The 143,428-nt window shown below is 48.2% G+C and overlaps 5 protein-coding genes across 12 annotated transcripts; 4 read left to right on the forward strand and 1 right to left on the reverse strand.

The window, feature by feature from the left end:
• The first annotated feature begins 4,041 nt into the window (after nt 1-4,041).
• Nucleotides 4,042-14,452, forward strand: LOC116411509 (ly6/PLAUR domain-containing protein 2-like). Its single transcript, XM_031903866.1, has 3 exons — nt 4,042-4,474; nt 6,870-6,977; nt 14,187-14,452. The coding sequence occupies exons 1-3, from the start codon at nt 4,366-4,368 to the stop codon at nt 14,381-14,383; spliced, it is 414 nt and encodes a 137-aa protein (XP_031759726.1). The 5' UTR covers nt 4,042-4,365; the 3' UTR covers nt 14,384-14,452.
• Nucleotides 14,453-31,487: 17,035 nt separating this feature from the next.
• Nucleotides 31,488-40,135, forward strand: LOC116411508 (secreted Ly-6/uPAR-related protein 1-like). The gene is made up of 3 exons (XM_031903865.1): nt 31,488-31,661; nt 34,406-34,519; nt 39,341-40,135. The coding sequence occupies exons 1-3, from the start codon at nt 31,553-31,555 to the stop codon at nt 39,547-39,549; spliced, it is 432 nt and encodes a 143-aa protein (XP_031759725.1). The 5' UTR covers nt 31,488-31,552; the 3' UTR covers nt 39,550-40,135.
• A 6,159-nt stretch (nt 40,136-46,294) lies between these two features.
• Nucleotides 46,295-49,261, forward strand: LOC101732565 (lymphocyte antigen 6E). The gene is made up of 3 exons (XM_004919868.4): nt 46,295-46,577; nt 48,356-48,475; nt 48,960-49,261. The coding sequence occupies exons 1-3, from the start codon at nt 46,442-46,444 to the stop codon at nt 49,166-49,168; spliced, it is 465 nt and encodes a 154-aa protein (XP_004919925.1). The 5' UTR covers nt 46,295-46,441; the 3' UTR covers nt 49,169-49,261.
• Nucleotides 49,262-51,835: 2,574 nt separating this feature from the next.
• Nucleotides 51,836-79,202, reverse strand: top1mt (DNA topoisomerase I mitochondrial). Of its 6 annotated transcripts, none has more exons than XM_031903852.1 (22): nt 79,179-79,202; nt 72,816-72,887; nt 72,386-72,501; nt 71,374-71,485; nt 70,579-70,649; nt 70,117-70,173; nt 69,874-69,966; nt 69,346-69,412; nt 67,805-68,925; nt 65,236-65,351; nt 58,404-58,525; nt 57,962-58,084; nt 57,641-57,828; nt 57,052-57,196; nt 56,808-56,951; nt 56,454-56,639; nt 56,221-56,289; nt 55,410-55,524; nt 55,201-55,328; nt 54,407-54,501; nt 54,113-54,262; nt 51,836-52,817 (listed from the first exon to the last, which is right to left on the reverse strand). In XM_031903852.1, exons 2-22 carry the CDS (start codon nt 72,867-72,869, stop codon nt 52,715-52,717), a joined length of 3,375 nt encoding a protein of 1,124 aa, XP_031759712.1. In that variant the 5' UTR covers nt 72,870-72,887; nt 79,179-79,202; the 3' UTR covers nt 51,836-52,714. The 6 variants fall into 6 exon arrangements, with proteins under 6 accessions (XP_031759712.1, XP_031759710.1, XP_031759709.1 ...); XM_031903850.1 differs by lacking the exon at nt 79,179-79,202 and adding an exon at nt 79,060-79,166; XM_031903849.1 differs by lacking the exon at nt 79,179-79,202 and adding an exon at nt 79,060-79,165 and having other exon boundaries at nt 51,836-52,839; nt 72,741-72,887.
• Nucleotides 79,203-89,743: 10,541 nt separating this feature from the next.
• Nucleotides 89,744-115,982, forward strand: rhpn1 (rhophilin, Rho GTPase binding protein 1). Of its 3 annotated transcripts, none has more exons than XM_012954516.3 (16): nt 89,744-89,869; nt 93,693-93,793; nt 97,483-97,598; nt 102,910-103,038; nt 104,569-104,644; nt 106,043-106,120; nt 107,818-107,942; nt 108,186-108,352; nt 109,034-109,221; nt 109,348-109,504; nt 111,309-111,428; nt 111,944-112,138; nt 112,366-112,442; nt 113,576-113,722; nt 113,857-114,015; nt 114,649-115,982. In XM_012954516.3, the coding sequence occupies exons 2-16, from the start codon at nt 93,719-93,721 to the stop codon at nt 114,853-114,855; spliced, it is 2,016 nt and encodes a 671-aa protein (XP_012809970.1). In that variant the 5' UTR covers nt 89,744-89,869; nt 93,693-93,718; the 3' UTR covers nt 114,856-115,982. The 3 variants fall into 3 exon arrangements, with proteins under 3 accessions (XP_012809970.1, NP_001008116.1, XP_012809971.1); NM_001008115.1 differs by having other exon boundaries at nt 89,860-89,869; nt 114,538-115,949; XM_012954517.2 differs by lacking the exon at nt 89,744-89,869 and adding an exon at nt 90,437-90,448.
• The last annotated feature ends 27,446 nt before the right edge of the window (nt 115,983-143,428 follow it).

Raw genomic sequence — 143,428 nt, forward strand, 5'->3', positions numbered from 1 at the left:
GAGAGTCTTTAGAGTAAGAAGCCAGGTGGAAATGGTTTCGAGAGGCTCATAGGGTGATAGAGACAGAGCCCTTAAAACTAAAGGGAGACTCCACAGAGGAGGAGACTTGACCTCTGGAGGGCGGACCTTGAGAACTGCTGAGAAGAATCTCTTGACCATGGAGTCTTCAGCCCAGGATCTTCCAGACAAGGCTGACAGCGCTGAGATATGAACCTTGAGGGTTCTGTACTGCAATCCTTTGTCTAGACCTTCCTGTAGAAAACTTAAGACGGGAAAGAGACACTTCCTCTCTGCATCTTCCAGAGAAAGAACCTAACCCAAATCCTGTAGTAAGCCGCAGAGGTGGAAGGCTTCCTAGCCTTTAACATGGTATCAACAACATTTTTGGAGAGACCTAGCCCTGAGTCTTTTGCGCTCAGCCCCCAGGCCTGAAGGGAAAGAGCAGACTGGTTCGGATGTAAGAGAGGACCCTGATTCAGCAGATCTCTCCTCACGGGAAGGGGCCACGCAGGAGCTACTGTGAGCTTCAGAAGCACTTCCGCCTTTTGGAACGCAAAGCGTGCCTCACTTCCGCCCTTTGGAACGCAAACCGATAGAAGCTGCAGAAGGACGCCAACTGAAGCAAAACGACTGGGGCCGAAAGAGAAAAGGATTCCCCTGTGACACAAGCAACTTCCAAGTCACCCCCATGCCACTACCTCTGACATCTGACGCTCTGCACAGCCACAAGGTTCATCCAAGGACAACTTACAGGAACGTACCCCGCTGTCTCCCAAACTTTACCAGAAGGGGAGGAAAACATAAGCTCTCTGCCAATTCACAAAAGGAACATCAATGCACCTTAAGGAATATATCCAAACTGATAGAGACCCTGAAGGAACTGTAGACAAGGACAGAAAGAAAAAAGACCAGGTATGTGGTTACCTATGGGTGTACTTAAAGGTTTTGAGAGGGGGGGACAGTCTGGGCTGTAGGCAGGGGTGGGAGGAGCCTCCCGATTGTAATGCCGATATAGAGTGACCAGGAAAACAACATTCTGCATTATATAAATGATAATAAAATGTCAGCTATCTTTAACTTGTGAAAAATGTGTTTCAAGAGGAAGTTAATCCCATCATTGTTTTTCGCTTTCACCCTGTTTCAAGGGGAAGTTAATCCCATCATTGTTTTCTATTTTACCCTGTTTCAAGGGAAAGTTAATCCCATCATTGTTTTCTATTTCACCCTGTTTCAAGGGGAAGTTAATCCCATCACTATATCCCTTTATAACTCAGCCTGCAGCCTTGTGCCTTTATATGGGCACAGAACCCCTCAGTGACTGCTAATATCCTTATCATTTACAGTAGGGGTACATTATCCCTTATAATACATGAGTGATACTCAGAGTTCCCTGTATAACTCAGCCTGCAGCCTTGTGCCTTTATATGGGCACAGAACCCCTCAGTGACTGCTAATATCCTTATCATTTACAGTAGGGGGTACATTATCCCATATAATACATGAGTGATACTCAGAGTTCCCTGTATAACTCAGCCTGCAGCCTTGTGCCTTTATATGGGGGGCACAGAACCCCTCAGTGACTGCTAATATCCTTATCATTTACAGTAGGGGGTACATTATCCCTTATAATACATGAGTGATACTCAGAGTTCCCTGTATAACTCAGCCTGCAGCCTTGTGCCTTTATATGGGCACAGAACCCCTCAGTGACTGCTAATATCCTTATCATTTACAGTAGGGGGTACAGTATCCCTTATAATACATGAGTGATACTCAGAGTTCCCTGTATAACTCAGCCTGCAGCCTTGTGCCTTTATATGGGCACAGAACCCCTCAGTGACTGCTAATATCCTTATCATTTACAGTAGGGGGTACATTATCCCTTATAATACATGAGTGATACTCAGAGTTCCCTGTATAACTCAGCCTGCAGCCTTGTGCCTTTATATGGGCACAGAACCCCTCAGTGACTGCTAATATCCTTATCATTTACAGTAGGGGGTACATTATCCCTTATAATACATGAGTGATACTCAGAGTTCCCTGTATAACTCAGCCTGCAGCCTTGTGCCTTTATATGGGGGGCACAGAACCCCTCAGTGACTGCTAATATCCTTATTATTTACAGTAGGGGGTACATTATCCCTTATAATACATGAGTGATACTCAGAGTTCCCTGTATAACTCAGCCTGCAGCCTTGTGCCTTTATATGGGGGGCACAGAACCCCTCAGTGACTGCTAATATCCTTATTATTTACAGTAGGGGGTACATTATCCCTTATAATACATGAGTGATACTCAGAGTTCCCTGTATAACTCAGCCTGCAGCCTTGTGCCTTTATATGGGCACAGAACCCCTCAGTGACTGCTAATATCCTTATCATTTACAGTAGGGGGTACATTATCCCTTATAATACATGAGTGATACTCAGAGTTCCCTGTATAACTCAGCCTGCAGCCTTGTGCCTTTATATGGGGGGCACAGAACCCCTCAGTGACTGCTAATATCCTTATCATTTATTATTTACAGTAGGGGGTAATGATAAATTATGCTCATGGTAAGGCAGGATTGTAAGGGCTTATTACTTTGGGAAATGGTAAGCAGGGCCAGTTTTCTGAATAGGGCACCCCTTTTGCCCCATTTGAGCTTTGGGATTGGCTTCATTAACACTGGTGTCAGAACCAGAACCAGAGGGGCAGAACATTGGAGGGAGAATGAAGGAGATTGAAAGGGGAGAAAGGAAGAGAAAAGATATGATATTGGGGAGAAATGAAGAGAAAGGGGACATTTAGAAGGAAGGGGGGGTAGATGAAAGACAAATGATAATATAGAAGTTAAAGGGGAAGTAAATATAACATATACACAGTACAGTATATAATGTGCTTTTATTAGAACTTACTGCCTCTTTATCTGTATTCCATGCTTGGGGTGTCAGTGCTTAAATGAAAAGGAAAGATAAAAATCACTGGGGGCTGCCAAATGTTAATGGCCCCTCAGTGCAATTATTATGCTTGGGGTCCCAGTATCCACTGAGTTCCGCATGTGTTGGGGCCCCACAGCCTCTCAATTGGTGATGTGTCTGTGGCAGCAGTGCCCATTGTTTCTCACTGGATAATGGGGTGGGGGTGCTGGTTCCCCCTGTTGGTTACTGGATATTGCTCTTGGGGTGCCACTACCCGCTTTTCCCATTAAATAAAATGACAACATTTGGCACAGGGCACCGAGTGCCAGCTGCCTGCCTGTAATTACAGTAAAAGTGGGCGTGGCTTAATTTTACATGCATGGTGCTCTGGTTATGCACGTCACCTCCCCCTAGGCCCCCAGACACAAACACTTTCCCGTGCTTGTGCACCTTAAGCCTTTATTTACCCTTACTGCCCAACTGATGGGCTAATACTGGAGACAGGAGAAGGAGGAGTCTGGGTGTAGAGGCACCTGATGCAGCCAATGAGAAACCAGATTAAATGTATGACTGTATGGTCATTACAATTTCTGTATTTCAGAGCTTTCTGGATAACTGATTTCTGTATAATAGGAAAAGTACCCCCCCAGAATGAATACGTAACCAACAGACAGTTTATATTATGTTAAGTGACGTATTAAAGAATCTCCCCAAACTGGAATATATATATCAGTAAATATTGCCCTTTTACATCCTTTCCCTTGAGCCGCCATTTAGTGATGGGCTGTGTGCTCCCTCAGAGATCAGCTGACAGGAAGTGATGCAGCTCTAACTGTAACAGGAAGTAGTGTGGGAGCAAAAGGCAGAACTCTGCCCATTCATTGGCTGATGGGGCCTAGCATGTATGTGTGCCTTGGCTTGTTTGTGTGCACTGTGACTCCTATGATCCCAGGGGGCGGCCCTTAGTACCTAAAATGGCAGTTTCCTATTTAGGATTACCCAATGGCACATACTGCTAAATAAGTATATTTATATGAAAATGGTTTATTTAGATGAAGCAGGGTTTTACATATGAGCTGTTTATGCAATATATTTGTATAGAGCACCTTATCACCCTACATGGGGGGGTACTGCACCCCACTCAATATGTCAGGGACCCTTTCAATGCCACAGGCTCTTCTCTTTATTTCATATTCCTCGTGTTTGGGAGGGAGGTTCAACTCCAGCTGACGTTCAGTTGGGGGTATCTACACATGGAGCGGGGCAGCAAAGTCACTGTCAGTAAGTGGCTCGTCTCCCAGAGAGAGAACCCTCACCCAGATATTACTGGAAATAATTGGCCGAGAAATATCTTTCATTATATTTGCCAGAAAGAACAGAACCAGAATTTCAAGAAACAAAGAGTGAAACACACCGCCTTAAATTGCACAACATGCCTGGTGGAGGGATGTCCCCAAGCAGATGAGAAGATACAGTAAGGATATGGTAATCCATAGCACCACAACACCCTCACTGACCATGGCTGCACTGTACGTCTCTCTGCTACTGGCTGCTCTCTGCATTGGCACAGGTAGGTCTGACCCCCCGACCAGTCCCCTTTAGCCTCTTACACTGCCCCTTATTCATAACTCTGAACCCCTATTTGCTCAATCCTAAAGGCTCCAGAACCCCTCAGTGACTGCTAATATCCTTATCATTTACAGTAGGGGGTACATTATCCCTTATAATACATGAGTGATACTCAGAGTTCCCTGTATAACTCAGCCTGCAGCCTTGTGCCTTTATATGGGCACAGAACCCCTCAGTGACTGCTAATATCCTTATCATTTACAGTAGGGGGTACATTATCCCTTATAATACATGAGTGATACTCAGAGTTCCCTGTATAACTCAGCCTGCAGCCTTGTGCCTTTATATGGGGGGCACAGAACCCCTCAGTGACTGCTAATATCCTTATCATTTACAGTAGGGGGTACATTATCCCTTATAATACATAAGTGATACTCAGAGTTCCCTGTATAACTCAGCCTGCAGCCTTGTGCCTTTATATGGGGGGCACAGAACCCCTCAGTGACTGCTAATATCCTTATCATTTACAGTAGGGGGTACATTATCCCTTATAATACATGAGTGATACTCAGAGTTCCCTGTATAACTCAGCCTGCAGCCTTGTGCCTTTATATGGGCACAGAACCCCTCAGTGACTGCTAATATCCTTATCATTTACAGTAGGGGGTACATTATCCCTTATAATACATGAGTGATACTCAGAGTTCCCTGTATAACTCAGCCTGCAGCCTTGTGCCTTTATATGGGCACAGAACCCCTCAGTGACTGCTAATATCCTTATCATTTACAGTAGGGGGTACATTATATTATATTAATATATATATTATAATATATATAATATATATTATATTATAATACATGAGTGATATTCAGAGCTCCCTGTATATATTTGCTGAGCTGGGGGGGGGGGGGGGGCAGTGACATGCTTCACATAATACATGGTTTTTGTGTATTTCCACTTCTGGAACAAGATTTAGAGCTTGAAATACAAAAGAAAAAAGAAAAAATGCTATTTTTCATGATATAGGGATTTATACCAGAAACATATTTTATTTTGTGGACAAAAATCCAACTGATTTGGAAAGCCTCATGTCTCCCGAACGTGCCAATACCTGATATGTATAGTTTTATTGGGATTTCTGACTTCTATAGATCAAAAACTCCCAGCAGTAAATTACTAAATTTTCAAAGCATTACAGCAGAATACGGCATACTTTAGGTTCCAAAGCCAAAAATCCTGGAACATTAGGTTTACCCCAGGAAACCATATATTTTTTAAAAGTACACATTCTGCCGAATCCGAAATGGGTAACTATGTCTTCCAACTCCTAAGTACCAACAAACGGCAATGCTTTGTATTGATTGAATTTAGCATTTTCTATAAAAAATTAAGAAAATTCTAAAAAAAAAAAAAAAACCCTCAAATCTTCCACTTTCAAGCTTCATATCTCCCACATAATATTAGGTACCAAGAAAACACACCCTAAATATGAAAGCCTAGGGTCCGCTGAACAGTTTGATGCCCATTGTGCATAGGGTCACCGATGTATCTGGCATTTAGAGACCCCATAAGGAAGTTAGTGCATACGAAGTGTATACGCTGCAATATAAGCTACCGGCATGTGCATTATGTGGCATAAGACCCCCTAACAGTAAGGAGACCCTAGAAAACTATTCATTTTCCGAAAGTACACATTCTGACAAAACAAAAGTAGGTAAATACATCTTTCTACTGCAAACTACCAAACTACAAAGCTATGCTAAACAGAATGGTTTTTGTGATATTTCTGAAAATCAGCACAAAGCTTGCATGTTGCCCCATAATGTACCCCAACATTTAGTAACGTATCAATATAAAACACTCTAAGTATGAACGCCAGGGGTCTACTGAACAGTTTGATGCCCGATATGCATAGATTTACCAAACTAAGTGGGGTACAGAGGATGCCAAATTGAAATAGAGCAGACAAAATGTCCATGTGCAAAGACACGTAATAAAGAACAATGTGAAATGCAATAAAATTGATAAAAATAAAAAAAATCACTAAAATTATTTTTTTTTGCCTAATAATATCTGCGGTCAGCATAACAGTTTGAGTATTTTGGCTTGGGCAAATAAGTTTTACAGACAAAGTCAAGCGAACAACAACTATGCATAACTGAAAATGCAATAAAATAAATAAATAAAATACCTAAAAATGCACCAAAATCACAGAAAATGTAGTAGAAGCTGCTCCACTGCTCCCAAATCCGGAAGTGCAGCAGAATGTACAATCTATGTTCTGTGGCACTTAGGTACTTTGGTACCCAGGACGTAGATTCTATGTCCTGTGGCACTAAAAGGGTTAAGCTGTTCTGTGTATATTAATGTGGGAATGTTCTGCTTTATGTTACAGCTGCGCCCCTGCAGTGCTACACGTGTCTGGGTGCCACTGGCAACTGCCTGATCCCAACCGACTGCAGATCATACGGCTTATACTGTCAGACTATTCTTACTTCTGATTGTAAGTGCCCGGGGGGGGGGGGGGCAGCGCTGGTATCAGGAGTGTATGAAAGGGGCCAACAAACACTGAAACTGTGTTTTTTAGAAGTGTAAATGACTCAAATGGGCCCCACATGATACACAGAGGGAGGAGCACCCCCTATACAAGTCCAAATGCCCTCGGTGCAGGTCAAAAAACAAAACTATAATAGAAAGGGTGCCGCACACACAGGGACTTGATACAAAAGAAAAAGTGGTTTTATTGAAAAAATTATAACGTTTCAAGCACAATCTGTGCTCTTCCTCAGGGACAAACCAACAGACCATATCATATCATATTATTGCTCTTATGAATATCCCTAGAGTGCTATTGCGGGCCTTTCCAATTGGCCCTATAGGTCCTGGTCCTTTTTGAAGGCGGTTTGCATTAACTTGAACTGGACACGTGAGAGTTGTAGTTGCACCCGAACGTGCTCTCCACCACTCCGTGTAGCCCGTTGGCTTCACTCCATTTCCCGCAGATGCAGGACCCTTGCACTCCTAACTGTCTGCCAGCCGAATCTAGATACTTGTGTTGGTTGCCTATTGGGCACATCTAACTTGCACTCCTGGTGCCAGCTGGGGTGCGTTGTATACATGGTAACTAGACAAAAGTGCGCCCTATGCTCCCTACAATTCGGCACGCCAATTGAACACGCCAGACCAGCTTCCGCAACATTTGACTGGGCATTGCCTCCGTGGGCGATATGTTCTGTGCCATATGATGATCATATTTACACACTATAGTTCAGAGGTCGCTGGGTACAGGTAACAGGTGGTGGTTCCTCTGTGTGCGTTCCTTTATATTCCTAGCTTCTCTGGTGCGTCCGGACATGGGTCCTGGGTTTAATACCTGATGCCTGTCTCCAACAAATAACTATCCTAGCAACTAAGGCATTCATCACTTAGCCCAGTGAAATGCTTGCTATCTGACTGTGAACATTCTCTGTATAGTTTTTTGTAACATTTTTTGTTACAGTTCTTTGCAATATATGTCTTTTGCAACATGTATCAATTTGCCTACTAGCTACAGGATTTTAAACTTAACCTTGTTTTCTAGCACTGCACTCCCATTCTATTTGCCTGTATGTGTTGACATTTGAATTTACCTTGCTCTGGTGGGTGTGGGGCTTGTTTACACTGGTTGCCATGGTAACCAGGGCCGTTTTTGGCGCCATTTTGTGTGGTGGGGGTATTTACTGTGGGTGCTGGGATATGGTCTGTTGGTTTGTCCCTGAGGAAGAGCACAGATTGTGCTCGAAACGTTGGAATTTTTTCAATAAAACCACTTTTTCTTTTGTATCAAGTCCCTATGTGTGCGGCACTCTTTCTATTATATATATATATATATATTTCAGAATGGTGCATTTATACAGTGTAAACAGACAGTGATTCTGAGAGGGGGTGTAACAGTAGAGAGAAAGGGCCGCACCACTAATTTCCACCTTGTGTAAGTCAGGTTGCAAAATGATCCCTGTAGATATAGTTACCCTGCGTTAGACTGACAGTAAAGGTAATAAATTAATAAAACGTAACTTTTATTTATTGGGTAAAAAAAGCCCCATTATATACATGACCCATATTGATAAAAGCAAAAGAGCAAAACGGTGTAAAGCATTTCATCTATTGGGAATATAAGGAGAATTTCACTTACCTTCTTGACGTAAATTCTATTTCTTCTAGTCCCGACATGTCAGTACACATGGGTAGCATCGCCCCTCCCCCACAGGAGGTAGGACCTATACCAAGCCAATTAAAATGAATCCTGCCCTATAAGACCACCTAACTTCCTCCTCACCACTGTTATACATTTGCCATAGCAGTACAGGAAGCAAAATTGGGATGGGAAACCTGTACCGACATGTCGGGACTAGAAGAAATAGAATTTACGTCAAGAAGGTAAGTGAAATTCTCCTTTTCTTCTGCGTCCCTCCATGTCAGTACTCATGGGATCTACCAAGCCCCGCCCCACAAACAGTAATGGGTGGGAAACAAAAAGGTACAAAACCCAAAAGAGCAATAAAGGCCAAAAACAAGGCCAACATCCTGTAGAGAAACAGGGACAGTGGACAACTGTGTACACCTACCAAAAGACCCAACAAGCGCTAACGCAACATGCAGAAGTCCAACTGTATATCAACACTGCAGCACTCAAAGCCCACTGAGCCCAACCAAACTGGGGAACATAAGAAGCTAATGAACCAGTAACACTGGTATAAGCACTGTGCAAGCAACTGCTGATGCTAAAACAACTAACAGTCTGCACACCATTCTGAACCAAAAAGTCAAAATGCATATATCCAATAGCACAGAAGCCAGGCAATGCACACCAACACAATGCTGCACGAGCTAGCTGGCCTGAATGCACAACTGGTGTGCCAATGCAACAACCACACAGACAAAACCCTGAGAGGGAAGGCTGCTAGCACGCACGCCATAGCACCCAAACAACCAAACATTGCCAAACACCGAATGTGAATCCATGTATGAGCACTCCCGCTGCAAGCATGCCAACTTTTGGAGCACTGAACCAAGTCAGAAGTCCCGGGAGGCAATGGCCCTAGTCTTCCCTAGAACTGCCAGAGAGCAGACCCTCATGCATGCCCATGGCCCAAAAGACAACAACAGGGCTATAACTAAGGCAAAGCCCAGAATCCACATACACCAAGGGCCACACCAAACAAAATCGGTCACCAACACTAAAGGCTATCCTTAGACCAGCGAACGCATGAACCAATCCCCCAGGGAAAGCTCAGCAACCACAAGCATCCAGGGACAAGAAGCCACAACAACAAGCAAACATCCAACCAAACCCCCGGGTGCATGAGTCAAAGGCCACAACAAGGGCCCATGACCACTCAATTCCATAGGACAACACAAGGGCCAAAGGCAATAACAAGGACCAGCACCACACAAGCTCAAAGCAGGCAAGATCAAGGGCTAGTGGCCAAATGAACCAAGGTCACCAAAGACCACCCAGAGCCCGCGGGCATGCACAGCAGACCCACCAGTGGACACGCGGGCCAAGGGCCCAGCCACACACCAGCTGACATGCGGGCCAAGGGCCACGCCACACACCAGCTGACATGCGGGCCAAGCCACACACCAGCTGACATGCGGGCCAAGGGCCACACTACACACAAGTGGACCGGCGGGCCACGCCACACACCAGGGACCAAAACAGGGGCTAGCAGACACGCGGGCCAAGGGCTAAAACAGGGGCCAGTAGACAGGAGATAGAAAGGAGGCAGTAGTACCAGCCTATTCACCCAAACATGGGATTCCTAAGGAGGGTGGGAACCAGGCAGCCACCAACACTCAGTGGGAGAGGTTGAACTACAACTAGGCTCACACCTGAGCCACCAGATAGAAAAGAAATCTCCATAGAGAAACATATCAGTAATACTGTAAAAAAAGCACAGTACACCTGTCTGCCCCGAGGATTCAGGTTCAAAATAAAACTTAAAATGTCAAAGACCCAAAGGAAAACAAGCTCCTTACCAGATAGCACTGGCTTGGTGGAAAAAAGCAAATCCCTGTTAGAACCCCGAGAAGGTGCTTATAGGGAACATGCACATAATATAACAATACTGATAGAGCAGCGCAACCCCAACCAACCAGTGCTGGAAGTGCCTGGTAATGTCAGGAGCACAAATACCTGCTGTGTCTGTACAGAGGACTCAGGCTCAGAATAAAAAACTAGTAAAAGTTAGCAAAGTGCCCCAGCAATACACAAGCAGCTAACCAGAAAGCATTGCTTGTCAGCAGAATGCAAACTCCAGTAAAAGCCTGGGGAAGGCTGCTAATTGTGAGCCACAATATGAGAGAGGCAGGAGATACCATACTGCTGCAGCAGTGCAACACCTACAGCTATGGAAGCACCTGGTGTAATAAGAGCACAATATCCACTGTGTCTGCACAGAGGCCTCAGGCTCACAATAACACATAAGGAATTATAAGCAAAAGAAGCACATGCACCTTACCTGCAGGATGGGACCCCCAGCCAGAACCCTGACAGCTTTCAGCTGAGGGATGTAATTGCCAATTAGTATGCAGGGATGTAATTGCTAATTAGTATGCAGGGATGTAATTGCCAATTAGTATGCAGGGATGTAATTGCTAATTAGTATGCAGGGATGTAATTGCTAATTAGTATGCAGGCTTCCCAGTGTTACGACACATAGTGGAACCTGAGGAATCAGACTCACCGGATTCAAGCTAGGCTGGCACTAGCCCATATTCATACCCAGGCTGGCACTAGCCCATATCCATACCCAGGCTGACACTAGCCCATATCCATACCCAGGCTGACACTAGCCCATATCCATACCCAGGCTGACACTAGCCCATATCCATACCCAGGCTGGCACTAGCCCATATCCATACCCAGGCTGACACTAGCCCATATCCATACCCAGGCTGACACTAGCCCATATCCATACCCAGGCTGGCACTAGCCCATATCCATACCCAGGCTGACACTAGCCCATATCCATACCCAGGCTGGCACTAGCCCATATCCATACCCAGGCTGACACTAGCCCATATCCATACCCAGGCTGGCACTAGCCCATATCCATACCCAGGCTGGCACTAGCCCATATCCATACCCAGGCTGACACTAGCCCATATCCATACCCAGGCTGACACTAGCCCATATCCATACCCAGGCTGACACTAGCCCATATCCATACCCAGGCTGGCACTAGCCCATATCCATACCCAGGCTGCACTAGCCCATATCCATACCAGGCTGCAAGCCATATCCTACCCAGGCTGACACTAGCCATATCCATACCCAGGCTGACACTAGCCCATATCCATACCCAGGCTGGCACTAGCCCATATCCATACCCAGGCTGGCACTAGCCCATATCCATACCCAGGCTGACACTAGCCCATATCCATACCCAGGCTGACACTAGCCCATATCCATACCAGGCTGACACTAGCCCATATCCATACCCAGGCTGACACTAGCCCATATCCATACCCAGGCTGACACTAGCCCATATCCATACCCAGGCTGGCACTAGCCATATCCATACCAGGCTGCACTAGCCCATATCCATACCCAGGCTGACACTAGCCCATATCCATACCCAGGGCTGACACTAGCCCATATCCATACCCAGGCTGACACTAGCCCATATCCATACCCAGGCTGACACTAGCCCATATCCATACCCAGGCTGGACACTAGCCCATATCCATACCCAGGCTGACACTAGCCCATATCCATACCCAGGCTGACACTAGCCCATATCCATACCCAGGCTGACACTAGCCCATATCCATACCCAGGCTGACACTAGCCCATATCCATACCCAGGCTGACACTAGCCCATATCCATACCCAGGCTGACACTAGCCCATATCCATACCCAGGCTGACACTAGCCCATATCCATACCCAGGCTGACACTAGCCCATATCCATACCCAGGCTGACACTAGCCCATATCCATACCCAGGCTGACACTAGCCCATATCCATACCCGGCTGACCTAGCCCATATCCATACCAGGCTGGCACTAGCCCATATCCATACCCAGGCTGGCACTAGCCCATATCCATACCCAGGCTGGCACTAGCCCATATCCATACCCAGGCTGGCACTAGCCCATATCCATACCCAGGCTGGCACTAGCCCATATCCATACCTAGGCTGGCACTAGCCCATATCCATACCCAGGCTGGCACTAGCCCATATCCATACCCAGGCTGGCACTAGCCCATATCCATACCCATGGCCCTTAATCATTTCACAGGGCAGGAGTCCTTAAAGCCTTGTTAAAAAAAAAACATAGGAAAAAATGGAGGCTAAGTTGGCTTACAGGTAAAAAAAAATGTGGAAAAACCCCACACCTGTAGCCTACCCAATAGGCATCAGTTTGCATACTGTGCGTAGTTGGGGGTAGCGCAGGGGGGCTATTTTAGCACAAGGCTAGGCCCATGGGTATACCCACACCTGCATTTCTTCCCAATAGGCGTCAATTTTACATTTTGCGTATTTGGGGCATCAGGTAAATTATTCTCCATTATCCGGGAAACATCCCTCTGTGTCTGCACAGAAGTAAAGAATAAAAATAAAAAAAAAGTGAGGAGGGAGATCCTACCTACCTGTCCGATAGGACAAAAATTAACAGTGGTGAGAAGGAAGTCAGGTGGTCTTATAGGGCAGGATTAATTTTAATTGGCTTGGTATAGGTCCTACCTCCTGTGGGGGAGGGGCCATGCTACCCATGTGTACTGACATGGAGGGACGCAGAAGAAATAGAAATTAAATTGCTCAAGTTTGGGAATTACTTTTCACGTAAACTTATATTGATCAGGGAGGGGTACATCACTCCAACTTGCAGCGCAGCAGTAAAGTGTGCCTGAGTCTGAGCTTTCAGCCAGCGCTACACATTAGAACTGCTTTCAGCTAACCTATTGTTTCTCCTACTCGCATGTAACTGGAGGAGTCCTAAGCCGGACTTGGATTTCTTACTATTGAGTGCTATTCTGATACCTACTGGGAGCTGCTATCTTGCTCCCTTCCCATTGTTCTGCTGATCGGCTGCTGGGGGTAAGGAGGGGGGGATATCACTCCAACTTGCAGCGCAGCAGTAAAGTGTGCCTGAGTCTGAGCTTTCAGCCAGCGCTACACATTAGAACTGCTTTCAGCTAATCTATTGTTTCTCCTACTCCCATGTAACTGGAGGAGTCCCAAGCCGGACTTGGATTTCTTACTATTGAGTGCTATTCTGATACCTACTGGGAGCTGCTATCTTGCTCCCTTCCCATTGTTCTGCTGATTGGCTGCTGGGGGTGAGGGGGGGGGATATCACTCCAACTTGCAGCGCAGCAGTAAAGTGTGAGTGAAGTTTATCAGAGCACAGGTCACATGGCTGTGGCACCCTGGGAAATGAAGAATATGGCTAGCCCCATGGGAAAAACAGATTACAATGCAGGATTCTGCTGGAGAAGCTCTATTAACTGATTTTTCCCATGGCAGGATTCTTTTAAATTGCAAAACTGTTCAGAGAAGCACCCTGAGAAAGTTTGCATCAATTTATTTTTTAAATTCCCTTTAATTGGAAATCCTTGTACTGTTTAATAGTCATATTGAAGAATATTGAAGGCAAGAAGGAGTCGGGGGGATTTGCTGATGAGGCAGAAACTAACACTGATGTCTCTGTCATTGTACAGTGGGTTTTAGAGGCGTTGTTAAATTCTGCACCGCCAGCTGCACCCCAGGAAGCATCAGTACTGGCACGGGCACCATCTCCACTTTGTGCTGCAACACCGACCTGTGCAACGGCGCCACTGGGGTAAAATACAGTTACCCTGCGCTGGGGCTGTCCCTCGGGTTCCTATTGGTCCTGCTGAGAGGCTCCGCCCTGTGATGCCCCCAAGCTGCGGGCAGATATGAGCATTATTGCCCCGTGTATCCCGCTGATATTAATAAACATAATATGGGGTAAAACTGTGTCGGTTTTGTTTTGAGATCTACAGCTCTAGGGTAATTGTTAGATACGAACTTCATTTCCCAGCATGCACTGGTACCAGCATGTCACTAGGGAAAGAAGTACACAAGTACCCTGGGGGGAAAACCTTTGTCTAGTTTATAAACTACAAACCCACCAAGATCCCAAAAACTAGCCCAAATCTGTACCGTGGGGGTTTGTACTTTGGAACTCCGCCTGGGCTTTAAATTAGTAGCCCAGTTTGGTGGAAAAACTGCCAACCTGGCAACCCTGGTTACAATATTAAGCACCAAAGGAAATGGCCAATCACCCACCCAATCACAACCCCCCCACCCAGCCAATCACCCACCCAATCACCCATCCAATCACCCAATAAGGAGCACATCCAACCCAGATATTAAGCTTAAAGGTACCTGGACTTGATAAACTAAATAGGGAAAGGGAAAAGCTAATAGGGGATTTCCCAAACAATTAGGGGGATTAACCCTCTGGGTCCCTCTAGAATTAAGGAAGGAAGGAAGGAAGGAAGGATGGAAGGAAGGAAGGAAGGAAGGAAGGAAGGAAGGAAGGATGGAAGGAAGGAAGGAAGGAAGGAAGGAAGGATGGAAGGAAGGAAGGAAGGAAGGAAGGATGGAAGGAAGGAAGGAAGGAAGGAAGGATGGAAGGAAGGAAGGAAGGAAGGATGGAAGGAAGGAAGGAAAGGAAGGAAGGAAGGAAGGAAGGAAGGAAGGAAGGATGGAAGGAAGGAAGGATGGAAGGAAGGAAGGAAGGAAGGAAGGATGGAAGGAAGGAAGGAAGGAAGGAAGGAAGGAAGGAAGGAAGGAAGGAAGGAAGGAAGGAAGGAAGGAAGGAAGGATGGAAGGAAGGAAGGAAGGAAGGATGGAAGGAAGGAAGGAAGGAAGGATGGAAGGAAGGAAGGAAGGATGGAAGGAAGGAAGGATGGAAGGAAGGAAGGATGGAAGGAAGGAAGGAAGGAAGGAAGGATGGAAGGAAGGAAGGAAGGAAGGAAGGATGGAAGGAAGGAAGGAAGGAAGGATGGAAGGAAGGAAGGATGGAAGGAAGGAAGGATGGAAGGAAGGAAGGAAGGAAGGAAGGAAGGAAGGATGGAAGGAAGGAAGGAAGGAAGGAAGGAAGGATGGAAGGAAGGAAGGAAGGAAGGATGGAAGAAGGAAGGAAGGAAGGAAGGAAGGAAGGATGGAAGGAAGGAAGGAAGGAAGGAAGGAAGGATGGAAGGAAGGAAGGATGGAAGGAAGGAAGGATGGAAGGAAGGAAGGAAGGAAGGAAGGAAGGAAGGAAGGAAGGAAGGATGGAAGGAAGGAAGGAAGGAAGGATGGAAGGAAGGAAGGAAGGAAGGATGGAAGGAAGGAAGGAAGGATGGAAGGAAGGATGGAAGGAAGGAAGGATGGAAGGAAGGAAGGAAGGAAGGATGGAAGGAAGGAAGGAAGGAAGGAAGGAAGGAAGGAAGGAAGGAAGGAAGGAAGGATGGAAGGAAGGAAGGAAGGAAGGATGGAAGGAAGGAAGGATGGATGGAAGGAAGGAAGGAAGGAAGGAAGGAAGGAAGGATGGAAGGAAGGAAGGAAGGAAGGAAGGAAGGAAGGAAGGAAGGAAGGAAGGAAGGATGGAAGGAAGGAAGGAAGGAAGGAAGGAAGGAAGGATGGAAGGAAGGAAGGAAGGAAGGAAGGATGGAAGGAAGGAAGGAAGGAAGGATGGAAGGAAGGAAGGAAGGATGGAAGGAAGGAAGGATGGAAGGAAGGAAGGATGGAAGGAAGGAAGGAAGGAAGGAAGGATGGAAGGAAGGAAGGAAGGAAGGAAGGAAGGAAGGAAGGATGGAAGGAAGGAAGGAAGGAAGGATGGAAGGAAGGAAGGATGGAAGGAAGGGAAGGAAGGATGGAAGGAAGGAAGGAAGGAAGGAAGGATGGAAGGAAGGAAGGAAGGAAGGATGGAAGGAAGGAAGGATGGAAGGAAGGAAGGAAGGAAGGATGGAAGGAAGGAAGGAAGGAAGGAAGGAAGGAAGGATGGAAGAAGGAAGGAAGGAAGGATGGAAGGAAGGAAGGATGGAAGGAAGGAAGGATGGAAGGAAGGAAGGAAGGAAGGAAGGAAGGAAGGAAGGAAGGAAGGATGGAAGGAAGGAAGGAAGGAAGGATGGAAGGAAGGAAGGAAGGAATGGAAGGGAAGGAAGGATGGAAGGAGGAAGGAAGGAAGGAAGGAAGGAAGGAAGGAAGGAAGGAAGGAAGGAAGGAAGGAAGGAAGGGAAGGAAGGAATGGAAGGAAGGATGGAGGAAGGAAGGAAGGAAGGATGGAAGGAAGGAAGGAAGAAGGAAGGAAGGAAGGAAGGAAGGAAGGATGGAAGGAAGGATGGAAGGAAGGAAGGATGGAAGGAAGGAAGGAAGGAAGGATGGAAGGAAGGAAGGAAGGAAGGAAGGAAGGAAGGAAGGAAGAAGGATGGAAGGAAGGAAGGAAGGAAGGATGGAAGGAAGGAAGGATGGATGGAAGGAAGGAAGGAAGGAAGGAAGGAAGGAAAGAAGGATGGAAGGAAGGAAGGAAGGAAGGAAGGAAGGAAGGATGGAAGGAAGGAAGGAAGGATGGAAGGAAGGAAGGAAGGAAGGAAGGAAGGAAGGATGGAAGGAAGGAAGGAAGGAAGGATGGAAGGAAGGAAGGAAGGATGGAAGGAAGGAAGGAAGGAAGGAAGGAAGGATGGAAGGAAGGAAGGAAGGAAGGATGGAAGGAAGGAAGGAAGGAAGGATGGAAGGAAGGAAGGAAGGAAGGAAGGATGGATGGATGGAAGGAAGGAAGGAAGGAAGGAAGGATGGAAGGAAGGAAGGAAGGAAGGAAGGAAGGAAGGAAGGAAGGAAGGATGGAAGGAAGGAAGGAAGGAAGGATGGAAGGAAGGAAGGAAGGATGGAAGAAGGAAGGAAGGATGGAAGGAAGGAAGGAAGGAAGAAGGATGGAAGGAAGGAAGGAAGGAAGGATGGAAGGAAGGAAGGAAGGAAGGAAGGATGGAAGGAAGGAAGGAAGGATGGAAGGAAGGAAGGAAGGAAGGAAGGAAGGAAGGATGGAAGGAAGGAAGGAAGGAAGGAAGGATGGAAGGAAGGAAGGAAGGAAGGAAGGAAGGAAGGAAGGATGGAAGGAAGGAAGGAAGGAAGGAAGGATGGAAGGAAGGAAGGAAGGAAGGAAGGATGGAAGGAAGGAAGGAAGGAAGGAAGGAAGGAAGGAAGGATGGAAGGAAGGAAGGAATGAAGGAAGGATGGAAGGAAGGAAGGAAGGAAGGAAGGATGGAAGGAAGGAAGGAATGAAGGAAGGAAGGAAGGAAGGAAGGAAGGAAGGATGGAAGGAAGGAAGGATGGGGTGTAGAAGAACAGATAATGCAGAAGTGGAAAGGGAAAGTAAAGCAGAAATAAAGAGAAGAGGGAGGCAGCCCCGGTACTGCTTGTTCTACTCTCTGCTCTTGGGGTAGATACAGGGCCGCCATCAGGGGGGCACAGGGGGTACAGTTGTCCCGGGCCCGGACGATTTTAACTTTTAAAGGGGGCCCAGCGGCGCTACAGTTTTCTTAGTAGCTCGGGCCCCCTTTAATCAATTCCGGGCCCCCTGTCATTGGTGGTCAGCGGGTGATCCTATTGCACATCAGTACGCACGGGGCGCAACATTATAAAAGGGCCTGGCGTCTTTCGGCACTCAGAAGTGCAGTGCTGTCATGAACGAAGTAGCTCGCCAGAGGAGCCGAACGAGGAGCCGAACGAGACAAGTGGGGCTGTGCTGTGCTGGCTACCAATATACAAGGGGGGCCCTGCTGGCTACCAGTGTACAAGGGGGGAGGCACTGCTGGCTACCAATGTACAAGGGGGGCCCTGCTGGCTACCAGTGTACAAGGGGGGAGGCACTGCTGGCTACCAATGTACTAGGGGGAGGCACTGCTGGCTACCAATGTACTAGGGGGAGGCACTGCTGGCTACCAATGTACTAGGGTTGGGGCACTGCTGGCTACCAATGTACTAGGGTTGGGGCACTGCTGGCTACCAATGTACTAGGGTTGGGGCACTGCTGGCTGTCAATGTACTAGGGTTGGGGCACTGCTGGCTACCAATGTACAAGGGGGGCCCTGCTGGCTACCAGTGTACAAGGGGGGAGGCACTGCTGGCTACCAATGTACTAGGGTTGGGGCACTGCTGGCTACCAATGTACTAGGGTTGGGGCACTGCTGGCTACCAATGTACTAGGGGGGAGGCACTGCTGGCTACCAATGTACTAGGGGGAGGCACTGCTGGCTACCAATGTACTGGGGGGAGGCACTGCTGGCTACCAATGTACTAGGGGGGAGGCACTGCTGGCTACCAATGTATTTGGGTTGGGGCATTGCTGGCTACCAATGTACTAGGGGGGGCACTGCTGGCTACCAATGTACTAGGGGGGAGGCACTGCTGGCTACCAATGTACTAGGGGGGAGGCACTGCTGGCTACCAATGTATTTGGGTTGGGGCATTGCTGGCTACCAATGTACTAGGGGGGGCACTGCTGGCTACCAATGTCTGTGAGTCCTTTGTACTGGTGGGAGGGGGGCCCAGAAAATTTTCCTGTGAGGGGCCCCGTGATTTCTGAAGGCAGCAGAGCCTATAATGGAGACTACTCCCAGCTGTCTCTCCTGGTTGGAGCCACAAAGCTGCTCTTTCTAACTAACGCTGTGACTGCCTCACTTTCCTAGAAAGAGCTATACAAATACTATCCTGTACTTACTAATCCTCATTCATGGGGTCCCTGCTCCCCAACTTCTCCAGAGGCAAAGGTCTCTCTGGGGCAGAAAAGCTTTACTGGGACCTTGTTGATCACAGGCTCAGTGGAACATCCACCTGGTTCAACAAATGCAGCCAAAGAGGAAGCCCCTCCCCCTGCTAAACACTATATTATAGAGTGGCAGGAAGTCATCATAAACCTTATGGGCCAATAACAGAGGTAAATACCAAATATATACATGGGCATCTGCCCGGTAACAGTGAAACAATGAAGTGTAGGGTTTAAAGATATACCTGTAGGAAATGTTAACCCTATAGGTCCCTACATATGTTTAATGCATGTGAGTTTTAGTGCACCTTGAATATGCTCCATACCCACCTACACTTAGGGAGTGGGGCTCAGGCACAGGGTAGGCACAAACTGTATCCATATGTCATTTAATGGTTAAATGATTCGCTTTTCTCTGTAATAATAAAACAGTACCTGTACTTGATCCCAACTAAGATATAATTACCCCTTATTGGGGCAGAACAGCCCTATTGGGTTTATTTAATGGTTAAATGATTCCCTTTTCTCTGTAATAATAAAACAGTACCTGTACTTGATCCCAACTAAGATATAATTACCCCTTATTGGGGGCAGAACAGCCCTATTGGGTTTATTTCATGGTTAAATCATTCCCTTTTCTCTGTAATAATAAAACAGTACCTGTACTTGATCCCAACTAAGATATAATTACCCCTTATTGGGGCAGAACAGCCCTATTGGGTTTATTTAATGGTTAAATGATTCCCTTTTCTCTGTAATAATAAAACAGTACCTGTACTTGATCCCAACTAAGATATAATTACCCCTTATTTGGGGCAGAACAGCCCTATTGGGTTTATTTATATAGTTACATAGTTACATAGTTACATAGTTACATAGGGTTGAAAAAAGACCAGTGTCCATCAAGTTCAACCCATCCAAGCAAACCCAGCACACTTAACCCACACCCACCAATCCACACACTCACATACATACACCATATACACAACCACTAGTACTAACTGTAGGTATTAGTATCACAATAGCCTTGGATATTCTGATTGATCAAGAACTCATCCAGGCCCCTCTTAAAGGCATTAACAGAATCTGCCATTACCCCATCACTAGGAAGGGCATTCCCCAACCTCACTGCCCTCACCGTGAGGAACCCCCTACGCTGCTTCAAATGGAAGCTCTGTTCCTCTAATCTAAAGGGGGGACCTCTGGTGCGCTGATTGTTTTTATGGGAAAAAAGAACATCCCCCAACTGCCTATAATCCCCTCTAATGTACTTGTACAGAGTAATCATGTCCCCTCGCAAGCGCCTCTTTTCCAGAGAAAACAACCCCAACCCTGACAGTCTCACCTCATAGTTTAACCCTTCCATCCCCTTAACCAGTTTAGTTGCAGTCTCTGCACTCTCTCCAGCTCATTAATATCCTTCTTAAGGACTGGAGCCCAAAACTGCACTGCATACTCACACTCACTACCCCCCATACTCACTGTTACTGCCCCCCATACTCAGGGTGAGGCCTTACCAGGGACCTATAAAGGGGAAAAATTATGTTCTCATCCCTTGAGTCAATGCCCTTTTTTATACAAGACAGCACTTTATTTGCTTTAGTAGCCACAGAATGACACTGCCTGGAATTAGACAACTTGTTATCAACAAAAACCCCCAGATCCTTCTCCATTAAGGAAACCCCCAACACACTCCCATTCAGTAGATAGTTTGCGTTTATATTATTTCTACCAAAGGGCATAACTTTGCACTTATCAACATTGAACCTCATTTCCCAGTTTGCTGCCCAGTTTCCCAGTCAAATCGCTCTGCAAAGCGGCACATCCTGCATGGAACTTATAGTTTTGCACAATTTAGTGTCATCAGCAAAAATAGAAACAGTACTGTCTATGCCCCCCTCCAGGGCATTAATAAACAAGTTAAAAAGCAAAGGCCCAAGGACTGACCCCTGCGGTACCCACTAACCACACTGGTCCAATTAGAAAATGTTCCATTTACCCCCACTCTGTGTAATCTATCCTTCAGCCAGTTCTCTATCCAATTACAAATATTATGTTCTAGGCCAATATTCCTTAATTTGATCATTAACCTTCTGTGAGGTACTGTATCAAACGCTTTAGCAAAGTCCAAGTAGATCCCATCCACTGCCATTCCAGCATCGAGGTTCCTACTCACCTCCTCATAAAAGGCAACTAAATTAGTCTGGCAAGATCTGTTACCCATAAACCCATGTGGCACAAACTAATAGTATTGTGAGCTGCAATGTATTCAAGTACCCTATCCCTTATTACCCCTTCCAAAAGTTTTCCTACTACTGATGTCAGACTAACAGGCCTATAGTTTTCAGGCTGAGAACGGGATCCCTGTTTAAATACTGGCACCACATTAGCAATCCGCCAGTCTCTCGGCACCATGCCAGACCCCAATGAATCCTGAAAAATTAAGTGAAGAGGTTTGGCAATCACAGCGCTCAGCTCATTTAATACCCTGGGATGAATCCCATCCGGCCCTGGACCTTTGTTTACCTTTACATGTTCAAGTCTCTTTTGAATTCCCTCCCGAGTGACCCATGCGCCAGTAGCTAAATTACTAGAACTGGGCATATTACAAGGGAAGCCTTCATTATCTGGCTCCTCAGATGTATAGACAGATGAAAAATAAGAGTTCAAAATATCAGCTTTTTCCCCATTCTCATCAACCAACGTACCCCCCCGTGATAATAAAGTTCCCGCCCCTTCTTGCTTCATTTTTTTACTATTCACATAATTAAAAAATAATTTAGGATTCTTTTTACTCCTAGCAGCAATATCCCTTTCCATCTCTATTTTAGCTGCTTGATAGCTTTTTTGCTGCTTTATTTGCCCCCTTGTACCTGATGAAAGCCCCAGCTGCCCCAGCTAACTTGAATGCCCTAAAAGCAGGTTTTTTCTTACCAACCTCGACCCTAACACTTTAATTCAGCCATAAAGGTTTTGCTTTGCGATGCCTCTCCTTGCTTACAAGGGGAATATACTGTTGTGTATACCTACAAAGCAATGTTATAAAGATATTCCATTTTCCTTCTGTGCCTAACCCCATGAAAAGCCTTTCCCAGTTGACACATTGCAGAGATGCCCTTATACTGGCAAAGTCTGCACGTCTAAAATTGAGCGTTTTAGTTACTCCCTTATAGCGCTGTCTCTGTAGCATTATCTCAAAGGAGACCATGTTGGGATCACTGTTCCCCAAATGCCCCCCCCACACAAATGTTAGAGATAAGTTCATTATTATTAGAAATCACCAGGTCCAAAATAGCGTCATTCCTAGTGGGTTCTTGAACCGCCTGAAATAAAAAGTTGCCATTTAGCATATTTACAAACCTACTAGCTGTTTCTGACTTAGCCACCCCATTACTCCAGTCAATGTCCGGATAATTAAAGTCCCCCATAATAACAACTTGACCCAGTTGTGAAGCCTCCTCCATTTGCAACAATAGCTGGGCCTCATCCCCCTCATCTATACGGGGGGGTTTATAGCATACACCAATGATCATTTTCTTTGTGACCTTCAGCCCTACTGAAATTTCTACCCAAAGAGATTCAACGTTTTCATTGGTAATGTCTTTATTACATGGCTTTAAGTCTGACTTTACGTAAAGACAAACCCCTCCACCCTTTTTAATCTCTCTGTCCCTCCTAAAAAGTGTATACCCATTTAAATTCGCAGCCCAGTCGCATTTTTCATCCCACCAGGTCTCAGTGATACCTATTAAATCATAATTTTCAATACATGCAATAGCCTGCAGCTCCCCTAATTTACCCGACAAGCTACGCGCATTACCCAGCATGCAGCGGAGATTACTACTTCTCCCTCTGATGTTACATTAGCTAAGGGAGAATTAGAGCTAAGGCAATTATGAGACTGCTTTCCTTGTAACGGAAGCTCCTTATCTGATAAACTATATGGTTAAATTATTTTTAGCAGACTTAAGTTATGGAGATCCAAATTACAGAAAGATCCCTTATCCAGAAAACCCCAGGTCCCGAGCATTCTGGATAATAGGTCCCATTCACAGTGGCATGGAGGCACCAAATGACACTCCTTGTGAAAAATGCATTTCCTATCGGTTGCCTACCACAAATCAGCAGTTGCTGAACACGTCTGTACCCCGGGAGATCACTTACATCTCCTGTATAAAAATGAACTGGATTTTTTTTCATAGGAAGCGACATGATTTGATTTAATGCATTTTGTGAGACCACAAGGAAAGTGCATAAAGGGAACAAGTATAATTGCTGGATTTCTGTCATTGTCAATTACGGTTTATAGTTCTGCGGAGAAATGCAGAAAAGTTTAAGGAAGTTTAATTTCTATTGACAAATGAGGGTTACTGTGTGTGATGATAAGAGACGGCAGAGTCAGAGGCTGAAATGCAGACTGGGGCAGGAACTGCCTGGAGAGTAGAAATAGAAGTTTATATTAATGTTGAAGGTGCTATTCTGTAACATGGAGTCAAAATGGCGCTTGTGCCAACTCTTTTATTCAAGCTGCCTCCATCGTTTGTGTATCAAGGGCTATGCCCCACCTATTTACCTGTCCTACCCCTTGTGTGGCAGCTAAGGGCGTGTGTTGCAAATGTTGCTTTCTACTCCCACTGCTGTAACGAGTTGCTGAACTGACATCTCGCATTCACGCATCTCCCTGTAAACTGGGAAACCCATATAACCTAGGGACAAAATCTCATCCCCATCTCATCCCCATCTCACTCCCCATCCCCCTTCCCATCTCACTCCCCATCTCACTCCCCATCTCACTCCCCATCCCGCTTCCCATCTCACTCCCCATCTCACTCCCCATCTCACTCCCCATCCCGCTTCCCATCTCACTCCCCATCTCACTCCCCATCTCACTCCCCATCTCACTCCCCATCCCGCTTCCCATCTCACTCCCCATCTCACTCCCCATCCCGCTTCCCATCTCACTCCCCATCTCACTCCCCAATCTCCCTCCCCAATCTCATCCCCATCTCACTCCCCATCTCACTCCCCATCCCGCTTCCCATCTCACTCCCCATCTCACTCCCCATCCCGCTTCCCATCTCACTCCCCATCTCACTCCCATCTCACTCCCCAATCTCCCTCCCCAATCTCATCCCCATCTCACTCCCCATCTCGCTCCCCATCCCGCTTCCCATCTCACTCCCCAATCTCACTCCCCATCTCACTCCCCAATCTCACTCCCCATCTCACTCCCCAATCTCACTCCCCATCCCCCTTCCCATCTCACTCCCCATCTCACTCCCCAATCTCACTCCCCATCTCACTCCCCATCTCACTCCCCATCTCACCCCCCATCTCACTCCCCAATCTCACTCCCCATCTCACTCCCCATCTCACTCCCCATCTCACTCCCCATCTCACTCCCCAATCTCACTCCCCATCTCACTCCCCAATCTCACTCCCCAATCTCACTCCCCAATCTCACTCCCCATCTCACTCCCCATCTCACTCCCCAATCTCACTCCCCAATGTCATCCCCATCTCACTCCCCAATCTCATCCCCATCTCACTCCCCAATCTCATCCCCATCTCACTCCCCAATCTCATCCCCATCTCACTCCCCATCTCATCCCCTTCTCACTCCCCATCCTACTCCCCATCTTACTCCCCATCTCACTCCCCATCTTACTCCCCATCTCACTCCCCAATCTCATCCCCATCTCACTCCCCATCTCTCTCCCCATCCCGCTTCCCATCTCACTCCCCAATCTCACTCCCCAATCTCACTCCCCAATCTCACTCCCCATCTCGCTCCCCACTCTCACTCCCCATCTCACTCCCCAATCTCATCCCCATCTCACTCCCCAATCTCATCCCCATCTCACTCCCCATCTCATCCCCTTCTCACTCCCCATCCTACTCCCCATCTCATTCCCCAATCTCATCCCCATCTCACTCCCCAATCTCATCCCCATCTCACTCCCCATCTCATCCCCTTCTCACTCCCCATCCTACTCCCCATCTCATTCCCCAATCTCATCCCCATCTCACTCCCCAATCTCATCCCCATCTCACTCCCCAATCTCATCCCCATCTCACTCCCCAATCTCATCCCCATCTCACTCCCCTTCTCATCCCCTTCTCACTCCCCATCCTACTCCCCATCTCACTCCCCAATCTCATCCCCATCTCACTCCCCAATCTCATCCCCATCTCACTCCCCAATCTCATCCCCATCTCACTCCCCATCTCATCCCCTTCTCACTCCCCGTCCTACTCCCCATCTTACTCCCCATCTTACTCCCCATCTCACTCCCCAATCTCATCCCCATCTCACTCCCCAATCTCACTCCCCCATCTCACTCCCCCATCTCACTCCCCATCTCACTCCCCATCTCACTCCCCATCTCACTCCCCAATCTCACTCCCGAATCTCACTCCCCAGCTCACTCCCCAATCTCATCCACATCTCACTTACCAATCTCACTCCCCCATCTCACTCCCCCATCTCACTCCCCATCTCACTCCCCATCTCACTCCCCATCTCACTCCCCAATCTCACTCCCGAATCTCACTCCCCATCACACTCTCCAATCTCATCCACATCTCACTCCCCAATCTCACTCTCCATCTCACTCCCCAATCTCACTCCCCAATCTCACTCCCCAATCTCATCCACATCTCACTCCCCAATCTCACTCCCCAATCTCACTCCCCATCTCACTCCCCAATCTCATCCACATCTCACTCCCCAATCTCATCCACATCTCACTCCCCAATCTCACTCCCCATCTCACTCCCCAATCTCACTCTCCATCTCACTCCCCATCTCACTCCCCATCTCACTCCCCAATCTCATCCACATCTCACTCCCCTATCTCATCCACATCTCACTCCCCAATCTCACTCCCCATCTCACTCCCCAATCTCATCCACATCTCACTTACCAATCTCATCCCCATCACACTCTCCAATCTCATCCACATCTCAATCCCCAATCTCACTCCCCATCTCACTCCCCAATCTCATCCACATCTCACTCCCCAATCTCACTCCCCATCTCACTCCCCAATCTCACTCTCCATCTCACTCCCCATCTCACTCCCCATCTCACTCCCCAATCTCATCCCCATCTCACTCCCCAATCTCATCCACATCTCACTCCCCAATCTCACTCTCCATCTCACTCCCCATCTCACTCCCCATCTCACTCCCCATCTCACTCCCCAATCTCATCCACATCTCACTCCCCAATCTCATCCACATCTCACTCCCCAATCTCACTCTCCATCTCACTCCCCATCTCACTCCCCAATCTCATCCACATCTCACTCCCCAATCTCATCCACATCTCACTCCCCAATCTCACTCCCCATCTCACTCCCCAATCTCATCCACATCTCACTCCCCAATCTCACTCCCCATCTCACTCCCCAATCTCACTCCCCATCTCACTCCCCAATCTCACTCCCCATCTCACTCCCCAATCTCACTCTCCATCTCACTCCCCATCTCACTCCCCATCTCATTCCCCAATCTCATCCCCATCTCACTCCCCATCTGGTTCCTGAGTAACTAAATCTGACTGACTTCCCAATAGGGGAAGATTAATCTCAAACTCAGTGAAGAAAGTAAAAGGTACTCTGGGACTGTTAAGGTCCCCATCCTACTCCCCATCTCATTCCCCAATCTCATCCCCATCTCACTCCCCAATCTCATCCCCATCTCACTCCCCATCTCATCCCCTTCTCACTCCCCATCCTACTCCCCATCTCATTCCCCAATCTCATCCCCATCTCACTCCCCAATCTCATCCCCATCTCACTCCCCAATCTCATCCCCATCTCACTCCCCAATCTCATCCCCATCTCACTCCCCTTCTCATCCCCTTCTCACTCCCCATCCTACTCCCCATCTCACTCCCCAATCTCATCCCCATCTCACTCCCCAATCTCATCCCCATCTCACTCCCCAATCTCATCCCCATCTCACTCCCCATCTCATCCCCTTCTCACTCCCCGTCCTACTCCCCATCTTACTCCCCATCTTACTCCCCATCTCACTCCCCAATCTCATCCCCATCTCACTCCCCAATCTCACTCCCCCATCTCACTCCCCCATCTCACTCCCCATCTCACTCCCCATCTCACTCCCCATCTCACTCCCCAATCTCACTCCCGAATCTCACTCCCCAGCTCACTCCCCAATCTCATCCACATCTCACTTACCAATCTCACTCCCCCATCTCACTCCCCCATCTCACTCCCCATCTCACTCCCCATCTCACTCCCCATCTCACTCCCCAATCTCACTCCCGAATCTCACTCCCCATCACACTCTCCAATCTCATCCACATCTCACTCCCCAATCTCACTCTCCATCTCACTCCCCAATCTCACTCCCCAATCTCACTCCCCAATCTCATCCACATCTCACTCCCCAATCTCACTCCCCAATCTCACTCCCCATCTCACTCCCCAATCTCATCCACATCTCACTCCCCAATCTCATCCACATCTCACTCCCCAATCTCACTCCCCATCTCACTCCCCAATCTCACTCTCCATCTCACTCCCCATCTCACTCCCCATCTCACTCCCCAATCTCATCCACATCTCACTCCCCTATCTCATCCACATCTCACTCCCCAATCTCACTCCCCATCTCACTCCCCAATCTCATCCACATCTCACTTACCAATCTCATCCCCATCACACTCTCCAATCTCATCCACATCTCACTCCCCAATCTCACTCCCCATCTCACTCCCCAATCTCATCCACATCTCACTCCCCAATCTCACTCCCCATCTCACTCCCCAATCTCACTCTCCATCTCACTCCCCATCTCACTCCCCATCTCACTCCCCAATCTCATCCCCATCTCACTCCCCAATCTCATCCACATCTCACTCCCCAATCTCACTCTCCATCTCACTCCCCATCTCACTCCCCATCTCACTCCCCATCTCACTCCCCAATCTCATCCACATCTCACTCCCCAATCTCATCCACATCTCGCTCCCCAATCTCACTCTCCATCTCACTCCCCATCTCACTCCCCATCTCACTCCCCATCTCACTCCCCAATCTCATCCACATCTCACTCCCCAATCTCATCCACATCTCACTCCCCAATCTCACTCCCCATCTCACTCCCCAATCTCATCCACATCTCACTCCCCAATCTCACTCCCCATCTCACTCCCCAATCTCACTCCCCATCTCACTCCCCAATCTCACTCCCCATCTCACTCCCCAATCTCACTCTCCATCTCACTCCCCATCTCACTCCCCATCTCATTCCCCAATCTCATCCCCATCTCACTCCCCATCTGGTTCCTGAGTAACTAAATCTGACTGACTTCCCAATAGGGGAAGATTAATCTCAAACTCAGTGAAGAAAGTAAAAGGTACTCTGGGACTGTTAAGGTCCCCATACACAGGACGATTCTAGCTGCCGATATTGATCCCTTAGACCGATTCGGCAGCTAATCAGCCCGTGTATGGGCACTACCGACGGGCTTGCCCGACCGATATCTGGCCTGAAATCGCCCATATCTCCATCGGGCAGGTTAGAAAATCTAGTCGGATCGGGGACCGCATCGGCTCGTTGATGCGGTCCCTGGACCAACTTTGCCTATACCCATCATTATAATTCAATTGTTTGGCCCCAGGGGGTGTGGGCTACCCATGTTGGGGTGTGGGCTACCCATGTTGGGGTGTGGGCTACCCATGTTGGGGTGCGGGCTACCCATGCTAAACAGCCTGTCTGCCTGAAACACCTAGTGCTTCTCACTTTGACACCCTCTCTGTCTGTCCTGCTGATCTACCATCAAAAAGCCCCAAATGGGCATGGTACCCTGCTTATATACTTTCTGCCCTATGTTTCCCTCTAGTGGCTGGAGGCTCTATTACACCTAATTTTCCCAAACTTGCAAAACCCTGCCACCTAGTGGCTAAACTGCAAAAATACATTCTACAATAACTAAAACCTATGCTGGGGAATCAGCAATCACTCGGGCACCCCCCTACACACTTACACAAACTATGTCTGCAGCAATTTCATCCCACTCATATGATTATGTGGATATTAGTGTAGGACGAAAACCTATGCTAGTCCTAATGACTGATGTTTGTTTCTGTCACATAATGCATTCATAAGTATCAAAGGAGTGGGAATGTGAGGAAAATTAAGAGTTAATAATTAAGATGCAAAATGTGCTGAAATGTTGAAATGGGGTGTAACTTCCTGTTCCTCCCCCGCCGGCTGCTTTAGAAATAACATACATTGCCTTAGGCACCGGGACATTGGGAAATAACTGACTTTCTGGACAATAAATGGAAGGGAAGGGGGTTCCATAGATGCAGACGACTTACAGAAATGATATAAAGCCTAATATACCCTGTGCAACCATTTCTCTTGCTTCTACAGGCATCTCCCCGCTGCGAGAAATTACCCTTTATTTATACAGCACCTACATCTTTACATGGTCCCTGCACCCATGGAGCTTACAATCTAAGGTCCCATGCTGGGCACACAGCGTTACATTTGGAGAGAGGGGGGAGAGGGACAGGCACAGGGAACATACAGACTGCAGGTAAATAGGTCTCTGGTCGGAATCAAACCCAGGACCCGAGTGCAAGAGAGCAGCAATGATACCTGCAGAACCACCTCTAAAAATATATTGCGGATTAAAGGAAAACCGAACCCCAAAAATCCATATGGATAGAAATGCCATGTGAACTTACTGCACAAGCCTGAAGGCTCAGCATCTCTATAACAGTAATGACTCGGGCTTTCAAAGTTGTGCACAGCAGCCCCCCATCTTGGCTTCTATTAGTGGCACTGCACATGCTCAGTGGGCTCTGAGCCACGGTTGGAAGTTGGGCTTAGGGGTTGGAATGAATTATCAGGCAGAAAATGAGTTTGGCCAGTAATATTGTGCTACAGGGCTGATTCTAACTGCACTGGTTTCTGGGTTACAATGTACTAATAATGTGTGTTATTAACCAATTAGCCTTTTACTGTGGCAGCAATGAGATTAGAAGTGTATGAAAGGGGCCAATAAACACTGTAGATGGAGACAGTAGGGCAAGATGGAGACAGTAGGACAAGATGGAGACAGTAGGACAAGATGGAGACAGTAGGACAAGATGGAGACAGTAGGGCAAGATGGAGACAGTAGGGCAAGATGGAGACAGTAGGGCAAGATGGAGACAGCAGGGCAAGATGGAGACAGCAGGACAAGATAGGGACAGTAGGGCAAGATGGAGACAGCAGGGCAAGATGGAGACAGTAGGGCAAGATGGAGACAGTAGGACAAGATGGAGACAGTAGGACAAGATGGAGACAGTAGGACAAGATGGAGACAGTAGGACAAGATGGGGACAGTAGGACAAGATGGAGACAGTAGGGCAAGATGGAGACAGTAGGGCAAGATGGAGACAGTAGGACAAGATGGAGACAGTAAAGCAATATGGAGACAGTAGGACAAGATGGTGACAGTAGGACCAGATGGAGACAGTAGGACAAGATGGAAACCACCGGCCATGTCCCCGCCCGATATCCTCCCCTGAACGCACAAGTGAAACACGTCAGGGGAGGACACCTGGGGCCCACCAGGTTTTTTCCCAGTATCCCGGTGGCCCAGTCTAACCCTGAGCATAGGTGCCATCAGTTCGGGGACTACATGAATGAGCCGATGCGGTCCCGTTCCGATTTCCTCAGTGGAGCCCATACACAGGCAGATAAGCTTGACACCCTTTAGAGCTTCCACCAGGGGAGATGAAACTGCCAGGAATAGCTGGGAGACAGCCCCCGAGAGGAAGGGCCACTGTTACAAAAGTCCACGTCAGATATGGTCACAGTAAAGAACATGACTTCTCACCCCATGGTGATACCTGCCTGGCCGCTCCTGTGGGGCACGAGACTAAGTTCAGTTTTAACCTTGAGGATCCTTATGACCCCCCCCCCCCCCCAGAGCACCCACTCAGTATGTTGGGGACCCTTTCATTGCCGGAGCCACCATGTAAGTGCGATGGTTCATTCCTATATCTGCACCCCCCATGATGCCACAGGCTCCTTATTTCTTATTCCTCATGTTTGGGAGGGAGGCTCGACTCCAGCTGGGGGTATCTACACATGGAGCGGGGCAGCAACGCCACTGGGTGTATGTGACTCGTCATCCAGTTATTACTGGTTAAACTGGCCGAGAAACATCTTTCACTGTATTTGCCAGAAAGAAAAAAAACAGAATTTCAGGAAACAAAGAGTGAAACATCTTCAATTGCACAACATGCCGGGTGGAGTGAAGTTATTGTCCCCAAGCAGATGACAATATACAGTAAGGATATGGGAAGCCATAGCACCGCGACACTCTCACTGACCATGGCTGCACTGTATGTCTCTCTGCTACTGGCTGCTCTCTGCATTGGCACAGGTAGGTCTGACCCCCCCCCGACCTTTCCCCTTTAGCCTCTCACACTGCCCCTTATTCATAACTCTGAACCCCTATTTGCTCAATCCTAAAGGCTCCAGAACCCCTCAGTGACTGCTAATATCCTTATCATTTACAGTAGGGGGTACATTATCCCTTATAATACATGAGTGATACTCAGAGTTCCCTGTATAACTCAGCCTGCAGCCTTGTGCCTTTATATGGGCACAGAACCCCTCAGTGACTGCTAATATCCTTATCATTTACAGTAGGGGGTACATTACCCCTTATAATACATGAGTGATACTCAGAGTTCCCTGTATAACTCAGCCTGCAGCCTTGTGCCTTTATATGGGGGGCACAGAACCCCTCAGTGACTGCTAATATCCTTATCATTTACAGTAGGGGGTACAGTATCCCTTATAATACATGAGTGATACTCAGAGTTCCCTGTATAACTCAGCCTGCAGCCTTGTGCCTTTATATGGGGGGCACAGAACCCCTCAGTGACTGCTAATATCCTTATCATTTACAGTAGGGGGTACAGTATCCCTTATAATACATGAGTGATACTCAGAGTTCTCTGTATAACTCAGCCTGCAGCCTTGTGCCTTTATATGGGGGGCACAGAACCCCTCAGTGACTGCTAATATCCTTATCATTTACAGTAGGGGGTACAGTATCCCTTATAATACATGAGTGATACTCAGAGTTCCCTGTATAACTCAGCCTGCAGCCTTGTGCCTTTATATGGGGGGCACAGAACCCCTCAGTGACTGCTAATATCCTTATCATTTACAGTAGGGGGTACATTATCCCTTATAATACATGAGTGATACTCAGAGTTCCCTGTATAACTCAGCCTGCAGCCTTGTGCCTTTATATGGGGGGCACAGAACCCCTCAGTGACTGCTAATATCCTTATCATTTACAGTAGGGGGTACATTATCCCTTATAATACATGAGTGATACTCAGAGTTCCCTGTATAACTCAGCCTGCAGCCTTGTGCCTTTATATGGGGGGCACAGAACCCCTCAGTGACTGCTAATATCCTTATCATTTACAGTAGGGGGTACATTATCCCTTATAATACATGAGTGATACTCAGAGTTCCCTGTATAACTCAGCCTGCAGCCTTGTGCCTTTATATGGGCACAGAACCCCTCAGTGACTGCTAATATCCTTATCATTTACAGTAGGGGGTACATTACCCCTTATAATACATGAGTGATACTCAGAGTTCCCTGTATAACTCAGCCTGCAGCCTTGTGCCTTTATATGGGGGGCACAGAACCCCTCAGTGACTGCTAATATCCTTATCATTTACAGTAGGGGGTACAGTATCCCTTATAATACATGAGTGATACTCAGAGTTCCCTGTATAACTCAGCCTGCAGCCTTGTGCCTTTATATGGGGGGCACAGAACCCCTCAGTGACTGCTAATATCCTTATCATTTACAGTAGGGGGTACAGTATCCCTTATAATACATGAGTGATACTCAGAGTTCTCTGTATAACTCAGCCTGCAGCCTTGTGCCTTTATATGGGGGGCACAGAACCCCTCAGTGACTGCTAATATCCTTATCATTTACAGTAGGGGGTACAGTATCCCTTATAATACATGAGTGATACTCAGAGTTCCCTGTATAACTCAGCCTGCAGCCTTGTGCCTTTATATGGGGGGCACAGAACCCCTCAGTGACTGCTAATATCCTTATCATTTACAGTAGGGGGTACATTATCCCTTATAATACATGAGTGATACTCAGAGTTCCCTGTATAACTCAGCCTGCAGCCTTGTGCCTTTATATGGGGGGCACAGAACCCCTCAGTGACTGCTAATATCCTTATCATTTACAGTAGGGGGTACATTATCCCTTATAATACATGAGTGATACTCAGAGTTCCCTGTATAACTCAGCCTGCAGCCTTGTGCCTTTATATGGGCACAGAACCCCTCAGTGACTGCTAATATCCTTATCATTTACAGTAGGGGGTACATTATCCCGTATAATACATGAGTGATACTCAGAGTTCCCTGTATAACTCAGCCTGCAGCCTTGTGTCTTTATATGGGGGGCACAGAACCCCTCAGTGACTGCTAATATCCTTATCATTTACAGTAGGGGGTACATTATCCCTTATAATACATGAGTGATACTCAGAGTTCCCTGTATAACTCAGCCTGCAGCCTTGTGCCTTTATATGGGGGGCACAGAACCCCTCAGTGACTGCTAATATCCTTATCATTTACAGTAGGGGGTACATTATCCCTTATAATACATGAGTGATACTCAGAGTTCCCTGTATAACTCAGCCTGCAGCCTTGTGCCTTTATATGGGGGGCACAGAACCCCTCAGTGACTGCTAATATCCTTATCATTTACAGTAGGGGGTACAGTATCCCTTATAATACATGAGTGATACTCAGAGTTCCCTGTATAACTCAGCCTGCAGCCTTGTGCCTTTATATGGGCACAGAACCCCTCAGTGACTGCTAATATCCTTATCATTTACAGTAAGGGGTACATTATATTTATACATATATGTTCATAGAGTGTTCATCATTCACATCAGTTCCTATTGCAGTGGAGCTTACAATCTAAGACCCCTTATAGTGCACACCCACAGTCTTGCTACCTCACCAGGATCCATTTAGGCCCCCAGGGCATTTGCAGAGTATGAGAGGAAACCCAGGGCAGTTCTATAGATATAATATTGTGGGAATATTCTCCTATGTTGCAGCCGCGCCCCTGCAGTGCTACACGTGTCCCGTAGTCATCAGCAACGCCAACTGCCTGACCCCGACCAACTGCAGCGAATCCGACACCTCCTGTATGACCAGTGTGGTTTCTATATGTAAGTGACTGGGGCAGTTATGGGTGTTGGACAGTAATGATAGGAGGGGCATCTCAGTAGGGTCAGTAAACACTGCTTGGGGGGCAGAAATACAATGGGCCGGGGGGGCCCTACATGATATGCAGGTTTAAACATGTGTCTGACAAAAGGGCTGGATTTGGGGGGCCCTAAGAAGATTTTTCTGTAGGGGCCCAGTAACTTGACTATATGGCACTGGATGTGATCGAGGCAAATGGTTTGGGGGTACAGACCCTCTTCCCATGATTCTCTTCTCTACATTTATACAGTATTATTTACATGCAGTTTCCCTTGTGCTCACTGCTTAAGGGGATGCAACAGTAGGGCAAGAGGGAGACAGTAGGGCAAGATGGAGACAGTAGGGCAAGAGGGAGACAGTAGGGCAAGATGGAGACAGTAGGGCAAGAGGGAGACAGTAGGGCAAGAGGGAGACAGTAGGGCAAGATGGAGACAGTAGGGCAAGATGGGGACAGTAGGGCAAGATGGAGACAGTAGGGCAAGATGGGGACAGTAGGGCAAGATGGGGACAGTAGGACAAGATGGAGACAGTAGGGCAAGATGGGGACAGTAGGGCAAGATGGAGACAGTAGGGCAAGATGGGGACAGTAGGGCAAGATGGAGACAGTAGGGCAAGATGGAGACAGTAGGACAAGATGGAGACAGTAGGGCAAGATGGGGACAGTAGGGCAAGATGGAGACAGTAGGACAAGATGGAGACAGTAGGACAAGATGGAGACAGTAGGACAAGATGGAGACAGTAGGGCAAGATGGGGACAGTAGGCAAGATGGGGACAGTAGGGCAAGATGGGGACAGTAGGGCAAGATGGAGACAGTAGGGCAAGATGGGGACAGTAGGGCAAGATGGAGACAGTAGGGCAAGATGGGGACAGTAGGGCAGATGGAGACAGTAGGGCAAGATGGAGACAGTAGGACAAGATGGAGACAGTAGGGCAAGATGGGGACAGTAGGGCAAGATGGAGACAGTAGGACAAGATGGAGACAGTAGGGCAAGATGGAGACAGTAGGGCAAGATGGAGACAGTAGGGCAAGATGGGGACAGTAGGGCAAGATGGAGACAGTAGGGCAAGATGGGGACAGTAGGGCAAGATGGAGACAGTAGGGCAAGATGGGGACAGTAGGGCAAGATGGAGACAGTAGGACAAGACGGAGACAGTAGGGCAAGACGGGGACAGTAGGGCAAGATGGAGACAGTAGGACAAGATGGAGACAGTAGGACAAGATGGAGACAGCAGGACAAGATGGAGACAGCAGGGCAAGATGGAGACAGTAGGACAAGATGGAGGCAGTAGGACAAGATGGAGACAGTAGGACAAGATGGAGACAGTAGGACAAGATGGAGACAGCAGGACAAGATGGAGACAGCAGGGCAAGATGGAGACAGTAGGACAAGATGGAGACAGTAGGACAAGATGGAGACAGTAGGACAAGATGGAGACAGCAGGGCAAGATGGAGGCAGCAGGGCAAGATGGAGACAGTAGGACAAGATGGAGGCAGTAGGACAAGATGGAGACAGTAGGACAAGATGGAGACAGCAGGGCAAGATGGAGACAGTAGGACAAGATGGAGGCAGTAGGACAAGATGGAGACAGTAGGACAAGATGGAGACAGCAGGGCAAGATGGAGACAGTAGGACAAGATGGAGACAGTAGAACAAGATGAAGGCAGTAGGACAAGATGGAGACAGTAGGGCAAGATGGAGATAGTGGGGCAAGATGGAGACAGTAGGACAAGATGGAGACAGTAGGGCAAGATGGAGACAGTGGGGCAAAATGGAGACAGTAGGGCAAGATGCAGACAGTAGGGCAAGATGGAGACAGTAGGGCAAAATGGAGACAGTAGGGCAAGATGGAGGCAGTAGGACAAGATGGAGACAGTAGGGCAAGATGGAGATAGTGGGGCAAGATCGAGACAGTAGGACAAGATGGAGACAGTAGGGCAAGATGGAGACAGTAGGGCAAAATGGAGACAGTACTAAAAGATAGTGACGTATGGGTGTCCATGCTTAGCTATGGATTTTCCACTTACCCCTCCACCTTTCCTCCATTTACTTTACCAGTAAGGGGATCACTTACAACTAATGCAAAAAAATAGGTGTTGTGGTTAAGAAAAGGGACTGTAACTGTTGAATAATCTGTATAGTAAGGGGAGATGTGCCAAGGCTGTAATATGGGAGGCAGTGTATAGTAAGGTGGGATTGTGTATGGGGGGAGGGGCTATTACTGTGGGAGGGAGTGTATAGTAAGGTGGGAGTGTGTATGGGGGGAGGGGCTATTACTGTGGGAGGGAGTGTATAGTAAGGCGGGATTGTGTATGGGGGGAGGGGCTATTACTGTGGGAGGGAGTGTATAGTAAGGTGGGATTGTGTATGGGGGGAGGGGCTATTACTGTGGGAGGCAGTGTATAGTAAGGTGGGATTGTGTATGGGGGGAGGGGCTATTACTGTGGGAGGGAGTGTATAGTAAGGTGGGAGTGTGTATGGGGGGAGGGGCTATTACTGTGGGAGGGAGTGTATAGTAAGGTGGGATTGTGTATGGGGGGAGGGGCTATTACTGTGGGAGGGAGTGTATAGTAAGGTGGGATTGTGTATGGGGGAGGGGCTATTACTGTGGGAGGGAGTGTATAGTAAGGTGGGAGTGTGTATGGGGGGAGGGGCTATTACTGTGGGAGGAAGTGTTTAGTAAGGCGGGATTGTGTATAATGGGAGGGGCTATTACTGTTGGAGGGAATGTATAGTAAGACGGGATTGTTATGGGGGAGGGGCTATTACTGTGTGAGGGAGTGTATAGTAAGGCGGGATTGTTATGGGGGAGGGGCTATTACTGTGGGAGGGAGTGTATAGTAAGGCGGGATTGTTATGGGGGAGGGGCTATTACTGTGGGAGGGAGTGTATAGTAAGGCGGGATTGTGTATGGGGGAGGGGCTATTACTGTGGGAGGAAGTGTTTAGTAAGGCGGGATTGTGTATAATGGGAGGGGCTATTACTGTTGGAGGGAATGTATAGTAAGGCGGCATTGTGTATGGGGGGAGGGTCTATTACTGTGGGAGGAAGTGTTTAGTAAGGCGGGATTATGTATGGGGGAGGGGCTATTACTGTGGGAGGGAGTGTATAGTAAGGCGGGATTGTGTATGGGGGGAGGGGCTATTACTGTGGGAGGGAGTGTATAGTAAGGCGGCATTGTGTATGGGGGAGGGGCTATTACTGTTGGAGGGAGTGTATAGTAAGGCGGGATTGTGTATGGGGGGGGGGGCTATTACTGCGGGAGGGAGTGTATAGTAAGGTGGGAGTGTGTATGAGGGGAGGGGCTATTACTGTGGGAGGGAGTGTATAGTAAGGTGGGAGTGTGTATGAGGGGAGGGACTATTACTGTGGGAGGGAGTGTATAGTAAGGCAGGAGTGTGTATGGGGGAGGGGCTATTACTGTGGGAGGCAGTGTATAGTAAGGTGGGAGTGTGTATGAGGGGAGGGGCTATTACTGTGGGAGGAAGTGTATAGTAAGGTGGGAGTGTGTATGAGGGGAGGGGCTATTACTGTGGGAGGGAGTGTATAGTAAGGTGGGAGTGTGTATGAGGGGAGGGACTATTACTGTGGGAGGGAGTGTATAGTAAGGCGGGAGTGTGTATGAGGGGAGGGGCTATTACTGTGGGAGGGAGTGTATAGTAAGGCGGGAGTGTGTATGGGGGAGGGGCTATTACTGTGGGAGGGAGTGTATAGTAAGGCGGGAGTGTGTATAATGGGAGGGGCTATTACTGTGGGAGGGAGTGTATAGTAAGGCGGGTGTGTGTATGGGGGGAGGGGCTATTACTGTGGGAGGAAGTGTATAGTAAGGCGGGAGTGTGTATGAGGGGAGGGGCTATTACTGTGGGAGGGAGTGTATAGTAAGGCGGGTGTGTGTATGAGGGGAGGGGCTATTACTGTGGGAGGGAGTGTATAGTACGGCGGGAGTGTGTATGAGGGAGGGGCTATTACTGTGGGAGGGAGTGTATAGTAAGGCAGGAGTGTGTATGGGGGAGGGGCTATTACTGTGGGAGGGAGTGTATAGTAAGGCGGGAGTGTGTATAATGGGAGGGGCTATTACTGTGGGAGGGAGTGTATAGTAAGGCGGGTGTGTGTATGGGGGGAGGGGCTATTACTGTGGGAGGGAGTGTATAGTAAGGCGCGGGAGTGTGTATGAGGGGAGCGGGCTATTACTGTGGGAGGGAGTGTATAGTAAGGCGGGTGTGTGTATGAGGGGAGGGGCTATTACTGTGGGAGGGAGTGTATAGTACGGCGGGAGTGTGTATGAGGGGAGGGGCTATTACTGTGGGAGGGAGTGTATAGTAAGGCAGGAGTGTGTATGGGGGAGGGGCTATTACTGTGGGAGGGAGTGTATAGTAAGGCGGGAGTGTGTATGAGGGGAGGGGCTATTACTGTTGGAGGGAGTGTATAGTAAGGCAGGAGTGTGTATGGGGGGAGGGGCTATTACTGTGGGAGGGAGTGTATAGTAAGGCGGGATTGTGTATAATGGGAGGGGCTATTAATGTGGGAGGGAGTGTATAGTAAGGCGGGAGTGTGTATGGGGGGAGGGGCTATTACTGTGGGAGGGAGTGTATAGTAAGGCGGGAGTGTGTATGGGGGGAGGGGCTATTACTGTGGGAGGGAGTGTATAGTAAGGCGGGAGTGTGTATGGGGGGAGGGGCTATTACTGTGAGAGGGGGTGTATAGTAAGGCGGGAGTGTGTATGGGGGGTGGGGCTTTTGCTGGTGGGGCAGCTGCTAACACTGATATATTTCCCACTATACAGATGACATACCGCTCACGTTGATCAATAAAATCTGCACTTCTAGCTGCACTCCATCGGACAGAAAAATCGATGGTTCTAAGAACACAGTTTCCTGCTGCAACACCGACCTGTGCAACGTGAGCGCCGCCCCTGGGGTAAAATACAGTTACCCTGCGCTGGGGCTGTCCCTCGGGTTCCTATTGGTCCTGCTGAGAGGCTCCGCCCTGTGACCCCCCCCCCGGCTGCCTGCAGATATGGGCATTATGGGCATGTGTCACAGTATTGGGGGACTTAGTGTCACTCACATGAGTCAGAACCACTGCCCACAACCCTGTGCCCCCAGCAGCACCGCCCCATCCACAGATCCTGCCCCCCCATACCAATACCCACGTCCATGATCACCCCCACCCACAAGTGGTTGATATAAAGATAGTTGGGGGCAGTAGTCAAGTCATAGTATTGCTAAAGGTGCTAAAGAGTATTGAGTATTATGGGTGTGGAGGGTGGGGGCGGGGTGTTTGCTGGATGATACTGGGCACCTCCCATTTACAGGCCCCTCCACCTACAGAAAGAGGGGTCACCCCCCTATAGTTCCACTATGGGTCAGAGAGTCTGTGGGACAGGACCCATCCAAATATCAGTTTGATCATCTGCCTCCAACTTGCTGCCTTCAAGCAACTCTCCCCTGTAACTGAGCAGTTGGTTTCACCCAGTTCGCTAAATGCAGCGCTGTGCAACGTGGGGGATTCATCTACAGACTGTCCAATCCCGTTGCACGACTCGCCCCTCCCACTGAGACAACTGCATGATCCCAGCTGCCATAGAAAGTCTCTGTCTCTTATTCTTATTAGACATAAATGAGCTGGAAGAGACCACAGCCTACGGGGTGGGGGGGGATGGTGAAGGATAAAAGAAAAGGGGGAGAAACACCCACCCACCCAAACCTTCCCAGTAAGTAATAAGACAAGTAGGAAAGTGAACCCCAATTGAGACAAATCAGCAGTTAAAGGGAAAGTATACCCCAAACCATTGTATAGGACATGAAACAGCCCATATGTAAAACACTAATAGAAATAAAGCCTTTTCATGAAAATGTATATTTCTCTAGTACTGTAGGAGGTACCACTGGGTAATAACTAATTGAAACACTGCCATTTTAAGCTTTAAGCTCCACCCACTGGTTCTAACGAGGCACTGCGCTCACACACAGCCCAAGAGCACACATGCCTGCTATGTTACATCAGCCAATGAATGGACTGAGCTGGATCTTTTACTCCCACACTACTTCCTGTTACAGTTAGAGCTGCATCACTTCCTGTCAGCTGATCTCTGAGGGAGCACACAGAGTATCACAAAATGGCGGCTCAATGGAAACGATGCAAAAGGGCAATTATTACTGATATGTGTATGTGGCAGAAGATTTGTTATAACATCAATGATCTGTCGGTAGAGACACCGGCTGTTCCCCAATTTGGAAAACCAGGCAGGACTCTTTGAGATTGATGTGGCGATTGGCCAATCGCTGATTGCTATGTCATAGCCCTGCCCCCACAATGACATCACTGTCCTGTCTATCGATGTCACGCCCCGCCCCCCTGCCTGGAGTTAGCCACGGCAAAAGGCTGTTCAAACTGAATTTCTGGTTGGTTGCTATGGGCTACACCACTGGTGATGTTGATTTACACACTGTAATAAATGTGGCTTGTTACACCTTGGGGGCACATATATTATAGTGTATAAGCCGACATCACTGGTGATGTTGCCCATAGCAACCAGTCAGATATTTGCTTTTGTTTCCTAACGTGTAGGTGACCGTTTAAATCTAATTGCTGATTGGTTACTATGGGCACCAGTGATGTTGGCTTACACACTATAATAATATATATGCCCCCTGGTGTTATTGGTTTTATTTAAAGAGTAAAAACTATACCATACCGGCTAATCACAGGTTTCCAGTTGCTACGCAGAAGCGTATAAGGCCATAAGGCTCTGGTGAAACTTGGCGCCATCTACTGGACAAAAAATATATATGAGAAAAAAATCATTAAAACAGTCAAGTGTATCATTGGGAACAATTACCAAGATAAAAAACCTGAATAAACCATTGATACAGGGTCGGACTGGGCCATCTGGGGACACGGGGAAAATGCTTAGTGCCCCCCCCCCGTGGGCCCAGGCAGCCGAGACCCGATCCCAACTGGCCTTCCTCCCCCAATCATGTCTACTTATGTGCGCTCGAGGGGAGGGATAGGGCCCCAGCGAGGAGCATGTGTGGGCGGGGGGGGGGGGGAGTGTTTGTGGGGCCCCTGGGGTCCCTATTCAAATATTAAACAGTTTTGGCCCTTTGACCATAAGGGGCCAAACTACTTAATCTGAAAATCCAAAATGAAGGAAGGACCATTAGATCTGTAGGGACGAGAGTTGCTGAACACGTTGTGAACATCAGAAATAAGAGGATGAACCAGCAGTCTCGGCATGAACTGCGTCATGGCGACCCCAGCGGTCTCGCCCTTATAGGGTTAGCATAGCTCCCAACTGTCCTGATTTTCGTGGGACAGACCCTCTTTTGAGATCTTAACCCCCAGTCCCGGATTCTCACTGAAAAGTCCCTCATTCCCCTTTGATCTCCTGCACTGAAGCTTAAAAAGATACAAATTTAATTAAATAAGTAGTTTTTGAGAGAGAACCCAGAAATCTTAATGAACGTCACCTGCACTTAGATACAGTGTTTCTCACATTAAATTAAATAAGTAGCTTTTGGCAGAGAACCCAGAAATCTTAATGAGCGTCACCTGCACTTAGATACAGTGTTTCTCACTTGTAATTAAATAAGTGGCTTTTGGCAGAGAACCCAGAAATCTTAACGAGCATCACCTGCACTTAGATACAGTGTTTCTCACATTTAATTAAATAAGTAGCTTTTGGCAGAGAGCCCAGAAATCTTAACAAGCGTCACCTGCACTTAGATACAGTGTTTCTCACTTGTAATTAAATAAGTAGCTTTTGGCAGAGAACCCAGAAATCGTAACGAGCGTCACCTGCACTTAGATACAGTGTTTCTCACATTTAATTAAATAAGTAGCTTTTGGCAGAGAACCCAGAAATCTTAACAAGCGTCACCTGCACTTAGATACAGTGTTTCTCACTTGTAATTAAATAAGTAGCTTTTGGCAGAGAACCCAGAAATTTTAATGAGCGTCACCGGCACTTAGATACAGTGTTTCTCACATTTAATTAAATAAGTAGCTTTTGGCAGAGAACCCAGAAATCTTAATGAGCTTCACCTGTACTTAGATACAGTGTTTCTCACATTTAATTAAATAAGTAGCTTTTGGCAGAGCCAAGAAAGCTGAAAAGCCCCCCCTGCACTGAGATAACTAAACAGGTCTCTTGGGGGAACTGAGACTTGCAGCTTAAAGGGCAACTTCACCTTCATTAAAACTGTAATAACACATAAAACAAGACCCCAAAACCCCCAGAAATGTGTTCAAACCTTAAACAACCTGCCAAATTTAGTCAAATGGGAGTGGTATTTAGGGGGTGTGGCCGCGAAAAATGGGTGTGGTCAAAAAATTCCACCGCGCTGAGTGCAGCATTTCTTATTGTCCCTCTTTCCATTTTCAAAATGTTGGGAGGTGTGGGTTAGAGCACGTACCCCCTAACTGGGAGGGGGGACAAGGATGAGATGAACGTGAAACATTTTGGATTTTGAAATTAAATAGTTTGGCCCCTTACGGTCTAAACACTGATCTGGATGTGGCTGCCTTTTAGCTGTTATTTGTAGAAGGAATCTTGGGGAATATAATAAGCAGGGGTCGGTTTATAATAAGGACGCACAAAATCCAGGAGTTGGTTCGGAATTCGGGCAAGATTCTGCCTTCTTCGTCAGGATTCGGCTAAATCTGTGCTCCTGGCCGAACCGAATCCGAAAAAGTCACGTAAACAAGTTGAAAATGCAGCCCTCCCCTAACCTAATTAGCATATGCTAATGAAGATTTAGCCCTCCCCTAACCTAATTAGCATATGCTAATGAAGATTTAGCCCTCCCCTAACCTAATTAGCATATGCTAATGAAGATTTAGCCCTCCCCTAACCTAATTAGCATATGCTAATGAAGATTTAGCCCTCCCCTAACCTAATTAGCATATGCTAATGAAGATGCAGCCCTCCCCTAACCTAATTAGCATATGCTAATGACGATGCAGCCCTCCCCTAACCTAATTAGCATATGCTAATGACGATGCAGCCCTCCCCTAACCTAATTAGCATATGCTAATGAAGATTTAGCCCTCCCCTAACCTAATTAGCATATGCTAATGAAGATGCAGCCCTCCCCTAACCTAATTAGCATATGCTAATGACGATGCAGCCCTCCCCTAACCTAATTAGCATATGCTAATGACGATGCAGCCCTCCCCTAACCTAATTAGCATATGCTAATGAAGATTTAGCCCTCCCCTAACCTAATTAGCATATGCTAATGAAGATGCAGCCCTCCCCTAACCTAATTAGCATATGCTAATGAAGATTTAGCCCTCCCCTAACCTAATTAGCATATGCTAATGAAGATGCAGCCCTCCCCTAACCTAATTAGCATATGCTAATGAAGATTTAGCCCTCCCCTAACCTAATTAGCATATGCTAATGACGATGCAGCCCTCCCCTAACCTAATTAGCATATGCTAATGAAGATTTAGCCCTCCCCTAACCTAATTAGCATATGCTAATGAAGATGCAGCCCTCCCCTAACCTAATTAGCATATGTTAATGACGATGCAGCCCTCCCCTAACCTAATTAGCATATGCTAATGAAGATTTAGCCCTCCCCTAACCTAATTAGCATATGCTAATGAAGATGCAGCCCTCCCCTAACCTAATTAGCATATGCTAATGAAGATTTAGCCCTCCCCTAACCTAATTAGCATATGCTAATGAAGATGCAGCCCTCCCCTAACCTAATTAGCATATGCTAATGAAGATTTAGCCCTCCCCTAACCTAATTAGCATATGCTAATGAAGATGCAGCCCTCCCCTAACCTAATTAGCATATGCTAATGAATATTTAGCCCCTCCCCTAACCTAATTAAGCATATGCTAATGAAGATGCAGCCCTCCCCTAACCTAATTAGCATATGCTAATGAATATTTAGCCCCTCCCCTAACCTAATTAAGCATATGCTAATGAAGATGCAGCCCTCCCCTAACCTAATTAGCATATGCTAATGAAGATATAGCCCTCCCCTAACCTAATTACCATATGCTAATGAAGATGCAGCCCTCCCCTAACCTAATTAGCATATGCTAATGAAGATTTAGCCCTCCCCTAACCTAAATAGCATATGCTAATTAGGATACAGAAGGGTCGGAAGAGTAAAATTTGGCCTTTTTCAGCAGGATTCGAGTTCGGATTTGGCCAAATACCGAACCTAATTCTGGATTTGGTGCATCCCTAATAATAAGGCATGTTTTCGGGGGGGGGCCCTCGGGTGCCTATATTTTCTTCTTTTATTTAAAAAACAAAACAAATTAAAATGCCCCCAGCCTGGACACACACAATGTTGGGGTGCATTTAGGGGTGCCGCCCCCAAGCTTCCTGCTGCGCCAGATCAATGGTGCGTTTGACTCTTTCTCTTTGTTGGTTCATCGTGAGGGTTTAGTTTTCCTTTAAAGGGGTGGTAAACCTTAAAGATCACTTTTAGTATGTCATAGAATTCTAATAAACTTTTCAATTGGTCTCCATTTTTTGTCATTTATAGTTTTTGAGTTATTTGCCTTCTTCTTCTGACTCTTTGCAGCTTCCAAATGGGGGTCAGTGACCCCGGCAGCCAAACCCTATTGCTCTGTGAGGCTCCAGTTTTATTGTTATTGTTACTTTTTATTCCTTATCTTTCTATTCAGCCCCTCCCCTATTCATATACCAGTCCCTCATCCAAACCACTCCCTGGTTGCTAAGGTAATTTGGACCCTAGCAACTCTTTCCAGCTTTCAAATGGGGGTCACTGACCCCGGCAGCCAAACCCTATTGCTCTGTGAGGCTCCAGTTTTATTGTTATTGTTACTTTTTATTCCTTATCTTTCTATTCAGCCCCTCCCCTATTCATATACCTGTCTCTCATCCAAACCACTCCCTGGTTGCTAAGGTTATTTGGACCCTAGCAACCTGATGAAATTCCAAACTGGAGAGATGCTGAACAGAAAGTGAAATAATTAAAAAATCATACATCAATAATAAAAAATGGAAACTGTTCTGTCCCACTGAAACCTGAGCGCTAAGTTGGAATCCAAGCCCTGAAATTTGTGGGTACAAAGTCCATTTTGGGGTCAATGGCACAGACTCTAATGTCCATTGGGCATCAAACTGTAGCCCCCCCGGCATCACTCACGCCCCTATATGTAATAAAAGGCACTACGTTTGCCCAGGAGTCATAACCCATAGCAACCAATAAGGTGTTTCCTTTTAAACAGGTGAGCAGTAAATTCTACCTGCTAATTGGTTGCTATGGGTTACTGCTCCTGGGCAAACTGTTTGTGGCGTTTCTGACCCTAGTGCCACCCTGTGACGGCCCAGGGAATGCTGCCCCCCTCAGTGGGGTGTGAGGAAGGGCAATAGTGATCTTTGCACTAGAAGAGCCAACATCCAATTGGGTAACTTTGCCTATTGTGCCTATGGGACAACCCCCCCCCCGTTATCAGGTTATTATTCCATTGCTATCACCTGGGTATGGGGGTGTTACTATAATGTCCCCCCTAACTTCTCCACGTCCCATGATCATTAATACCCCCCCTGTATTTCTGTGCGGTTGCCGGGTACCCAATTCCCCCCCGCTGGGTTACAGTGGGACCTGCCCATCATTATTTGTACATTCCGTATGAAAGGGAATATCGCACAAAGGGATAATTTGTTTATAACAATGAGGGGGGGCAGGAGCAGCCAATCACACGCATTGTCAGAGAGAACAAAGCAGAATATAGAATTTCGGCAGATCCATAGGTGACGGCACCAACACAGACAGACACAGAGGCTTAAGTTACAGCTGTAACTGGGGCAGCGCCACGGGTGTTTCCTCTGGTGCCTAACGGAGAGGGTTGCTGGGTGGGACTGGGTGCTGCATAGAGACCAGAATGTCCCCATACAGATACAAGGGGGAATATAAGGGGGAGCTGGGAGAGTTGGGGACCCATAGCACCGCGACACCCTCACTGACCATGGCTGCACTGTACGGCTCTCTGCTACTGGCTGCTCTCTGCATTGGCACAGGTAGGTCTGACTTCTAATATCCTTATCCCCTTTATATGGGTACAGAACCCCTCAGTGACTGCTAATATCCTTATCATTTACAGTAGGGGGTACATTATCCCTTATAATACATGAGTGATACTCAGAGTTCCCTGTATAACTCAGCCTGCAGCCTTGTGCCTTTATATGGGGGGCACAGAACCCCTCAGTGACTGCTAATATCCTTATCAGTTACAGTAGGGGGTACATTATCCCTTATAATACATGAGTGATACTCAGAGTTCCCTGTATAACTCAGCCTGCAGCCTTGTGCCTTTATATGGGGGGCACAGAACCCCTCAGTGACTGCTAATATCCTTATCATTTACAGTAGGGGGTACATTATCCCTTATAATACATGAGTGATACTCAGAGTTCCCTGTATAACTCAGCCTGCAGCCTTGTGCCTTTATATGGGGGGCACAGAACCCCTCAGTGACTGCTAATATCCTTATCATTTACAGTAGGGGGTACATTATCCCTTATAATACATAAGTGATACTCAGAGTTTCCCTGTATAACTCAGCCTGCAGCCTTGTGCCTTTATATGGGGGGCACAGAACCCCTCAGTGACTGCTAATATCCTTATCATTTACAGTAGGGGGTACATTATCCCTTATAATACATGAGTGATACTCAGAGTTCCCTGTATAACTCAGCCTACAGCCTTGTGCCTTTATATGGGCACAGAACCCCTCAGTGACTGCTAATATCCTTATCATTTACAGTAGGGGGTACATTATCCCTTATAATACATGAGTGATACTCAGAGTTCCCTGTATAACTCAGCCTGCAGCCTTGTGCCTTTATATGGGGGGCACAGAACCCCTCAGTGACTGCTAATATCCTTATCATTTACAGTAGGGGGTACATTATCCCTTATAATACATGAGTGATACTCCGAGTTCCCTGTATAACTCAGCCTGCAGCCTTGTGCCTTTATATGGGCACAGAACCCCTCAGTGACTGCTAATATCCTTATCATTTACAATAGGGGGTACATTATCCCTTATAATACATGAGTGATACTCAGAGTTCCCTGTATAACTCAGCCTGCAGCCTTGTGCCTTTATATGGGCACAGAACCCCTCAGTGACTGCTAATATCCTTATCATTTACAGTAGGGGGTACATTATCCCTTATAATACATGAGTGATACTCAGAGTTCCCTGTATAACTCAGCCTGCAGCCTTGTGCCTTTATATGGGGGGCACAGAACCCCTCAGTGACTGCTAATATCCTTATCATTTACAGTAGGGGGTACATTATCCCTTATAATACATGAGTGATACTCAGAGTTCCCTGTATAACTCAGCCTGCAGCCTTGTGCCTTTATATGGGCACAGAACCCCTCAGTGACTGCTAATATCCTTATCAGTTACAGTAGGGGGTACATTATCCCTTATAATACATGAGTGATACTCAGAGTGAGACCCATTGTCCTCAATGAGTACAAAATGCTCTGTTTCCAGATTAGAGATCCCATTTAAACATATTACTACATTTTTTTGGGGGGGGGGGGTGGAGGGTTGTATGGAAAAATGATCTTTTGTGTGGAGAGGAGGGTTGGCCAAACAATGCTTTTGCCATGGGTGGCGCTTTGTGAATCTCCCCCTATTACTGAATGCAGAAAGTTCCTCCCTTCAGTTACTATTATGGAACAGAGGTAGTTCTTTATTCCCATCAGTTCCTGCTCACAGAGCTTACAATCTAATGTCCCTATTGCATTCACTTTGTGTAATATTCTCCTTTACTTTTAGCTGTGCCCCTAAAGTGCTACACATGTACCGGCGAATCCAGCAATGCCAACTGCCTAAACCAGACCAACTGCAGCGACATCGACACCTCCTGCCAGACTTTTGTTGCTTCAATTTCTCTTTGTAAGTAACTGGGGCAGCTTTGAATGTAGGGCAAGATGGAGGCAGTAGGGCAAGATGGAGACAGTAGGGCGAGATGGAGACAGCAGGGCAAGATGGGGACAGTAGGGCAAGATGGAGACAGTAGGGCGAGATGGAGACAGTAGGGCAAGGTGGAGGCAGTAGGGCAAGATGGAGACAGTAGGGCAAGGTGGAGGCAGTAGGGCAAGATGGAGACAGTAGGGCAAGGTGGAGGCAGTAGGGCAAGATGGAGACAGTAGGGCAAGGTGGAGGCAGCAGGGCAAGGTGGAGGCAGTAGGGCAAGGTGGAGGCAGTAGGGCAAGATGGAGACAGTAGGGCAAGGTGGAGGCAGTAGGGCAAGATGGAGACAGTAGGGCAAGATGGAGGCAGTAGGGCAAGATGGAGGCAGTAGGTATTAGAAGGTATAAGGAGAGGGGCTTTTGCTTGTGGGGCAGCGGCTAAATCTGATATTTTTTCTATTGTACAGTTGGGGTATCAGCCAAGTCCATCACTAAGAGCTGCACCCCCAGCTGCACCCCAGGAGGCGCCAGTTTTGCCGGAGCCACTGGTACCGTTTCCTGCTGCAACACCGACCTGTGCAACATCAGCGGCGCCCCTGGGGTAAAATACAGTTACCCTGCGCTGGGGCTGTCCCTCGGGTTCCTATTGGTCCTGCTGAGAGGCTCCGCCCTGTGATGCAGGTCCCCATGAAGATATTTCTGTTATGAAACATGTGACCATTGTCTGAGTGGAGCAAATCCTGACTAAATAAATGATGGGGTACAACTAGGAAGTTGCACGGCTCTAACTCATTTACAATTGTAGCTCCTCATCACCGTGGGGGGCATTTGGTTACATGGGGACTGTGCTACTAGGGGGTACCTATACGGGAAGGAACCCCCACAACTGCTGGGTCCCAAAGGCAGTTCTAGTCTATGAGAAATGCAGTATTGGCAAAGTTTGGGGGGCCCAAGGGCCCAGTAACTTCCATGGGCGTTAGGCCAGTGCTACCCCATGTTTAACAGACTTGGGGCCACACATAATTATTCCTCACCTTCTAACAGACTTGGGTTCTTGGGAAGAGCTTGCACTCATGCAGGTGGGGATGGGTTTCCATTGGAAGTGAAGGGGCCCCAGGAGGGTGCCGGAAAGAGGTTAAACCAGAGGGTTCCAGAACTGGTCTTATAGATACGCAAAAATACTGACCAACCTGGTTGCCCCATGTGGAGTCAGGAGGTCACCCAAGGCAAGGAGACCTCCCCCCCCCCCCCTCCTCCAAACAAAGGGGGAATAAGTGATTTTTTTTGTGAGGAGGAAAGGGGATCTCACCATCAGCATAGGAAGGGGTTCCTTACTGTAAGGGCAGTCAGGTTATGGGATTCCCTACCAAGAGAGGGGGAATGAGTGATACATTGGGGGTGGGGAGGAAAGGGGATATCACCATCAGCATAGGAAGGGGTTCCTTACTGTAAGGGCAGTCAGGTTATGGGGTTCCCTACCAAGAGAGGGGGAATGAGTGATACATTGGGGGTGGGGAGGAAAGGGGATCTCACCATCAGCATAGGAAGGGGTTCCTTACTGTAAGGGCAGTCAGGTTATGGGGTTCCCTACCAAGAGAGGGGGAATGAGTGATACATTGGGGGTGGGGAGGAAAGGGGATCCCACCATCAGCATAGGAAGGGGTTCCTTACTGTAAGGGCAGTCAAGTTATGGGATTCCCTACCAAGAGAGGGGGAATGAGTGATACATTGGGGGTGGGGAGGAAAGGAGATTTCACCATCAGCATAGGAAGGGGTTCCCTTCTGCTGCTGCAGGGGAATCAGTGCTCCCCCTCCCACTTTTCCACAATGAGCAGCGCTCAAGCTTTCCCATGATTCAGAGCAAACTTAGATTGTAAGCTCCATGGCCCAGGATTGTGCAGCGCTGTGTGTAGGCATTGGCACAGCATAAGAGGAAAGACAAAGGGTTAATGTAGGGAATATGGAGACTGAGGAATATGATGAAAAAAAACACTGAAGTCACAATCAGTGATGTCATTATGGGATAATTACAGAGTCACTGGGGCCAGTGATACAACCAGAGGTGAGAATTGCCCCCCCCTCCCCCCCGTAACTGCCCTCACAGCACAGAGCTAAACTGCCTTCCCCTACCCACCCTGCAGCCCCAGTCACACTGACACCGTCTTGTCTTACTATACGCACAGTCCCTTGCCCATCTCCTTACTATACGCACAGTCCCCTGCCCATCTCCTTACTATACGCACAGTCCCCTGCCCATCTCCTTACTATACGCACAGTCCCCTGCCCATCCCCTTACTATACGCACAGTCCCCTGCCCATCCCCTTACTATACGCACAGTCCCCTGCCCATCCCCTTACTATACGCACAGTCCCCTGCCCATCCCCTTACTATACGCACAGTCCCCTGCCCATCTCCTTACTATACGCACAGTCCCCTGCCCATCTCCTTACTATACGCACAGTCCCCTGCCCATCTCCTTACTATACGCACAGTCCCCTGCCCATCTCCTTACTATACGCACAGTCCCCTGCCCATCTCCTTACTATACGCACAGACCCCTGCCCATCTCCTTACTATACGCACAGTCCCCTGCCCATCTCCTTACTATACGCACTGTCCCCTGCCCATCTCCTTACTATACGCACTGTCCCCTGCCCATCTCCTTACTATACGCACAGTCCCCTGCCCATCTCCTTACTATACGCACAGTCCCCTGCCCATCTCCTTACTATACGCACAGTCCCCTGCCCATCTCCTTACTATACGCACAGTCCCCTGCCTGACACCACATCTCCTTACTATACACAGACAGGAGTGCAGCAGCCGGTGGGGGTGCACTTGGGGGCTCCTGTTCCTGTCTGCGGGTGTGTGTCGCACTCCATGACACAGAGTTGGCGAGGGAGGAAGAGGGTGACATATCAGTGGGTGCATCTAATGGGCAGAGTGGCATGAGTGGTGCAACAGGAAGGGGAGGGCAGAATGGGGGAGAAGGGGGCGTGGCTTTGTTACAGAATGTAATGAATGGAAACACAAACAAATGAGGAAAAGACTCAGGGGCATATTTACTATAGTGTGTAAGCCAACATCACCGGTGATGTTGCCCATAGCAACCAATCAGATCTCTGCTTTTGTAGGTGACCGTTCAAATCTAATTGCTGATTGGTTGCCCTTTCGCCCCCTACCCACCCTGGTACCTTGCTCTATTGTCACTGTGTCGCCCTATTTTGCTCTACCGTCCCCTAAACCCGCAGTTTTTGGGTGGAACGGATCAGAATTGAGCATTAACCCTTTGCGGGCTCTCAGGAAACACGAGCTGCTTGACAATCAGGTGACGTCTCTACGTTTATTTTGCTTCTTTTATTGTAACATCTTTCAGACAAGTCTGCGGAATCGTCAAAACCACGAAGAAAGTTGCGCAGATTCCCAAAAATACGTCTTTAATCGAACCGTTTGTTCGTTAACGAAAAATAAATGATTACAAAAGAAAAAAAAACACATTTCTATTTTACAGCAATTATTGCATTTTCCCGGAGCTCGGAATTTAAATACAAACAAGAAGGAAAACTTGCAGAACCACAGCGACCCGATGGCACCGGTAACGGATCGAGGATCATCTGTATATCTCTACGCTTATTAATACATCTATACTCTATAGAATCCTTTCCGACCAATCGTAGCCAGCATAAATTCCTTTCCAACCAATCGTAGCCAGCATAAATACCTTTCCAACAAATTGTGGCCATTCTAGAATCCTTTCCAACCAATGGCAGTCGTTATAGAATCCTTCCCAACCCGCCAGGTAACACTGTACAAAATGGCCACCCACTTCAGCCAGTTTCAGCCCAAATGGGCCACTTTCGTTCTGCAGGGTCCAAAAGAATAGAACCTGCCAATGAAGGGCTGTTGGACCCGTCAGCCCCAGGCCCCGCCTCTGCAGTAGGGAGATCGTTAGAAGGAACAACACACACAGTCCAATCTCTGGACAGCCATTGGCTGCTGTACTTATTTGGCCAAAAGAAGAATAATGAAGTCAAATCAGAATAGAGCTTGGTACCAACATGGCAAATACAAGAAGGAAGTAGACACCCCTCCATTTGGAGGAAACCATTAGCTACACGTGCCCCAGGCGGGGGCCGGCCGAGGGGGTCAGTGTGGGAGTCCATGGCTGACACGGCAGTGCTTGGATTAAGTGCTTGGTGATGGTGGCACCGATACCTGAGATCAGAACTCAAAGTTCTCGCTGGTCATGTCTATCGCCCACGCAAATTTCTCTCTCTGCGTCTTGTTATAGATCTTCTCGATGGGCACGCCGTACTTCTTGCACCTGGGGCAGACCAAACAGAGAACTAACAGGGGGGGGGTAGAAAATCCATGGTTTGTTTTATATCCCTCCCCCCAGGAGAGAGAGAAAGAATGAGTTTAGTGCAATGAGCTCATAACTACAGATAAGGAGGAGTTTCCTTTCACTGTCGGTTGCACTGGGAGGGAGAATCTGGCTTCCCACAATAGCCAAGGGGGGGGTCGTATAAGGCCAATTAAATTGTTGATCCTTATAACTAATCTAATGTGAGAGTTAGAGAAACGTAAATGGAATTTCTCCATAATGCTAAACTACAGCTCTCAGCACCTACTGACCGGGTTGTAGTCTAACTACCCATCATTATTTGCACAAGGGACTGCACTATCCACTTTAGATTGTAAGCTCTTTTGTGAAGGGCCCTCTTTACACCTCCTGTATTGGTTGGTTTATTTTTTTTTTATGTTAAAATATCCACTTATTGCCCTGTGCTGTGTATATATAATAATATAATATATAAAATAAATACATACTAACAACAAGAGGGACATCCAGGCACTCAAGGACAAGGCAAGGGCCGCAAAAGTTATAGTAAAAAACGGTTTACTGAAAATGACAAGAAGGTTTTTACCTTGGAGGTAACTTTTAGTATGAAGTAGGGAGTAAAATACTGAGACAATTTGCAATTGGTCTTCATTTTTTTTTTTTATTATTTGTAATTTTTTTTTTTTATTATTTCCCTTTTTGTTCAGCAGCTTTCCAGTCTGGAATTTCAGCAGTTATCCGGTTGCTAGGGTTCAAATTACCTTAGCAACCAGGAAGCAGTTTAAATGAGAGACAGGAATATGAATAGGGGAGGGGCTGAATAGAAAGATAAGGAATAAAAAGTAACAATAACAATAAAACTGGAGCCTCACAGAGCAATAGGTTTTGGCAGTCGGGGTCAGTGACCCCCATTTGAAAGCAGCAAAGAGGCAGAAGAGGAATAAAAATAATAAATAATGAAGACCAATTGAAAAGCTGCTTTAATTAGGCCATTCTATAAGCAACAACTAAACGTTTGTGCCTCCAGGGGCACTTAGTCATGGATTTAGTCTATTGCTAATTGCCCCTGGAGGCACAAAACATATAGGGCCACTGGAGATTTTGGACTTTTAATCGTTTTTTTTTTTTTTTACTTCTGAGTCCCTTGTGAAACCCCTGAATGCCTGGATGCCCCTCTCGTCGTTGGTTTGATCCATTCGCCAAGCTGAGTGTCTATATGTATAATGGGTTCCTGCGCCCCTCTCAGTACCCGTACTGCCCCCCCAAACGGAACCTACCAGGCTACGGTGATCCTGGGATCCAGATAGTTGAGTTTGGACGTGCCCAGGGCAATCTGCTTATTCTCCTCTTTGTCGGTCGCCTGTAACTTCAGCTTCATCAGCTGCTCCTCTATCCGTGCCACTTGCTTCTTCTTCTTCTCCATCTCCCTGGGCACAGAGAGGATCATAGAATTATACAATATAAAAGGGAGAAGCCACCCCCATCATGACCCAGTGCAGCAGCAGGGAACCCCAAATTTATACCCCTAAGTGGCAGCACAGAAAGGCAACGGGAGTATAGATTCCCCTTACTTCTTAGACTTCTCACTCTTCCTGGCTTTATGCTCTGCCTTTGCGCTCTTTAACTCTTTCTTTGCTTCTTTCAGCTGCTGTTCCTTTGCATCAATCTGCAGGGAAACAAAGAGGATCAGGTATGGTTACATTAAAGGGAAACTATCCCCCCAGAATGAATACGTAACCAACAGACAGTTTATATTATGTTAAGGGGCCTATTAAAGAATCTCCCCAAACTGGAATATATATATCAGTAAATATTGCCCTTTTACACCCTTTCCCTTGAGCCGCCATTTAGTGATGGGCTGTGTGCTCCCTCAGAGATCAGCTGACAGGAAGTGATGCAGCTCTAACTGTAACAGGAAGTAGTGTGGGAGCAAAAGGCAGAACTCTGCCCATTCATTGGCTGATGGGGCCTAGCATGTATGTGTGCCTTGGCTTGTTTGTGTGCACTGTGACTCCTATGATCCCAGGGGGCGGCCCTTAGGATTACCCAATGGCACATACTGCTAAAAATTTATATTTATATGAAAATGGTTTATTTAGATGAAGCAGGGTTTTACATATGAGCTGTTTATGCAATATTTTTTTATAGGGTCCTACATTGTTTGGAGGTATGTGCTTCTTTTCTGCCCCATTCTGTGACAAAATGATGAGAATTTACAGAAACATTTGCTGCCTTCTAAGCAAGTGAGGCCGGGCTTCTTATTGTGGGGATTGCAGCACAATTCATAGTCATTAAATAAAGTCTAAGCATCTCCCAGCATTCCCCAGGAGTATCGGTCTGTGTAGTAATCACTGTATATAAATACCTTAGTCTGTAGATTCTGCATTGACTTTTCAAAGGTTTTTGGTGGCGCCCTCTGGTGGTTACAGAGAAGAGCTACAGCTCTGTTTGCCCGATTATAAGACAGAATCTTGGCCGCTACATTGTCCTCCCCTGATGGACATAAAGAGTCAGTACATTTAGAACAAGGCGGTGCATGGGAAACTGTTGCTTAGCATTACTTAGAGAACTTGCCATTGGTCAGCTCCTTCAGCTGGTTCTGCAGGGTGATAGAAGCATTGTAGGTTCGGAACACTTTGGCCGTAAGTCCATCCATCAGATCCTGTAGATGTTTGTTCAGTATGGAAGTCTGTGTGAAAGAAAATGGCAGCATATTCAATAATGGGGTGGTTCACAATTACATTAACTTTTAGTACGTTATAGAATGTCCTATTCCTAGCAACTTTGCAAATGGTCTTCATTATTATTTTTAATAGTTTTCAAACAATTTGCCTTCCATTTTTCCAACTATCAAATGGGGGGTCAGTGACCCCCTGACAGCCAAAAAAACTATTGCCCTGGGCACTTATAAAACTATTAATATTGTTACTTTTTATTACTTATCCTACTATTCAGCCCCTCTTCTATTAACATTCCAGTCTTTTATTTAACCCATGGTATGGTTGCTAAGGTAAACAAAAGACCCTATCAACCAGATAGCTACTGAAATTCCAAACTGGTGGACTGCTGAAGAATTAATTAACTGATAAACCACAAAAAAATAAAAAATGAAAAACAATGGCAAATTGTCTCAGAATATCAATGTCTGCATTATATTAAAAGTTAAATTAAAGGGGAACAACACCTTTAATGCACTTTTCTCTAGCTCTAAACATGATATAGTTTAGACTAGTTTAGTTGGCTCTAATGAGCCAAGCCAAAGTTACAGTCTGGGTACCAAGAGCCTAGAGACAGTCTGGGATGAGCTTAGGGAATAATTATCACATATCCCATAGTAACAAGCACAGATCCCCCTACTGACGTGCAAGTAGGAAACATCACTTACATTCAGCCTGTCGAAAAGATCATCCTCCGGGTTTTTATTCTCCATGAAAAGCTTCAGGTTCTTAAACACCTGAAACAAGGAGATAAAATGTCTGGGTAAAATGCAGAACCGGAGAAGCTTGGCCCTCAAGAAGTTGGTGTCTGTAGGGTCTTCCCACTCGCCCCAAGTATGGCATAAGGTATGGGGGGGGAACAGAGGTTCCTGAAGTCAATAAAGGGGACACCCATCCTCACCTCCTTCTCCACTGGCACCTTGTTATAATAGCGGATGGAATCCTTTCCCAGGAAGTCAAACTCCACCACGTACTGCTGCCCATCGAGCTCTGGGTACAGCTGTATGTGCTCCACCCTAAGGGAACAGCAGCCAACTGTATCTGCCGTCTCCCCTTCCTCTTTTTCATTTCCCGCTCGGAGTGCCAGCTGTTGGGAGAGACACCGTTATATCCCAACCCGTTCCTTTACAAAGAGACACTGACATTTGCAACTAAAGAAACCCTATCATCAACCCAGCAGTCCAAGTCCATTACTGTGCGATTCTAGTGCTTTAGTCACAGAGATGTACAGCAACAACAGATGGAGGCTTCATACCTTATCAATGAAATAGAGGGCCACAGCTCTCTGCCGTTTCTTCATCTCCCGGGATTTCCAGTCTACTCGGTACTGAGCTCTGATGTCGCTCACAACCCCTTTCAGTCGGCGAGCAGTCTCGTACTTCTGCCAGTCTTTCTCCCCCTGGATTAAAACAAAGAGTTCTAGCACATGGGGGGGCAGAGTGTATTACGGTTACCCCAGTGAGTGAGTGAATGAGTGAATGTATTTGCCTCCCACTCACCTTCAGTTTGGAGCTTGGGTTCAGCATGATGTACTTAATAGAACTCTGGATATTTTCCGTCCATGATGCCAGCCATGTCACGGTGTTGTCGCACCGAACCTCTTTCCACTTGTGGCCCGGAGGGGGGTCTGGAACCTTGGATTCTCTGTCAGGAAAACCAAAGAAAGACTTTAATAACTAACAATGAGCAAAGGGGCAGAGATATGCACAACTGCTCACTTATTTTAGTCATGCACGTTGCCCCCCCCCCCCAAAAACTCCAGCCTTTCATCTGCAGACAAAGTACCAATCTCAGCGCACATTATTTCCCACTGTAAATCCCCACAAAATGCACAAGTATCAGTGTCAGTGCCCCAGGGACAAGGGTATGTACTTACACACCTTACACACTTGGGCACTTTTTAGTACACATGGTACTGAAAAGGATTTTTATGTATGTTTGCACACCTACTGATTGACCAACTGCATGGAGATATCTATAACCAACCATGGCACCAAACAGCCCATAGATATAGGCAGGTACAGGTAGAGAACTGTAGGTGAAGCCAGACATGTATCTGCTGGACACTAGGTGGCGCACTACACGTACTTGCTGCAGTTTATAATCACATCCTCTGGCATTATCCTCAGCTTCAGCATTCCCATCTTTGGGTGGTCCCCACGGCCTCGGAACAGTCCTGGGGGCTCGATCTTGAAGTTTCCAATTTTTTCCCTGTGTCCATCAAGGATGCAGTAGCCGTACTCCTCCTGGATCTTATTGGTTTCCTCCTTCAGTTTCTGAGATAAGGGAAACGGGAAAAAATAACATTGGTACAGATACTTCTAGTAAATGTGTAGTACTTCTAGTAAAGGGAGGAATATTCCCCCCAATATCCACTGGAGTCCCCCAAAACTATCAGCGCCATCTCACCTGTTTCTCTTCCTTGGGCAAAGCCTTGCGGGCCTCATTCTTTTCAAAGAAATACTTGTGGATCTCGGAGAATTCACACTTGTGTAGGTGCTTGATCAGCTTCCGCTCCTCATTCGTCATTTGCTTCAAAAATAAAATGGTGTGTTGTTGAGAGGAACATATATGTACCAAGAGAGGGGGAGTGAGGGATTCATTGGGGGTGGGGAGGAAAGGGGATCTCACCATCAGCATAGGAAGGGGTTCCTTACTGTAAGGGCAGTCAGGTAATGGGATTCCCTACCAAGAGAGGGGGAATGAGTGATTCTTTGGGGGTGGGGAGGAAAGGAGATCTCACCATCAGCATAGGATGGGGCTCCTTACTGTAAGGGCAGTCAGGTTATGGGATTCCCTACCAAGAGAGGGGGAATGAATGGGGTTCATGAATGGGCTGGGGGTTCCTTACCTCTCTCCAGTCTGCAAAGAAGTTCTTCTGGAACGCCTCCTTGGTAGTATACTCATGGTCCAGCATTTTGCCATAGAAAGTGGCCACTTCCTCGGCCCCTGGGCTCAGTTTCACTGGCTTCCCTACAACACATACAGGGTACACACTAAATTTATATATTATATACAGTGGAGGAAATAATTATTTGACCCCTCACTGATTTTGTAAGTTTGTCCAATGACAAAGAAATGAAAAGTCTCAGAACAGTATCATTTCAATGGTAGGTTTAACAGTGGCAGATAGCACATCAAAAGGAAAATGGAAAAAATAACTTGAAATAAAAGATAGCAACTGATGTGCATTTCATTGAGTGAAATAAGTTTTTGAACCCTCTAACAAAAAAAGACTTAATACTTAGTGGAAAACCCCTTGTTTGCAAGCACAGAGGCCAAACGTTTCTTGTAATTGATGAGCAAGTTTGCGCACATTTTAGGAGGAATGTTGGTCCCACTCCTCTTTGCAGATCATCTCTAAATCCCTAAGGTTTCTGTCTCTGTGCAACTCTGAGCTTGAGCTCCCTCCATAGGTTTTCTATTGGATTAAGGTCCGGAGACTGACTAGGCCACTCCATGACCTTAACCCTTTAAGTGCCAGCCGAATTCGTCATTTCGGTTCCCCCCAGTGCCAGACGTTTTTTAAGCATTTTGTACTCATTCGCTTTAACAATGTTTTTTGGTAGGAAAACCTCCATGAAACTAGGGAAATTATATATCGTTTTTTTCGTCACTAATTGGGCTTCGACATACATACCAAATTTTATAACTTTTCTGGAGATATGATGTGTATTTTGGGTGAATTATGTAAAAAAAAAATAAAATTATGAAAAATTTCTGTATATTTTGAGTTTTTTTTCCATAGAAAAGTTAATTTTACAAACTTTTTTTTGTTGTTTGTAAAAGCCCTGATACTCCCAAGTCCAACGATACCAAATATGTGGTGGTACCCCACAGTTCCTGTCCAGAAGTAACCCCCAAACTAAAGCAATACTTAGTACAATATCACACCAGAACAAAGCGGAAAAGCGCTTGTAACAGTTGATGCAGCATAACTTATATGTAAATCTAAAATATCCCCTCATGTTTGGTATCTTTAGAAACTACAGACCTTCAGGTTTCTAGGTGCAATGTAGTTTTCACTAAAAAGCCAAATACCTTTTGTCAGTGCATTGTGAAATTTGGAAGTTTTTTTGACATTTTTTTTTTTTTCTAAAACGTAAACTTGGACGCATGATCAAATGTGGATTTGACAAAAAAAAATCTCATAAAAATTTTCTAACAAAGGCAAATTTGAAAGACAAATTTCTACTGAATAAAATGATGCCCCATATGTATGGGTGCACATAAAGACATGGGCACCAAACACTCCAAAGCAGGGGCAATGCACAAGGGCAATTACAGCTAAAAATGTGGGTGCTGTGCTCTATGTGCACTACCTGCAGTTTTTCAGTGTTAACCCCCCCTACTTGTGAAATAACCCCCACAAACTATATATTTCTGAAAAGTGCACACCTTCAGCTATTCAGAGACACCACTCTTCTCTTTCTACATAGAAAATTGTGGCCGCAGTCCCTTGCAGAAGTCAGCGCTTTGGTCAGAAATCGAGGAAAAAACTGATAAAAAACCTAGATTTCTCCCCAAAATCTCCATGGCAACTACCAAAAACTTACTAAACATCAATCTGCAAGTTCCCCTGAATAAAACAATACCCCATATGTATGGGTGCACATAAAGACGTGGCCACCAAATGCCCCAAAACAGGGGCAATGCATAAGGGCAATTTCAGTTGATATTTTGGGGGCTGCGCTCTATGTGCACTTCCTGCAGTTTTTCAGTGGTAACCCCCCCTACCTGTAAAATAACCCCCACAAACTATATATTTCTGAAAAGTGCACACCTTCAGCTATTCAGAGACACCACTCTCCTCTTTCTACATGGAAAATTGTGGCCGCAGTCCCTTGCAGAAGTCAGCGCATTGGTCAGAAATCAAGGAAAAAACAGACACAAACCTAGATTTCTCCCCAAAATCTCCATGGCAACTACCAAAAACTTACTAAACATCAATCTGCAAGTTCCCCTGAATAAAACGATACCCCATATGTATGGGTACACATAAAGACGTGGCCACCAAATGCCCCAAAACAGGGGCAATGCATAAGGGCAATTTCAGTTGAAATTTTGGGGGCTGCGCTCTATGTGCACTTCCTGCAGTTTTTCAGTGTTAACCCCCCCTACCTGTAAAATAACCCCCGCAAACTATATATTTCCAAAAAGTGCACACCTTCAGCTATTCAGAGACACCACTCTTCTCTTTCTACATGGAAAATTGTGGCCACAGTCCCTTGCAGAAGTCAGCGCTTTGGTCAGAAATCAAGGAAAAACCAGATACAAACCTAGATTTTGGTCAGAAATCAAGGAAAAACCAGATAAAAAAACCTAGATTTCTCCCCAAAATCTCCATGGCAACTACCAAAAACTTACTAAACCTCAATTTGCAAGTTCCCCTGAATAAAACGATACCCCATATGTATGGGTGCACATAAAGACGTGGCCACCAAATGCCCCCTAACAGGGGCAATGCATAACGGGGGGCTTTGCTCTACCTGCAGTTATTTAGTCTAAACACCCCCATACCTGTGAAATAACCCCCGCAAACTATATATTTCCAAAAAGTGCACACCTTCAGCTATTCAGAGACACCACTCTTCTCTTTCTACATGGAAAATTGTGGCCGCAGTCCCTTGCAGAAGTCAGCGCATTGGTCAGAAATCAAGGAAAAACCAGATACAAACCTAGATTTTGGTCAGAAATCAAGGAAAAACCAGATAAAAAAACCTAGATTTCTCCCCAAAATCTCCATGGCAACTACCAAAAACTTACTAAACCTCAATTTGCAAGTTCCCCTGAATAAAACGATACCCCATATGTATGGGTGCACATAAAGACGTGGCCACCAAATGCCCCCAAACAGGGGCAATGCATAAGGGGGGGCTTTGCTCTACCTGCAGTATTTCAGTGTTAACCCCCCCTACCTGTGAAATAACCCCCACAATCATATATTTACGAAAAGTGCACACCTTCAGCTATTCAGAGACACCACTCTTCTCTTTCTACATGGAAAATTGTGGCCGCAGTCCCTTGCAGAAGTCAGCGCATTGGTCAGAAATCAAGGAAAAACCAGATAAAAAACCTAGATTTCTCCCCAAAATCTCCATGGCAACTACCAAAAACTTACTAAACCTCAATTTGCAAGTTCCCCTGAATAAAACGATACCCCATATGTATGGGTGCACATAAAGACGTGGCCACCAAATGCCCCAAAACAGGGGCAATGCATAAGGGCAATTTCAGTTGAAATTTTGGGGGCTGCGCTCTATGTGCACTACCTGCAGTTTTTCAGTGTTAACCCCCCCTACCTGTGAAATAACCCCCACAATCTATATATTTACGAAAAGTGCACACCTTCAGCTATTCAGAGACACCACTCTTCTCTTTCTACATGGAAAATTGTGGCCGCAGTCCCTTGCAGAAGTCAGCGCTTTGGTCAGAAATCAAGGAAAAACCAGATACAAACCTAGATTTTGGTCAGAAATCAAGGAAAAACCAGATAAAAAACCTAGATTTCTCCCCAAAATCTCCATGGCAACTACCAAAAACTTACTAAACCTCAATTTGCAAGTTCCCCTGAATAAAACGATACCCCATATGTATGGGTGCACATAAAGACGTGGCCACCAAATGCCCCCTAACAGGGGCAATGCATAACGGGGGGCTTTGCTCTACCTGCAGTTATTTAGTCTAAACACCCCCATACCTGTGAAATAACCCCCGCAAACTATATATTTCCAAAAAGTGCACACCTTCAGCTATTCAGAGACACCACTCTTCTCTTTCTACATGGAAAATTGTGGCCGCAGTCCCTTGCAGAAGTCACGCTTTGGTCAGAAATCAAGGAAAAACCAGATACAAACCTAGATTTCTCCCCAAAATCTCCATGGCAACTACCAAAAACTTACTAACCATAAATCTGCAAGTTCCCCTGAATAAAACGATACCCCATATGTATGGGTGCACATAAGTACATGGCCGCCAAACCTGAAAATGCATAATATTGGGGCTGCACTCTATGCACCCCTTTTTTTTTTTGCCTGCACCCGAATGAATGGAATACGCTCGGGTGCAGGCACATGTAGCCGATATACGCATGAAAACGCGTGAGAATGCAAAGTCTCGCGTTTTCATGCGTATATCGGCTACATGTGCCTGCACCCGAGCGTATTCCATTCATTCGGGTGCAGGCACAAGTAGCAGGCGTAGGGCTGAATTTTCGGCAAGCGTTTTTCCACTTGCTGAAAAAATCAGCCCTACGCCATGTGTGGCATCAGCCTAACCCTTGGCAATAGAAACTACCAGAACAATCTTAGCACCTCTGGACCTTTCTAGAACAACTGAAATCAAATGAAGTTAAAATGGAATAAAACCACTAAAAGCAATCAAAGAACAATAATTGCAATGAAATCGGTGATCAGAGCCCTGGATCCACCAATGTCACTGCAAAAGCAACCTTTTTGGGGCACTAAATACACAATAAAGAACAATGCAAAGATAAAACACCATAAAATCAGTAAATTCAAATAAAAACCGCTCAAACCAACAGAAGAACAATTATTGCAATGAAATCGGTGGTCAGAGCCCTGGATCCACCAACGTCACTGCAAATTCAGCACCCAATAGCAATACAAAAGTTATAGTGCAATAGAATAATTCAAAAACAGAAATCAATTATGAAAATGCAAAAAAAACACTAAAATGCAACCAAATAAATCAGATAATTATAGAGCAAGATCAGAAATAAAGTTTTAGTAAAAAAAAAAGACTGCCAGAGAAAGCAAAGAAAGAAAGAAAAGAAAAGAAAGAAAAAAAAAAAAAAAAAAAAAAAGTGTAAGTGTAAGTGTGTGTGTAAGTGTCTGTGTGTGCTTGGGAAAGTTGTAAATAAGTGTGTATGTGTACAAAAGTGTAATAATGACAAAGATAGAAGAAGAAATGGAAAAAAAAAAAAAAAAAAAATTTTAGACAGTTGAGATAGAAATAAGCAAAATAAACAGTGGTTAGAGAGTTGTAGTTCAGCTTACACAATGCAGGCAGGCGATCAGGGCGACCAATCTGGCAGGAAGGCAGCAGGAAGGCAGCAGGGGGGCTCCAGCAGTCTCACGTGGCAGCAGAGTGAAGAGGCGACGGCGGGGGCGGCGACAATTAAAGGGACAGCAGTGGACACGTCATCAATGCGTGTCCACTGCTGTCATTGGCTGAGGACCCGGATCGGCGGCGCTGGGGGACCCGGATCGGTAAGTATGACCTCTTATGCTCGTTGCCTAGGGGGTTGTGCAGGCTTTACAAGCGCTGCGCTGCTTTAAAAGCGAGCGCAGCGCTTGTAAACCCGTTAGTGCTGTAGGACGTAGATTCTACGTTCTATGGCACTTTGGTCCCTTGGTACCTAGGACGTAGAATCTACGTCCTATGGCACTAAAAAGGTTAATGTGCTTCTTCTTGAGCCACTCCTTTGTTGCCTTTGCTGTATGTTTTGGGTCATTGTCGTGCTGGAACACCCATCCACGACCCATTTTCAGTTTCCTGGCAGAGGGAAGGAGGTTGTCGTTCAGGATTTCACGATACATGGCTCCGTCCATTTTCCCGTTAATGCGAATAAGTTGTCCTGTGCCCTTAGCAGAAAAACACCCCCAAAGCAAAATGTTTCCACCCCCATGCTTGACGGTGGGGACGGTGTTTTGGGGGTCATAGGCAGCATTTTTCTTCCTCCAAACACAGCGAGTTGAGTTAATGCCAAAGAGCTCTATTTTGGTCTCATCAGACCACAGCACCTTCTCCCAGTCACTCACAGAATCATTCAGGTGTTCATTGGCAAACTTCAGGCCTGCACATGTGCCTTCTTGAGCAGGGGGACCTTGCGAGCCCTGCAGGATTTTAATCCATTGCGGTGTAATGTGTTTCCAATGGTTTTCTTGGTGACTGTGGTCCCTGCTAATTTGAGGTCATTAACTAACTCCTCCCGTGTAGTTCTAGGATGCTTTTTCACCTTTCTCAGAATCATTGACACCCCACGAGGTGAGATCTTGCGTGGAGCCCCAGAGCGAGGTCGATTGATGGTCATTTTGTGCTCCTTCCATTTTCCAACAATCGCACCAACAGTTGTCACCTTCTCTCCCAGCTTCTTGCTAATGGTTTTGTAGCCCATTCCAGCCTTGTGCAGGTCTACAATTTTGTCTCTGACATCCTTGGGCAGCTCTTTGGTCTTTCCCATGTTGGAGAGTTTGGAGTCTGCTTGATTGATTGATTCTGTGGACAGGTGTCTTTTATACAGGTGACTAGTTAAGACAGGTGCCTTAATGAGGTTGACTAATTGAGTAGAAGTGTCTAACCACTCTGTGGGAGCCAGAACTCTTAATGGTTGGTAGGGGTTCAAAAACTTTTTTCACTCAATGAAATGCAAATCAGTTGCTATCTTTTATTTAAAGTTATTTTTTCCATTTTCCTTTTGATGTGCTATCTGCCACTGTTAAACCTACCATTGAAATGATACTGTTCTGAGACTTTTCATTTCTTTGTCATTGGACAAACTTACAAAATCAGTGAGGGGTCAAATAATTATTTCCTCCACTGTATATATATATATATTAGTCCCATAGCCCTTATAGCTGCCCCACACAGTATTTCTGTTCTGGGAAGCTGTTACCCCCCCAGGGCACAGGGTCGGGGCAGCACTAGGGCCACGCTCTTACCATCATAGTAGAAGCTGACATCATCCGGGAGGGGCTCATACGGAGGGGCAAAATATGGGCCCCTGTGTTCCAGGAATTTCCACTTCATGCCATCCTCGTAGTGCTCCTCCTCCCACCTACAGAAAGGGAAACAGCCGCCTATTGGTAGGAGTAATATGCAATAATGGGAGGGGCACAAAACTGTAACCCCGCCCCCAAATCACTTCATCACTGTATTTGTCTATGAGATTACTTGCCTCTTGCTTTGTTACCCCAGTTAGGGATTCCCCTGTACTAAGCACAATTCAGCAGGAACAGCCCCCTAAGTTTGCTCATAGCCTGTACAGAGAGATACCATAAAACTATGGCACATAGGGATTCCCCTGTACTAAGCACAATTCAGCAGGAACAGCCCCCTAAGTTTGCCCATAGCCTGTACAGAGAGATACCATAAAACTATGGCACATAGGGATTCCCCTGTACTAAGCACAATTCAGCAGGAACAGCCCCCTAAGTTTGCTCATAGCCTGTACAGAGAGATACCATAAAACTATGGCACATAGGGATTCCCCTGTACTAAGCACAATTCAGCAGGAACAGCCCCCTAAGTTTGCTCATAGCCTGTACAGAGAGATACCATAAAACTATGGCACATAGGGATTCCCCTGTACTAAGCACAATTCAGCAGGAACAGTCCCCTAAGTTTGCTCATAGCCTGTACAGAGAGATACCATAAAACTATGGCACATAGCTATTCCCCTGTACTAAGCACAATTCAGCAGGAACAGCCCCCTAAGTTTGCTCATAGCCTGTACAGAGAGATACCATAAAACTATGGCACATAGCTGTTGCCCTGTACTAAGCACAATTCAGCAGGAACAGCCCCCTAAGTTTGCTCATAGCCTGTACAGAGAGATACCATAAAACTATGGCACATAGGGATTCCCCTGTACTAAGCACAATTCAGCAGAAACAGTTCAGTAAAACACAACTATAACCAGAGTGACAAGACAATGAGCAGCAGTAGATCAGAAAGCACTCACCTAAACACGGCAGGAGATGCCCGAGTGCTTGCCATGCACACCCCCCTCAGTTGAGGCCACACACGGGGGGCCCATCTAGTCCCGGCACTAAGTGTAAGGAGAATCCTGCAGCCTCGGTACAACATTCCATTCACTCTCACAGGAGACTCCACTCGCAGCTATGCACATGGTCATTTCTGTACTGGCTCATGTGACCTCTGCAGAGGATTTCCTGACTGCAGCCAATCAGAGCTTCCTGTGCCTGAGGCATGCTGGGAAATGTAGTCTTTCCAGCAACGGCATAAGCACCACCTGTTGCTGCTTTAGCACTTAAATCACTTCTCTCTCGTTCCTCTGGGTGGCGCAGTCCCACACAATGGCACCCAATACCCACATACATGTCGTTGCCTAGCAGGTTAACCCTTTCATTTACTGGCAGCGTGATTTCGGTATATTGTTAACCAGATGAGAGACATCAGGGTACAGACTGTCATTTCTGTGGGTTCATTCACCAGATACCGAAGACTGGAGGAACCCCCAGAACTCCTGCCACTGTACCCCAGAATCATTGCCCTACTGCCCTATTTATAAACTTTGCCTTCCCCCACATTGCCAGACTACAACACCCAGCAGCCTCTTATACAGAAACCAGGGTGAAAGCATCACGGGTGCTGTAGTTCTGCAACATCTGGAGAGCCAAGGTTATGAAAGAGTCGGCAAGTGAATCAGCGATCGCTTGTGATAATAACAGTAATAATTTAGCCTGAGATGCTTGGGCCACATATGTTTATCGGCATTAGCCCTCATATACTGCAAATACAGGAGTGGGATCCCCTGTACCCGATATGCAGAAACAGTTAAAATGTAACATTGCCATTTCCCGCATTTCTCTATTTAAACACTCATCACTATTGGCTAATTACCCTTTTCCTTGTAATAATACAATTGTGCTCCACATAATGGAAAGATCTCTTATCTGGAAAACCCAAGGTCCCAAGCAGAGGGGTAACAGATTCCATAAATACAGTTTGCTATGACTATATAGTATCAGGGGGGCAATAAGAGGAGACCATATCACTATGGCAGCATAGGGATTCCCCTGTACTAAGCACAATTCAGCAGGAACAGCCCCCTAAGTTTGCTCATAGCCTGTACAGAGAGATACCGTAAAACTATGGCACATAGGGATTCCCCTGTACTAAGCACAATTCAGCAGGAACAGCCCCCTAAGTTTGCTCATAGCCTGTACAGAGAGACACCATAAAACTATGACACACAGGGATTCCCCTGTACTAAGCACAATTCAGCAGGAACAGCCCCCTAAGTTTGCTCATAGCCTGTACAGAGAGATACCATAAAACTATGACACATAGGGATCCCCCTGTACTAAGCACAATTCAGCAGGAACAGCCCCCTAAGTTTGCTCATAGCCTGTACAGAGAGATACCCTAAAACTATGGCACATAGGGATTCCCCTGTACTAAGCACAATTGAGCAGGAACAGCCCCCTAAGATCTAGCTTAGTAGCTGAACAAGGAAACAAGTTCCTGCCCTTTTCCCCCACTTACCATTTCCACTTTGATTCTTCCTCCTTTTTGGCCGCATCTTTTGCCTTTTTGGCTTCCGTCCCTTCGGTTTCAGTGCTTTTGCGTTTCCGAGAAGGCTGCTTTTTGTCTCTAGCGGCCTCATCCTTGGAGCTTTTTTTTCCTCTCTCTTTAATCTTCTCTTTCTGATTCTTTTCTACCCTAGGTTTGGCCTCCTCACCCACCAACTCCTCTTCCTCACCTTCCCTTTTGGTAGCTTTACCTTCAGCCCCATCGCTGCTTTGCTCCTTTATCTTCTCTCTCTTCTCCTCGTGCTTCTTCGTTTCCCTCTCCTTCTTCTTCACTTTGCTGCTCTGCATTTTCAGGTTGGCCAACTCATTCAGCTCCTCCTCGAAGCTCTTTACCCTGAGATGGACCTTCTCATCTACTTCCCTGCTGTGTTCCTTGGGTTCCCCAACAGCCACCTCAATTCTTTCAGGTTTTACTGCCTCGTTGGCTTCCACTGCCCCCTCCAGGGCATCTCCTTTCCTGTGATGGTCACGAGACACTGACATCTTAGCATCTTCCATCTTCTCTCTTGTTCTGTTCATCTCTTTGGACTTCTCTTTGTGAGAATGCTTTTTTGGCTTTCTTTCCTCCCCAGCAGATGTTTTATCTTTGGATTTCAGGGGGTCTCTCTTACCAGTTTCCTTCTCCTCGGCAGATTCTCTCTCTTTCCCTGATGCCATTTTATCTTCACATTTCTTCTCTCTTTCTGGCTGGGCGATGCCTTCAGTCCCATCAATGGCTTTCTGCTCGCTTTTAGACTCTTTGTTTTCTTTGCCCCTTTTTAAACTTTCTTTCCCCCCCTCTGAATCTCTACACAAATGGTTTTTCCCCCTTTCCTTTTTCTCTGAATCCCCCTTTTCCTTTTTCTCTGAATCCCCACTTTTCTCCACATGATCCTTTTTCCTCTCAGACCTATCAACGTTATCCTTTTTTACTTTGGATTTGTGATGGCCGTCTCTTTCCTTTTCAGTTTTGCATGGCAACCCCCCTTTTTGTTCCTGTATATTTCTGTTATCTTTGCTTATGCGGGGGTCCAGTGTAGCCCTACTATCTGCCGTACTCTCCCAGAGTCCTTCTCTTCTCGTCTCTTCTCCAGCCTGTGAGAGACATGAACATGAAACCAACACGCTCTGCTGTTCATCTACGTACTTAAAGAAATTCTGAGAATTAAAAAGTAGAAGGTATGTTCTTAATGTGTCATTTTAAAAGATACACCCAACAAGACATATCGTTAATTTCTTGGCATGGAGCTGCTGTACGTGTTTCTAATGAGTTTTACCTGGTTACCAGCAGTTTTACTTAGTTACAGATGCCTCTATTCTTATCCAATGAGAAGGGAAGTGGGTGTGTAGTGGGTGTGTAGTGGGAAGTGGGTGCACCCCGGAACCCTGTGCCCTGGCTGGAACAACGCCCCAGGAGTGAGTAAGGAGGAGGCCAAACAGGGAAGCTACACATTAAACAGTCTGGATGCATTAGCCACTATCCCCACACTGAAGATAAGCATTACATCTACTCACATTGGGTTCAGCAGTAGAACTCTCCCAGTTAGGTTCATTTTTCCTGGTTTGGCACGGAGATTCTACCCTACAAAATAAAAACCACTGGTCATCAATCCTGTATTATCTGTTCTACTACAAAAAGGGCACTGCACAACACTAGCCTGTACCAGTAATTGCATGTCAGGGACCAAGCCTCTGCCCATAGCTACGTTATAGTGACCTGCACTGCTCCAGTCTGACACGCATCCCGCATTGGTGCACAGACTGCAGCCCAAATCTGCCCATCCAGGTTGGGTTCAGGTCAGACTGGGCACAAAGGTTGTGTTTGGGTAAGCCTGCAGATCACATGTAGTTATATTTTGAGTTCTATACAGCAAAGAGTATTCCCTAAGCAGAAGTTTCTTGGTGGGTTCTGATTAAACATTAACCCTCCAAGCGATCCTGTACTGAGGGATGTCTGTGCTACAGAATAAGGAATTGTGCTACAGTTAAGGAATGCTGGGGAGATCCTTTATCCCAACATCACCCCTAACGTGCTCTACTCACCCCTTATCCTCTCTGTAAAGTGTAAATTCCCCATTGCACTCCATTGCGGTGATGTTGCTGTTCTCATCCAGTCGGGTGGTGACTTCACAAGACCTGTGGAATAGGTCCATAGGAATATCAGTTATCAGCTGATACCATCAGTAGCTTGCACATTTAACGGTTTATTAGACAGAAGGAGTTCAATACAGTGAGAAAGACAGGCGTAAGAATGATGGGTAACAGGGTTAGAGAATGAGCACGCACATCTCCTTTCTGCCATCACTCGGTTCCACTGACTTATAGAACCCATTTTCTGCGGCGCTGAGAAGAGAAAGGAGAAGGAAATTAGTAACAGCAGCTAAAAGTTGTCTGTGGCATGGGCAGTGGCATATCCCACACTGAATGCCCAATAGCAGGATACATAATGTACTGTGTGTGAGTAAACTGCCCCCAATACCTGGGTCGCTGGCTGCAATACTGGTGCCACAGAACCCACTCGCCTCTGGGACTCTGTTTGTAGCAGTGTAAGTAATACATAAATGCATTATGGGCACCGTTAGACTGCACACTGATATCCCCCAAGAAGCTCTGGGACCTTATGTTTTTAAGATGAATATTCCAATGTGACAACAAAGACATTTAATCTGTAAATTTGTATCAAGGTTATTAATTATTACCACCACTAATTAAAGAGTTTTAACTTGTACGATGCATTGCTGGCCTTACCTGGAGATCACACCGTCCTGCAGCAGCTTTTCTGTGAGGGAATTGTCTGCCTTTTTGTGCTTGGGTAGGGGCTGGATAATAACATGAATTAATAAAACTATGGCAAACAGATATTCTAAGACAAATTGCAATTCATTTTCATTTTTTAATGTTTGCGTTTTTTCAGCTAATTAGCTTTTTGTTCATAGGCTCTCCAGGTTTAAATCTCAGTATCTATCTGATTGCTAGGGTCTTGTTTCCCTCAGCAACCAGGCAGTGGGTTGAATGAAAGGCTAAAATAGAAAATATAAATAGGAGAGGGACTGAACAGAAAGAAAATGGTGTAAACTGAGGAAAAAAGTATAAATCAGTATGTAAAATCAAGGTTTCACTGTATAACTGTCCAGCCAGCTTTACTATCGTTTGGGAGAGGATGAGGAGGCATCTGCCAGCATTGCTGGTCCCACATTGCAGGAAATATAAAGCTGAGGCTTTGCTACTAGGGGGCATAGAATGCCAATATAACACTTCCTCACTCCTCTGTTAATTTATATCTCCTATATCTCGGCGCTTTATAAATAAATGTTGATAATAATAATAATAATATATCTTCATCTTGGAATGGTTTGCTGATTTTAGTGGGTGTAGAAGAGGGGCATCTTGTGGCCATTTGCAGGTATTACACTGAAGGTTTCTCTGTGCATCTTTTTTTACTTGATTGACTTTACACTCTTTCTGGTTTGCTTTTTGGCAAAAGGTATTATATCCTGTACCTGCACCCTGTATGGTTCTAATGGATACACAGGAACCACTTACCTCTCCAGTATCACTTTCTGTGTGGTGATTGTGAGATTTGATTTTCTTTATATGAGCGGAACTTTCGGCAGACTTGGCCTTTTCATCCTTCTCCAGTCTGTGCTTCCTCCTCCTAAAATACATAAATAATCAGCAGGTTGGCATTCAGTGCTTTTTGTAATAATACAGATGAGGGCTGCAGTCCAGTAGAATAACCATAGTCCCCAGCTGTTTAGAGTCAACCTTAAATGGGTACGGTCATGATATTTATGGGGCACTTTCTATTTCTAAATGACACTGTTACACAGCAAATAATTCCCTTTCCCATTTAACCTTTTATTCTTGAACCAACAAATGTATTTGTAGCTGTAATATTGGTGTGTAGGTGCCATCTCAGTGCATTGTGCCTGAGTCTGAGCTTTCAGCCAGTGCTACTCATTAGAACTGCTTTCAGCTAACCTATTGTTTCTCCTACTCCCATGTAACTGGAGGAGTCCCAAGCCGGACTTGGATCTCTTACTATTGAGTGCTATTCTGATACCTACTGGGAGCTGCTATCTTGCTCCCTTCCCATTGTTCTGCTGATCGGCTGCTGGGGGGGAGGGGGAGGGGGATATCACTCCAACTTGCAGCGCAGCAGTAAAGTGTGCCTGAGTCTGAGCTTTCAGCCAGCACTACACATTAGAACTGCTTTCAGCTAACCTATTGTTTCTCCTACTCCCATGTAACTGGAGGAGTCCCAAGCCGGACTTGGATTTCTTACTATTGAGTGCTATTCTGATACCTACTGGGAGCTGCTATCTTGCTCCCTTCCCATTGTTCTGCTGATCGGCTGCTGGGGGGGAGGGGGAGGGGGATATCACTCCAACTTGCAGCGCAGCAGTAAAGTGTGCCTGAGTCTGAGCTTTCAGAAGGAGCCGGCGCTACACATTAGAACTGCTTTCAGCTAACCTACTGTTGCGCCCCCAGTTCTTTTCTCATGAATGAGGGGGACAGGGCTCCTTCATACAAGTCAGCAGTAGGCAGGACGTACCTGGGAGGCTCCTCAGCAGTGGGGTTGGTAGAAGATACGGTCTCATCCCTGACTAGACTGCTTCTGTTCAGCTTCACAGGTTCAGATTTACTGTGGCCCTTCTCCTTGTGGCCCCTCTGTGCAGAAATAATGCAACACTGTGAGCCCTCGGGAAAGCAAAGCAACAACTAGTGCAACGACTATAAGGGGAAAGGGCGTTTGCCTGTATGAATAAAACTACAAAGCAAAAGATATTGTTTTACAAACTTGGGCTGGGATTTGTAGTTTAGCAGCGGTTGCGCTGCAGGCTATACATTTCTTTCCATGTAAATGGGGGCCTGGGCTTCCTGCGCTGTCAGGGGCCCCACTTCCCTACCTCCGGCTCTGGGTACATAAGCGCTTGATGTATAAACGTGACTGCAGACAGACCAATGGTAAGAGAAGGAAATACCGATTTTGCATCCTCCCCGCGGCGATGGAGAGTCTGAGCGTCATCTGCTGCCATCAGGAGCCAATGGTTTCACTGGGTGGAACAGGAAGTGGAATGAGAGTTACAGTTCAGTACAAGCTGGGAAGGAGAAACAGGAACATTCATAGCAAGGAGCCACTAATCCTGGCAAGGTACTGCCCTCCAATACCCCCCCACAGCTGGGTACTAGCCCCCAACCCTTACCCCTTGGAACAATCTTTCCAACTACCCATCTCTCTCTGCTGGGTAGGTACAATGCCCCCAAACCCAACAACTAGGTACAGTCATCCCAAACTCTCCCCCTGCCTGGGTACTACCACCCCCTCACCTTCCCAGCTCTGCCCCCTGCCTGGGTACTACCTATCCCTCCTCCCCTCCCCATCTGGGTACCATCCTCCCAGTGCTATGGCTACTGCCCCCCCTGTGCCTCAGTGCTATGGATACTGCCCCCCCTGTGCCTCAGTGCTATGGCTACTGCCCCCCCTGTGCCTCAGTGCTATGGCTACTGCCCCCCCTGTGCCTCAGTGCTACGGCTACTGCCCCCCTGTGCCTCAGTGCTATGGATACTGCCCCCCTGTGCCTCAGTGCTATGGATACTGCCCCCCCTGTGCCTCAGTGCTATGGATACTGCCCCCCCTGTGCCTCAGTGCTATGGATACTGCCCCCCCTGTGCCTCAGTGCTACGGCTACTGCCCCCCCTGTGCCTCAGTGCTACGGCTACTGCCCCCCCTGTGCCTCAGTGCTACGGCTACTGCCCCCCCTGTGCCTCAGTGCTACGGCTACTGCCCCCCCTGTGCCTCAGTACTATGGATACTGCCCCTCCTGTGCCTCAGTGCTTTGGATACTGCCCCCCCTGTGCCTCAGTGCTATGGATACTGCCCCCCCTGTGCCTCAGTGCTATGGATACTGCCCCCCTGTGCCTCAGTGCTATGGATACTGCCCCCCCTGCGCCTCAGTGCTACGGATACTGCCCCCCCTGCGCCTCAGTGCTACGGCTACTGCCCCCCCTGCGCCTCAGTGCTACGGCTACTGCCCCCCCTGTGCCTCAGTGCTACGGCTACTGCCCCCCCTGCGCCTCAGTGCTACGGCTACTGCCCCCCTGCGCCTCAGTGCTACGGCTACTGCCCCCCCTGCGCCTCAGTGCTACGGCTACTGCCCCCCCTGCGCCTCAGTGCTATGGCTACTGCCCCCCCTGTGCCTCAGTGATACGGCTACTGCCCCCCCTGTGCCTCAGTGCTATGGATACTGCCCCCCCTGTGCCTCAGTGCTACGGATACTGCCCCCCTGTGCCTCAGTGCTACGGATACTGCCCCCCCTGTGCCTCAGTGCTACGGATACTGCCCCCCCTGTGCCTCAGTGCTTGCCCCCCCTGTGCCTCAGTACTTGCCCCCCCTGTGCCTCAGTACTTGCCCCCCCTGTGCCTCAGTACTTGCCCCCCCCTGTGCCTCAGTACTTGCCCCCCCCTGTGCCTCAGTACTTGCCCCCCCCTGTGCCTCAGTACTTGCCCCCCTGTGCCTCAGTACTTGCCCCCCCTGTGCCTCAGTACTTGCCCCCCCTGTGCCTCAGTACTTGCCCCCCTGTGCCTCAGTACTTGCCCCCCCTGTGCCTCAGTACTTGCCCCCCCTGTGCGTCAGTACTTGCCCCCCCTGTGCCTCAGTACTTGCCCCCCCTGTGCCTCAGTACTTGCCCCCCCCGTGCCTCAGTTCTTGCCCCCCCCCGTGCCCCAGTACTTGCCCCCCCTGTGCCTCAGTACTTGCCCCCCCTGTGCCTCAGTACTTGCCCCCCCTGTGCCTCAGTACTTGCCCCCCCGTGCCTCAGTACTTGCCCCCCCCGTGCCTCAGTACTTGCCCCCCCTGTGCCTCAGTACTTGCCCCCCCTGTGCCTCAGTACTTGCCCCCCCGTGCCTCAGTACTTGCCCCCCCCGTGCCTCAGTGCTATGGATACTGCCCCCCTGTGCCTCAGTGCTATGGATACTGCCCCCCCTGTGCCTCAGTGCTATGGATACTGCCCCCCCTGTGCCTCAGTGCTACGGCTACTGCCCCCCCTGTGCCTCAGTGCTATGGCTACTGCCCCCCCTGTGCCTCAGTGCTACGGCTACTGCCCCCCCTGTGCCTCAATGCTATGGCTACTGCCCCCCCTGTGCCTCAGTGCTACGGCTACTGCCCCCCCTGTGCCTCAGTGCTATGGATACTGCCCCCCCTGTGCCTCAGTGCTACGGATACTGCCCCCCCTGTGCCTCAGTGCTACGGATACTGCCCCCCCTGTGCCTCAGTGCTACGGATACTGCCCCCCTGTGCCTCAGTGCTACGGCTACTGCCCCCCCTGTGCCTCAGTGCTACGGCGACTGCCCCCCCTGTGCCTCAGTGCTATGGATACTGCCCCCCTGTGCCTCAGTGCTATGGATACTGCCCCCCCTGTGCCTCAGTACTTGCCCCCCCTGTGCCTCAGTACTTGCCCCCCCCCGTGCCTCAGTACTTGCCCCCCCTGTGCCTCAGTACTTGCCCCCCCTGTGCCTCAGTACTTGCCCCCCCCGTGCCTCAGTACTTGCCCCCCCCCTGTGCCTCAGTACTTGCCCCCCCCCTGTGCCTCAGTACTTGCCCCCCCGTGCCTCAGTACTTGCCCCCCCCGTGCCTCAGTACTTGCCCCCCCCGTGCCTCAGTACTTGCCCCCCTGTGCCTCAGTACTTGCCCCCCCTGTGCCTCAGTACTTGCCTCCCCTATGCCTCAGTACTTGCCCCCCCTGTGCCTCAGTACTTGCCCCCCCCTGTGCCTCAGTACTTGCCCCCCCTGTGCCTCAGTACTTGCCCCCCCTGTGCCTCAGTACTTGCCCCCCCTGTGCCTCAGTACTTGCCCCCCCCTGTGCCTCAGTACTTGCCCCCCCTGTGCCTCAGTACTTGCCCCCCCCGTGCCTCAGTACTTGCCCCCCCGTGCCCCAGTACTTGCCCCCCCCGTGCCTCAGTACTTGCCCCCCCTGTGCCTCAGTACTTGCCCCCCCGTGCCTCAGTACTTGCCCCCCCTGTGCCTCAGTGCTATGGATACTGCCCCCCCTGTGCCTCAGTGCTATGGATACTTGCCCCCCCTGTGCCTCAGTGCTATGGATACTGCCCCCCTGTGCCTCAGTGCTACGGCTACTGGCCCCCCCTGTGCCTCAGTGCTATGGCTACTGCCCCCCCTGTGCCTCAGTGCTACGGCTACTGCCCCCCCTGTGCCTCAGTGCTACGGATACTGCCCCCCCTGTGCCTCAGTGGCTACGGCTACTGCCCCCCCTGTGCCTCAGTGCTATGGATACTGCCCCCCCTGTGCCTCAGTGCTACGGATACTGCCCCCCCTGTGCCTCAGTGCTACGGATACTGCCCCCCTGTGCCAGTGCTACGGATCGCCCCCCCTGTGCCTCAGTGCTACGGGCTACTGCCCCCCCCTGTGCCTCAGTGCTATGGATACTGCCCCCCTGTGCCTCAGTGCTATGGATACTGCCCCCCCTGTGCCTCAGTAACTTGCCCCCCCCCTGTGCCTCAGTACTTGCCCCCCTGTGCCTCAGTACTTGCCCCCTGTGCCTCAGTACTGCCCCCCCTGTGCCTCAGTACTTGCCCCCCCCTGTGCCTCAGTACTTGCCCCCCCCTGTGCCCTCAGTACTTGCCCCCCCCGTGCCTCAGTACTTGCCCCCCCCGTGCCTCAGTACTTGCCCCCCCTGTGCCTCAGTACTTGCCCCCCCCCTGTGCCTCAGTACTTGCCCCCCCTGTGCCTCAGTACTTGCCCCCCCCGTGCCTCAGTACTTGCCCCCCCGTGCCCAGTACTTGCCCCCCTGTGCTTCAGTACTTGCCCCCCCTGTGCCTCAGTACTTGCCCCCCTGTGCCTCAGTACTTGCCCCCCTTGTGCCTCAGTACTTGCCCCCCCTGTGCCTCAGTACTTGCCCCCCTGTGCCTCAGTACTTGCCCCCCCCCCTGTGCCTCAGTTACTTGCCCCCCCCTGTGCCTCAGTACTTGCCCCCCCTGTGCCTCAGTACTTGCCCCCCCCGTGCCTCAGTACTTGCCCCCCTGTGCCCCAGTACTTGCCCCCCCTGTGCCTCAGTACTTGCCCCCCCTGTGCCTCAGTACTTGCCCCCCCTGTGCCTCAGTACTTGCCCCCCCCGTGCCTCAGTACTTGCCCCCCCTGTGCCTCAGTGCTATGGATACTGCCCCCCCTGTGCCTCAGTGCTATGGATACTGCCCCCCCTGTGCCTCAGTGCTATGGATACTGCCCCCCCTGCGCCCTCAGTGCTATGGATACTGCCCCCCCTGTGCCTCAGTGCTATGGATACTGCCCCCCCTGTGCCTCAGTGCTATGGATACTGCCCCCCCTGTGCCTCAGTGCTATGGATACTGCCCCCCCTGTGCCTCAGTACTTGCCCCCCCCGTGCCTCAGTACTTGCCCCCCCTGTGCCTCAGTGCTATGGATACTGCCCCCCCTGTGCCTCAGTGCTATGGATACTGCCCCCCCTGTGCCTCAGTGCTATGGATACTGCCCCCCCTGCGCCTCAGTGCTACGGCTACTGCCCCCCCTGTGCCTCAGTACTTGCCCCCCCCGTGCCTCAGTACTTGCCCCCCCCTGTGCCTCAGTGCTATGGATACTGCCCCCCCCGTGCCTCAGTACTTGCCCCCCCTGTGCTCAGTGCTATGGCTACTGCCCCCCCTGTGCCTCAGTGCTATGGATACTCCTGTGCCTCAGTACTTGCCCCCCCCTGTGCCTCAGTACTTGCCCCCCCCTGTGCCTCAGTTCTTGCCCCCCCCTGTGCCTCAGTACTTGCCCCCCCTGTGCCTCAGTACTTGCCCCCCCTGTGCCTCAGTACTTGCCCCCCCGTGCCTCAGTACTTTGCCCCCCCTGTGCCTCAGTGCTATGGATACTGCCCCCCCTGTGCCTCAAGTGCTATGGATACTGCCCCCCCTGTGCCTCAGTGCTATGGCTACTGCCCCCCCTGTGCCTCAGTGCTACGGCTACTGCCCCCCTGTGCCTCAGTGCTATGGATACTGCCCCCCCTGTGCCTCAGTGCTATGGATACTGCCCCCCCTGTGCCTCAGTGCTATGGATACTGCCCCCCCTGTGCCTCAGTGCTATGGATACTGCCCCCCCTGTGCCTCAGTTGCTATGGCCTATCTGCCCCCCTGCGCCTCAGTGCTATGGATACTGCCCCCTGTGCCTCAGTGCTATGGATACTGCCCCCTGTGCCTCAGTGCTATGGATACTGCCCCCCTGTGCCTCAGTGCTATGGATACTGCCCCCCTGTGCCTCAGTGCTATGGATACTGCCCCCCCTGTGCCTCAGTGCTATGGATACTGCCCCCCCTGGTGCCTCAGTGCTTATGGATACTGCCCCCCTGTGCCTCAGTGCTATGGATACTGCCCCCCTGTGCCTCAGTGCTATGGATACTGCCCCCCCTGTGCCTCAGTGCTATGGATACTGCCCCCCTGTGCCTCAGTGCTATGGATACTGCCCCCCTGTGCCTCAGTCTTGGCCTCCCTTGCCAGTTACTTGCCCCCCCTGTGCCTCAGTACTTGCCCCCCCCGTTGGCCTCAGTACTTGCCCCCCCCTGTGCCTCAGTACTTGCCCCCCCCCTGTGCCTCAGTACTTGCCCCCCCCTGTGCCTCGTAACTTTGCCCCCCCCTGGCCTCAGTACTTGCCCCCCCTGTGCCCTCACGTGCTTATGGATACTGCCCCCCCTGTGCCTCAGGTGCTATGGATACTGCCCCCCCCCGTTGCCTCAGTTGCTATGGATACTTCCTGTGCCTCAGTACTTGCCCCCCCCTGTGCCTCAGTACTTGCCCCCCCTGTGCCTCAGTACTTGCCCCCCTGTGCCTCAGTACTTGCCCCCCCCTGTGCCTCAGTACTTGCCCCCCCTGTGCCTCAGTACTTGCCCCCCCCTGTGCCTCAGTACTTGCCCCCCCCTGTGCCTCAGTACTTGCCCCCCTGTGCCTCAGTACTTGCCCCCCTGTGCCTCAGTACTTGCCCCCCCTGTGCCTCAGTATTGCCCCCCCTGTGCCTCAGTACTTGCCCCCCCCTGTGCCTCAGTACTTGGCCCCCCCCTGTGCCTCAGTACTTGCCCCCCCCTGTGCCTCAGTACTTGCCCCCCCCCTGGTGCCTCAGTACTTGCCCCCCCCCTGTGCCTCAGTACTTGCCCCCCCTGTGCCTCAGTACTTGCCCCCCCCTGTGCCTCAGTACTTGCCCCCCCTGTGCCTCAGTACTTGCCCCCGTACCTCAGGCCTTTCCCCACACGCTGCGCGCTCCCGTTCCTCACTACACTAGGCGCGCCCCCGCCTCACGCTCCTTTCTACCAGACTGTCCCGCCCCCGCGGGCCCGAGCCCGCCAACTCACTTCCGGCGCCCTCATCCCGACGCGCCACTGGGGCGGGACTTCCTGTGTGTTACCTAGCAACAGTGCGAGTGAGTAACCTGCCGGAAAGCTAGGGAGTAACCTAGTCAGGATTGGTTTATTATTTCCCACAAGGCATAGGGTTAGTTACCATGGCAACAGGTGTGTTACTATAATGCTGGGAGTTGCAGTTCCTACCCCTGGGGGGGCAGCTCTGTAGATTTTATTATATAGTCCAACTGCCCCTGTTTCCTACATCTTTGTCTTCTTCTCAGCATTCAATTGAGGGTCACAGACCCCAGAAGCTAAAAACTATTGCTCCATGCGCTTACGACTTAATTATTATTGTTGGTTTTTATTATCTTTGTTTTCAGCTCCCCTCCTATTCATATTCCAGCGTGCCTGGTTGCTAAGGTAAACCAGACCCTAGCAACCAGACAGCTGCTGAAATTCCAAAGCGGAATTCCAAAGTATGAAAACCAGTCGCAAATTGTATTAGAATATCATTGTTTGCAGCATAACGACAAGTTCAGCGGAACAACCTCTATAACCGGACTTGATGCTAACGATACCGCGTGGATAAAGCAACGGCAAACGGGTTTGAGCTGTATTATATGGGGTATAGATTCACGGGAGGGGGGGGTTATTCTTCCCCTTTACAGAGCGCTGGTAAGGCCCCATCTAGAATATGCTGTTCAGTTTTGGTCTCCAGTGCTCAAACGGGACATTATTGAGTTAGAGAGGGTCCAGAGAAGGGCAACTAAGCTGGTAAAGGGTATGGGAAGTCTCAGTTATGAAGAAAGACTGGCCAAGTTGGGTCTGTTTACACTGGGGAAGGGGCAGTTAAGGGGGGGTCACTATATATAAATATATAAGGGGGGGCAGTAATGAAATAGAGAAAGTACAGGGAAGAGCGACTAAACTGATAAAGGGAATGGGCTCAGTTATGGGGAAAGGCTGGCCAAGTTGGGTCTGTTTACACTGGGGGGGGCAGTTTAAGGGGGGGGGGTCACTATATATAAATATATAAAGGGGGCAGTAATGAAATAGAGAAAGTACAGGGAAGAGCGACTAAGCTGATAAAAGGGAATGGGCTCAGTTATGGGGAAAGGCCTGGCCCAGTTGGGATTGGTTACACTGGGGAAGGGGCAGTTAAGGGGGGTCACTATATATATAATATATAAGGGGGGGCAGTAATGAAATAGAGAAAGTACAGGGAAGAGCGACTAAAGCCTGATAAAGGGATGGGCTCAGTTATGGGGAAAGGCTGGCCCAGTTGGGGATTTGGTTACACTGGGGGGGGGCAGTTAAGGGGGGGGTCATTATATATAAATATATAAGGGGATCATATAATAACCTTTCTAATGTTTTATTTACCAGTAGGAACTTCCAACGGGCACGAGGGCACCCACTCCGATTAGAAGAAGGGAGGTTCTGTCGGATCTTCCGGAAATGGTTTGTTTAAATGAGCTGTGAGGTAGTGGAACCCCCCCCCCCCCATTATCAGTAGTACTGGCTGATTACATTAGATAGGTTTTACAAAGGAAGGGGAGTTACAGGGGGGCTGGGAAGTTGTGGGACCCCCCCCCGAATCAGTGGTACTGGCAGATATATTAGATAGGTACAAGGAAGGGGAGTTACAGGGGGGCTGGGAAGTTGTGGGACCGCCCCCCCCCCCCCCGAGATCAGTGGTACTGGCAGATATATTAGATACCAACAGGGGCTGGATGGATTCTCAGCAAGTGAGGGAATACCGGGGTAGGGAGATAGCTCTCAGTACAAGTGAGGGAGAATACAGGGTATGGGAGATAGCTCCCTCAGTACAAGTGAGGGAATACAAGGGGTAGGGGAGATAGCTCTCAGTACAAGTGAGGGAATACAGGGGTAGGGGAGATAGCTCTCAGTACAAGTGAGGGGAATCAGGGGTAGGGGGGTGGATAGCTCTCAGTACAAGTGAGGGATACAGGGGTAGGGGGGATAGCTCTCAGTACAAGTGAGGGAATACGGGGTAGGGGAGATAGCTCTCAGTACAAGTGAGGGAATCAGGGTAGGGGGGGATAGCTCTCAGTACAAAGTGAGGGAATACAGGGGTAGGGGGATAGCTCTCAGTACAAAGTGAGGGAATACAGGGGTAGGGGGATAGCTCTCAGTACAAGTGAAGGGATACAGGGGTAAGGGGAGATAGCTCTCAGTACAAGTGAGGAATACAGGGTAGGGGGGATAGCTCTCAGTACAAGTGAGGGAATACAGGGGTAGGGGGGATAGCTCTCAGTACAAGTGAGGCAATACAGGGGTAAGGGGGGATAGCTCTCAGTACAAGTGAGGGAATACAGGGGTGGGGAGATAGTCTCAGTACAAGTGAGGGAATACAGGGGTAGGGAGATAGCTCTCAGTCACAAGTGAGGGAATACAGGGGTAGGGGGATAGCTCTCAGTACAAGTGAGGGAATACAGGGGTAGGGGAGATAGCTCTCAGTACAAGTGAGGGAATACAGGGGTATGGAGTATAAGCCTCTCAGTCAAGTGAGGAATTACAGGGGTATGGGGATAGCTCTCAGTACAAGTGAAGGGAATACAGGGGTAGGGGAGATAGCTCTCAGTACAAGTGAGGGAAAAAAGGGGTAGGGGGGATAGCTCTCAGTACAAGTGAGGAAATACAGGGGTAGGGGAGATAGCTCTCAAGTACAAAGTGAGGGAATCAGGGGGTAGGGGGATAGCTCTCAGTACAAGTGAGGGAATAACAGGGGTAAGGGGGGATTAGCTCTCAGTACAAGTGAGGGGAATCAGGGGTAGGGGGGATAGCTCTCAGTACAAGTGAGGGAATACAGGGGTATGGGAAAGATAGCTCTCAGTACAAGTGAGGGAATACAGGGTAGGGGAGGAATATCTCTCAGTACAAGTGAGGGAAAATAACAGGGGTAAGGGGAGATAGCTCTCAGTACAAGTGAGGGAATACAGGGTAGGGGAGATAGCTCTCAGTACAAGTGTGGAAGGGAATACAGGGGTAGGGGAGATAGCTCTCAGTACAAGTGAGGGAATACAGGGGTAGGGAGATAGCTCTCAGTACAAGTGAGGGAAATACAGGGTGGGGGGATAGCTCTCAGTACAAGTGAGGGAATAACAGGGGTAGGGGAGATAGCTCTCAGTACAAGTGAGGAAATACAGGGTAAGGGGGGATAGCTCTCAGTACAAGTGAGGGAATACAAGGGGTTAGGGGAGATAGCTCTCAGTACAAGTGAGGGAATAACAGGGGTAGGGGAGATAGCTCTCAGTACACAGTGAGGGGATACGGGGTAGGGGAGAAATTACTCTCAGTACAAGTGAGGGAATACAGGGGTAGGGGAGATAGCTCTCAGTACAAGTGAGGGGATCAGGGGTAGGGGAGATAGCTCCAGTACAAGTGAGGGAATACAGGGGTAGGGGGATAGCTCTCAGTACAAGTGAGGGAATACAGGGGTAAGGGGGGATAGCTCTCAGTACAAGTGAGGGAAATCAAGGGTAGGGGGGGATACGCTTCTCAGTACAAGTGAGGGAATACAGGGGTAGGGGGATAGCTCTCAGTACAAGTGAGGGAATACAGGGTAGGGGGGAATAGCTCTCAGTACAAGTGAGGGAATACAGGGGTAGGGGGATAGCTCTCAGTACAAGTGAGGGAATACAGGGGTAGGGGGGGATAGCTCTCAGTACAAGTGAGGGAATACAGGGGTATTGGGGAGATAGCTCTTAGTACAAGTGAGGGATATACAGGGGTAGGGGGGATAGCTCTCAGTACAAGTGAGGGAATACAGGGGTATGGGAGATAGCTCTCAGTACAAGTGAGGGAATACAGGGTTATGGGAGATAGCTCTTCAAGTACAAGTGAGGGAATACAGGGGTAGGGGAAGATAGCTCTTGTACAAAGTGAGGGAATACAGGGGTAGGGGGCATAGCTTCTCCAGTACAGTGGAGGGAAATACAAGGGGTAGGGGAGATAAGCTTCTCAGTAACAAGTGAGGGGACAATTACAGGGGTATGGGGGGATAGCTTCTCAGTAACAAGTGAGGGAATCACAGGGTTTTTATGGGAGATAGCTCCCAGTAACAAGTGAGGAATACAAAGGGGTCAGGGGAAGATAGCTTCTTTCAGTAACAAAGTGGAGGAAATCAGGGGTAGGGGAGAATAGCTTTCTCAGTACAAAGTGAAGGGGAATACGGGGTATGGGAAGATAGGCTCCTCAGTACAAGTGAGGGAATAAAAGGGGTGGGGGGATAAGCTTCTCAGTACAAGTTGAGGGGAATCAGGGTTATGGGAAGTATAGCTCTCAGTACAGTTGAGGGAATACAGGGGGTAGGGGGGATAGCTCTCAGTACAAGTTTTGAGGGGAATACAGGGGTAAATGGGAGATAGCTCTTCGTACAAGTTTGAAGGGAAATACAAGGGTAGGGGAGATAGCTTCCTCCAGTACAAAAGTGAAGGGAAATACAGGGGTAGGGGGGGGAATAGCTCTCAGTAACAAGTGAGGGAATACAGGGGTTAGGGGGGAATAGCTCTCAGTACACAGTGAGGGAAATACCAAAGGGGTATGGGAGATAGCTCTCAGTTACAAGTGAGGGAAATACAAGGGGTAGGGGAGACATAGCTCTCAGTAACAAGTGAGGGAATACCAAGGGTAATGGGGAGATTAGCTTCTCAAGTTACACAGTGAGGGAATACAGGGGTAGGGGGGAATAGGCTCTCGTACAAGTGAAGGGATACCGGGTAGGGGGATAGGCTCTCAGTACAAAGTGAGGGGAAATACGGGGTAGGGGGGATAGCTCTCAGTACAAGTGAGGGAATACCGGGGTAGGGGGGATAGCTCTCCAAGTTACAAGTGAGGGAAATACAGGGGTGGGGGAGATAGCTCAAGTACAAGTGAGGGAATACAGGGGTAGGGGGGAATAGCTTCTTCAAGTACAAAGTGAGGGAAATACAGGGGGTTAAGGGGGGATAGCTCTCAGTACAAGTGAAGGGAATTACAGGGGGAAGGGGAGATAGCTCTCAGTACAAAATGAGAGGAATACAGGGGTAGGGGGGATAGCTCTCAGTACAAGTTGAGGGATACCAGGGGTAGGGGAGATAGCTCTCAGTACAAGTTGAGGGATAACAGGGTTAGGGGGGGGATAGCTTTTCTCGTAAGTAGTGAGGGAATAAACAGGGGGTAAGGGGAAAGATAGCTTCTCAGTAACCAAAGTGAAGGGATACAGGGGTAGGGGGAATAGCTCTCAGTACAAATGAGGGAATACAGGGGTAAGGGAGAATAGCTTCTCAAGTACAAGTGAGGAAATACAGGGGTAAGGGGGATAGCTCTTCAGTACAAGTGGGAGGGAATACAGGGGTAAGGGGGATAGCTCTCAAGTACAGTGAGGGAATACAGGGTTATGGAGATAGCCTCTCAAAGTTTTACAAGTGGAGGGAATACAGGGGTAGGGGGGGAATAGCTCTCCAGTACAAGTGGAGGGAAATACAGGGGTAGGGGGATAGCCCTTCCCTCAGTACAAAGTGGAGGGGAATACAGGGGGTAGGGGGGATAGCTTTTTCAGTAAACAAGTGAGGGAAATACAGGGGTAAAGGGGAAGATAGCCTCTCAGTAACAAGTGGGGAATACAGGGGTTAAGGGGAAGAAATAGCTTTCTCAAGTAAGTGAAGGGAATAACAGGGGTAGGGGAGATAGCTCTCAGTACAAGTTGAGGGAATACCAGGGGTAGGGGGGATATGCTCTGCAGTACAAGTGAGGGAAATACAGGGGTAAGGGGGGGATAGCTCTTCAGTAACAAAGTGAGGAATTACAGGGGTAGGGGAGATAGCTCTCAGTAGCAATTGAGGGAATACAGGGGTAGGGGGGATAGCTCTCAGTAACAAAGTGAGGGACATACATGGGGTAGGGGGGGAATTAGCTCTTTTCAAGTACAAGTTTGAGGGAATACAGGGGTAAGGGGGGGATAGCTCTCAGTACAAGTGAGGGGACTACAAGGGGGTAGGGGAAAGATAGCTTCTCAGTACAAGTGAAGGGAAATACAGGGGGTAGGGGGGGAATGAGCTCTCCAGTACAAGTGAGGGAAATTACAGGTAGGGGATAGCTCTCGTACAAACGAGGGAATACAGGGGTAGGGGAGGATAACTCTTCATAACAAAGTGAGGGAATACAGGGGTAGGGAGATAGCTCTCAGTAACATAAGTGAGGGAATACAGGGGTCGGGGAGAATAGCTCCTCAGTACAAGTGAAGGGATACAGGGGTAGGGGGAGTTAGCTTCTCAGTACAAGTGAGGAATACAGGGTATGGGAGATAGCTCTCAGCTAACAAGTGAGGGGAATACCAGGGGTAGGGGGATAGCTTCTGGTAAAACATAGTTGGAGGGAATACAGGGTAGGGGAGATAGCTTCTCAGTACAAGTGAGGGAATACAGGGTAGGGCGGACCATAGTTCTCAGTACAAGTGAGGGAATACAGGGGTAGGGGGGGAATAGCTCTTTCAGTAACAAGTGAGGGAATACAAAGGGGTAAGGGGAAGAAAATAGCCCTCCTCAGTACAAGTGAGGAAGTACAGGGGGTAAGGGGGATAGCTTTCTCAGTACAAGTGGGAGGGAATACAAGGGGTAGGGGAGATAGCCTCTCAGTACAAAGTGGGGGATCAGGGGTAGGGGGGAAGTAGCTCTCAAGTAAACAAAGTGGAGGGAATAACAGGGGTAGGGGGGGAATACTCCAAGTACAGTGAGGAATACAAGGGTAGGGGGGATGATAGCTTCTCAGTTACAAGTGAGGGGAATCGGGGTAGGGGGGATGCTTCTCGGTACAAGTGAGGGAATACCAGGGGTATGGGAGACATAGCATCTCAGTACACAAGTGAGGGAATACAGGGGTAGGGAGATAGCTCCTCAGTACAAGTGAGGGAATACAGGGGTAGGGGGGATAGCTGCTCAGTACAAGTGAGGGAATACAGGGGTAGGGGGGAATAGCTCTCTCAGTAACAAGTGCAGGGAATACAGGGGTAGGGGAGATAGCTCTCAGTACAAAGTGAGGGAATACAGGGGTAGGGGGGATAGCTCTCAGTACAGTACAGGGGTAGGGAGATAGAGGTGAGGGAATACAGGGGTAGGGGAGATAGCTCTCAGTACAAGTGAGGGAATACAGGGGTAGGGGGATAGCTTCTCAGTACAAGTGAGGGAATACGGGGTAGGGGGGATAGCTCTCAGTACAAGTGAGGGAATACAGGGGAGGGGGGATAGCTCTCAGTACAAGTGAGGGAATAAGGGTAGGGGGGATAGCTCTCAGTACAAGTGAGGGAATACAGGGGTAGGGGATTAGCTCTCAGTACAAGGAGGGAATACAGGGGTAGGGGAGATAGCGCTCTCAGTACAAGTGAGGGAATACAGGGGTAGGGGGGATAGCTCTCAGTTCAAGTGAGGGAATACAGGGGTAAGGGGGATAGCTCTCAGTACAAGTGAGGGAATACAGGGGTAGGGGGATAGCTCTCAGTACAAGTGAGGGAATACAGGGGTAGGGGGGGAGGTAGCAGGGGTAGGGGGATGCTCTCAGTACAAGTGAGGGAATACAGGGTAAGGGGGATAGCTCTCAGTACAAGTGAGGATACAGGGGTAGGGGAGATAGCTCTCACAAGTGAGGGAATACAGGGGTAGGGGAATAGCTCTCAGTTGAGGGAATACAGGGGTAGGGGAGATAGCTCTCAGTACAAGTGAGGAATACAGGGGTAGGGGAGATAGCTCTCAGGTGAGGTACAGGGGTAGGGGAGATAGCTCTCAGTACAAGTGAGGGAATACAGGGGTAGGGGAGATAGTTCTCAGTACAAGTGAGGGAATACAGGGGTAGGGGAGATAGCTCTCAGTACAAGTGAGGAATTACAGGGGTAGGGGAGATAGCTCTCAGTACAAGTGAGGGAATACAGGGGTAGGGGGATAGCTCTCAGTACAAGTGGAGGGAATACAGGGGTATGGGGGGATAGCTCTCAGTACAAGTGAGGGAATACAGGGGTAGGGGGATAGCCTCAGTACAGTGAGGGAAACAGGGGTAGGGAGATAGCTTCAGTACAAGTGAGGGAATACAGGGGTATGGGAGATAGCTCTTTAGTACAAGTGAGGGAATACAGGGGTAGGGGGGATAGCTCTCAGTACAAGTGAGGGAATACAGGGGTAGGGGAGATAGCTCTCAGTAACAAGTGAGGGGAATACAGGGGTAGGGGGGATAGCTCTCTCAGTACATAGTGAGGGAATACAGGGGTATGGGGATAAGCTCTCAGTACCAAGTGAGGGAATACAGGGGTGGGGAGTAGCTCTCAGTCAAGTGAGGGAATACAGGGTAGGGGGGATAGCTCTCAGTACAAGTGAGGGAAATACAGGGGTAGGGGAGATAGCTCTCAGTACAAGTGAGGGGGTAGGGGGATAGCTCTCAGTACAAAGTAGGGAATACAGGGGTAGGGGGATAGCTCTCAGTACAAGTGAGGGAAACAGGGGTAGGGAGATAGCTCTCAGTACAAGTGAGGGAATACAGGGGTAGGGGGGATAGCTCTCAGTACAAGTGAGGAATACAGGGGTAGGGGGGATAGCTCTCAGTACAAGTGGGGATACAGGGGTAGGGGGATAGCTTCAGTACAAGTGAGGGAATACAGGGGTAGGGGGATAGCTCTCAGTACAAGTGAGGGAATACAGGGTAGGGGGGATAGCTCTCAGTACAAGTGAGGGAATACAGGGTAGGGGGATAGCTCTCAGTACAAGTGAGGGAATACAGGGTAGGGAGATAACTCTCAGTACAAGTGAGGAATACAGGGGTAGGGGGGATAGCTCTCAGTACAAGTGAGGGAATACAGGGGTAGGGGGAGATAGCTCTCAGTACAAGTGAGGGAAATACAGGGGTATGGGAGATAGCTCTCAGTACAGTGAGGGAATACAGGGGTAGGGGGGATAGCTTCTCAGTACAAGTGAGGGAATACAGGGGTAGGGGGGATAGCTCTCAGTACAAGTGAGGGAATACAGGGGTAGGGGAGATAGCTCTTCAGTACCAAGTGAGGGAATACAGGGGTAGGGGGGATAGCTCTCAGTACAAATGAGGGAATACAGGGGTATGGGAGATAGCTCTCAGTACAAGTGAGGGAATACAGGGGTAGGGGGGATAGCTCTCAGTACAAGTGAGGGAATACAGGGGTAGGGGGGATAGCTCTCAGTACAAATGAGGGAATACAGGGGTATGGGAGATAGCTCTCAGTACAAGTGAGGGAATACAGGGGTAGGGGGGATAGCTCTCAGTACAAGTGAGGGAATACAGGGGGTAGGGGGGATAGCTCTCAGTACAAGTGAGGGAATACAGGGGTAGGGGAGATAGCTCTCAGTACAAGTGAGGGAATACAGGGGTAGGGGAGATAGCTCTCAGTACAAGTGAGGGAATACAGGGGTAGGGGAGATAGCTCTCAGTACAAGTGAGGGAATACAGGGGTAGGGGGGATAGCTCTCAGTACAAATGAGGGAATACAGGGGTAGGGGAGATAGCTCTCAGTACAAGTGAGGGAATACAGGGGTAGGGGAGATAGCTCTCAGTACAAGTGAGGGAATACAGGGGTAGGGGAGATAGCTCTCAGTACAAGTGAGGGAATACAGGGGTAGGGGGGATAGCTCTCAGTACAAGTGAGGGAATACAGGGGTATGGGAGATAGCTCTCAGTACAAGTGAGGGAATACAGGGGTAGGGGAGATAGCTCTCAGTACAAGTGAGGGAATACAGGGGTATGGGAGATAGCTCTCAGTACAAGTGAGGGAATACAGGGGTAGGGGGGATAGCTCTCAGTACAAGTGAGGGAATACAGGGGTAGGGGGGATAGCTCTCAGTACAAGTTGCCCCAGGGACTGGGCCGATTACCATCTTGGAGTCAGGAAGGAATTTTCCCCTCTGCGGCAAATTAGAGAGGCTTCAGATGGGGTTTTTGCCTTCCTCTGGATCAGCTGGCAGTTAGGCAGGTTATATATAGGCATTATGGTTGAACTTGATGACATGTGTCTTTTTTCAACCCAACTTACTATGTTAATATATTAATTTTTTAATTTATTGGACAGATTTTTGTTCAGTTTCACAAAGCAGAAAACCTCAGAGTTCAGATAGGAACCCGCCTAGGGAAAACCGCACTATGAAACCCTATGCGGCCCTCCAGTTGAACCAACTACAAGCAGCACCATATGTGACAGGGAGACGGACGGGACACAATCCCCCGGTCAAATCCCCCCCCCTGCCCAAGCGTCATGTGACCCCCGGCTCTCCCTGCTGCACTGATTGGATATCCTCAGCTCCCCTGTCTCAAATCCCCTCAGCTTCGCTCAGTAATAGCCGTAGAGCTGCCTGCGCTTCTAGCGTACGTACAGCAGGTGGCGCCGTGAGGGCGAAACACCTGTAGCTTCAGTTCCAAAGTACCGCAACTAAGTTCCCGCCCTTCTGCGACGTCACGCAGCGTTCGGCTCAGCTCTGTTGCCAGGGGAGACCGGGCGCGCTATGAAGCTGGGGTTTCTCACGCCGTGGCCACGCCTCCCTGGGATTTTGATTGGGGGGTCGCGCTGTCAACGAGGGGCGCCGATTGGCGTGTTCGGGGCTTGACATCATGTTTTATGTGTAACCCCGCCCCCAGCTTTTAGTGTGTCAGTGCGAGCGGCGTGTGAGGAGCAGCGGCTGTGGGACCCGGGGCAGGTAACGGGGGTATCTATGGTAACGGGGGTATCTGTGGGACCCGGGGCAGGTAACGGGGGTATCTATGGTAACGGGGGTATCTGTGGGACCCGGGGCAGGTAACGGGGGTATCTGTGGGACCCGGGGCAGGTAACGGGGGTATCTATGGTAACGGGGGTATCTGTGGGACCCGGGGCAGGTAACGGGGGTATCTATGGTAACGGGGGTATCTATGGGACCCGGGGCAGGTAACGGGGGGTATCTGTGGGACCCGGGGCAGGTAACGTGGGTATCTATGGTAACGGGGGTATCTGTGGGACCCGGGGCAGGTAACGGGGGTATCTATGGGACCCGGGGCAGGTAACGGGGGTATCTGTGGTAACGGGGGTATCTGTGGGACCCGGGGCAGGTAACGGGGGTATCTATGGGACCCGGGGCAGGTAACGGGGGTATCTGTGGTAACGGGGGTATCTGTGGGACCCGGGGCAGGTAACGGGGGTATCTGTGGTAACGGGGGTATCTGTGGGACCCGGGGCAGGTAACGGGGGTATCTGTGGGACCCGGGGCAGGTAACGGGGGTATCTGTGGGACCCGGGGCAGGTAAGAGGGGTATCTATGGGACCCGGGGCAGGTAACGGGGGTATCTGTGGGATTATTTAGGCATTTGTGTTGCCTGAGGTGCATTATGGGGGTATCTATGTCGGCGGGGAAGTTAATGGGGTAACTCTATTGTTTGTGGGAGATTATTGGGGTATCTGTTGGAATTGGTGCTGTTACATGAGGTATGAGTGGGAGTTGGGGCAGATAATTGGGGTGTCGGTAGGAGTTGGGGCAGATAATTGGGGTGTCGGTAGGAGTTGGGGCAGATAATTGGGGTGTCGGTAGAACTTGGGGCAGATAATTGGGGTGTCGGTGGGAGTTGGGGCAGATAATTGGGGTGTCGGTAGGACTTGGGGCAGATAATTGGGGTGTCGGTAGGAGTTGGGGCAGATAATTGGGGTGTCGGTAGGAGTTGGGGCAGATAATTGGGGTGTCGGTAGGAGTTGGGGCAGATAATTGGGGTGTCGGTAGAACTTGGGGCAGATAATTGGGGTGTCGGTGGGAGTTGGGGCAGATAATTGGGGTGTCGGTAGGACTTGGGGCAGATAATTGGGGTGTCGGTAGGACTTGGGGCAGATAATTGGGGTGTCGGTGGGAGTTGGGGCAGATAATTGGGGTGTCGGTGGGAATTGGGGCAGATAATTGGGGTGTCGGTGGGACTTGGGGCAGATAATTGGGGTGTCGGTAGGACTTGGGGCAGATAATTGGGGTGTCGGTGGGAGTTGGGGCAGATAATTGGGGTGTCGGTGGGAATTGGGGCAGATAATTGGGGTGTCGGTAGGACTTGGGGCGATAATTGGGGTGTCGGTAGGAGTTGGGGCAGATAATTGGGGTGTCGGTGGGAGTTGGGGCAGATAATTGGGGGTGTCGGTGGGAGTTGGGGCAGATAATTGGGGTGTCGGTAGGAGTTGGGGGCAGATAATTGGGGTGTCGGTGGGAGTTGGGGCAGATAATTGGGGTGTCGGTGGGAGTTGGGGCAGATAATTGGGGTGTCGGTGGGATTGGGGCAGATAATTGGGGGTGTCGGTAGGACTTGGGGGCAGATAATTGGGGTGTCGGTGGGAGTTGGGGCAGATAATTGGGGTGTCGGTGGGAGTTGGGGCAGATAATTGGGGTGTCGGTAGGACTTGGGGCAGATAATTGGGGTGTCGGTAGGACTTGGGGCAGATAATTGGGGTGTCGGTAGGACTTGGGGCAGATAATTGGGGTGTCGGTAGGAGTTGGGGCAGATAACTGGGGTGTCGGTAGGACTTGGGGCAGATAATTGGGGTGTCGGTAGGAGTTGGGGCAGATAACTGGGGTGTCGGTAGGAGTTGGGGCAGATAACTGGGGTGTCGGTAGGAGTTGGGGCAGATAACTGGGGTGTCGGTAGGAGTTGGGGCAGATAACTGGGGTGTCGGTAGGAGTTGGGGCAGATAACTGGGGTGTCGGTAGGAGTTGGGGCAGATAACTGGGGTGTCGGTAGGAGTTGGGGCAGATAACTGGGGTGTCGGTAGGACTTGGGGCAGATAATTGGGGTGTCGGTAGGACTTGGGGCAGATAATTGGGGTGTCGGTAGGACTTGGGGCAGATAACTGGGGTGTCGGTAGGAGTTGGGGCAGATAACTGGGGTGTCGGTAGGAGTTGGGGCAGATAACTGGGGTGTCGGTAGGAGTTGGGGCAGATAATTGGGGTGTCGATAGGAGTTGGGGCAGATAATTGGGGTGTCGGTGGGAATTGGGGTGTCGGTAGGAGTTGGGGCAGATAATTGGGGTGTCGGTAGGATTTGGTGCAGATAATGGGGTGGCGGTGGTACTTGGGGCAGATAATTGGGGTGCCGGTGGCACTTGGGGCAGATAATTGGGGTGTCGGTGGCACTTGGGGCAGATAATTGGGGTGTCAGTGGCACTTGGGGCAGGTAACTGGGGTATCAGTAGAAGCTGGAGCTGGTAACTGGGAAGTTATTGAAACTTGGGGCAGGTAGTGAAGGTAAGTGTGGGAACTGGGGAAGGGAATGGGGTAACAATGGGGCATTTGGCAGGTTACGGTAGCGACAGATTATAGAACATTCCTAATATGTTGATACACACATACACACACACACACACATACACACACACATACACACACACATATAGGGCTGCCATACTGCTCGCTGTGGCTGTTGTTGCTCCCCTCACACACAGTTGCAGTTGGTCAGTGCACAGTGAGGGGCTGTGCATGGTGCGGGGCAATCTCATGGCTTCCCAGGGGGCTGAGGTGCTGGAATAAATGTGTGTGAATGATCTCTATGGCTGAGCACACACAGACCAGTTGCACCTCTATCTATGTGCAGCTGGAGTACAAATGTTGTCTTCTGTGTGATCGGTGGCTGCAGGGAGTCCCTCTGTGGGGCCGGCTGTATGGCTGCAGGGAGTCCCTCTGTGGGGCCGGCTGTATGGCTGCAGGGAGTCCCTCTGTGGGGCCGGCTGTATGGCTGCAGGGAGTCCCTCTGTGGGGCCGGCTGTATGGCTGCAGGGAGTCCCTCTGTGGGGCCGGCTGTATGGCTGCAGGGAGTCCCTCTGTGGGGCCGGCTGTATGGCAGCTCCAACTTATTAGTATAACTGGTAAATGTATGGCATCTCCTTATATCTGCACTGAGGTGGGTGAGTAGCGGGTTCATGGCAATTGGCTAACACCTGGCATCTTATTAGAGGTACTATCTGAACCCAACAAGACTGCCCCATAGAATTTATATGGTGCCATTAAGAGCTCATTTGTTTAGTAGGATGGGGTAGTTACATGGAGCAGCTGGAATGATGCATGATGGGAGCAGAAACAGCCTCTGAGTCACATGGTTGGGATATTAGTGAGTGGAGTGTAATAGGCTTACACCCTCCCCGAAAGCAGCGCTGCCTGTGTGCCTGCCCCCAGCTCCTTACTCACCGTGAGGAATCCCTGGTATCAGCTGCCCTGCCCTGCAGCCTTTGGGCATTCCTTGTCCTCCCTATGAGCCTTTCTGCCTGGCACCCTGGTAACAGCACCCATGGGAGCTCCTCACCGTGCTGTGTATAATAAGCGCCATTTGTTATAAGCCCTGTACTGTGTATAATAAGCGCCATGTGTTATAAGCCCTGTACTGTGTATAATAAGGGTACTGGAAATGCCAGGGCCTCCCAGTCTAGGGCTGGTGCTGGGTATTTCTGATACATGCTTATGGGAACTCTAGGGTAATGTGATTGGTCAGGTAATGAGTAATGGGTTGTCTTTTCTCTCCCGCTCCTAGTGCCACCCTTCCATCGGCTCAGCAGGATGAAAATGGAGCCCATTCCGCCGGACAGTGACCTGTTTCTGACCCACCGTGAGGCTGAAGGCAGCATAAGAAAGGTGGGCACTTATATAATATATATATTACATACATACATACAATCTATTAATGCCAGCAGGGCCCGAACCCACAGTACCCTGGCACAGCAGTTGCAGGCTGGACACAGGCCGGAGAGGACAGCTAATTGTTCACAAACCATACACAATAGATAATGTAGGTCAAAGGAACAGTCACATAGGCCCATCTGTAGTGCACTGAAAGGTGAACTTCCCCTTTAATCAGAGTGTACCTTCTTCTTTGTGTGAGCCGCATCCCAAGGCTTGGTGCTGATTGCTTCCATTGTCACAGAATAAAGCCCGAAAGCCCCCGTCACCCAAAAGGAACAACTCGGCACCTTTTATTTGCTATGGTTTTAAAGGGGAAGTTTATTATGAAAGTGTTTCAGACAGATACAGAACATATTCTGTGGCTTCTCCTTATGAAATCCATGACTTTTGGGGAAATCTGAGATTACATAGCACCCCAATTCTTGCACCCCCCCCCCTTAATTTGTGCTGCATCAGACAGGACAGTGGCATCTACATGTGACGGTGCCATAAATCTGAGTTCATATTAGGGCACCTGTGTTTCCAGCCTTCCTTCCACTAATCCCTCTCCCTGTGAGCTGGCCACTTACACTGCTCTCCTGGCTAAATAATCCCAGGTTGGGGCTCCAGGCAGGGCCCCCACTCAGGGCCCCTGTGTGAGTAACTGTTCCACTGATGAAGGGAAATGGTGCAGAGGACGGAGCAGATAAAGGGCCACTGGAGGAATAGTGATGGACAGGGCAGTACTAAGCTTTAATCACACTAATTACATAAGCTTCTAAACAGTGTTAGGTAATAAGCGCAGGGAGGGAACCTAGGGCTGTATTTATAGGGCAACTGTCTGAGATTTACCCGCCCCATCATAAATGGGAAACCTCACGTATCAGGAACGGCTTCAATAATACATTTCTTTTTTTTTTCCCTGGCAATATCGAAAAAGAGAAGCAGTCCCGTCCCCTTTAGCTGTAGAATATTCCCCTAGAGTTTCCTCACCTGTATAACTCCTTATCATTTACAGTAGGGGGTACATTATCCCTTATAATACATGAGTGATACTCAGAGTTCCCTGTATAACTCAGCTTGCAGCCTTGTGCCTTTATATGGGGGGCACAGAACCCCTCAGTGACTGCTAATATCCTTATCATTTACAGTAGGGGGTACATTATCCCTTATAATACATGAGTGATACTCAGAGTTCCCTGTATAACTCAGCCTGCAGCCTTGTGCCTTTATATGGGCACAGAACCCCTCAGTGACTGCTAATATCCTTATCATTTACAGTAGGGGGTACATTATCCCTTATAATACATGAGTGATGCAGGTCTCTGGCAACTGGAAGGGTTAATAGAGAGACTATCTCACCCCCCCGTTCCTATGTTTTTCCATATTCTGTACAGATACCTTCCCTTGGGCTTCTCTGTGCTGCTCTTTCCTGTTTATCTCCATGTATTTTCCACTCTCCCTGCTGCTCGGGACACCGCTCACCCATCCTGTTTCCGGGTCCTTATCAGGTGTATTTGGGCAGCGGCAGGCTTTCTGATCCTGGCTAATTCCTATGTAGGACGGTTGGATTTATCTGCTGCACATTGGGGCAGATCATCTTGCCACTATCAGTCATGGTGTTCCCATGTTAAGGGCTCCTTGGGGGGAGGGACTTAGAGTTCATACATGCAGCACAGGTCAACCTTCCTTAAGGTTTGGGCACGGGGGTCCTTGAAAAGAATTTGGTACCAGGTTTGGATCAAAGAACATTTTGGCATGGCGGCCCACCTGTCGCCTCCAGTCAGGGTGCTTATCATTTAGCACCCTGGGTGCCATTACTCTAAGCAATAAAATAGCAGCAGGAAGCCCCCACAATGTGTTGGCCTGACCCACTGTAGACTGGACACTATGGCACTTCAGCCAATTTGCCTTCCAGATATTGCTCTTGGATTTGCCGCAAGGTGGGGGGGCATTAGGCAGCAGAGTTTTGCCTCTCTATGTATGTAGTTGAGTTGTTAGAAAGCAGTGGTTCTGCCATGGGGTGTTTCCTATTGGGGCAACCATTACCCGCAGGGGCATGTTCTAGAGCTTCTTCAGGGTTGGCTGCCGATAAAGGGGTAGGGTAGTACAAAATGCCCCAAATTTCTTTCTAGGGTGGGAGTCATGGTAACAAGGTTTCTGGGTGACACCCCCCCCCCTGCCCCGTTCCACTTTCCCATTCTATCACTCAGCAATTGGGAGCCCCAAATCTTTAGGTAAACTAGTTGGATGTATCTTGAATTGCATTTACTATTATTGTGATGCATGGGGTGCCTGGGAATGAAACGTAGATTCGGGGGGGGGGGGTTATTGTTATGTGCTGTTTAAACAAGTTCTATAGAGAGAATTCGGCTCTATTGGGGCCCCGTCAGGCCTGGCCGTGCGTCGTGCTCACTCTGATCTGTCAAGGATTTCGCTTCCACGTAAATTATTCTTTTCATCTTCCCCGACCCCCCCCCCCCCAGCCCAACTCCCATAAACAATCCCTTTGGCTTAGAAAGGATTTGGCAGGCGGGGTCTCTCCCCCTGGCATTATGCCTGTCTCCTGGGCCAACACTTTTTTGTTTAGGGGCTGATTGCTGGGAATTATTGCCCCGCCTATGTTGACTAATACGGGAAAGTAATCGGGGGGTTTCAGTCAGTTGTAAATCAGCTGAAATATGTGGGTGATTCTGTTGCATCGGAAAAGAAAGAGGAATATGCTCTCATTATATATATATATAGATATAGATATATATATATAGATATAGATATAGATATAGATATATATAATCTATATATATATATATATAGATATAGATATATATATAGATATATATCCAAAAAGCCCTATTTTGTAAATGATGAGATAAACTGCCTAGTGATGTCATCATTTATAATCGGTGCTTAATGATGTCATTTCTGTCACATGATTTAACTTGTGTAATGCTATACATAATGTACCCCCTATTGTGCAATATGTAGTGAATAATGTACCCCCTATTGTAAAACATAAGGATATTACAAGTCACTAAAGTGGTTTCTTGTCCTGTATAATCATTATGGAACTCCTCGGGGACTTATTATATCCTTGTATTTTACTATAGGGGGTACATTATTCACTATAAATATATCTATAGCATTGGAGGGGGGGGGATACCTGCAGCTCTTCAACATATGTGTGTTGGGGGTTGAATGAATAGACAACAAACACACAATAGGGCTCATTCATCCCAATTATTTGCTATTTATTGTACAGCGCTGTGGAATATGTTGGCCCATTATAAATAAATGTTAATAATAATATTTGCCCCTCAGCACAGTTAAACCCTAAGGGGACCTGTAAATGCAGAATGGCCTAAATTGGAGAAACCACCGGCAGATTTAGGTAACCCCGGGGCAACTGGATGAGCCCCAAAACAGAGCTTCAGAGGCCCGAGTTAAGCAGAAGGAAATTCTATCCCAAAAACATACATGCGGGATAAATGTTGTGTGTGTGAATGTGATAGGGGCATTAGATTGTATGCTCCTCTGGTGCTGAATCAGTCAGCGCTGTATATATAACATTCTAGTGATGCAGTGAACAGCAAGGGAAGTGCTGGTGGGCTTGTGTATCCTGCTGTGTGTGCAGCACCTTGACCAGACGTGTCTTTGCATTGTAGGGATGTGACCCATTCGCCCAGACACAGAGAAGCAAGCTGCAGCACCGCCGGGCCCGCATCAACCAACAGATCAACAAGGAGATGAGGATGAGAGCCGGGGCGGAGAATCTCTTTCGGTAAATTCAGCTGCAGCAATGCATCGGCTGCGCAGGGCGCTAAGTGCAGAAACATGGCGACTTGTGCCTTTCACATAGCAATGGCCCCTTTGCATTCACGCAGGTTCAATAGAGTAACAGCTAAGAATGTTCCCCTGGTACCGCCCAAACCCTCAATCCTTTGCAAAAGATTCGGCCGAATACCAAACCAGATCCAAATTTGCATGGTCAACGCGGGAAAAAAATGTTCAGTTTATGTGATAAAAAGTCACATGATTTTAATGATTCGGGTTCAGTTTGGCCAGAGGCATGGATCCAGCCAATCCGAATCTTTACCGAATCTAGAACCTAATCCTGGATTTGGTGCATCCCTAGTACCCGGGGCAGGTAAGTAACATAGCAACACTGCCCAGGCAACCGTCCTGGGGGAAAACCTTTAAGTTAACCCTTAATATGTTACAGAACGGACAATTCTGCGCAACTTTTCAATTGGTCTTCATTACTCATGTTTTTATCTTATGCATCATTTGCCCTCTTCTTCGGATTCTTTGCAGGTTTCAAATGGGGGTCACTGACCCCGGCAGCCAAAAATCTTTAGCTCTGTGAGGCTCCAGTTTTATTGTTACTTTTTATTACTTATTTTTCTGTTCAGCCCCTCCCTTATCCATATACCAGTCTCACATTCAAACCACTCCCTGGTTGCTAAGATAATTTGGACCCTAGCAACCAAATAGCTGCTGAAACTCCAAACTGGGGAGCTGATGAACAAAAAGAGAAATTAAACAAAAAAGAGACCAATTGCAAATTGTTTTAGAATATCAATCTCTACTTAAAGTTAACTCAAACGTGATCAACCCCTCTAATTCCCCACAGTGCAGGGCATGCCCCCCCCCCCCCCCACCAGTGAATTTGGCTTACCTTGTCCTTTAAAGCAGCATAAAAGGTAGCTGTTTTTTGTATAATAATAATTTTAAATAATTATGTGACGGACGGTTCGGAATGGCTTGTAACCACACTAAAAGTTAATTATAAGCTAGACTTCCCCTTGTCTCTGCTTTCCATGCAAATAACCAGCTTGTGCCTTACCAGCCTGTGCCAGTGCAGCGGGTATGACCACGTAGGGGTGCCACGGGGCCACCTTTCCCTGTAACTGGTGAGCCTGGATGCAGGACAATGAGGAATCCCTGGCTCCTCTCCTTCCCCAGGGCTCATTACTATTCTGCAGTGGGGGAGCGTCGGAATGAACCCAGGAGGGATCAGTCACTGTGTGTGCCAAGGCACGGGGGGGGGGGGGGTTAACATTAATTACAGTGCGCGGGAGGGCACAGCTACACTCATCCTATTGCAAAGAAAATACAAGTGGAACCCAACGTTATTGGTGCTAATTAGCTTGTCCCGCTAACGGCGCAGTTTTCCCTCATTACTCTAACGGGGGAGAAACATTCCCAGGGTGCTGACAGGCCCAGAAATGTCCAACGGCACAGAAACGTCTCCCTATGTGTCCTTTATTCGGCTTATCCGTGGGCACAGGCCATTGGCATCTACATACTTATAAATCCAGGGGTCCCCTAAGCACTTGTCTCCACGGATACACTTTGCCACAAGCATAGAAAGTAGCAGCCGGAACTGAAAGGGGTTCTTTTGAGTTAACCTTTAGTATAATGTAGAGAGGGATATTCTGAGGCAATTTGCCATTGGTCTTCATTTTTTATTACTTGTAGTTTTTTAATTATTTAAATTTTTGTTCAGCAGCTCTGCAGTTTGGAGTTTCAGCAGCTATCTGGTTGCTAGGGTCCAAGTTACCTAAGCAGCCAGAGTGGTTTGAAAGAGAGACTGGTATATGGATAGGAGAGGGACTAAACAGAAAAATAAATAAGTAACAATAACAATAAATTTATAATAAAATTTATAAGTAACAATAAGAATAAAACTGGAGCCTCACAGAGCAATAGGTTTTGGTTGCCGGGGTCAGTGACCCCCATTTGAAAGCTGCAAAGAGTTGGAAGAAGAAGGCATATAGTTCTGAAACTATTAGAAATAAATAATGAAGACCAGTTGAAAAGTTGCTTAAAATTGACTGTTCCCCCCCCCCCCATATACAGATTATTGCAGGACACACAGTGGGCAAATACATGGAGCAGAATAACCAAGGCCGTGTGTTTCCTCACATACATAGGTAGGTAGGTGGAAAGGTGACCGAGGTTTGTCCCCTGATACGAAGCCCTGCGCTTTACCTTTCCCCCTATAATTAGTAAATACAGAAACCAAGTCTAACCCCCCCCCCCCCCGGGTGTCTGTTATTTCATATCTGCCCATAAAACATTCAGTGCCAGGGGAGCGAGTGTCAGCGCCCGTTGTACACCAGCTTCTGTTTTCGGCCCAGATAAGACCCTGACAATGAACCCGGGGGGGCGGGGGGGGGTGACTCATCTCTACCCAATTCCTGGCTGCAGCCTTTCATGGTCGGAAGCCTTTGTGCGGCACAATGCTGTGGTGTTGAGTAAAGAGCTCGGAGGAGAGAGGCCTTTGTGCTCCCTGAATGCTTGTCCTGATACAAAAGATACCCCCGGCCTCCACTTCTCATGTCACTGCGGTGCAACGCGACTCCCCCTCGCCTGGAAAACAACCTCTTGCCTTTAATTATCCATCTCATTTGTAATGACCCTGGCCCTAGTACTGTGTGAGACGCTTGCCTTGGCATCCCGGCAGCCTGGCACGGCCATAAACTGCTTTCTACATGATATTTTACTGTCAAATCAAAGGGGAAATAAACCTCAGGGTCAGAATATACAAATTAGCTTAATCCCTAATGGGAAATATTACATTCCCATATTTTAGGCACTTACTGGTTATAATGCTCCATGCTTTCCCACCCACACATTTTTTAGGTATATTTCATTACTTGCATCCCTCGCAGCCCCCACATGATTGACAGGCCTGCACTGGTAAACTGTGGGTCTTGGCAAATGCCAAAGGGGCTGTAAGGTGCCACAGACAGTCACTATTTATTGGGCTGGGGGGGCTGTTTGTGCCTCTGGGTACTGGGAATGCCAGGGGGGCTGTAAGGTGCCACAGACAGTCACTATTTATTGGGCTGGGGGGGCTGTTTGTGCCTCTGGGTACTGGGAATGCCAGGGGGGCTGTAAGGTGCCACAGTCAGTCACTATTTATTGGGCTGGGGGGGGGGGCTGTTTGTGCCTCTGGGTACTGGGAATGCCAGGGGGGCTGTAAGGTGCCACAGACAGTCACTATTTATTGGGCTGGGGGGGCTGTTTGTGCCTCTGGGTACTGGGAATGCCAGGGGGGCTGTAAGGTGCCACAGACAGTCACTATTTATTGGGCTGGGGGGGCTGTTTGTGCCTCTGGGTACTGGGAATGCCAGGGGGGCTGTAAGGTGCCACAGACAGTCACTATTTATTGGGCTGGGGGGGGGGGGCTGTTTGTGCCTCTGGGTACTGGGAATGCCAGGGGGGCTGTAAGGTGCCACAGACAGTCACTATTTATTGGGCTGGGGGGCTGTTTGTGCCTCTGGGTACTGGGAATGCCAGGGGGGCTGTAAGGTGCCACAGACAGTCACTATTTATTGGGCTGGGGGGGGCTGTTTGTGCCTCTGGGTACTGGGAATGCCAGGGGGGGGGCTGTAAGGTGCCACAGACAGTCACTATTTATTGGGCTGGGGGGGCTGTTTGTGCCTCTGGGTACTGGGAATGCCAGGGGGGCTGTAAGGTGCCACAGACAGTCACTATTTATTGGGCTGGGGGGGGGGGGCTGTTTGTGCCTCTGGGTACTGGGAATGCCAGGGGGGCTGTAAGGTGCCACAGACAGTCACTATTTATTGGGCTGGGGGGCTGTTTGTGCCTCTGGGTACTGGGAATGCCAGGGGGGCTGTAAGGTGCCACAGACAGTCACTATTTATTGGGCTGGGGGGCTGTTTGTGCCTCTGGGTACTGGGAATGCCAGGGGGGCTGTAAGGTGCCACAGACAGTCACTATTTATTGGGCTGGGGGGGGGGGCTGTTTGTGCCTCTGGGTACAGGGAATGCCAGGGGGGCTGTAAGGTGCCACAGACACTCACTATTTATTGGGCTGCGGGGGGGGGTTGTGCCTCTGGGTACTGGGAATGCCAGGGGGGCTGTAAGGTGCCACAGACAGTCACTATTTATTGGGCTGGGGGGGGGGCTGTTTGTGCCTCTGGGTACAGGGAATGCCAGGGGGGCTGTAAGGTGCCACAGACACTCACTATTTATTGGGCTGGGGGGGGCTGTTTGTGCCTCTGGGTACTGGGAATGCCAGGGGGGCTGTAAGGTGCCACAGACAGTCACTATTTATTGGGCTGGGGGGGGGGGGGGGGGGTTGTGCCTCTGGGTACTGGGAATGCCAGGGGGGCTGTAAGGTGTCACAGACAGTCACTATTTATTGGGCTGGGGGGGGGGGGGGCTGTTTGTGCCTCTGGGTACTGGGAATGCCAGGGGGGGCTGTAAGGTGCCACAGACACTCACTATTTATTGGGCTGCGGGGGGGGGTTGTGCCTCTGGGTACTGGGAATGCCAGGGGGGCTGTAAGGTGCCACAGACAGTCACTATTTATTGGGCTGGGGGGGGGGGCTGTTTGTGCCTCTGGGTACAGGGAATGCCAGGGGGGCTGTAAGGTGCCACAGACACTCACTATTTATTGGGCTGGGGGGGGGGCTGTTTGTGCCTCTGGGTACTGGGAATGCCAGGGGGGCTGTAAGGTGCCACAGACAGTCACTATTTATTGGGCTGGGGGGGGGCTGTTGTGCCTCTGGGTACTGGGAATGCCAGGGGGGCTGTAAGGTGCCACAGACAGTCACTATTTATTGGGCTGGGGGGGGCTGTTTTGTGCCTCTGGGTACTGGGAATGCCAGGGGGGCTGTAAGGTGCCACAGACAGTCACTATTTATTGGGCTGGGGGGGCTGTTTTGTGCCTCTGGGTACTGGGAATGCCAGGGGGGGCTGTAAGGTGCCACAGACAGTCACTATTTATTGGGCTGGGGGGGCTGTTTGTGCCTCTGGGTACTGGGAATGCCAGGGGGGGCTGTAAGGTGCCACAGACAGTCACTATCTATTGTGCTGGGGGGGGGGGGGGGAGGCTGTTTGGGCCTCTGTACTTGAAATGCCCAGGTCTATTTTAAATCTCGGTACAGCATGGTGATTGGCACTTTCTTAATTAAAATCATTTTAATTTCATTTTCCCTAATGCTAATAAGCCAGGGTCTCACTGCTTGGATTATAGTATTTTTACATATAAAATATACTATATAGAAAGGTTTAGATCCATAATGTGAAAAATAAACAACTGTTTTCCTATTACAGTGCAACTACTAACCATAAAGTGAGGGAGACGGTGGCCCTGGAGCTCAGCTACGTCAACTCCAACCTGCAGCTGCTGAAGGAAGAACTGGAGGAGCTGAACAGCTCAGTCGAAATCTACCAGAACGAGAGGTAAGTGGGCTCTGGTGCCGCTTGGAACCAAATTATTAATGAAAAGCAACAGAACCAACCGCTGCTCATCTTCTCATTTCCTCTTAGTTACCCCTTATTTATGATTTGTGCTGAGATATGCCAGGATACTGTGATCTAATAAGAACTGATGGGAATGTAATAGGAACCATAGTTTGTAAGCTCACTGGGGCAGGGACTGATGGGAATGGGATAGGGACCTTAGATTGTAAGCTCACTGGGGCAGGGACTGATGGGAATGGGATAGGGATCTTAGATTGTAAACTCACTGGGGCAGGGACTGATTGGAATGGGATAGGGACCTTAGATTGTAAGCTCACTGGGGCAGGGACCGATGTGAATGTCATAGGGACCTTAGATTGTAAACTCACTGGGGCAGGGACAGATTGGAATGTGATAGGGACCTTAGATTGTAAGCTCACTGGGGCAGGGACTGATGGGAATGGGATAGGGACCTTAGATTGTAAGCTCACTGGGGCAGGGACTGATGGGAATGGGATAGGGACCTTAGATTGTAAGCTCACTGGGGCAGGGACTGATGGGAATGGGATAGGGACCTTAGATTGTAAGCTCACTGGGGCAGGGACTGATGGGAATGGGATAGGGACCTTAGATTGTAAGCTCACTGGGGCAGGGACTGATGGGAATGGGATAGGGACCTTAGATTGTAAGCTCACTGGGGCAGGGGCTGATGGGAATGTGATAGGGACCTTAGATTGTAAGCTCACTGGGGCAGGGACTGATGGGAATGGGATAGGGACCTTAGATTGTAAGCTCACTGGGGCAGGGACTGATGGGAATGTTATAGGGACCTTAGATTGTAAGCTCACTGGGGCAGGGACTGATGGGAATGTTATAGGGACCTTAGATTGTAAGCTCACTGGGGCAGGGACTGGCTGTCCTATAAAAAAACAACTGTCCCTTTCATAGGGAAAGAATAATAATGATATGTGGGTGTATTTGGGCCCCCAGTATCAGAGAATATCTTGCTGCAGAATATTTCGGCCCCAGGGAAGCAATTACCAGGATGTTATATTTTTTGGGAATATTTGTGGGTAAGTCGGTGTGGCTGGATGGGAGGAGGCACCCATGGCACCCAGACAGCTGACACCGCACCCTGCCTTACTCATGTGCCTGAGCTGAGTAATGGGGTACTCCCTCCCGATAACTCCCTCGCCCTCCTCTTTGTGCCACTCACTGCCTTCCCTTTCATTGCTTTGTTGTACCCCGAGCTTCCCATCCAATTCTCTCTTCCCTCTCGTTAGTCTATCACTATACGGGGGCGGGCTGACCTTAATGAATCAGGGCTGTCACCAGCGTGTGAATGGCCCCACCGAGCATTGTCCTGTCGGGATTCAGCGTCTGGGGGAGGCAGCCTTCATATTAGCCCCTGCTCTGCTTGTGCTTGGGGGGGGGGGGGACTGTACCCTCAGGAAGGGCTGAATAAATAAAATAGGAGTCTATAGTTATAATAACTCTATAATAGACTGTGGTTTCTCTCTGTCCTTACAGTGATGCCATCAATGTCCCCATGATACCGCTGGGACTGAAAGAAACTAAAGAACTGGATCTGACTGATGCTCTAAAAGTAAGTGCCAATCTAATTGGTGGCCGAGTCTGCAGCTTTTATCAGCCCCTTTATGGCCCAGACTGGATGCTCTACAAGGGCAGCTTGTGGATATGGACTAAAGGTGGCCATACATGGGCAGATTTCAGATGCCGATATCGGCCCTTTAGACCAAATAGGCAGCTTATCTATCCGTGTATGGGCACCACCGACGGGCCTCCCTGACCGACATTTAGCTGACATTGGCCAGATCTCGATTGGACAGGTTTGACTTTTTCGTCAGATCGCCTGTGCCCAGGGTCGGACTGGGCCACTGGGACACTGGGAAAAATCCCGGTGGGCCCCGGCGGTGCTCCCCCGCCCAACCGTTCCTTCACTGACGCGTTAAATCTACGCGCACTCAAGGGAGGACGCCGGGGGGGGCTTAGGGGATGCGGGCCACCTGCAGGCTGCCCCCCCCCCCCGTCCGACCCTGCCTGTGCCTGCCATTTTAATTCGGCCATAGAGCCAAATTATAAAATTAGTCCGATATTGCCAGCCTGTAGGTAGGCATATTGGGAGAAGATCTGCTTACTTGACGACCTCGCCAAATGAGCGAATCTTAGTGTATGGCCACTTTTACATAGTGTGTCCAGGGTGGGGGCTCAAATCAGGGGTGCAGAATACAACATTAAAAAAGTTTGTATGGCCAAGAGTACCCAGACACACTACTACTTATTAGTGGAATTGACCAATAAAGCTGACAGTTACACAGCCTTCTCCAGCAACACACGTTGGCACTAGAATGAGTCGCACTGAGCACATTGTGGCACCATAGAGACATGCCAACACGCCAGATTTGTGCCCTGTTAAAACTGTGTGCCTGGGCACACCAAGAAGCCCATTTCCCCCAGAGCTGGAAGGACTGCGGCTTCTTAGGCCCCCCAAATGGACACAGCAAATCAAATGTCAGAGTGTCTGTATATGCCGGGTACCTATAGATGTGTGTGTGTGTGTATAACCTCTTGGCTTGTAGTGTGGCACCCAGCAAGCTTCTGTGGCTAGTACTGGCTTTGTTCTGCATTGGGTCCCTGTCTGTCCCACAGTCCAAGAACTCTGCCTCCTCATTAATATTTCACTTTCACAGATACCGTTTCACTTTCACCGAGCAGGGATTTGTGTGTTGCACGGTCACTTTGTAATTAGATTTGAGCTGGGTAATTTGTATGCACAGGTTCAGGTTTCCCTGTGTGTGTGTGTGTGTGTGTAGTTATATAACTGCATTGTGGGTGGGATTAGGGATGCACCAAATCCATTATTTTGGGATTCGGCCGAACCCTAAATCCTTCATGAAAGATCTGCCTGAACTGATTCCGAATCCCTAGTTGGGATGTCACTGTGTTTGGCACTAATTTCTCTTTCTCTGTCTCCCAATAAAAGGACTTCATCGTTCATCACTACGGGGACGACGGAACCCTTTACGACAAGGAGATCAGAGAATTTATGGATCTACGGCAGGTCGGCAACTTTGGCCCATTGTGTTTTTAAATACATGTAATTGAGCTGTTGATCCTCAGCCTCTGAATTCTGGGTGTTGTAGTTCAACAGCGCTCCAAAAGCCACAGGCTGAGGATATTAAAAGGAAACTATCCCCCCAAACAATGTAGGTCTATACAAATATATTGCATAAACAGCTCCCATGTAAAACCCTGCTTCATCTAAATAAACCATTTTCATATAAATATACTTATTTAGCAGTATGTGCCATTGGGTAATCCTAAATAGGAAACTGCCATTTTAAGTACTAAGGGCCGCCCCCTGGGATCATAGGAGATATATATATATTCCAGTTTGGCAAGATTCTTTAATAGTTTGTTGGTTACGTATTTCGTCATTCTGGGGGTATAGTTTTCCCAGTGAGTCGGACGATATAATTCAGGCTTTTAGCAGAGCACTCACAGAATGCAAATAGATGGCCGTGTACTTCATATTATGTGATAAACACAGTGATGGCAGCACTGCATAATCGGCAGGCATGGGGCTTTTGGGAATATTACTTGCAGCACTGAGGATCTCAATAATAAAAATAAATAAGTCTACAAAAGTAGGCTTCATTCTTGCTAATTGCAAATTAAAATTGGCATAGTTTTTTTTCTATTGTGCCATGTTTCCCAGCATATTTGGGTTGTATCCAATGAACAGGCATTCCATTACTGGAGATAATGTAAAACAGCGACCTCTAGTGGCCAAACTGGGATCCCACTGTATGTATATCTTTATTTATAAAGTGCTACTTATGTATGCAGCGCTGTACAGTAGATACATTAATACAAACGGGGGGGTTATTCAGATAATAATAGATAAATACAAATAAATACAAGATACAGTTGCAATAAGTTAATAGTCAGAGACACTTAAGGGTTGATTCACTAAAGGTCGATAAGCGTTATCACGTGCTTTTTTGTGTTGAAAAACCCCCGATTCGCTAAATTATTGCATGCGTTAAGTCGCATATCACGTGCGTTAAATAGCACGCAACCTAATGCGTTAGTTTTAACGCATTGTGTTAATTAGCGAATAGAAATAGTATTAACGCATGATTCACAAACACATATGAAGTGTTAAACGCGCTAAATATCGCATTAGTCATTATGGGAATATTAACCCCTACTTGAAGCAGGCGGTAATTATAGAAAAGTACAGTTCATGAGCTTTTGGCAACACAATATGGACTTTGCAGTGGGATTTATTCCAGTCTGTGTTGGCCCCAGAGTGATGCAGCCGCCAGTTTGCAGGGAAATGGGCATTTTCAGAACAGTAGTTTTCCAAAAGTAATGCCATGTATGGCTAATATGGCGTGCGTTTTTTCCCTCCCACGCGGCAACAATTTGCGCTGCATTAATTAGCACGCGACACGGCAATTACCGCACGAAAACGGTCTTCGCGACATAAATAACGCAACCGGCATCTCGTCTAAATTAACGCAAATATCCTTTTAGTGAAGCACGCGAAAAATAAGACGCTATAAAATTGCTAACGCATGCTATAAACAGCGCTCGTTTTAACGCACCTTAGTGAATCAACCCTTTAATGTATGAACTAAACATCTCAGCAAGGAAAGCCAAGCCAAGTGTTTTCTAGACCTGCAGTTGGTCAGTGTTGAGTTGTCTGTTATTCCTATGGGATTGTGTTGAACTGTTTCTTCCCTTCCGCAGGCCATGAGAACCCCCAGCCGCAGTGATGCCGGGATCGAGCTCCTCATGGAATATTATAACCAGCTCTATTTCCTCGATAACAGATTCTTCCCTCCCAACAAGCCCCTGGGGGTCTTTTTCCACTGGTAAAGGCACTTCTCACCCTCGCTTTGTGCTGCACCTACCTGTCAGTTTGTATTTCTGTCAACAAATCTCTAGCTCTTCCTTGGATTTAACAGTGTAGCAGCCAAGTCTGGGGAGTTACAAATGCAGCCCCTGTCCAGAGGAGCTTCCAATCTATTCTACGTATCTTTTATGCTCTTGGCCCTGTTTTGCAGTTGGTCTGAATGACAAAGAGAGAAGAATTTATGTTTTGTTTTTGCTTCTAGGTACGACTCCCTGACCGGCGTCCCCTCCTGTCAGCGGGCTTTGGCATTTGAAAAGGGGAGTGTGCTATTTAACATGGGGGCTCTGTACACTCAGATTGGGGCTCGGCAGGATCGCCTGTCTGTGGAAGGAGTAGATACAGCCATTGACGCTTTCCAAAAGGCCGCAGGTAAGCCAATCCGGTGCTGCTTGCCCAGTAATTCTGGTTACTAATGAGCCAGAGGCTATATCCCCGGTGATATCTCTGTAGCCATTTGCCGAGTCGGAACGAGAGGGGGCGTGGCTCAAGAGAATTCCTTATGAGATAATGTGACTGCGTCTATGTCATTTATAGAGGCGCCAAGGGTTCCAGATAAATATTCTATTGCAGTTTATTAAAGGGATGGATCATCTTTTCATAACTTAGTATGTTATAGAATGTCCCATTCCTAGCAACTTTGCAGTTGGTCTTCATTATGTTTTCAAATTATTTGTCTTTCTCTTCTGCATCTTTCCTACTTCCAAATGGGCCCCTGGCAGCCAAACAACTATTGCTTTGTGAGGTTACCATTTATTATTATTGATACTTTCTATTCTTTATCTTTCTATTCAGTCCCTCGCTTATTTATATTTCAGTCTCCTGTTCAAACCATTGTTTGGTTGCCAAGGTAAACAAGGCCCTAGCAACTAAAGCTGAAAAACCACAACCAGAAAAAAATGAAAACCAATTGCAAATTGTTCCAGAATACCAATGTCTGTGCCATACTAAGAACCTGGAGAGCTGCAGTACAGACTTGCCTCACCCTCCTTCTCTTACATTATGTTCCGTGCCATACTAGGCTCTCATCCTAATGACTTTTATCTACCCCAGGCTGCTTCAGCTACCTGAAAGAGAACTTCTCCAATGCCCCAAGCCTGGACATGAGCACCGCGTCCCTCAGCATGCTGGTGCGCCTCATGGTGGCGCAGGTCCAGGAGTGCATCTTTGAGAAGTTTGTGTTGCAGAACCCACGGAGCGATTTCTTCACTCAGCTGCAGGCAGCGCAGGAGGCTGCACGGGTGCGTTTGGGGGGCGAATGGAATTGTATTTGTAGTCTCGCTTGTAATAAGCTGTGTGTAACTGTTTTGTGGTGGTTACCTGTTGGCAGTAATTAATGTATGTTTATTTCCCATTTTGTGCCCCAGGTAGAGGAGGTCTATACGCTAGTGTACAGGACAATGACGCAGCCCCCAGTTAAAGACTACATCCCCTTCTCCTGGAGCACCATGGTCCATGTTAAAGCGGAGCATTTCAGAGCGCTGTCCCATTACTATGCAGCCTGTGCCCTGTGTGATTATTCCAGTAAGTGCCTAGGGAAATATCTCTTATGTAGGGGCAGCCTAGAGGGAGCCTAGATTTAAAGGTATTATATTAATCTGTTTTGTGAGAGACAGTATCCCTTATAATACATGAGTGATACTCAGAGTTCCCTGTATAACTCAGCCTGCAGCCTTGTGCCTTTATATGGGGGGCACAGAACCCCTCAGTGACTGCTAATATCCTTATCATTTACAGTAGGGGGTACATTATCCCTTATAATACATGAGTGATACTCAGAGTTCCCTGTATAACTCAGCCTGCAGCCTTGTGCCTTTATATGGGGGGCACAGAACCCCTCAGTGACTGCTAATATCCTTATCATTTACAGTAGGGGGTACATTATCCCTTATAATACATGAGTGATACTCAGAGTTCCCTGTATAACTCAGCCTGCAGCCTTGTGCCTTTATATGGGGGGCACAGAACCCCTCAGTGACTGCTAATATCCTTATCATTTACAGTAGGGGGTACATTACCCCTTATAATACATGAGTGATACTCAGAGTTCCCTGTATAACTCAGCCTGCAGCCTTGTGCGAGTCGTGCCCTCCCCTTCAGATAACCCTGCCTGTCCCTTAGCATTAGCATCAGTGCAGCTATAAGGGCCCCTGGGTGACAGGGCAGCCATTTATCCCTATTTCGGTTGGATTTAGAGTCTCATGTGTGCAAACTCCTGAAACAGCCACTAATCCCTACGAAGGGGCAAATCCAAGCTTATCTTCTCAAGTCTCTCCGGCCACGTTTCCCCCGTGCGTCCTGCGCTCCTTATGTAACGGCACCGTGGCAATCCCTAAGTAGGTCGGCGGCAGATTTCCCTGCAGCTTCCTCGGTACAGAGCAGCGGAGCCCTCGCCGACCCACAGAAATTCTGACTGCAGATAGAAGTGGAATATGGATTTTCTTGCAGAATAAAGCAAATGTTCTTAAAGGAGAAGGACAGGCTGAATCAATGGGGGGTGCCAAACTGTTGGTACCCCCCTGTACCCTTATATCCCAGGCTTGGGGGTACCTTTTCATTTCCTTTTCCTTTAGGATGCTTCTTTAAAAGTAAATGATCCAAGCACCCATTGATTTTGTTTTTAATAGTGGGGTGCTGTAGTTCAGCAATGGCTGATGAGCCACAAGGTCTTGGTGTGGATTTGGTTTGATCTTCTTGATTCTAAAGGTGGCCATACAGTCAATTGGTGAGGTCACCAAACGAGCAGATCATCTCCCGATATGCCCGCCTACTTTAAGCAATATCGGCCTATTGGGCCAAACGATCAAACTGCCGAGACTGCCCCCAATCCAACGGGAAAATCAAACCTGCCCAATTAAGAATTGGCCAATTTTAGGCCAGCTTTTGGTCGGATAGGCCTGTCGGGGGTGCCTATACAAGGGCCTGTGTGTGGCCACCTTAAGTCCTTGTAAGAGCAATCGGCATGGCAACTTCTAATCTATACAAACAGAACATTCAGCCTTCTGGATAAATAGATAAACCCTAATGTGCACCAATTATTCAGAAAGGGGGAAGGAACTCATTCCTCAATGCCTACTGTAAAATGATTCACCCAGAAATTCTGTAAAAGAGGTTCCTATACGGTGGGGCCCAAAGCATTGCATGGGGGGCAGCCTGAAGGCAAGTTAGAGCTAGGCAATTAGAGATCTCGAAGGAATGATCTATCCTGATAGATAGAGATGGATGATATATAGCATCCTTCTACTGTTCCATGTCTATCACATCCGCGTGTTCCCTGTGTGTGTGAGAGGTACAGTTCAGCTCTAACACATTGCTCTCTTTGCTGCAGCTGCCTCTGAAGCTGAAGTGAAAACACAAGAGAAGGCGTTCTCCCAGTTCCATGTTACTGCCCCAGAGGGACCCTCGGTCGGCTTTGTGCTGCAGGACCCCGAAGAACGGAGAAAACTCGGTAAGATTTTCTTTCAAATACCTCCTTTCATGACTTCTCTCATCACTTAGGGCAATAACACACACAGCTACTTGTCGCGGCTACAAAATAGACAGTCCTAATAACTGTCTGTGTGTGTTTTAGCAGAGGCAACTGTCAGTTATACAGGGAACTCTTGAGTATCACTCATGTATTATAAGGGATAATGTACCCCCTACTGTAAATGATAAGGATATTAGCAGTCACTGAGGGGTTCTGTGCCCCCCATATAAAGGCACAAGGCTGCAGGCTGAGTTATACAGGGAACTCTGAGTATCACTCATGTATTATAAGGGATAATGTACCCCCTACTGTAAATGATAAGGATATTAGCAGTCACTGAGGGGTTCTGTGCCCCCCATATAAAGGCACAAGGCTGCAGGCTGAGTTATACAGGGAACTCCGAGTATCACTCATGTATTATAAGGGATAATGTACCCCCTACTGTAAATGATAAGGATATTATACTGATTCTGTATATAAATGTGTGCGTGCAGGGAAGGCCCATTTGAAGAAGGCAATAATGAAGCACGAGGAGGCGATGAGGATTCACGTGCTGAGCAAGATCCTGCGCAAGATGGACATCCTACAGGAAGTGCTCACACTCACCCACAAGCAGTCACTCAGTAAATACTCAGACATCGATCACGAGGAAGATTTCTTTGAGACGGGAGAAGCCCCTGACATTCAGCGTAAGTGCCTGCCCTGCCTGTTTGCTTTCATTAGAGCCGCTGCCCACACTGGGTTTTCAGACGTACCCACTGCTGGTCCCGAGATATCAGTGAGGACTTTCTGCTTACAAGTCATGATTCCAGAATACTGTGATGTCACAACTTGCATGACATCATCCTTGATAAATGACCTCACGAGTCGCGTCCTTAGCTTTATGTGTGATAGAAAATCCATCTTTTTTTTTCAGCAATTACTTGTCAGAGGCCAGAAATCAAAACCCCAGTGTTCTCCAAGGTGAAAGCGACGGACATTTTCCATCGGCTGGTAATTATGGGATATGTTCTCAGCGGGCTGTGAGTTTGGGGTGGGACATAATAGGCCACATCCGGCATGTCTCTGAGGTGCCCCCTATTGTAATGGCTCAGGATGTGGCTCCTAAATCCGAGCTCACTGCCTACTGGGGCTGAAGGGGGCTTCTAAAAGGGCTTCTCAGCCAATTGGAACTGCAGGCTGTTAATTTCTAAGCTATATGAGCTCAGGGTCGCCCCGGCGGCCCAGATCCCCGACCCTTACCTGCAGTCCCCCTGCCCGACCACTCCTCCCCTGATGCATTAAATTACACGCATTCGGGGGAGGATATCAGGTGGGGGGCCCTGCAAGGGGGGCCCCTGCGAGGGGGGGGAAGAGGGAATCGGGACACGGCCGGCGGGGGGCACCTGCAGGGCCCCCGGTGGGCCATTCACCCCCCCCCCCCCGGCCGACCCTGTATGCGTTTGCACAAGTGCTTGCTGGTGAATTTGGCGGCATGTATTTGGGCTACTTAAATATGCCATGGGCAAAATGCCCCAAAACTGTCTGAGCCTTTAACTCAAAGGGGAACAACCCCTTTACGGCAACTTTTAGTATGATGTAGAGAGTGATATTCTGAGACAGTTTGCAATTGGTCTTCTTTTTTTATTTGTAGTTTTTTTTAATTATTTCAGTTTTTGTTCTGCAGCTCCAGTTTGGGGTTTCAGCAGCTATCTGGTTGCTAGGTCCAAATTACCTTAGCAACCAGCAAGTGGTTTGAATGAGAGACAGGAATATAAATAGTAGGGATGCAACGAATTTGCTATTTTAGGATCTGTTCGAACCCCGAACCATACCCTGTATAACTCAGCCTGCAGCCTTGTGCCTTTATATGGGCACAGAACCCCTCAGTGACTGCTGATATCCTTATCATTTACAGTAGGGGGTACATTATCCCTTATAATACATGAGTGATACTCAGAGTTCCCTGTATAACTCAGCCTGCAGCCTTGTGCCTTTATATGGGGGGCACAGAACCCCTCAGTGACTGCTAATATCCTTATCATTTACAGTAGGGGGTACAGTATCCCTTATAATACATGAGAGATACTCACAAATACCTTCGTTACAATGACTAATAAATATTGCATTTTTTTTTTTTTTTAAAGGGTCCCCTGTCGGTTTTCTCAGCGAAGCACAAATGGCGGCCCCCTCAGAAGGTTCACCTTGAGAAAGGGGATGACGGCTTTGGCTTCACCCTGAGGGGGGATGCGCCAGTGCTGGTTGCTGGAATCGTGCCCGGGGGCTGTGCTGCGGTAGGTGAAATCTGATTTCCTGTAGCCTTTAGTGGCGTTGGTACCTGGTTATATTACACGGTGGGGGGGTGGGGGACAGGGTGGGATTCCGGCGCCCGGGCAGGTTTAACATGAGCCATTTTTGGGGTTTTCAGGAAGCCGGAGTAATGGAGAATTCCTACATCGTGTCGGTGAGTGGGGCAGACTGCCGCTGGGCCAAGCACGCTCAGGTGGTGCAGCAGCTCAAGGACGCCGGGGAAGATGGGGTGGATATCGAGGTGGTGGTGTTTCAGAACCCCGAGACACAGATCATGGTAACTTCTATTTTATTTCATCCCACTGTAAGCGCTAATGAGCGGGGTCCCGTGCCCCCGTTTTTATTTGTATTTAAAGCAGCATGATGTAGAGAGTAATATTCTGAGACAGTTTGCAATTGGTCTTCATTTTTTATTATTTGTAGTTTTTTAGTTATTTCACTGTTTGTTCAGCAGCTCTCTAGTTTGGAGTTTCAGCAGCTATCTGGTTGCTAGGATCCAAATTACCTTAGTAACCAGAATGTGGCTTGAATGAGAGACTGGTTTATGAATAGGGGAGGGACTGAATAGAAAGATAAGTAATAAAAAGTAACAATAACAATAAAACTGGAGCCTCACAGAGCAATAGGGTTTGGCTGCCGGGGTCAGTGACCCCCATTTGAAAGCTGCAAAGAGTTGGAAGAAGAAGAAAATAGTTTAAAAACTATAACAAATAAATAATGAAGACCAATTGAAAAGTTGCTTAGAATTGGCCATTCTATAACATACTAACAGTTCTTAAATAACTATTGTCTCCCACAGCTCTGGGGGCCACAGTCCTCATTCAGCTGGCAGAGAGGTGCCCATGGGTGGGCTGGGCATGTACCTCAGCAATGGGATTATAACGCAAGCCCCTCCCTCTCTCTCTCGCAGGTAGTGGACAAGCGAGCCTCTATGCTAACAGCCTGCGAGCTTCTCCGGGGGAACAAGGAGAACAACAAGAAATCCATACTGGGCAGTAAGAGCGCCAGCGCCCTCCGTCTGTGGAGCAAGAGGAGCAAATCCAGCAAGAGGAATCTGAACAGCAACGTGGTCCATCTGCCCTTCAGCGCCGTGCAGAACAGCGAATCCATGTACTGAGGGGTAAATAGCTACTGACTGAGGCGGCCAATAGCGTTAGATTGAGTGCCCGCTGTTCTCTCAGTGCCCTATGGGGGCTCTGTATGTGCCCTGATTCAGGCTTGGGGGTACTTTGCCTGGCTCTTACCCTCTGTAGCAGCGCCCAGTGTACTAACTGTGAGCTAAAGGCTTTGCCCAGTGTACCTTCCTGTGCCCATCTACTGCCAAACCCGTGGGCTACAAACCTCTGTCTATTGGCTGCATCCTGCCATACATCAGCCAGGCCCCCCGTGGCACACACATGCCCCCCCAGCCTCTCTATTTACCCCACTGACTGTACTGCCTGCACTCCGGGGTCAGATATGCCAGAGAAGAGAACCTGCACCCAGTGGGGGGGTGAGTGCAGAACTGAGCAGGAAGGGGCACTTCTCCCAGACGGACAGATGGGGGCACTACTGAGCTGACTAGGATTAAGCGACGAGGAAAGTGACTGTTGGGGAGCGATTGCTGGAAACCGATTGGCTTCTTCATCAGGAAGGTTCTATGGCTGGTTCTTTGGTACATTATTTGTTTCCCCCTGGGTGTCAATGTGACTCCTGTATTTATAAACCCATTTCTAGCGGCTCTTAAAGGGGAAGTTCACCTCGACTTGTATTGGTTGAATTATAAGTCCTGTGCGGAACATTTATGCAATATTCACCCTTTCTGTGTGACGTTTGTGGGGGCTCTGATTTTGTTAGGCAAGAGAGGGGGCTCTGGCGCAACCACATGGCTGGCTGTGCTGCCCCCCCCCCCCCCTACTAAGTGCCTGAAAGGAATCGATTCTGCGCTTGTCGTGTAAAATGGCACCAAGGTGAATAGCGCAGTCACATGACCATATTCTCTGCAAAAGCGTCTCTACTGAAAGGTGAACTTCCCCTTTGATTCTGAGCCTCTGTGTCCTGTGATGTGAGCAGCGTTTCTGCCAATTGTGACGTCACTTCTGCAGCCTGTGCGGGAGGGGGGATACGGTAGCGACTTTCCTCTCGTCTTCTGTCTTTCAGTTTGGGTCCTGCCCCACACAGGGGCAAGCAGGAAAATAGTAAAAAACTAATAAAAACATCAGCATCATAAAAGGTTTAATTGATCAAATATGTTACTGATATTAATTAGACTTCTGTGTGGCGCCTTAATTGGCGCTGATTGGTACCCGACTGTGATTATCTTTGTTTTATCTGTTTGTCTGTGTGCTCTGAGTGGGTGGGGCTACAACCCAGACAGAGGGGAAGGTGAGGGTACGTACAGAATGGGGAGACACAGAGGGACCCTGCCCAGACAGAGGGGAAGGTGAGGGTACGTACAGAATGGGGAGACACAGAGGGACCCTGCCCAGACAGAGGGGAAGGTGAGGGGCACATACAGAATGGGGAGACACAGAGGGACCCTGCCCAGACAGAGGGGAAGGTGAGGGGCACATACAGAATGGGGAGACACAGAGGGACCCTGCCCAGACAGAGGGGAAGGTGAGGGTACGTACAGAATGGGGAGACACAGAGGGACCCTGCCCAGACAGAGGGGAAGGTGAGGGGCACGTACTGAATGGGGAGACACAGAGGGACCCTGCCCAGACAGAGGGGAAGGTGAGGGGCACGTACTGAATGGGGAGACACAGAGGGACCCTGCCCAGACAGAGGGGAAGGTGAGGGGCACGTACTGAATGGGGAGACACAGAGGGACCCTTCCCAGACAGAGGGGAAGGCGAGGGGCACATACAGAATGGGGAGACACAGAGGGACCCTGCCCAGACAGAGGGGAAGGCGAGGGGCACATACAGAATGGGGAGCCACAGAGGGACCCTGCCCAGACAGAGGGGAAGGTGGGGGGCACGTTCGGACTGGGGAGACACAGAGGGACCCTGCCCAGACAGAGGGGAAGGTGAGGGGCACGTACGGACTTGGGAGACACAGAGGGACCCTGCCCAGACAGAGGGGAAGGCGAGGGGCACGTACGGACTGTGGAGACACAGAGGGACCCTGCCCAGACAGATATGGTGCCTGAGGTAGAGCAGCTCCATCTGCCCTTAGTTTCATTACAGAACTCAAGGCCTAAAACCAGTGACTGTGGCTGGCAGACTGGGCAAATAGGTCACTTACTGCCCTGGGACAGTCTGCCCTCCCGGCTGTAGGAATACATGGGTGAGTAGGGGCAGTACTGTCAGCGCAGCACTAGGGGGCACTATCGCTTCACTGAAACCTCACATTCCCTCTAGTTCCACAGCAGCAGAATTATTAGTTGATTTTTATGTTTCCTGGGCTCCTGTAAGGGCTGAGCTGCTGATTTTCCCTTTACCTTAATGTTTCAATCATTTCTCATTTTCAGTTTCTCCTCCAAGTACATTTATTTGTGGCTGTTTGGCACATACGGGTGCCTCCAGCGTCTCTATGGGTCGGACTCATTATGATTAACCCTGAAGGTGCTAATAGAGAATAGGATTGCGGGCAGTGTAGGTACCTGGCGCCGCGCAACCTGCAAAAACAGTTTGGAGTTAACTTTGAGTAGGATGTAGAGAGTAATATTCTGAGGCAATTTGCAATTGGTCTTCATTTTTTTTTTATTATTATCTGTAGTTTTGAAATGATTTCAGTTTTTTTTAGGCAGCTCTCCAGTCTGGAGATTTGGCAGCAGTTTGGTTGCTAGGATATAAATTACCTTAGCAACCGGGGTGTGGTTTGAATGAAAGACTGGTATATGAATAGGAGAGGATTTGAGTAGAAATATAAGTGCTAAAAAGTATACAGTGGAGGAAATAATGATTTGACCCCTCACTGATTTTGTAAGTTTGTCCAATGACAAAGAAATGAAAAGTCTCAGAACAGTATCATTTCAATGGTAGGTGTAACAGTGGCAGATAGCACATCAAAAGGAAAATGGAAAAAATAACTTGAAATAAAAGATAGCAACTGATTTGCATTTCATTGAGTGAAATAAGTTTTTGAACCCTCTAACAAAAAAAGACTTAATACTTAGTGGAAAAGCCCTTGTTTGCAAGCACAGAGGCCAAACGTTTCTTGTAATTGATGAGCAAGTTTGCGCCCATTTTAGGAGGAATGTTGGTCCACTCCTCTTTGCAGATCATCTCTAAATCCCTAAGGTTTCTGTCTCTGTGCAACTCTGAGCTTGAGCTCCCTCCATAGGTTTTCTATTGGATTAAGGTCCGGAGACTGACTAGGCCACTCCATGACCTTAATGTGCTTCTTCTTGAGCCACTCCTTTGTTGCCTTTGCTGTATGTTTTGGGTCATTGTCGTGCTGGAACACCCATCCACCACCCATTTTCAGTTTCCTGGCAGAGGGAAGGAGGTTGTCGTTCAGGATTTCACGATACATGGCTCCGTCCATTTTCCCGTTAATGCGAATAAGTTGTCCTGTGCCCTTAGCAGAAAAACACCCCCAAAGCAAAATGTTTCCACCCCCATGCTTGACGGTGGGGATGGTGTTTTGGGGGTCATAGGCAGCATTTTTCTTCCTCCAAACACAGCGAGTTGAGTTAATGCCAAAGAGCTCTATTTTGGTCTCATCAGACCACAGCACCTTCTCCCAGTCACTCACAGAATCATTCAGGTGTTCATTGGCAAACTTCAGGCCTGCACATGTGCCTTCTTGAGCAGGGGGACCTTGCGAGCCCTGCAGGATTTTAATCCATTGCGGTGTAATGTGTTTCCAATGGTTTTCTTGGTGACTGTGGTCCCTGCTAATTTGAGGTCAGTAACTAACTCCTCCCGTGTAGTTCTAGGATGCTTTTTCACCTTTCTCAGAATCATTGACACCCCACGAGGTGAGATCTTGCGTGGAGCCCCAGAGCGAGGTCGATTGATGGTCATTTTGTGCTCCTTCCATTTTCCAACAATCGCACCAACAGTTGTCACCTTCTCTCCCAGCTTCTTGCTAATGGTTTTGTAGCCCATTCCAGCCTTGTGCAGGTCTACAATTTTGTCTCTGACATCCTTGGACAGCTCTTTGGTCTTTCCCATGTTGGAGAGTTTGGAGTCTGCTTGATTGATTGATTCTGGGGACAGGTGTCTTTTATACAGGTGACTAGTTAAGACAGGTGTCCTTAATGAGGTTGACTAATTGAGTAGAAGTGTCTAACCACTCTGTGGGAGCCAGAACTCTTAATGGTTGGTAGGGGTTCAAAAACTTATTTCACTCAATGAAATGCAAATCAGTTGCTATCTTTTATTTCAAGTTATTTTTTCCATTTTCCTTTTGATGTGCTATCTGCCACTGTTAAACCTACCATTGAAATGATACTGTTCTGAGACTTTTCATTTCTTTGTCATTGGACAAACTTACAAAATCAGTGAGGGGTCAAATAATTATTTCCTCCACTGTATATATTTATTGTATTTATTTATTATATCACTTGTCCTCCCTGTGTGTAATTGTGTAAGACTGTACAGCGCGGCGTACCCTTGTGGCGCTTTATAAATAAAGTTATACATACATACATACCTACCCTCCTATAAGGGCAATTTAAACTACTGAATATCTGTACAGTTATTATATTCCCCCCAGACTGGGCAGGCCTCTCTTTTGCACTTACTATTATTCTTACCTGAGAGTGCAGAAGGGGTTAATGTGGGTCCGTACCAACGGCAGGCTGTAGGGGGCAGTGTGGCTGCATGTGTGGGAGCCAGTTGGGCAGAGTGAGCGGTGGGGCTGTATTTGCTGGCTCAGCAGTTCTGCAGCAGGAAGGGAATATGTTGGGCTGTAGCTGCGCAGGGTGCAGGGAGTTTCAGGCCACACAGGTCTGTCATTGTACCAGTCTGTGGCGCTACCTGGGCACCCCCCCCGGGCACTGACTGTCTCTCCCGGGCACTGACTGTCTCTCCCGGGCACTGACTGTCTCTCCTAACTGTGACTGTCCCTTTCCCTGCACTGCTGGTTCTGACTCCTGATACAACTCCCCAATACCCATTCATCCCTCATTCTCACTGGGTTTATAGTTATGTGTAACTGTCACTGTGTCTGTCCCTTTCCCTTCCCTGCACTGCTGGTTCTGACTCCTGATACAACTCCCCAATACCCATTCATTCCTCATTCTCACTGGGTTTATAGTTATGTGTAACTGTCACTGTGTCTGTCCCTTTCCCTTCCCTGCACTGCTGGTTCTGACTCCTGATACAACTCCCCAATACCCATTCATTCCTCATTCTCACTGGGTTTATAGTTATGTGTAACTGTCACTGTGTCTGTCCCTTTCCCTTCCCTGCACTGCTGGTTCTGACTCCTGATACAACTCCCCAATACCCATTCATTCCTCATTCTCACTGGGTTTATAGTTATGTGTAACTGTGTCTGTCCCTGTCCCTTTCCCTTCCCTGCACTGCTGGTTCTGACTCCTGATACAACTCCCCAATACCCATTCATTCCTCATTCTCACTGGGTTTATAGTTATGTGTAACTGTCACTGTGTCTGTCCCTTTCCCTTCCCTGCACTGCTGGTTCTGACTCCTGATACAACTCCCCAATACCCATTCATTCCTCATTCTCACTGGGTTTATAGTTATGTGTAACTGTGTCTGTCCCTGTCCCTTTCCCTTCCCTGCACTGCTGGTTCTGACTCCTGATACAACTCCCCAATACCCATTCATTCCTCATTCTCACTGGGTTTATAGTTATGTGTAACTGTCACTGTGTCTGTCCCTTTCCCTTCCCTGCACTGCTGGTTCTGACTCCTGATACAACTCCCCAATACCCATTCATTCCTCATTCTCACTGGGTTTATAGTTATGTGTAACTGTCACTGTGTCTGTCCCTTTCCCTTCCCTGCACTGCTGGTTCTGACTCCTGATACAACTCCCCAATACCCATTCATTCCTCATTCTCACTGGGTTTATAGTTATGTGTAACTGTCACTGTGTCTGTCCCTTTCCCTTCCCTGCACTGCTGGTTCTGACTCCTGATACAACTCCCCAATACCCATTCATTCCTCATTCTCACTGGGTTTATAGTTATGTGTAACTGTGTCTGTCCCTGTCCCTTTCCCTTCCCTGCACTGCTGGTTCTGACTCCTGATACAACTCCCCAATATCCATTCATCCCTCATTCTCACTGGGTTTATAGTTATGTGTAACTGTCACTGTGTCTGTCCCTTTCCCTTCCCTGCACTGCTGGTTCTGACTCCTGATACAACTCCCCAATATCCATTCATCCCTCATTCTCACTGGGTTTATAGTTATGTGCATTGCTATAGACAGCAGTGTCTGTCTGGCAGTTCTTATTCACTGCACTGCTAGCTCTGACTCCTGAACCATTATAACAGAAGCCATAACTGCTACTACATTGTTTCAGGAGTCAGAAACAAAAAACAAAAAGGCACACTGATTTCAATAGCAATTACATTTACACAAAAATGTAAAACCACTAAATTTAGAATGATTTATTTTGCACTTTACAGCACTGCTGTTTGGAGAGGCCTCTGCTGGATTCAGCCAATACGAGTGTGGGAGAAATAAGAACGCTCCACTCATGAACGTAAGCAATAATGAGATGCCTTCTAATAACAGATCCCATAGCTGTATAATAAAGGATAAGTGACCTGGGAGGGTTAAAAGATCTTATGTGATCTGGTTGCTATGTACATTCCTCTAGCAACCAGAAATCAGTTTGGTGCTACTAAAAAAAAAAAAAATGACTGTAATCCCTGTGTGTGATGGAATTGTGATGTGTTGAGGGAGTCCGGCCTAGCGGGGTGAGAGGGAATCTGGCCTAGCGGGGTGAGAGGGAGTCCGGCCTAGCGGGGTGAGAGGGAGTCCGGCCTAGCGGGGTGAGAGGGAGTCCGGCCTAGCGGGGTGAGAGGGAGTCCGGCCTAGCGGGGTGAGAGGGAGTCCGGCCTAGCGGGGTGAGAGGGAGTCCGGCCTAGCGGGGTGAGAGGGAGTCCGGCCTAGCGGGGTGAGAGGGAGTCCGGCCTAGCGGGGTGAGAGGGAGTCCGGCCTAGCGGGGTGAGAGGGAGTCCGGCCTAGCGGGGTGAGAGGGAGTCCGGCCTAGCGGGGTGAGAGGGAGTCCGGCCTAGCGGGGTGAGAGGGAGTCCGGCCTAGCGGGGTGAGAGGGAGTCCGGCCTAGCGGGGTGAGAGGGAGTCCGGCCTAGCGGGGCGAGAGGGAGTCCGGCCTAGCGGGGCGAGAGGGAGTCTGGCCTATGGGGGCGAGAGGGAGTCCGGCCTAGCGGGGCGAGAGGGAGTCCGGCCTATGGGGGCGAGAGGGAGTCCGGCCTAGCGGGGTGAGAGGGAGGCCGGCCTATGGGGGCGAGAGGGAGTCCGGCCTATCAGGTTGACAGAATCCAGAGCAAGTAAATAATGGGGGGCTATGGGGAGCCAATGGCAACGTGCCAGTAACCTTTTAAAGGCAAACTAGATTGCTGTGAAACTACAATTCCCACAAGCCCCTGGGGGCCCTGCAGGTCTGTAATACCCGGGGAGGCTACACGCCGGCAGTGCAAGGGTGCGGGAGTCTGGGACGGTCCTGCCTTACAGTAAAGGAACAGTCTAATTCCCAATCCGGAGCCAAACGAGATTCCCACAGTCATTACTGTTGCCTCGCGCCCGTCTCGTCTCTAATGGACAGGCCAGAAGGAAATGGCTGCTGAATCTTTAATAGACACAACATCGTCTCCTCCATAAACATATGATGACAGCAGCAGCAGCCTCTTAAGCTTATTACCCCCCCCCCGGCCCCCCGGCCCCCCCGGCTCTTCTTTACTTAACTCTACAATAACGGCCTTAATAGCCCGAGAGGGAACTGAGGTGAAAGTCCTATTAAAAAATGTATTTCCGAATTTAATTGAAGTTGTATCTATGGGGAGGGCTGCGGGAGACAACAAGGTCGGCCCCCCGGGGACTCGTGAAAGCTTTTCCCTCCCGCACCGCGCGTCTCGGGGAAGGAACCACAACAAACAGCCCCGCCGCGTGCCTGGAAATGCCCCGGGGGGGGGGGTAAATACCAACGTGGCAACCGGCCCTAATGGAGCAATCGCCTTCCCCCCTCGGCTTTCCGCAAAGCATGTAGAGAAGGATATTCTGAGACAGTTTGCAATTGGTCTTCATTTTTTATGATTTGTAGTTTTTACTATTCAGCAGTTTGGGGTTTTAGCTGTGATCTGGTTGCTAGGGTGCAACTGACCTAAGCAACCAGGGACTTGCTAAGGTAGAGACTGGTATATGAATAGGGGAGGGGCTGAATAGAAAGATAAGGAATAAAAAGTAACAATAACAATAAAACTGGAGCCTCACAGAGCAATAGGTTTTTGGTTGCTAGGGTCCAAGTTACCTTAGCAACCAGGGAGCTGTTTGAATGAGAGGCTGATATATGAATAGGGGAGGGGCTGAATAGAAAGATAAGGAATAAAAAGTAACAATAAGAATAAAACTGGAGCCTCACAGAGCAATAGGGTTTGGCTGCCGGGGTCACTGACCCCCATTTGAAAGCTGCAAAGAGGCAGAAGGGAAATAATTCAAAAACTATACTAAATAAATAATGAAGACCAATTGCAAAGTTGCTTAGACTACAAAATACTGAAAGTTAAGTTGATTTTTGTATGTTATAGGGTGCCCTATTCCTAGTAACTGCAATTGGTCCTTATTATTTATTTTGTATAGTTTGTAAATTATTTCCCTTCTGACTCTTTGCAGCTTTCAAATGGGGGTCACCGACCCCGGCAGCCAAACCCTATTGCTCTGTGAGGCTCCAGTTTTATTGTTATTGTTACTTATTGTAACTTATCTTACTATTCAGCCCCTCCCCTATTCATATTCATTGTTATTTAACCCACTGCCTGGTTACTAAGGTAAACAAGACCCTAGCAACCAGAGAGCTGCTGAAATTCCAAACTGGAGAGCCGCCGAACACAAAGTGAAATAACGGGAAAAAAAACCCCACAAAAAATGAAGACCAACTGCAAATGGTCTCAGAATATCACTGTCTGCTGTGATTTGGAACAGAATGGTTTTCATGCTGCAGACCGCAGTGCATTCTGTGCAGCCATTGAGCCTGATGTGTTTATCCATACAGGTGACTGCTTTATGCACCAGTGTTGGACTGGGGTTTCCCAGTAGGGTTGCCAGAGGGTAACTCTGGGCAGGGGGTCACTGGGTGGGGCATTGGTGTCATGTGGGCGTGGCCTGCAGATCCTACACTGAGGCCCACTGGGGACGGGGCCCACCGGGATTTCTCCCACGGCCCAGGCCAACCCTATCTGCACACAGACTACATGGGTAATTACCAGTCTAACGCTGCAGCCTGCATTTGTTTCCATGCTGCCATGCATTCACATCATACTGTGCAAATGGGGGATTTCTTTGGTTTATATTAAAGGGGAAGTAAAGCAGGAGAAATGTATTTGCATTGTGTTTGCTTCACTTCCTATTGGCTGACAGTATCAATATGTGCCGTGTCCTCAGATGTTCCCTCATCTTATGTTTTTTTCTATTTGGTCAAGGTGGAATTAGTGCAATTGGCCGGCCGGAACCCTTCCTGCTCCCCCCCCCCCCCCGGTTAGCAGGATACAAATGCTCCTATTGATAACTGGGTCGTTACGGGCGGATCATTGACACAAATAATCATAATTGTTAAACAGGGCGATAATCTCCTTTAGCCAATGGCAGTCACTGAGATAAACACACGTAGGTTAACTTGCCCTTTGTGTGAATGGGGGGACTGTGCCGGGATGGGGGGGGGCTGTGCCGGGATGGGGGGGGCTGTGCCGGGATGGGGGGGGGGGCTGTGCCGGGATGGGGGGACTGTGCCGGGATGGGGGGGGGCTGTGCCGGGAATGGGGGGACTGTGCCGGGATGGGGGGGGGCTGTGCCGGGATGGGGGGACTGTGCCGGGATGGGGGGGGGCTGTGCCGGGATGGGGGGACTGTGCCGGGATGGGGGGGGCTGTGCCGGGATGGGGGGGACTGTGCCGGGATGGGGGGGACTGTGCCGGGATGGGGGGGGCACGGCGATGGGAGTATAATGGATATATACAGAGAAGGAATGTTCTGGGCACATAAGGCTCATGTAAAGGAGACAGAACAGTTTGGCAGAGCCGCCGCCCCCCCCAATGCTCCCGCCTCCCCGCGCAGGGGTGTAAGGGTTAATCCTGCGGTGACAACGTTTCTGCATTATGTTGTGTCTCCCCCGGGTCCGACAACAGCCAGAACTTTAATTAGTATCAGAGAAAACAAACGAGTCTGTAACTGCCCCCCCCATTCCCCTTATTCCACCCCCCCATTCCCCTTATTCCACCCCCCCATTCCCCTTATTCCACCCCCCCATTCCCCTTATTCAACCCCCCATTCCCCTTATTCCACCCCCCCATTCCCCTTATTCCACCCCCCATTCCCCTTATTCAACCCCCCATTCCCCTTATTCCACCCCCCCATTCCCCTTATTCCACCCCCCCATTCCCCTTATTCCACCCCCCCATTCCCCTTATTCCACCCCCCCATTCCCCTTATTCCACCCCCCATTCCCCTTATTCCACCCCCCCATTCCCCTTATTCCACCCCCCATTCCCCTTATTCCACCCCCCCCATTCCCCTTATTCCGCCCCCCCATTCCCCTTATTCCACCCCCCCATTCTCCTTATTCCACCCCCCCATTCCCCTTACTCCACCCCCATTCCCCTTATTCCACCCCCCCATTCCCCTTATTCCACCCCCCCATTCCCCTTATTCCACCCCCCATTCCCCTTATTCCACCCCCCATTCCCCTTATTCCATCCCCCCATTCCCCTTATTCCATCCCCCCATTCCCCTTATTCCACCCCCCCATTCCCCTTATTCCACCCCCCCATTCCCCTTATTCCACCCCCCCATTCCCCTTATTCCACCCCCCATTCCCCTTATTCCACCCCATTCCCCTTATTCCACCCCCCCATTCCCCTTATTCCACCCCCCCATTCCCCTTATTCCACCCCCATTCTCCTTATTCCACCCCCCATTCTCCTTATTCAACCCCCCCATTCCCCTTATTCCACCCCCCATTCTTCTTATCCCACCCCCCATTCTCCTTATTCCACCCCCCCATTCCTCTTATTCCACCCCCATTCGCCTTATTCCACCCCCCCTTCGCCTTATTCCACCCCCCCATTCCCCTTACTCCACCCCCCATTCTCCTTATTCCACCCCCCATTCTCCTTATTCCACCCCCCCATTCCTCTTATTCCACCCCCCATTCGCCTTATTCCACCCCCCCTTCGCCTTATTCCACCCCCCATTCTCCTTATTCCACCCCCCCATTCCCCTTACTCCACCCCCCATTCTACTTATTCCACCCACCCCATTCCTCTTATTCCACCCCCCCATTCTCCTTATTCCACCCCCCCATTCCCCTTACTCCACCCCCCATTCTCCTTATTCCACCCCCCCATTCCCCTTACTCCACCCCCCATTCTCCTTATTCCACCCCCCATTCCCCTTACTCCACCCCCCATTCTCCTTATTCCACCCCCCCATTCCCCTTACTCCACCCCCCATTCTCCTTATTCCACCCCCCCATTCCCCTTACTCCACCCCCCATTCGCCTTATTCCACCCCCCCATTCCCCTTACTCCACCCCCCATTCTACTTATTCCACCCCCCCCATTCCTCTTATTCCACCCCCCATTCTCCTTATTCCACCCCCCCATTCCCCTTACTCCACCCCCCATTCGCCTTATTCCACCCCCCCATTCCCCTTACTCCACCCCCCCATTCCCCTTATTCCACCCCCCCATTCCCCTTACTCCACCCCCCATTCTACTTATTCCACCCCCCCCATTCCTCTTATTCCACCCCCCATTCTCCTTATTCCACCCCCCCATTCTCCTTATTCCACCCCCCATTCTCCTTATTCCACCCCCCCATTCCCCTTACTCCACCCCCCATTCTCCTTATTCCACCCCCCATTCTCCTTATTCCGCCCCCCCATTCTCCTTATTCCGCCCCCCCATTCTCCTTATTCCGCCCCCCCATTCTCCTTATTCCGTCCCCCCATTCTCCTTATTCCACCCCCCATTCTCCTTATTCCACCCCCCCATTCCCCTTACTCCACCCCCCATTCTCCTTATTCCACCCCCCCATTCCCCTTACTCCACCCCCCATTCTCCTTATTCCACCCCCCCATTCCCCTTACTCCACCCCCCATTCTCCTTATTCCACCCCCCCATTCCCCTTACTCCACCCCCCATTCGCCTTATTCCACCCCCCCATTCCCCTTACTCCACCCCCCATTCTACTTATTCCACCCCCCCCATTCCTCTTATTCCACCCCCCATTCTCCTTATTCCACCCCCCCATTCCCCTTACTCCACCCCCCATTCGCCTTATTCCACCCCCCCATTCCCCTTACTCCACCCCCCATTCTACTTATTCCACCCCCCCCCATTCCTCTTATTCCACCCCCCATTCTCCTTATTCCACCCCCCCATTCTCCTTATTCCACCCCCCCATTCTCCTTATTCCACCCCCCATTCCCCTTACTCCACCCCCCATTCTCCTTATTCCGCCCCCCCATTCTCCTTATTCCGCCCCCCCATTCTCCTTATTCCGCCCCCCCATTCTCCTTATTCCGTCCCCCCATTCTCCTTATTCCACCCCCCCATTCCCCTTATCCCACCCCCCCAAAAGAAGATTCCAACAATTCATATTCGCGCAATGTCAGCGGATTGGCCGGGTCGAGCCACCAGGTTTTATTAATCTGATTAATAAGAATGTGCGTCAGGGAGGTAATTAGCCAGTAATTGGCAATGACAAGGTTGTCAGGATTTGTCCCTCAGAGGAGGAGGCTGTTCCCTTTGCTTCCCGCATTAATTACATCTGGCCCCCCCGGCCCCACCCAAAGCCTCCTGATTGTTACCCACACCTCTTACTCCCACTTGTTAAAGAAAATTCCTCTCTTTTCTCTCTGATCTTCTGGGATTGTCTCTCTTACAGCGGAACAAAGATTAATCCAACTGATTAATGGCTCCGAGCGCCGGCGCCAACCCCACTCCCCCCCCCCCCCCCGGAATTTACTGCTAATATTCTATATAATAAGCAAAACTGCAACCGCGCAAACCCCACAAACAGGCTTCTCAGTAGGGCCCCGGGGCCACTTCATAGGCAATTGTACCAGCCTACCTGTAATATATACTGTAATATATACTGTACCTTCTGTCATACTATGGGCAGTCCCTCTATAGGTTCTGTTACTCAACTGGACTAACCTACCAGTATCAGTGGCCCCTAGTGCCCCCTATTGTAACATATAGGGATATTATAAGCCCCCGAGGAGTTCCTTATAATATATACTGAATAAAGTGCCCCCTATTGTAACATATAGGGATATTATAAGCCCCCGAGGAGTTCCTTATAATATATAGTGAATAAAGTGCCCCCTATTGTAACATATAGGGATATTATAAGCCCCCGAGGAGTTCCTTATAATATATAGTGAATAAAGTGCCCCCTATTGTAACATATAGGGATATTATAAGCCCCCGAGGAGTTCCTTATAATATATAGTGAATAAAGTGCCCCCTATTGTAACATATAGGGATATTATTATGGGAACCTCTGATTGTGCCTATAGCTGGCCATATTATTATCCCAATAATTTCCGTACCATGGTGATTGGTCGATGGGACAGGTTGGAAAGTTCCGGTGGGATACGGATAAAATCTGCACGTTATTGTGTATCTGTGCGACTTTATTGTTATTTAATTTACTGAAGGAAGTGAAATGAAAGTCAATATAAAGGCTTTATACTGGGGCCTGTCCCTCGGGTCGTTGTACGGAGCCCCCCAGGCGCAGCCAGATAAATCCCCAACAAGCGCCGCCGCTCTCCCAATAAATACATCAAGAGACGATTATGAAAACATCTTCTTATAAGTAGAGATCTGCCGGGGAATCAATAGCCGCCCCGCTGGGCTCAGTTAAATACAGCAGCACGATACGAGCGCCCCGCGCACTCACGCAGAGATAATATCATGTCTCCCGGTGCGATTAAATACCCGCGCCCGGCTCTGCGCCGCCGCCTCATTACTTACTGATGGGGCAAAGCGTCGGATTAAAAAGTCGGGGTTATGGCTCGTACACTGCCCGTGGGATATTTGCTTATGGAGCTTCTGTTATTTCTTCTTAAAGGGACCCTGCCGTGATATTTATGGGGCTGTTTATCTCTAAATGACCCTGTTACACAGCAAATAATTCCCTCTGCCATTTAACCTTTTATTCTTCAACCAACAAATGTATTTGTAGCTGTAATATTGGTGTGTAGGCGCCATCTCAGTGCATTGTGCCTGAGTCTGAGCTTTCAGCCAGCGCTACACATTAGAACTGCTTTCAGCTAACCTATTGTTTCTCCTACTCCCATGTAACTGGAGGAGTCCCAAGCCGGACTTGGATTTCTTACTATTGAGTGCTATTCTGATACCTACTGGGAGCTGCTATCTTGCTCCCTTCCCATTGTTCTGCTGATCGGCTGCTGGGGGTGAGGGGGGGGGGATATCACTCCAACTTGCAGCGCAGCAGTAAAGTGTGCCTGAGTCTGAGCTTTCAGCCAGCGCTACACATTAGAACTGCTTTCAGCTAACCTATTGTTTCTCCTACTCCCATGTAACTGGAGGAGTCCCAAGCCGGACTTGGATTTCTTACTATTGAGTGCTATTCTGATACCTACTGGGAGCTGCTATCTTGCTCCCTTCCCATTGTTCTGCTGATCGGCTGCTGGGGGTGAGGGGGGGGGGATATCACTCCAACTTGCAGCGCAGCAGTAAAGTGTGCCTGAGTCTGAGCTTTCAGCCAGCGCTACACATTAGAACTGCTTTCAGCTAACCTATTGTTTCTCCTACTCCCATGTAACTGGAGGAGTCCCAAGCCGGACTTGGGTTTCTTACTATTGAGTGCTATTCTGATACCTACTGGGAGCTGCTATCTTGCTCCCTTCCCATTGTTCTGCTGATCGGCTGCTGGGGGTGAGGGGGGGGGGATATCACTCCAACTTGCAGCGCAGCAGTAAAGTGTGCCTGAGTCTGAGCTTTCAGCCAGCGCTACACATTAGAACTGCTTTCAGCTAACCTATTGTTTCTCCTACTCCCATGTAACTGGAGGAGTCCCAAGCCGGACTTGGGTTTCTTACTATTGAGTGCTATTCTGATACCTACTGCTCAGCACTAATTAGATTACAAGTAAATGAGGAATATTTAGCAGAAGGGAAATGTAACTGTGTTTTTCGAGGGAGGAAATTGTAGCCCCCAGGGGAAACCGACCCAAACAGAACGTACCAACTCCATGCAGACAGTGATTGGATTAGATCCGACACCCCCAGCAACACTACCATAGGGATTAATAAGAGACAGTTAGTTGTTTCCTTACGGAACCGGGGCAGTTATACGGATCCTCGGTGTAACTGCACTGCCTCAGGCACCAACTGTCAGCTCTGTGGGCCTAAACATCCAGCAATAACTGATACACCGGTGCTTCTCTATGACAGAATAGTAATACCGTGACCCAGTGAGGCAGCAGCCAATAGCATTGCAGTGACTGGATTACAGTGTCACTTTATGGCTACGCGGCACAGGACAGGGTTACGGAAGGGCCACACGGGTGACGTTAGTAGAAGTGACACCAGCAGTCTTCTCCTATTCTTGTATTGGTCTTTCATTCATTCAAACCACACCCTGGTTGCTAAGGTAATGCAGATCCTAGCAACCAAATACCCATGTATGTATTTATTTATATCTTTATTTATAAAGTGCTACTTATGTACGCAGCGCTGTACAGTAGATACATTCATACAAACAGGGGGTTATTCAGATAATAATAGATAAATACACAGTATAACAATAAATACAAATAAATACAAGATACAGTTGCAATAAGTTAAGAGTGAAAGACACAAGAGGATGGAGCTCCCTGCCCCGTAGAGCTTACAATCTATATAAAATTCCAAGCTGGAGAGCTGCTGAACAAATAATAAAAAAGACCAATTGCAAATTGCCTCCTATTGCATCCTATTGAAAATTAACTCTAAGCTGTACAACCCTTTATACAATATAAGAAGGCAGGTATTTTTAGGGTCGCCATCTCTAATAGTGTTCATGATGGGGGTGTGTCTATGAGAGGGCGGGTCAATAATGTTGGGGCGGGGTTTAGACAAGATGGGGGCGGAGTCGGGGTGTCACTGGTCACAGATATCAAACTGTATCCCTGGCTGTTGCTCTGTCTCCATTTCTTTTCTTACACTCAATCTCAGGGTCACTCACACTCACACTCACTTGCTTTCTATCATTCTCAGACTTTATTATAAATATCAATAATCCTGCCCATAGCAACCAATCAGCTTTTGTTTTCTTGTAGGTTAAATTCTAATTGCTGGTTGGTTGCTATGGGCAACATGACTAGTGATATTGGCTTACACACTATAATAAGCCTGTCAGTCAGTGAGGGACCATTTCCCATTTCTACAGGCAGGAAAGGGTTAAGAGAAGGGGGGGGCGAGTGGAGCGGAGGAATAATGGCCTGTGAGGGAAATGTGCTGACGGCTGAAATATTCCAAGGGCGCCGCTCCCTCTGAACATGCACGGGGCCGGGCGATTACATCTGTGGCAGCACCCGCCGTGTCCGTACCAATGAGCCGCGCCAGCCATCAGCACCCGCGCTCCCACCGCTGACGAGAGGAGATTGTAACCGACACTGACAGGCAAACGGCAATGAAGCCCTCACAGAGGCCGGGAAACTGCCGGATCAGCAGAACTTTCCCACACATTAACCCCGTGTCCGAGCCAAGGACAAGGGGGGTGAGCAGGGGTCGACAGTTCCTAACAGGGTAATAGGGGTTAAATACGGCCAATACAAACATCTCTATAATAACCAGTCATTCCCCTGCTGGAAAGTTCATGTAGGAGCCGCTCATATCATTCAGTAAATAGATCCCAATACAAACAGCCGATGTGACTCTATAATAACCAGTCATTCCCCTGCTGGAAAGTTCATGTAGGAGCCGCTCATATCATTCAGTAAATAGATCCCAATACAAACAGCCGATGTGACTCTATAATAACCAGTCATTCCCCTGCTGGAAAGTTCATGTAGGAGCCGCTCATATCAGTCAGTAAATAGATCCCAATACAAACAGCTGATGTGACTCTATAATAACCAGTCATTCCCCTGCTGAAAAGTTCATGTAGGAGCCGCTCATATCAGTCAGTAAATAGATCCCAATACAAACAGCTGATGTGACTCTATAATAACCAGTCATTCCCCTGCTGGAAAGTTCATGTAGGAGCCGCTCATATCAGTCAGTAAATAGATCCCAATACAAACAGCTGATGTGACTCTATAATAACCAGTCATTCCCCTGCTGAAAAGTTCATGTAGGAGCCGCTAATATCAGTCAGTAAATAGATCCCAATACAAACAGCTGATGTGACTCTATAATAACCAGTCATTCCCCTGCTGGAAAGTTCATGTAGGAGCCGCTCATATCAGTCAGTAAATAGATCCCAATACAAACAGCTGATGTGACTCTATAATAACCAGTCATTCCCCTGCTGGAAAGTTCATGTAGGAGCCGCTCATATCAGTCAGTAAATAGATCCCAATACAAACAGCTGATGTGACTCTATAATAACCAGTCATTCCCCTGCTGGAAAGTTCATGTAGGAGCCGCTCATATCATTCAGTAAATAGATCCCAATACAAACAGCTGATGTGACTCTATAATAACCGGTCATTCCCCTGCTGGAAAGTTCATGTAGGAGCCGCTCATATCAGTCAGTAAATAGATCCCAATACAAACAGCTGATGTGACTCTATAATAACCAGTCATTCCCCTGCTGGAAAGTTCATGTAGGAGCCGCTCATATCATTCAGTAAATAGATCCCAATACAAACAGCTGATGTGACTCTATAATAACCAGTCATTCCCCTGCTGGAAAGTTCATGTAGGAGCCGCTCATATCAGTCAGTAAATAGATCCCAATACAAACAGCTGATGTGACTCTATAATAACCAGTCATTCCCCTGCTGGAAAGTTCATGTAGGAGCCGCTAATATCAGTCAGTAAATAGATCCCAATACAAACAGCTGATGTGACTCTATAATAACCAGTCATTCCCCTGCTGGAAAGTTCATGTAGGAGCCGCTCATATCAGTCAGTAAATAGATCCCAATACAAACAGCCGATGTGACTCTATAATAACCAGTCATTCCCCTGCTGGAAAGTTCATGTAGGAGCCGCTCATATCATTCAGTAAATAGATCCCAATACAAACAGCCGATGTGACTCTATAATAACCAGTCATTCCCCTGCTGGAAAGTTCATGTAGGAGCCGCTCATATCAGTCAGTAAATAGATCCCAATACAAACAGCCGATGTGACTCTATAATAACCAGTCATTCCCCTGCTGGAAAGTTCATGTAGGAGCCGCTCATATCAGTCAGTAAATAGATCCCAATACAAACAGCTGATGTGACTCTATAATAACCGGTCATTCCCCTGCTGGAAAGTTCATGTAGGAGCCGCTCATATCATTCAGTAAATAGATCCCAATACAAACAGCTGATAAGACTCTATAATAACCAGTCATTCCCCTGCTGGAAAGTTCATGTAGGAGCTGCTCATATCATTCAGTAAATAGATCCCAATACAAACAGCCGATGTGACTCTATAATAACCAGTCATTCCCCTGCTGGAAAGTTCATGTAGGAGCCGCTCATATCAGTCAGTAAATAGATCCCAATACAAACAGCTGATGTGACTCTATAATAACCAGTCATTCCCCTGCTGGAAAGTTCATGTAGGAGCCGCTCATATCATTCAGTAAATAGATCCCAATACAAACAGCTGATGTGACTCTATAATAACCAGTCATTCCCCTGCTGGAAAGTTCATGTAGGAGCCGCTCATATCAGTCAGTAAATAGATCCCAATACAAACAGCCGATGTGACTCTATAATAACCGGTCATTCCCCTGCTGGAAAGTTCATGTAGGAGCCGCTCATATCATTCAGTAAATAGATCCCAATACAAACAGCTGATAAGACTCTATAATAACCAGTCATTCCCCTGCTGGAAAGTTCATGTAGGAGCCGCTCATATCAGTCAGTAAATAGATCCCAATACAAACAGCTGATGTGACTCTATAATAACCAGTCATTCCCCTGCTGGAAAGTTCATGTAGGAGCCGCTCATATCATTCAGTAAATAGATCCCAATACAAACAGCTGATGTGACTCTATAATAACCAGCCATTCCCCTGCTGGAAAGTTCATGTAGGAGCCGCTCATATCATTCAGTAAATAGATCCCAATACAAACAGCCGATGTGACTCTATAATAACCAGTCATTCCCCTGCTGGAAAGTTCATGTAGGAGCTGCTCATATCATTCAGTAAATAGATCCCAATACAAACAGCCGATGTGACTCTATAATAACCAGTCATTCCCCTGCTGGAAAGTTCATGTAGGAGCCGCTCATATCATTCATACTATCAGTACTATTATATAGCAGTGGGGGTATTACTATAAGTACTATGAGAAGAGCGGGGGTATTACTGCATTACAGGGGGGGTATTATTGTATTACAGGGGGGTATTACTGCATTACGGGGGGGTATTACTGTATTACGGGGGGTATTACTGTAGTACAGGGGGGGTATTACTGTATTACAGTGGGGGTATTACTGCATTACAGGGGGGGTATTATAGTATTACGGGGGGGTATTACTGTATTACGGGGGGTATTACTGTATTACAACGGGGGTATTACTGTATTACAGTGGGGGTATTACTGTATTACGGGGGGGGTATTACTGTATTACAACGGGGGTATTACTGCATTACAGTGGGGGTATTACTGTATTACGGGGGTATTACTGTATTACAAGGGGGGTATTACTGTATTACAGTGGGGGTATTACTGTATTACAGTGGGGTTATTACTGTATTACAGGGGGGGTATTACTGTAGTACAGCGGGGGTATTAGTGTATTACAGCGGGGGTATTACTGTATTACAGCCGGGGTATTACTGTATTACAGCGGGGGTATTACTGTATTACAGGGGGGTATTACTGTATTACAGGGGGGTATTACTGTATTAAAGCAGGGGTATTACTGTATTACGGGGGGTATTATTGTATTACGGGGGGTATAACTGTATTATGGGGGGGCATTACTGCATTACAGGGGGGTATTACTGTATTACAGGGGGGTATTACTGTATTACAGGGGGGTATTACTGTATTAAAGTGGGGGTATTACTGTATTACGGGGGGGTATTACTGTATTACGGGGGGTATAACTGTATTACGGGGGGGCATTACTGCATTACAGGGGGGTATTACTGTATTACAGGGGGTATAACTGTATTACGGGGGGGCATTACTTCATTACAGGGGGGTACTACTGTATTATGGGGGGTATAACTGTATTACGGGGGGGCATTACTTCATTACAGGGGGGGGTATTACTGTATTACGGGGGGTATAACTGTATTACGGGGGGGCATTACTGCATTACAGGGGGGTATTACTGTATTATGGGGGGTATAACTGTATTACGGGGGGGCATTACTGCATTACAGGGGGGTATTACTCTCAGTAGCGCCGGCTGCTCCTCACGTAGTTATTTAATTCCGAGGAGTCGGAACCATTTATTGCGCTGATTGTTCTTTCCTTCCCGTTAGGGAGCGGCGAGTCCCCCGGTGCCAGGGGCAGTCAGGCAGTGAGTCGGAGGCGCTGGGGTATTTATCAATAGGCAGATGACGGTTAGAGAGCAGATAAAATGGCCGCTGGGAGTGGGGGGGGGGGCACATAATGTATTCCCCATATATACAGTTAGCGAGACGCTGTGACAAGACGGCGCATTATTTTAAAAGGAAAACCATCTGCTCATTAGTCACTTTAACGAGCACTTTGACATTCATACGGTGGGACTGGGGCTCGGAGGATGGATGGGCTGAGCGGGGGCAGGGAGGGACGTGGGAGCCAATCACAACTCTGCACAGAGGTCTCTTAGGTGGTCTCCAACCTGTAGCCTGAATTCAGCTCCAAAACCCTTGGGCTTGGGGGGGCGCCACACTGTTTCCCATTCTTTTATTAATAGTGTAACATAAAAATTTCCCCAGTTCCTTTTGACTCCTCCCATCCTTGGCCAAGAGTCATTTTATACCCCCTTAGGCTTCCAAAAAGGAGCTGGAGACCTAGAAGCTTCACAATCTTTTTCCAAAACCAGAAACTTTATAGTAAATACTGGATCCTAAGCCGCCTCCCACCGTTCTTTTTGAAGTTATAGAAATCTGCCTTCATCAGTCCTGCATCCGTATTACTCCCCTACCTGCCTGGAGATACTTCGGAACGAATAACTTTCATTATTTGTCTCTTCTACTCATCCTCCACTTTTTTCCAGTTCCTTCTCTTCTGCCCTTGATGCATCTCCTGCCCACGATGTATCTCCTGCCCACGATGTATCTCCTGCCCACGATGTATCTCCTGCCCACGATGTATGTCCTTCCCACGATGTATCTCCTGCCCACAATGTATCTCCTGCCCACAATGTATCTCCTGCCCACAATGTATCATCTCCTGCCCACGATGTATCTCCTGCCCACGATGTATCTCCTGCCCACGATGTATCTCCTGCCCACGATGTATCTCCTGCCCACGATGTATGTCCTTCCCACGATGTATCTCTTCCCCACGATGCATCTCCTGCCCACGATGTATCTCCTGCCCACGATGTATCTCTTACCCACGATGTATCTCGTGCCCACAATGTATCTCCTGCCCACAATGTATCTCCTGCCCACGATGTATCTCCTGCCCACGATGTATCTCTTGCCCACGATGTATCTCCTGCCCACGATGTATCTCCTGCCCACGATGTATCTCCTGCCCACGATGTATGTCCTTCCCACGATGTATCTCCTGCCCACGATGTATCTCCTGCCCACGATGTATCTCCTGCCCACGATGTATCTCTTACCCACGATGCATCTCCTGCCCACGATGTATCTCCTGCCCACGATGTATCTCTGGTCAAAACAAATCTGTTCACAAGGGCTAATGTTGGACCTCCTCCATCTTCATTTCTTACTTCCCTTCCACAACAATCCAACTTTAACCAAATCTCAACCTTCCTCAAACCTTTCTTTTCCCCCCTTTCTCTGTTGAGACATTACAGACCAACCTTCCCTTCTCATCTTCTTCTCAGTCTTCTGCTCCAAGCCCTCCCACCAATCAAACATGTTCCTTCTGCTGCCTCTCTCTCTGTCAATCAAACTTCCTATTTAGCTTTTCCTTCCTCCAACCCCTTTCCACCTTTCCTGACCCCTAAAAGATTTCAGTCTACCATATCTTTATTCATCTCTCACACCAGATTGGAAAAGATTTTGGAACATTATTCCACTGTCCAAATAATTCATTAAGCAAAGCCTTGACCACAAAACGTTGTTCCTCTCCCCAAATCACTTGATTGTAATGATTTTCTTCTTTTTACTCCATTGTTCACCAACTCCCTTATTTTGCTAAAGTTCATCTTTGCTTCCACACACTATTCCTAGCTACCCCAAAAGGAACGTGAGGAGTAAGCCCAAGAGAACCTGCCACCAGAAATGAACTTTGTTTAACAACTATCATAGCACTGTCTTGGCTGTAGCTTTAACATTTTGGAGGCTGCCATATTTGCGCTGGAGTAGTTCCTTAGTTTAAGAAATTCAGTAGAAGGCTGAGAAATCATTTTACCCCCAACTGATCCCCAGAGTGTCCTACTCCATCCATTGCTCCACAGTTTGTGAACCTCTTTCTAAGTCCATGTACCAGATCAGATGAGCCATAGATTGGGTTGGGTTGAGTTTGGCCAACATTATTTTGATAACCCCACACATTTCAGTTGGGGGGGGAAATATGCCCAATAAACAAAAAAAATATGTATTTCTATGGGGAAATACACAGCGAGCGTGACCAGAACTATTTACAATTTATACCTGAGTTACTGTTACAAAGCTAAATGTAGTTTGGGTTGAAGCTCCAGTAAGAGAAGAGTTGACCTTCCATAGAGTTGCCCAAACAAAGTTGCGTGCTGATTACTTAGGTGAGACTTTCACCTGTTAGGCCTCAAAGCTGAACCCTCCAGCAGAACCTGCTCCATTTCTGCTGATGCTACGACTGACGTCAGGCAGATGATGAATAACCCGCAAAACCCGGAGACAGGCTGAGGGCCGAGGCTGTTGGTAATAAATGAGCAGAACTGGGCAGTATGAGCTCAGATAAAGCAGAAATCCAGTGATGTATGGGATGACAAGCTGTTAGCAATTTGTTCCTACATGGGGAGTCATTTGTCAAGTAGTAGAGAGAAGATGCAGTGGAACAATGACTTCCAAAGATAAACACATCTGTCAGGCTTTCATACGGCCACCAAGCAGAACCTTCCCTTGCCTCCTCGGTGACCACCCAGCGTTATAATAGACTCAATGAATACAAACCTCCGATAAGACGATGAAGACAAAGACATCATACAAGCTCATTGTACAGATACAACTGTCATTACTGCCCCGGTGCATCACTGACCCACTTGGCACTCAAGGTAATTCATCATGGTGGGACGTTCTTAATGCATCATGGTGGGACGTTCTTAATGCATCATGGTGGGACATTCTAATGCATCATGGTGGGACATTCTAATACTGCCCTCAAATAACAATCAATGATAGTGTCCTTATAATACTTTTTTGGCAGAAATGCTAAGTAGATGTTGGGCTGAGCCATTATCTCTTGTTCATATGGACCTTCATTGGGCTTCCCCCTCAAAGGCAGTACAAGTGTCAATATAATAAAAGGTGCAAAGTTTCCCCAGGTCTGGCAGCCAATGGATGGTTACCCTCAAACAAAAGACACCTTTATGGTTTATTATTTGGTGCCCACTTCTTCTATAAATATAAAGTTCTGGCATAGCCAGTAGATAAGCAATTGCCCCCATATTTTACCATGATATTTCTGGGGCACTTTTTATCTCTAAATGACCCTGTTACACAGCAAATAATTCCCTCTGCCATTTAACCTTTTATTATTGTACCAACAAATGTATTTGTAGCTGTAATATTGGTGTGTAGGCGCCATCTCAGTGCCTTGTGCCTGAGTCTGAGCTTTCAGCTAGCGCTACACATTAGAACTGCTTTCAGCTAACCTATTGTTTCTCCTACTCCCATGTAACTGGAGGAGTCCCAAGCCGGACTTGGATTTCTTACTATTGAGTGCTATTCTGATACCTACTGGGAGCTGCTATCTTGCTCCCTTCCCATTGTTCTGCTGATCGGCTGCTGGGGGGGAGGGGGGGATATCACTCCAACTTGCAGCGCAGCAGTAAAGTGTGCCTGAGTCAGAGCTTTCAGCCAGCGCTACACATTAGAACTGCTTTCAGCTAACCTATTGTTTCTCCTACTCCCATGTAACTGGAGGAGTCCCAAGCCGGACTTGGATTTCTTACTATTGAGTGCTATTCTGATACCTACTGGGAGCTGCTATCTTGCTCCCTTCCCATTGTTCTGCTGATCGGCTGCTGGGGGGGAGGGGGGGATATCACTCCAACTTGCAGCGCAGCAGTAAAGTGTGCCTGAGTCAGAGCTTTCAGCCAGCGCTACACATTAGAACTGCTTTCAGCTAACCTATTGTTTCTCCTACTCCCATGTAACTGGAGGAGTCCCAAGCCGGACTTGGATTTCTTACTATTGAGTGCTATTCTGATACCTACTGGGAGCTGCTATCTTGCTCCCTTCCCATTGTTCTGCTGATCGGCTGCTGGGGGTGAGGGGGGGGGGATATCACTCCAACTTGCAGCTCAGCAGTAAAGTGTGAGTGAAGTTTATCAAAGCACAGGTCACATGGCTGTGGCACCCTGGGAAATTAAGAATATGACTAGCCCCATGGGAAAAACAGATTACAGTGCAGGATTCAGCTGGAGAAGCTCCATTAATGATTTGATCAAGTACAGGTACTGTTTTATTATTACAGAGAAAAGGGAATCATTTAACCATTAAATAAACCCAATAGGGCTGTTCTGCCCCAATAAGGGGTAATTATATCTTAGTTGGGATCAAGTACAGGTACTGTTTTATTATTACAGAGAAAAGGGAATCATTTAACCATTAAATAAACCCAATAGGGCTGTTCTGCCCCCAATAAGGGGTAATTATATCTTAGTTGGGATCAAGTACAGGTACTGTTTTATTATTACAGAGAAAAGGGAATCATTTAACCATTAAATAAACCCAATAGGGCTGTTCTGCCCCAATAAGGGGTAATTATATCTTAGTTGGGATCAAGTACAGGTACTGTTTTATTATTACAGAGAAAAGGGAATCATTTAACCATTAAATAAACCCAATAGGGCTGTTCTGCCCCAATAAGGGGTAATTATATCTTAGTTGGGATCAAGTACAGGTACTGTTTTATTATTACAGAGAAAAGGGAATCATTTAACCATGAAATAAACCCAATAGGGCTGTTCTGCCCCCAATAAGGGGTAATTATATCTTAGTTGGGATCAAGTACAGGTACTGTTTTATTATTACAGAGAAAAGGGAATCATTTAACCATGAAATAAACCCAATAGGGCTGTTCTGCCCCAATAAGGGGTAATTATATCTTAGTTGGGATCAAGTACAGGTACTGTTTTATTATTACAGAGAAAAGGGAATCATTTAACCATGAAATAAACCCAATAGGACTGTTCTGCCCCCAATAAGGGGTAATTATATCTTAGTTGGGATCAAGTACAGGTACTGTTTTATTATTACAGAGAAAAGGGAATCATTTAACCATGAAATAAACCCAATAGAATTAAATTTGATTGTTGCTGTGTTTATAGAATGTCACAATAATGCTGTTATTGGTCGTACAAACATTTTGAGTTTACGTTTGAGTTTTCCCAAACAGGAAGTGCTCCAGCAGCCATTTTAGAATCACTGGGGCTCAATTCTTGGAACACAATAATGTGTTTAACTTCCCCTTGAAACTGTGGAGCAAAAGGACAGGCAATGAATAGTCACATTATTAACTATTTTCTAGTTAAACTGGAACCTGCTGAATTTATTAACGTAAGGGTAAATAAATCTTGAATTATACATATATAATATATAAGTTATTGTGAGAAGAAAATCAAATTTTTTGAGAAACAATATGAGAAAAATCGACTACCGGCGAAAACAATTTGTAAATCTCGAAAATATCTAGACGTAAGAAAAAAAAATCAATTGCTTAATGTGTCCCAAAGCCACGGCACTCATCCTATACAGGTATATAGGTATGGGATCCCTTATCCAGAAACCCATTATCCAGAAAGCTCCGAAATACAGAAAGGCCATCTCCATTATAAGCAAATAATTCAGAATTTTAAAACTGATTTTTCTTTTTCTTGTAATTGATCCCAACTAAGATATAATTACCCCTTATTGGGGCAGAACAGCCCTATTGGGTTTATTTCATGGTTAAATGATTCCCTTTTCTCTGTAATAATAAAACAGTACCTGTACTTGATCCCAACTAAGATATAATTACCCCTTATTGGGGCAGAACAGCCCTATTGGGTTTATTTCATGGTTAAATGATTCCCTTTTCTCTGTAATAATAAAACAGTACCTGTACTTGATCCCAACTAAGATATAATTACCCCTTATTGGGGCAGAACAGCCCTATTGGGTTTATTTAATGGTTAAATGATTCCCTTTTCTCTGTAATAATAAAACAGTACCTGTACTTGATCTCAACTAAGATATAATTACCCCTTATTGGGGCAGAACAGCCCTATTGGGTTTATTTAATGGTTAAATGATTCCCTTTTCTCTGTAATAATAAAACAGTACCTGTACTTGATCCCAACTAAGATATAATTACCCCTTATTGGGGGCAGAACAGTCCTATTGGGTTTATTTCATGGTTAAATGATTCCCTTTTCTCTGTAATAATAAAACAGTACCTGTACTTGATCCCAACTAAGATATAATTACCCCTTATTGGGGGCAGAACAGCCCTATTGGGTTTATTTAATGTTTTTTGATTTATTAGTAGACTTTAGGTATGGAGATCCAAATTATGGAAAGACCCCTTATCCGGAATACCCTTGGTCCCAAGCATTCTGGATAATGGGTCCTATACCTGTAATTAGGGATTTTGCTCCAAATGGCGCAGTAAATACAGTTCTTTCTTTGTATGGATTTAATTCTGGGCTTTCTGCGCTGTGACAATAAAACCCCACAAACCCAGAATAGAGGGGTTGAACCCCGTATTTCGCAGGGAGGGGTTCGGGGACAAATCCGGGTGAAACCGTTTTCCAGACACGATAAATACGTACGGAACAAAAGCGGCTGTAGAAATTGAGGTCAGAATTGATTTTGCTCAGTGTTGGGAAGTCTCGGCAGAGGGCATAAATTGAAATTAATTGGGGAGATGTTCGCACATAAATCAAGGGAGACGGTTTTAAACTGTAAGAAGCGTCGGAGAATGAAAATGAAATCTATGTCCATATTGGCTTTGGGAAATCCGAGAGATGATAAACTTTCCCTTTCTGAGCCAGGACCGAAGCCCAGGGGCGGCACGGAGAATTCATTCCAGTCTGGCAGCATCAGGTTTTACTCATTGCCCATTATATTGTTCTTCCCATTGTAGCTTTCTAATCCGGCGTCTGTACCCCCATACTGTACTGTCTAAGGGAAACACTATGGCACCTCCTACCCATATGTATAAATACAAATATACAGAGAGGGAATGTTCTGGGCACACAATAAGCTCCACCCCCATACTGTACTGTCTAAGGGAAACACTATGGCACCCCCTACCCATATGTATAAATACAAATATACAGAGAAGGAATGCTCTGGGCACACAATAAGCTGTACCCCCATACTGTACTGTCTAAGGGAAACACTATGGCACCTCCCTCCCATATGTATAAATACAAATATACAGAGAAGGAATGCTCTGGGCACACAATAAGCTGTACCCCCATACTGTACTGTCTAAGGGAAACAATATGGCACCCCCTACCCATATGTATAAATACAAATATACAGAGAAGGAATGCTCTGGGCACACAGTAAACTGTACCCCCATACTGTACTGTCTAAGGGAAACACTATGGTACCCCCTACACATATGTATAAATACAAATATACAGAGAAGGAATGTTCTGGGCACACAATAAACTGTACCCCCATACTGTACTGTCTAAGGGAAACACTATGGCACCTCCTACCCATATGTATAAATACAAATATACAGAGAAGGAATGTTCTGGGCACACAATAAGCTGTACCCCCATACTGTACTGTCTAAGGGAAACACTATGGCACCCCTTACCCATGTGTATAAATACAAATATACAGAGAAGGAATGTTCTGGGCACACAATAAGCTGTACCCCCATACTGTACTGTCTAAGGGAAACACTATGGCACCCCTTACCCATGTGTATAAATACAAATATACAGAGAAGGAATGTTCTGGGCACACAATAAGCTGTACCCCCATACTGTACTGTCTAAGGGAAACACTATGGCACCCCTTACCCATATGTATAAATACAAATATACAGAGAGGGAATGTTCTGGGCACACAATAAGCTG

Source organism: Xenopus tropicalis, chromosome 6 (genome assembly GCF_000004195.4).
Source record: "Xenopus tropicalis strain Nigerian chromosome 6, UCB_Xtro_10.0, whole genome shotgun sequence".
Classification (NCBI taxonomy): domain Eukaryota; kingdom Metazoa; phylum Chordata; class Amphibia; order Anura; family Pipidae; genus Xenopus; species Xenopus tropicalis.

What these genes read in the sequence shown, in the direction of transcription:
- LOC101732565 (XM_004919868.4), top strand. Translation starts at nt 46,442, where the DNA reads ATGTCCCCATACAGATACAAGGGGGAATATAAGGGGGAGCTGGGAGAG. An exon ending in TGCTCTCTGCATTGGCACAG is followed by an intron (nt 46,578 to 48,355) that starts GTAGGTCTGACT and finishes CTTTACTTTTAG; the next exon opens with CTGTGCCCCTAAAGTGCTAC. An exon ending in TGTTGCTTCAATTTCTCTTT is followed by an intron (nt 48,476 to 48,959) that starts GTAAGTAACTGG and finishes TCTATTGTACAG; the next exon opens with TTGGGGTATCAGCCAAGTCC.
- LOC116411509 (XM_031903866.1), top strand. Translation starts at nt 4,366, where the DNA reads ATGAGAAGATACAGTAAGGATATGGTAATCCATAGCACCACAACACCC. An exon ending in TGCTCTCTGCATTGGCACAG is followed by an intron (nt 4,475 to 6,869) that starts GTAGGTCTGACC and finishes TTTATGTTACAG; the next exon opens with CTGCGCCCCTGCAGTGCTAC. An exon ending in GACTATTCTTACTTCTGATT is followed by an intron (nt 6,978 to 14,186) that starts GTAAGTGCCCGG and finishes GTCATTGTACAG; the next exon opens with TGGGTTTTAGAGGCGTTGTT.
- rhpn1 (NM_001008115.1), top strand. Translation starts at nt 93,725, where the DNA reads ATGGAGCCCATTCCGCCGGACAGTGACCTGTTTCTGACCCACCGTGAG. An exon ending in GGGGCGGAGAATCTCTTTCG is followed by an intron (nt 97,599 to 102,909) that starts GTAAATTCAGCT and finishes TTCCTATTACAG; the next exon opens with TGCAACTACTAACCATAAAG. An exon ending in CTGGGGGTCTTTTTCCACTG is followed by an intron (nt 107,943 to 108,185) that starts GTAAAGGCACTT and finishes TTTTGCTTCTAG; the next exon opens with GTACGACTCCCTGACCGGCG.
- LOC116411508 (XM_031903865.1), top strand. Translation starts at nt 31,553, where the DNA reads ATGACAATATACAGTAAGGATATGGGAAGCCATAGCACCGCGACACTC. An exon ending in TGCTCTCTGCATTGGCACAG is followed by an intron (nt 31,662 to 34,405) that starts GTAGGTCTGACC and finishes CCTATGTTGCAG; the next exon opens with CCGCGCCCCTGCAGTGCTAC. An exon ending in GACCAGTGTGGTTTCTATAT is followed by an intron (nt 34,520 to 39,340) that starts GTAAGTGACTGG and finishes CCCACTATACAG; the next exon opens with ATGACATACCGCTCACGTTG.
- top1mt (XM_031903848.1), bottom strand. Translation starts at nt 72,869, where the DNA reads ATGGCAGCAGATGACGCTCAGACTCTCCATCGCCGCGGGGAGGATGCA. An exon ending in GTTCTACTGCTGAACCCAAT is followed by an intron (nt 68,926 to 69,345) that starts GTGAGTAGATGT and finishes TGTCTCTCACAG; the next exon opens with GCTGGAGAAGAGACGAGAAG. An exon ending in GTGATTATAAACTGCAGCAA is followed by an intron (nt 57,197 to 57,640) that starts GTACGTGTAGTG and finishes TTTTCCTGACAG; the next exon opens with AGAATCCAAGGTTCCAGACC.